Source organism: Oncorhynchus tshawytscha, linkage group LG24 (assembly GCF_018296145.1).
Source record: "Oncorhynchus tshawytscha isolate Ot180627B linkage group LG24, Otsh_v2.0, whole genome shotgun sequence".
Lineage (NCBI taxonomy): Eukaryota > Metazoa > Chordata > Actinopteri > Salmoniformes > Salmonidae > Oncorhynchus > Oncorhynchus tshawytscha.
Window position 1 is genome coordinate 28,448,259 of NC_056452.1, and position 142,189 is coordinate 28,590,447.

The 142,189-nt window shown below is 47.4% G+C and overlaps 4 protein-coding genes across 7 annotated transcripts in view; 1 reads left to right on the forward strand and 3 right to left on the reverse strand.

The window, feature by feature from the left end:
* Window positions 1-17,615: 17,615 nt before the first annotated feature.
* LOC112238782 (microtubule-associated protein futsch) lies at window positions 17,616-73,881 on the reverse strand (the record flags this gene model as incomplete). Its single annotated transcript, XM_042305724.1, has 9 exons — window positions 73,737-73,881; window positions 56,520-56,637; window positions 43,849-44,099; window positions 42,060-42,170; window positions 20,189-21,734; window positions 19,045-19,337; window positions 18,735-18,936; window positions 18,243-18,446; window positions 17,616-18,014 (listed from the first exon to the last, which is right to left on the reverse strand). Coding segments are annotated over exons 2-9 (3,045 nt in total), but the record flags the coding sequence as incomplete, so codon positions are not given.
* A 17,067-nt stretch (window positions 73,882-90,948) lies between these two features.
* LOC112247858 (non-structural maintenance of chromosomes element 4 homolog A-like) lies at window positions 90,949-128,283 on the reverse strand. 4 transcript variants are annotated; one of them, XM_042305629.1, is made up of 12 exons: window positions 127,790-128,283; window positions 126,919-127,237; window positions 126,214-126,294; window positions 125,772-125,902; window positions 124,980-125,069; window positions 124,847-124,899; window positions 124,397-124,496; window positions 123,944-124,034; window positions 122,250-122,344; window positions 120,149-120,197; window positions 119,935-120,020; window positions 90,949-91,154 (listed from the first exon to the last, which is right to left on the reverse strand). In XM_042305629.1, exons 2-12 carry the CDS (start codon window positions 127,154-127,156, stop codon window positions 91,086-91,088), a joined length of 1,083 nt encoding a protein of 360 aa, XP_042161563.1. In that variant the 5' UTR covers window positions 127,157-127,237; window positions 127,790-128,283; the 3' UTR covers window positions 90,949-91,085. The 4 variants fall into 4 exon arrangements, with proteins under 4 accessions (XP_042161563.1, XP_042161562.1, XP_042161561.1 ...); XM_042305628.1 differs by having other exon boundaries at window positions 127,543-128,283; XM_042305627.1 differs by having other exon boundaries at window positions 127,794-128,282.
* A 1,452-nt stretch (window positions 128,284-129,735) lies between these two features.
* Window positions 129,736-138,138, forward strand: LOC112247857 (coiled-coil domain-containing protein 177). The gene is made up of 3 exons (XM_024416666.2): window positions 129,736-131,686; window positions 133,237-133,428; window positions 137,717-138,138. The coding sequence occupies exons 1-3, from the start codon at window positions 130,283-130,285 to the stop codon at window positions 137,897-137,899; spliced, it is 1,779 nt and encodes a 592-aa protein (XP_024272434.1). The 5' UTR covers window positions 129,736-130,282; the 3' UTR covers window positions 137,900-138,138.
* Window positions 138,139-139,579: 1,441 nt separating this feature from the next.
* The window catches only part of LOC112247861 (zinc transporter ZIP9), a 29,585-nt gene continuing 26,975 nt past the window's right edge, over window positions 139,580-142,189 (reverse strand). The window contains exons 5-7 of the mRNA XM_042305630.1: window positions 142,016-142,101; window positions 141,372-141,506; window positions 139,580-141,229 (exon numbers count right to left, since the gene is read on the reverse strand). Coding sequence (XP_042161564.1) covers window positions 140,795-141,229; window positions 141,372-141,506; window positions 142,016-142,101 — 656 coding nt within the window. The 3' untranslated portion in view covers window positions 139,580-140,794. The remainder of the gene's footprint in view (window positions 141,230-141,371; window positions 141,507-142,015; window positions 142,102-142,189) is intronic.

Here is a 142,189-nt window from a genome sequence, read left to right on the forward strand (position 1 = left end):
CTTTTTCCACCACTGCCCAAGAACACACACTCAAGCATGTGACAAGCCCACTAGACACACACAACTGTCAGTAGTTATTTATACAAACTGGAATCTGCTAGTAGGCGTTTGTATTGTATCCTCCCTCCCCCCCCGTGACCCTCTACAGCTGGAGTGATAGGACAACTGTTATGACTGACAGGCAGCAAGTGTCTGCCCTGGCATGTGGGATGGCTTCAAGGATTTACACCAGAGACAGAGAGAGAGTGAAGAGAGAGAGTGAAGAGAGAGAGTGAGTAAGAGAGAGAGAGAGAGAGAGACAGAGAGAGAGAGAGAGAGAGAGAGAGAGAGAGAGAGAGAGAGAGAGAGAGAGAGAGAGAGAGAGAGAGAGAGAGAGAGAGAGAGTGAAGAGAGAGAGTGAGAGAGAGAGAGAGAGAGAGAGAGAGAGAGGGAGAAGAGAGAGAGACAGAGAGACAGACAGAGAGAGAGAGAGAGAGAGAGAGAGAGAGAGAGAGAGAGAGAGAGAGACAGAGAGACAGACAGAGAGAGAGAGAGAGAGAGAGAGACAGAGAGAGAGAGAGAGAGAGAGAGAAGAGAGAGAGACAGAGAGAGAGAGACGGAGACAGAGAGAGAGACCGCATTTGAAATGTCTCTATTCTTTTTAAACTTTTGGTTGTGTGTAATGTTTACAGTTTATTTTTTATTTATTGTTTATTTCACTTTTGTTTATTATCTATTTCCCTTGCTTTGGCAATGTTAACATTTGTTTCCCATGCTAATAAAGACCATTGAATTTACTTGATTTGAGTAGACTTGGGAGAGGGTTCACTGCACATGCTGGGTTCACTGCACCGTAACACTATAGCATGCTGGGTTCACTGCACCATAACACTATAGCATGCTGGGTTCACTGCACCATAACACTATAGCATGCTGGGTTCACTGCACCATAACACTATAGCATGCTGGGTTCACTGCACCATAACACTATAGCATGCTGGGTTCACTGCACCATAACACTATAGCATGCTGGGTTCACTGCACCGTAACACTATAGCATGCTGGGTTCACTGCACCATAACACTATAGCATGCTGGGTTCACTGCACCATAACACTATAGCATGCTGGGTTAGCATGCTGTTCACTCATAACACTATAGCATGTAACACTATAGCATGCTGGGTTCACTGCACCATAACACTATAGCATGCTGGGTTCACTGCACCATAACACTCACTGCAGTTTTACCGCTCTGACTCTGGTTCCTGTCTCCTGTTCCACATCTCACCACCCTGCTACCCTGTTCTGGATTCAACTCATCATCACTCCCTTGGATTCCTCTTCTCCAGACCTGTTTACCCTGTCCCAACCCAGCTCACTCCAACCTCAGCTCTCTACATCTGGTTTCCTACAACTCATCCGAGCTTCCCTGGATCTGCACTTCATCTCTCCCTGTGTTACAATAAATATATTGGTTCATTCATCCCTGTTTCCTGGTTGGAGTCCCTGTGCTGCTCCGCTTAACAAATAACTCTACCTACATGTACATATTACCTCAATTAACCGGTGCCCCCGAACATTGTCTCTCTACCGGTACCCCCTGTATATAGCCTCCACATTGTCTCTGTACCGTAACACCCTGTATATAGCCTCCACATTGACTCTGTACCGTAACACCCTGTATATAGCCTCCACATTGACTCTGTACCGTAACACCCTGTATATAGCCTCCACATTGACTCTGTACCGTAACACCCTGTATATAGCCTCCACATTGTCTCTGTACCGGTGCCCCCGAACATTGTCTCTGTACCGTAACACCCTGTATATAGCCTCCACATTGACTCTGTACAGTAACACCCTGTATATAGCCTCCACATTGTCTCTGTACCGGTACCCCTGTATATAGCCTCCACATTGACTCTGTACCAGTACCCCTGTATATAGCCTCCACATTGTCTCTGTACCGGTACCCCTGTATATAGCCTCCACATTGTCTCTGTACCGGTACCCCCTGTATATAGCCTCCACATTGACTCTGTACCGGTACCCCCTGTATATAGCCTCCACATTGTCTCTGTACCGTAACACCCTGTATATAGCCTCCACATTGACTCTGTACCGTAACACCCTGTATATAGCCTCCACATTGACTCTGTACCGTAACCCCCTGTATATAGCCTCCACATTGACTCTGTACCGGTACCCCCTGTATATAGCCTCCACATTGACTCTGTATCAGTACCCCCTGTATATAGCCTCCACATTGACTCTGTACCAGTACCCCCTGTATATAGCCTCCACATTGACTCTGTACCAGTACCCCCTGTATATAGCCTCCACATTGACTCTGTACCAGTACCCCTGTATATAGCCTCCACATTGACTCTGTACCAGTACCCCCTGTATATAGCCTCCACATTGACTCTGTACCAGTACCCCCTGTATATAGCCTCCACATTGACTCTGTACCAGTACCCCCTGTATATAGCCTCCACATCGACTCTGTACCGGTACCCCCTGTATATAGCCTCCACATTGACTCTTTACCGGTACCCCCTGTATATAGCCTCCACATTGACTCTTTACCGGTACCCCCTGTAGCCTCCCCTGTATATAGCCTCCACATTGACTCTTTACCAGTACCCCTGTATATAGCCTCCACATTGACTCTGTACCGGTACCCCCTGTATATAGCCTCCACATTGACTCTTTACCGGTACCCCCTGTATATAGCCTCCACATTGACTCTTTACCAGTACCCCCTGTATATAGCCTCCACATCGACTCTGTACCGGTACCCCCCTGTATATAGCCTCCACATTGTCTCTGTACCAGTACCCCCTGTATATAGCCTCTACATTGTCTCTGTACCAGTACCCCCTGTATATAGCCTCCACATTGACTCTTTACCGGTACCCCCTGTATATAGTCTTGCTATTGTTATTTTACTGCTGCTCTTTATTTACTTTTTACTTTTATTTCTTATTCTTATTCGTATTTTTATTTTTTTTATTAAAATTTGAACTGCATTGTCAGATAAGGGCTTTTAAGTAAGCATTTCACTGTAAGATCTACACCTGTTGTATTCGGCGCATGTGACTAATAAAATTTGATTTGATTTTTTGATAGGCCAGGAAATGTGACACATCACTCTCTATGCAAATGTGGGGTGTGAAACCTGACACTTCAAGTCATCTCTGCTGACAGACTGGTGGCAGAGAGCAGACAGATGGGCCTTTCTGACATTATAAGGCACGGGACCCCGCAACGTTCACAGAGCACTCAAATATCAGTCGGAACCGGTCCAGAACCGCTCAATGTCCCCTAAACAGGGGACTTAACATCTAAGAGGGTAACATTGTATAAATAATAATTGAATAATGTCAGTCATAGGACTGGGAACTTACCCGCTAATTGTCTGTCCTGGGGTCTCTTTTTCATGGGCTGGTTGCTCCTCTGTCTGCTCCTTTTTCTGTCTTACTGGGGTAGCTTCCTCTACCTGACCCAGTGGGGTAGGGGTCTCTGCCTGACCCAGTGGGGTAGGGGTCTCTGCCTGACCCAGTGGGGTAGGGGTTTCTGCCTGACCCAGTGGGGTAGGGTTCTCTGCCGAATCCAGTGGGGTAGGGGTCTCTGCCGAACCCAGTAGTATAGGAGTCTCTGCCTGACACAGTGGGGTAGGGGTCTCTGCTGGACCCAGTGGGCTAGGGGTCTCTGCCAAACCCAGTAGTGTAGGAGTCTCTGCCTGACCCAGTGGGGTAGGGGTCTCTGCCTGACCCAGTGGGGTAAGGGTCTCTGCCTGACCCAGTGGGCTAGGGGTCTCTGCCAAACCCAGTAGTGTAGGAGTCTCTGCCTGATCCAGAGGGGTAGGGGTCTCTGCCTGATCCAGTAGGGTAGGGGTCTCTGCCTGATCCAGTAGGGTAGGGGTCTCTGCCTGATCCAGTAGGGTAGGGGTCTCTGCCTGATCCAGTAGGGTAGGGGTCTCTGCCTGATCCAGTAGGGTAGGGGTCTCTGCCTGATCCAGTAGGGTAGGGGTCTCTGCCTGACCCAATGGGTAGGGGTCTCTGCCGGACCCAGTAGGGTAGGGGTCTCTGCCAGACCCAGTAGGGTAGGGGTCTCTGCCGGACCCAGTAGGGTAGGGGTCTCTGCCGGACCCAGTAGGGTAGTGGTCTCTGCCGGACCCAGTGGTGTAGGGGTCTCTGCCTGACACGGTAGGGTAGGGGTCTCTGCCAGACCCAGTAGGGTAGGGGTCTCTGCTGGACCCAGTAGGGTAGGGGTCTCTGCCGGACCCAGTGGTGTAGGGGTCTCTGCCTGACACGGTAGGGTAGGAGTCTCTGCCTGACACAGTAGGGTAGGTGTCTCTGCTGGACCCAGTGGGCTAGGGGTCTCTGCTGGACCCAGTGGGGTCGGGGTCTCTTCAGAGGGGGATTGGAACTCTGCCACAGGAGACACCAGAGGCTCCAAAGGCTGGAAGCTTCTGTAGAGAGGCAGAGGGTTGGGAATGAGAGAGAGGTACATTGAAGTCGTTAGCAAAGACGTATACACAGTGACAGGTAACAAATGTCCTGTCCGCTATCGTGTGTGTGTGTGTGTGTGTGTGTGTGTGTGTTTACTGTATTTGTTGTGGTTTTTCCCCCTTTCCCTCTGTTTCAAAGCAACAGCTGTGTTCCACCAAGGGGGGAGGGGGGAGAATAGCTTCATTCTCTTCTCAAAGGACAGGAGTGATGTCACTGCCGATGTCATCTCGTCAGATATAATAGTACTACAGTTCTCTCCACTGACCTCTGTTATAAAAGTCTACCACAGAGGATTTGCGTCCAAAATGTCATCCCTATTTGAGGAGTGCACCGCTTCTGACCAGAGTCCTATGGGTCCACATTCCCTATCTAGTGCACTACTTTAGACCAGAGTCATATGGGTCCACATTCCCTATCTAGTGCACTACTTTTGACCAGAGTCCTATGGGTCCATATTCCCTATCTAGTGCACTACTTTGTTCTTTGTCACAACTAATGTACATATTACTGTTCTCTGTCACAACTAATGTATGTATTACTGTTCTCTGTGTCATAGGCAGCTAGAAATAGATTACGTTCGGGATTCTCTACACGCGTACCGATGAAGAAACATGGTGACAATTTGATGTCTTGTTGATACTCTACACTCTTTGCTATGAAGTATCGGCTGTGTTCTTCCTCTGTGGAAGGTCACGGATGTCTTGTAAAACGAGGAGAGAAATAGAGGAGAGAAATAGTTCAGACAGGCATGTTGATGCATTGTGGGATTGAAGAACACATGATTACTTAGGATGACCTTTCCTATATCCAATGTCACACAGTGATGTTCTACATGGTATTAGCCTGGAATCGAACCAGTGTCTGTAGTGACACCTCTAGCACTGAGATGCAGTACCTTAGACCGCTGAACCAGGGTCTGTAGTGACGCCTCTAGCACTGAGATGCAGTGCCTTAGACCGCTGAACCAGGGTCTGTAGTGACGCCTCTAGCACTGAGATGTGATGCCTCTACCACTGAGATGCAGTGCCTCAGACCGCTGAACCAGGGTCTGTAGTGACACCTCTAGCAATGAGATGCAGTGCCTTAGACCACTGAACCAGGGTCTGTAGTGACACCTCTACCACTGAGATGCAGTGCCTCAGACCACTGAACCAGGGTCTGTAGTGATGCCTCTACCACTGAGATGCAGTGCCTCAGACCTCTGAACCAGGGTCTGTAGTGACACCTCTAGCACTGAGATGCAGTGCCTTAGACCACTGAACCAGGGTCTGTAGTGACACCTCTAGCACTGAGATGCAGTGCCTTAGACCTCTGAACCAGGGTCTGTAGTGATACCTCTAGCACTGAGATGCAGTGCCTTAGACCGCTGAACCAGGGTCTGTAGTGACACCTCTAGCACTGAGATGCAGTGCCTCAGACCACTGAACCAGGGTCTGTAGTGACACCTCTACCACTGAGATGCAGTGCCTTAGACCGCTGAACCAGGGTCTGTAGTGACGCCTCTAGCACTGAGATGCAGTGCCTCAGACCACTGAACCAGGGTCTGTAGTGACACCTCTACCACTGAGATGCAGTGCCTCAGACCTCGGAGCAACTCAAGAGCTCCTCTCATCAAAGTTTCAAATACATAGTGTAGGTGGGGTTTCTGTAGTATGTAACACATCTGAATGATCATGAACATTATGTGAGAATGGATGTTTTACCATCACCTGTGTCCTAGTAGTATATTGTAAAAGATACAAGGTTGTTTTTGTATTTCAAAATACGGTAACAAAAAAAAAAAAATGGCGGCCAACAACATCACAGAGATTGTGTGATGTATCGCTAGTTTGGTCATAACACATGAACAGGCTTGGTCTTATCCTTTCTGATTCCATAACCCAGAAACCACATTTCTGAATAAACCATGTATTCTATAGAGGGCTTAAAAGAGAGTTATGGGTCGTGATAACATGAATTTAATGAGCTGGAACTATATCTCCCTGAAGATGCGGTTTCTCCCTGCCAGCATGGTATCTCCCCCTTAAGGCGTGGTATGTCCCTAACGCCGCGGTATCTCCCTTACGGCGTGGTATCTCCCTGACGACGTTGTATCTCCCCCTTACGGCGTGGTATCTCCCTTACGGTGTGGTATCTCTCTGACGAGGTTGTATCTCCCCCTAACGGCGTGGTATCTCCCTTACGGTGTGGTATCTCTCTGACGAGGTTGTATCTCCCCCTAACGGCGTGGTATCTCCCTAACGGTGTGGTATCTCTCTTACGGCGCGGTATCTCTCTTACGGCATGGTATCTCCCTTATGGCGTGACGCGGTATCTCCCTTACGGCGTGGTATGTCCCTAACGGCGCGGTATCTCCCTTACGGCGTGGTATCTCCCTTACGGCGCAATATCTCCCTGATGGCGTGATATCTCCCCCTAACGATGCGGTATCTCCCTGACGGCGCGATATCTCCCTGACGGTGTGATATCTCCCCCTAACGATGCGGTATCTCCCTGACGGCGCGATATCTCCCTGACGGCGCGATATCTCCCTGACGGCGTGATATCTCCCTGACGGCGCGATATCTCCCTGACGGCGTGATATCTCCCCCTAACGATGCGGTATCTCCCTAACGATGGGGTATCTCCCTGACAGCATGGTATCTCCCTCTAACCAAAGGTATCTCCCTGACGGTGCGATATCTCTCCCTGACGGCGTGATATCTCCCTGATGATATCTCCCGTGATATCTCCCTGACGGCGTGATATCTCCCGGCGTGATATCTCCGTGATATCACCCCTGACGGCGTGATATCTCCCTGACGGCGCGATATCTCCCTGACGGCGCGATATCTCCCTGACGGCGTGATATCTCCCTGACGGCGTGATATCTCCCTGACGGCGTGATATCTCCCCCTAACGATGCGGTATAAACACTATAAACACAAACACTCACTAGTCAACACGCACACGCACACACACACACACATACACACACACAGTCTGTGTACAGTGAGGAGTGCAATACCTGCGTTCTGTAGTTTTCTCAGAGGACTCCGCTGTGTTCTGTTGGTGGGACTGTGAGAGGGAGGCTGCATGAGATCTGAGAGCAGTCAACCAGTCTACCTCTGGTTCTGCCTGTTCTGGTTCTGCCTGGTTCTGCCAGACTGACATCTCTGTCTGTTCTGTGGCAGGACCAGTCTGTTCTGTGGCAGGACCAGTCTGTTCTGTGGCAGGACCAGTCTGTTCTGTGGCAGGACCAGTCTGTTCTGTGGCAGGACCAGTCTGTTCTGTGGCAGGACCAGTCTGTTCTGTGGCAGGACCAGTCTGTTCTGTGGCAGGACCAGTCTGTTCTGTGGCAGGACCTGTCTGTTCTGTGGCAGGACCAGTCTGTTCTGTGGCAGGACCAGTCTGTTCTGTGGCAGGACCAGTCTGTTCTGTGGCAGGACCAGTCTGTTCTGTGGCAGGACCCGTCTGTTCTGTGGCATCCTGTGGAACTGCATCACCCTCTGCTAAGAGCCTCTGTTTTTCCTCCTTCTTTTTCTTCTGCTTTTGTTTCCTCTCTTCCATCCTTTTTCCTAACGCTTTCATCCTCTTCTCTTTCTTCCTGTTCAAGGCCTCAATATCCTCCTCCGCGGCCTCTCTCTCTGAGTCAGCCAGTTGTACTACTGTGGGGCTTTGTGTGGTTGTTGTTGATGTTGTTGTGCTGGAGGCCTTCTGGGCCACACGAGGATCAGGATCGACATTGAGACCAGGACTTTCTCGAGTATCACGAACGTTTCTGTTTCTTACCGTGTCATAAGCTGAACATGGTTCAACTGCCTTGTATTCTGCATCCTGTACAGAGGCTTGGACCTGAACAGGTTGAGTGTCAGCCACTACGACAGGAGTGTCTGTGACCTGGTCTGGGGTCAGTTTGACAGGGACAGTCACTTTGGTCTGGTGGTCTGAGGCGGGGTTAGGTTTGTCCCCCATGTCTGGATTATGTGGTATGACCTCCTCCTTGTGAACCCCATGCCCCTCGGTGCTGACTCTTCCCTGTGAAGAAGACGACGATGATGAGGCAGGAGATTCCAGCGGTGTGGTTTCATCTTGGTGTGAATCCGTTCCGACGGGGGCTGCAGTGTTCTCTGTTTCGCTGCGTTGATCTTGACGAGTCGGTGTTATAACACCAGTTCTCTGACTCTTAGCCTCAACATTCTCCTCATCCGTCACCGACAGACCTTTTGACTTGAGCTCTGAGCGGTTTGAATCCGGCAGGACATCGACTTCTCCGGGCCCAGTGTTTTGGATTTCACCTGTCGTCTTTTCACTACCATCAGGAACTTTTACCACAGTCCCTGTGTTGCTGTCTCTCTCCACATCCCCACTACCCCAGTCTAAAAATAATCGATTGTGACTATGAGAAGGCATATTGACTCCTTCACGACTAAGGTCGAAGCTATGAAAAGGGATACTGACCCCACAGTCCTTTACAGTAGAAGTAATTTTCCCCACTCCCTCCCCTGTGTCCGGACCTCTCTCTCCGTCGATGACATCATGGTTGCAGTCACCTGACTTGCCGTTCTCTTCCTGACCGCCCAGGGTCTTCTCCGCTCCCTGTGTTACCCCCGGCAACAGTGTTGAAGCTATGAGGGACACGGTGTGTTTGTTGTTGTCCGATTCTCCTCCTCCATCACGTCTAACTAAACGACCACATGATACGTCCTCTGAGGCAGTACTGGATCCTGGCCTTTCCTGCTGCTCTCCTTGTTCCTGTTGCCGAGCAAAACGGTTCAGACGAATCACTGAATCTGATTGGTTAAGGGCTGCATTTTCAGTCGAATCGGGTACAAAGGGGTCTCTAGTCTCTTCGCAGGGCTCCTGTGTCTTCACTGTTGCTGGCACCGGCAGCGTGGGGTAGAGACTTTGTTCTAACGCAGAGGGAGAGGATAAATAGCTACAGTCTCCACTGGAACAAAGCTCATCCTTAGACGAGCCAAAAGGAGCCAGGCTGGGGTCAGATGAGGTCTTGTCCTCTCCTTTACCTGTTCTGACACTCTTTCTTCCTGTTTGCTCCACAGTGTTAACTGTTTGTGCACTCCCCGCGTTGTCTCCCTGCACATCACCACCACGCCAATCTAAGAAGAAACGGTTATGAGAAGGCCTATTGGCTCCGATGTCTGTTATTTCACTCCTCTCATCTCTCTCCTCATGGAGAGCTACTGTTTGTGATTCTGTCAGTGTTTGTGTCTGCTCCTGTTCCAAATGCTGATATCCGGTCTCTCTGATTGGCTCTCCTGCTTTCTTATCAGTCCCATTACTCTGCTGTTGTGTACTTGTCTGATTCCATTTTCCTTTCTGCTTGTCCTCCTCCATTTCCTGTTGTTTATCCACTGTTTGTTTTTCCTCTTGAGAGAGATTCTCATCCCCCTTTTTATGTTCTTCCTCTGTTTCCTTCTCCTCTGTTTCCTTCCCCTCTGTTTCCTTCCCCTCTGTTTCCTTCCCCTCTGTTTCCTTCCCCTCTGCTTCCTTCCCCTCTGTTTCCTTCCCCTCTGTTTCTTTCCCCTCTGCTTCCTTCCCCTCTGTTTCTTTCCCCTCTGTTTCCTTCTCCTCTGTTTCCTTCCCCTCTGTTTCCTTCCCCTCTGTTTCCTTCCCCTCTGTTTCCTTCCCCTCTGTTTCCTTCCCCTCTGTTTCCTTCTCCTCTGTTTCCTTCTCCTCTGTTTCCTTCCCCTCTGTTTCCTTCCCCTCTGTTTCCTTCCCCTCTGTTTCCTTCCCCTCTGTTTCCTTCCCTCTGTTTCCTTCTCCTCTTTTCCTCTGTTTCCTTCCCCTCTGTTTCCTTCCCCTCTGTTTCCTTCCCCTCTGTTTCCTTTCCTCTGTTTCCTTCTCCTCTGTTTCCTTCCCCTCTGTTTCCTTCCCCTCTGTTTTTCCCCTCTGTTTCTTCCCCTCTGTTTCCTTCTCCTCTGTTTCCTTTCCTCTGCTTCCTTCTCCTCTGTTTCCTTCCCCTCTGTCCTTCTCCTCTCTTTCCTTCTCCTCTGTTTCCTTCTCATAATTTTGTCTCCTCTCTTCCTTCCTTTCCTCTGTTGTCTTTTGTTTAATTTTGTCCCCATGTTTGTCCTCTGTGTTTACATTGAGAGGCTGGCTGCTTATTGACTGCTCCGCACTGAGTGGTGGGCTGACATGTATGATGTCATCTTTAATGGACAAACCCACACCGATGACCTCATCATTAATGGATGCGGCGCCACTGAATAGATTAACCCTAAGAGGCTCTTCTACCTTGGGCTCAGGAATGGTGTTATCAGATCCAGCTGTTGATACTGTTGTGGTCTGAGGCTGAGAGGGTGATTTAGAGATGGGGATTTTTTCCGGAAGCTTCTCACTAACCTCCTCTTTAACCTTTTCAGCCAGTGATCCTTTGTCAACACTGCTGCCAGTCTCATGCACTTCCTCTTCCTCCCTGTGTCTCAGATAATCTCTATACTCTGAATCCAGTATTGCAGATGCTGCCTGTGTCACTTCCTGTATCACATGATCAGGGAGTGGTGTCATTTCCCCTGTCACATGATCAGGAAGTTCGATGATGTCATAGTGACTCAGCATGGGACCTGAGTGCTTCAGTATCACTATTGGCCCAATGCTATCAGATTGATCCCTCAGTATAGGAGAGCACAGGTCAAAGACTGTTACCTTTGGAATACTGGCCTCAGTCACTGTCTTAACTTCAGCCTCAGCCTCAGCTCCAGCCGTGTTCGTTGCCTCATCTTCAGCCTCAGCTCCAGCCATGGTCGTTGCCTCAGCTCCAGCCACGATCGTTGCCTCATCTTCAGCCTCAGCTCCAGCCACGGTCGTTGCCTCATTTTCAACCTCAGCTCCAGCCACGGTCGTTGCCTCAGCTACAGCCACAATCGTTGCCTCATCTTCAACCTCAGCTCCAGTCACGGTCGTTGCCTCATCTTCAGCCTTAGCCAAATCCAAAGAAGGGAAGTCTGTACTCTGAGGCCCCTCTCTACCCTTCATAGGATCTGAAGGGGATTGGTTAGGGACATTCATCTCTGGAATACGAAGCCCAGTCTCTAGCACAACTTCGGTCCTGGCTCCATCCTCAAGTCTGTCCCCAGCCATAGCGTAAGCCACAGAGGGAGGGTCTCTAGAACATTGTGGAGTCTGTGGCGGCCTCTCTCTGGTCTCCATATGATCTGTGACAGGAAGGTCATGGTGAATTGATTGGTCTGATTGGTCTAATTGGCTTGTGGGCTGATCAGCCTGAATGGCGGGCTGGTCCTCATCCGGTTTTGTCTGCAGCATTGTAGTGACTACTACAGCCGTGGTGTTGGTCAAGGTCACATCTCCAGAGGGGTTTGATCTCGCTCCGTCTGGCTGGATAGAGAGGGAACCTACACTGGGCACTGCACACAGACACTGGGCACTGCACACAGGTCCAGCAGAGGTGAAGGCATCTTCAAAAAAAAACTGGAAAACAGATTCACTGGATGTGGTGGTGAGATGCTTCTGAGCAGGGGATGGTGTGAGGGATGGAGAAGAAGAAGGAGGTGGAGAAAGTTTGAAATCCACCTGTTCTGAGTCTGGCACTGGGACTGGGTCTGGGTCTGGGTCAGCTGCATTAAGAGTAGATATAGGAGCGGAGTCCTGACGTCTTTTACTATTGTCTTCGACTACTAATGCTCCAGAATCTCCACGTGCGGTCTCTGGAAGCCCTGTCGTAGCTAACAGGCACGATTCTACTTTTCCTCTATCTTGTCCATACTTATTCTCTCCCTCCTTCTCTCCTCTCTCCTTCTCTCCTTCCTCTGACCCCTTCCCAGACTCTGACCCCTTCCCAGACTCTGACCCCTTCCCAGACTCTGACACCTTCCCAGAGTCTTTGACATCTCTTCCTGGTTGGGACTTCCGCTGAGGCTCCTCCTGGAATTCAAGTGTGTTCAGTGTTGGAAGAGCATCTCCAGCTAGAGCCGCTTGTGGTGGGCTTACGGCTGGTGGTGGTGGGATCTCTGGCTTCTTGGAGCTGAGGAAGTCATGGGAGGTGAAACTGGATTCAGTCACTGGGTGGTGAAGGTTCTCGTGTATCTTCAGTGGAGGCAGGGAGGCACAGTCCAGTCCAGTAGCTGGTTGGGAGACAAAGACATCATTGAGGCCTATAGAAGAGCTATCATCAGCTTTCACCGTATCTTTGAAAAATAGTTTCCTGTTGTCCCTTACATTGCCCATCCGAGCCAGCTGGAACACCTCAACTCCAGCCATGGTGGGGCCTTCCACTACACCACTGCCAAAGCCTTGAGACTGAGGCTGTCCTGACCTGAGGAGTGTAGCTTCACTCTCGGTGCTGGTGTGGTCGATACGGACCGGTTGATCGTAGCTCACAACTGTAGCCGAGCTCTGCTGTGTCTGAAAAACCAGCGGAGGCTGAGGTGAGATAAAAGAGAAGGCAGATGGAGGATCCTTCCCTGTCTCTCTCCCGGTGTCTGAGAGGAAAGTTCCTCCTTTCTCCTCTGGACCCTCCTTTCTCTCCCGGCTCTGTTTGAGACAAACCCTGTCCTTAGTCTCTGTGCCTCCCTTTGTGTTTCTTCTGGAGCCCTGTGACTGTGTCTCAGAGTGGTCTTTAAGACCTAGGACAGGTCCTGTGGGCACCCTTCCTCCTTTCTCCTCTAGTTCTGGACTCAGGCTGTGTTTGAAATGAGACGACTCTGTACCTCTGTTCTCTTCTGACTTCAGACTCTGTTCGAGACAAAGTTTGTCGTCTCCTGACTCCTTGGTCTCTGTGCCCCTCTTTGTGTTGTTGCTGTCCCGGGTCTCCTCGTGCTCAACAGAGTGAAAGGGAGGGAGGAGAGATGAAAGGAGAGCTAAATCTCTGTTTTCTGTCTGCCGGAAGGGCTGAGAGACAGAGAGACTGCCTTGTTCTTGTTTACCAGAGGTGCTGAGCTGAGAGTGAAGAGATGAGAAAGCTGAATCTCTGTTGCCCTGTTGCTGTACTGGTGGAAAGAGAGAGAGACAGACCTGATCAGCAGAGATGATGATGCTGCTGCTGGCAGATGTGAAGGTGGTCGAGGAGGCTGCGATGAGCTCAGCCCCCCAGCAGCACTGCGACGATGGTAATGAGTCGACAGGAACAGGAACGGCAGTGGTGGTAGAGTCAGGGGGCTGACACGTCTCACTCTCAGCTGATGACACCCTGCTAGCTGTGGGGCCCGTCGCTGTCAGATGGCTCAATGAAACCTGCTCTCTGGCAGCAGCTTCTCCTCCTCTCCCTCCTCTCTGTTCTCCGCCCTCCTTTCCTCCTCCTCCTCTTTTTCCCTCCTCTCCCTCCTTTCCCCCTCTCTCCAATCCGGTGGCAGTAGCAGTGTTGTTGTCTTCCTGGCAGTGATGTCCCGTGATTTCCCAGAGGGGAAAAGGAGAGGTATCAGATACGTTGTGGACTTCTGTCCGGTGTCCAGACTCTTTCTCTTTCTCCCCCTTCTTCTCTCTCTCCGTGGCTGGAGAGAGTGTGCTGGTCCCTGGGGTGCCGCTGACGGGCGTCCCCCCTCCCGTCTCTTCACTCTCCGGTGAGCCGCGAGGCACGGCGTTATTGCTGCAGTGCTGGTCAGACGCTGATACAACCCTCGTCTCTGTCTTTGTATCCTCAACAGGGAGTGCAGGTGAGCCTTTTATCCCCGTGTTGATTGAAGAGACCTGGGTGTGTCTGCACGCCGGGTGGAGAGGAGCTGTTTCTCCTGCAGAGCACTTCAACAGACTCTCCTCTATCCCCTCTAAACCTCTTCCTCTGTCTCCTAGTGCCACCGACTCTGTTTCTGCTGTTACTGCCGTGTCTCTCTCCAGCCAATCGAGCTGCCTGTTTTTCCTCTCTCCCTCACATTCGATCATTTCTGGCATCGTGGGTGTTGTCATGGGCAACGCGTTGCCAGCGGCAGCAGTGGCCACTACTGAAGGCTCTTCAAGGGCGCTCTTCTTCCTCTCCCCCTCCTCCTCCCTCGCTTCCTCTCCTATACAGGCTCGGTTCTGAATCTGAGCGTCTGTTTCTCTCTGGTCCAGTGTGTGTGTGTTAGTCTGGTCCAGTGTGTGTGTGTTAGTCTGGTCCAGTGTGTGTGTGTTTTCTCCACTGGTTTACAGAGAGTCTGTCCTTCCTGTGTTAGTCTGGTTCAGTGTGTCTGTTAGTCTGATCAGAAACACTGGGCAGTGGTTGAGAATCCATGTCCTTCCTGTCTTGTTGTTATCTGTCCATGTCTGAGTCAGAAACAGTCTGGTCCAGTGGTTGAGTCTGGTCCATGTCCTTCCTGTCTTGTTCCACAATTTCTGAGCTCTGATCAGAAATAACTGTGGTCTGGCAGATGGTCCTGAGAATACATGTAACCCTTCCTGTGCATTGTTCTGGGGTTTGATCTCGTGATCAGAAACACTGGGCAGAGGTCTGAGAATACATGTCCTTCCTGTCTTGTTCTGAGGGGCTGAGCTGGGTTCTGATCAGAAACAGGTGCAGAGGTGGCTGAGGCTACATGTCCTTCCAGTCTTGTTCTGATCTGATCTCTGATCAGGGGCACTGGTCTGCTTGGGGAGGTTCTTGAGAATGCCCATGTTCTTCCTGTCTGAATGGATTCTATCTGATCTCTGATCAGAAACACGGGCAGAGGTTGAGAATACATGTTCTTCCTGTCTTGTTCTATCTGATCTCTGATCAGAAACACGGGCAGAGGTTGAGCTGACATTACGACGCAGATCAATAACTGTGGTCTGGACAGATGTATTCCTGTCATTATCATTAACCCTTCCTGTTGCATTGTGGTTCCGGTCTGGGGTTTGAACTTTGTTTGTCTGAGTCTCTGGTTGTGTATCTGGCTTTGACCTGTCTGTGTCTCTGGTGGTCTGCAGATTGCTGTCAGGCTGTCTGTGTCTCTGTCTGTGGTTGGGGCCAGACTGGGGCAGGCTTTGAACCAGTCTGGTCTCTGTCTGGTGGCTTTGATTCCGGGGCTGGAGCTGGGTTGGGCCTGCTTTGGGGCCAGACTGTGGGGCAGGTGAACCAGTCTGGACGGTGGCTTTGAGGGGCTTGAGCTGGCTGTTGGGCCTGGCTTTGACTCTGTCTTGGGCCAGGCTTGTCTGTGTCTCTGGCTTTGATCTGTCTTGCAGCCTTTGGATGGCTTTGGGCTGGAGCTGGTCTGTCCCTTGGGGCTCAGCTGTTCTTGGTAACCTGAACTCTTGCCCTGTGGTTCTCCGTTTGTCTCTGAATGGATGTCTGACTGTGTCTCTATCTCTGGCTTTGAATGTGTCTGTGTCTGTGACTCTGGTTTTGACTGTGTCCCTTTCTGTGTCTCTGGTTGTGTCTCTGTCTGTGTCTCTGTCAGTGACTCTGTCTGTGTCTCTGTCTGTGTCTCTGGCTTTGACTCTGTCTGAAGCTCTGTCTGTGACTCTGTCTGTGACTCTGTCTGTGTCTGTGTCTTTGTCTGTGTCTCTGTCTGTGTCTCTGGCTTTGACTGTGTCTGTGACTCTGGTTTTGACTGTGTCCCTTTCTGTGTCTCTGGTTGTGTCTCTGGCTTTGTCTTTGTCTGTGTCTCTGGTTGTGTATCTGGCTTTGACTCTGTCTGTGTCTCTGGTTGTGCCTCTGGCTTTGACTCTGTCTGTGTCTCTGTCAGTGACTCTGTCTGTGTCTCTGTCTGTGTCTCTGTCTGTGACTCTAGCTTTGACTCTGTCTTTGTCTGTGTCTCTGGCTTTGACTCTGTCTGTGTCTCTGTCTGTGACTCTGGCTTTGATTCCGTCTGTGACTCTGTCTGAAGCTCTGTCTGTGTCTCTAGCTTTGACTCTGTCTGTGTATGTGTCTCTGGCTTTGAATCTGTCTCTGTCTGTGTCTCTGGCTTTGACTCTGGCTTTGACTCTGGCTTTGACTCTGGCTGTGTATGTGTCCCTGGCTTTGACTCTGTCTGGGTCTCTGTCTTGGACTCTGTCTGTGTCTCTGGCTTTGACTCTGTCTTGGACTCTGTCTGTGTCTCTGGCTTTGATTCTGGCTGTGTATGTGTTTCTGGCTTTGTCTCTGTCTTTGTCTCTGGCTTTGACTCTGGCTGTGTATGTGTCCCTGGCTTTGACTCTGGCTGTGTATGTGTCTCTGGCTTTGTCTGTGTCTCTGTCTGTGTCTCTGGCTTTGACTCTGGCTGTGTATGTGTCTCTGGCTTTGACTCTGTCTTTGTCTCTGTCTGTGATTCTAGCTTTGACTCTGTCTTTGTCTCTGTCTGTGTCTCTGGCTTTGACCCTGTCTCAATCTCTGGCTTTGACTCTGTCTCTGTCTGTGTCTCTGTCAGTGACTCTGTCTGTGTCTCTGTCTGTGTCTCTGTCTGTGACTCTGTCTGTATCTTTGGTTGTGTCTCTGGCTTTGACACTGTCTTTGTCTCTGTCTGTGTCTTTGGCTTTGACTCGGTCTCTGTCTCTGGCTTTGTCTGTGTCTCTGGCTTTGACTCTGTCTGTGTATGTGTCTCTGGCTTTGACTCTGTCTTTGTCTCTGTCTGTGTATCTGGCTTTGTCTGTGTCTGTGTCTCTGGCTTTGACTCTGTATTTGTCTCTGTCTGTGACTCTGGTTTTGACTGTGTCTGTATCTCTGGCTTTGACTCTGTCTTTGTCTCTGTCTGTGACTCTGGCTTTGTCTCTGTCTGTGTATGTGTCTCTGTCTTTAACTCTGTCTTTGTCTCTGTCTGTGTGTCTGGCTTTGTCTGTGTCTGTGTCTCTGGCTTTGACTCTGTCTTTGTTGCTGTCTCTGGCTTTGAATTTGTCTGTGTCTCTGGCTTTGACTCTGTCTGTGTCTCTGGCTTTGACTCTGTCTGTGTCTCTGTCTCCGTCTGTGTCTCCGGCATTGTCTCCGGCTTTGTCTCTGTCTGTGTGTCTAGCTTTGACTCTAGCTTTGACTCTGTCTGTGTCTCTAGCTTTGACTCTAGCTTTGACTCTGTCTGTGTCTCTAGCTTTGACTCTAGCTTTGACTCTGTCTGTGTCTCTAGCTTTGACTCTGTCTGTGTCTCTAGCTTTGACTCTGTCTGTTTCTCTAGCTTTGACGCTAGCTTTGACTCTGTCTGTGTGTCTAGCTTTGACTCTAGCTTTGACTCTGTCTGTGTCTCTAGCTTTGACTCTGTCTGTGACTCTGGCTTTGACTCTGTCTGTGTCTCTGTCTCTGTCTGTGTCTCCGGCATTGTCTCCGGCTTTGTCTCTGGCTTTGTCTCTGTCTCTGTCTGTGTCTTTGGCTTTGGCTTTGTCTCTGTCTTTGGCTTTGGCTTTGTCTCTGTAGGTGTCTCTTTCTGCATCTTTGGCTTTGTCTCTGTTTGTGTCTCTGGCTTTGACTCTGTATTTGTCTCTGTCTGTGTCTCTAGCTTTGACTCTTTCTGTGTATGTGTCTCTGGCTTTGACTCTGTCTCTTTCTGTTTCTCGAGCTTTGACTCTGTCTGTGTCTCCAGCTTTGACTCTAGCTTTGACTCTAGCTTTGACTCTGTCTGTGTCTCCAACTTTGAGTCTGGCTTTGGCTCTGTCTGTGTCTCTAGCTTTGACTCTGGCTTTGACTCTGTCTGTGTCTCTAGTTTTGACTCTGTCTGTGTCTCTAGCTTTGACTCTGTCTGTGTGTCTAGCTTTGACTCTAGCTTTGCCTCTGTCTGTGTCTCTAGCTTTGACTCTTGCTTTGACTCTGTCTGTGTCTCTGGCTTTGACTCTGTCTGTGTCTCTAGCTTTGACTCTGTCTTTGACTCTGTCTGTGACTCTGGCTTTGTCTCTGTCTGTGTATGTGTCTCTGGCTTTGACTCTGTCTTTGTCTCTGTCTGTGTGTCTGGCTTTGACTCTGTCTGTGTCTCTAGCTTTGACGCTAGCTTTGACTCTGTCTGTGTGTCTAGCTTTGACTCTAGCTTTGACTCTGTCGGTGACTCTGGCTTTGACTCTGTCTGTGTCTCTGTCTCCGTCTGTGTCTCCGGCATTGTCTCCGGCTTTGTCTCTGGCTTTGTCTCTGTCTCTGTCTGTGTCTTTGGCTTTGGCTTTGTCTCTGTCTTTGGCTTTGTCTCTGTAGGTGTCTCTTTCTGCATCTTTGGCTTTGTCTCTGTCTGTGTCTCTAGCTTTGACTCTTTCTGTGTCTGTGTCTCTGGCTTTGACTCTAGCTTTGACTCTGTCTCTGTCTGTTTCTCGGGCATTGTCTCTGTCTGTGTCTCTAGCTTTGACTCTGTCTGTGTCTCTAGCTTTGACTCTAGCTTTGACTCTGTCTGTGTCTCTAGCTTTGACTCTGTCTGTGTCTCTAGCTTTGACTCTGGCTTTGACTCTGTCTGTGTGTCTAGCTTTGACTCTAGCTTTACCTCTGTCTGTGTCTCTAGCTTTGACTCTGTCTGTGTCTCTAGCTTTGACTCTGGCTTTGACTCGGTCTGTGTGTCTAGCTTTGACTCTAGCTTTGACTCTGTCTGTTTCTCTAGCTTTGATGCTAGCTTTGACTCTGTCTGTGTCGCTAGCTTTGACTCTGTCTGTGTGCTTTGACTCTAGCTTTGACTCTGTGTCTCTAGCTTTGACTCTGTCTGTGTCTCTAGCTTTGACTCTGTCTCTGCTTTGACTCTGTCTGTGTCTCTGGCTTTGTTTGACTCTGTCTGTGTCTCTAGCTTTGACTCTGGCTTTGACTCGGTCTGTGTGTCTAGCTTTGACTCTAGCTTTGACTCTGTCTGTTTCTCTAGCTTTGATGCTAGCTTTGACTCTGTCTGTGTCGCTAGCTTTGACTCTGTCTGTGTGTCTAGCTTTGACTCTAGCTTTGACTCTGTCTCTGTCTCTAGCTTTGACTCTGTCTGTGACTCTGGCTTTGACTCTGTCTGTGTCTCTGTCTCCGTCTGTGTCTCCGGCATTGTCTCCGGCTTTGTCTCTGGCTTTGTCTCTGTCTCTGTCTGTGTCTTTGGCTTTGTCTCTGGCTTTGTCTCTGTCTGTTTGGCTTTGTCTCTGTAGCTCTGTCTGTGTGTCTAGCTTTTCTGCTTTGCCTCTGTCTTTAGCTTTGCTTTGTCTCTGTCTGTGTCTCTAGCTTTGACTCTGTCTCTGTCTCTAGCTTTGACTCTGCATTTGTCTCTGTCTGTGTCTCTAGCTTTGACTCTAGCTTTCTGTCTGTGTCTCTAGCTTTGACTCTGTCTGTGTCTCTAGCTTTGGCTCTTGACTCTAGCTTTGACTCTAGCTTTGACTCTGTCTGTGCTTTCTCTAGCAGCTTGAGTCTGGCTTTGGCTCTGTCTGTGTCTCTAGCTTTGACTCTGGCTTTTCTGACTCTAGCTTTGACTCTGTCTGTGTCTCTTAGACTCTTTGACTGTCTGTCTGTGTCTCTAGCTTTGACTCTGTCTGTGTCTCTAGCTTTGACTCTAGCTTTGACTCTGTCTGTGTCTCTAGCTTTGACTCTGTCTGTGTCTCTAGCTTTGCCTCTGGCTTTGACTCTAGCTTTGACTCTGTCTCTATCTCTAGCTTTGACTCTAGCTTTGACTCTGTCTGTGTCTCTAGCTTTGACTCTAGCTTTGACTCTAGCTTTGACTCTAGCTTAGACTCTAGCTTAGACTCTGTCTGTGTCTCCAGCTTTGAGTCTGGCTTTGGCTCTGTCTGTGTCTCTAGCTTTGACTCTGGCTTTGACTCTGTTTGTGTCTCTAGCTTTGACTCTGTCTGTGTCTCTAGCTTTGACTCTGTCTGTGTCTCTAGCTTTGACTCTGGCTTTGACTCTGTCTGTGTTTCTAGCTTTGACTCTGTCTGTGTCTCTAGCTTTGACTCTGGCTGTGTCTCTAGCTTTGACTCTGGCTTTGACTCTGTCTGTGACTTTGACTCTAGCTTTGACTCTGTCTGTCTTTGACTCTAGCTTTGACTCTGGCTTTGACTCTGTCTGTGACTCTTGCTCTGGCTTTGACTTTGACTCTGTCTCTATCTCTAGCTTTGACTCTGGCTTTGACTCTGTCTGTGACTCTGGCTTTGACTCTGTCTGTGTCTCTAGCTTTGACTCTGTCTGTTTCTCTAGCTTTGACTCTAGCTTTGACTCTGTCTGTGACTCTGGCTTTGACTCTGGCTTTGACTCTGTCTGTGACTCTGTCTGTGTCTCTAGCTTTGACTCTGTCTGTGTCTCTAGCTTTGACTCTGTCTGTGACTCTGAGACTTTGCCTGTTTTCTTTTTCCTCTTCTTTTTCTGTGAGTTTGTCTTTTTCTCCATGCCTAACTTGATATCATAATGTAGTGTTGACTCTATCTGCTTGGACTCAGCCTGCTTGGACTGTGCCTGCTTGGACTGTGCCTGCTTGGACTGTGCCTGTGAGTCTGCCTTAGTCTCTTCTGAGTTTTTTTGCGCTGTCAGCTGGTCTGTTTTAGGCCCTACTACTAGACCTATCAGTAGCTCTGCTCTCTCTGCCTGCTCTCTCTGCTCCACAGACTCTGGACTTATCAGGGTCTCTTTAAATAAATATGCATCTGTTGTCGAGTCCAATTGCATCTGAGTGTCTGTTTCCTTCAGTGCATCTGCCTTTTTTTTGGAGTGAATCTCTGCCTCTGCCTCTCTAGCCATTCTCTCAAACAGTTGTAATGTGCTTTCCTCTTGTTCAGCCTCTTTGGCTGCGCTCTCTTCAACTGGTTTCTTATTATTTCCCAGGAGGTAACTTCTGAAACTGAACCCTTCGGTATAGGCTGTGACCCTCTGACTTGTTGATGTGTCACTGTTTCCACGCTGTGCTTCCTCGTTGCCATTTTCACCGTCGTCGTTGTTGTCGTTGCCACGGTATCCTGGCTGGATCACAAGTAGGGGAGGTGGTGGTCGTATCCGTGGCGATGGAGAAGATGACTCTTCGTCCTTGGGAACAGTAACAGTCACTCCTCCTCCCGTATCCCTTCTTCCTTCCTCTTCCTCATAGTGGACTGAATATTTGGGCAGAAGGCCCACAGGTGGGCATTGACCACTGGCCTCAGAGACACGGAGGTTTGGTATGCTCAGAGAGGCCATTTGTTCCTCGTATTCCTGGAAGGCCTGGAGCAGCTCCTCCTCAAGCTGCATGGCAGGGGACAGAGGTGTGAGAGGTGGAGCACTCTGCATGGGCATACTAGTAGACTGGGCTTGGGACAACGGTAGGGAAGATAGTGCTGGGAGGGGTGGGCACAGGAATGGGGCACCTTCAACGGGCGGGGCAATCGGCAGGGCTGGGACCCTCTCCAGGGACAGAGCTGGAGACGGGGGCAGAAGGGGTGGGGATAGGGCATCCTCCATGGGCTTGGCAGTAGGTTTGGGGGAAGGAGGGGTACGGATGTCTGTGGGAACTAGGTCAGCATGGCCGGGATGCCTGAGGTCCAGGGTGGGGTGGGGTATATGGGGACCACCCGGGCAGGAGGTTGGAGTAGGGTTGGGTGGGTGACCCCAGCCGGATAGGAAGGTGGGCAGGGAGATAGAGTTAGTTACTGGGAACTGGTCATCCATACAGCTGTCCATTCCATGATGCTATAGAAAACGCATAGCACACGCCGAGCAGGGGCAAGTCTCAACTCAATGCACAGTTACTGAAATCTGCACACTGCACACAGGTACTGCACTGCAATCTGTACACAGCACACAGGTACTGCACTGCAATCTGTACACAGCACACAGGTACTGCACTGCAATCTGCACACTGAACACAGGTACTGCACTGCAATCTGCACACAGCACACAGGTACTGCACTGCAATCTGTACACAGCACACAGGTACTGCACTGCAATCTGCACACTGAACACAGGTACTGCACTGCAATCTGCACACAGCACACAGGTACTGCACTGCAATCTGTACACTGAACACAGGTACTGCACTGCAATCTGCACACAGCACACACGTACTGCACTGCAATCTGTACACAGCACACAGGTACTGCACTGCAATCTGCACACTGAACACAGGTACTGCACTGCAATCTGTACACAGCGCACACAACTGGTATCTGATAATGGTTTAGAGTACACAACTGGTATCTGATAATGGTTTAGAGTACTCAACTGGTATCTTAACGATAATGGTTTAGAGTAAACAATTGGTATCCTATAGATAATGGTTTAGAGTACACCACTGGTATCTTAAAGATAATGGTTTGGAGTACACAACTGGTATCTTAAAGATAATGGTTTAGAGTACACAACTGGTATCTTATGGATAACGGTTTAGAGTACACAACTGGTATCTTAAAGACAATGGTTTAGAGTACACAACTGTTATCTTATAGATAATGGTTTAGAGTACACCACTGGTATCTTAAAGATAATGGTTTGGAGTACACAACTGGTATCTTATAGATATTGGTTTAGAGTACACAACTGGTATCTTAAAGATAATGGTTTAGACTACACAACTGGTATCTTAAAGATAATGGTTTAGAGTACACAACTGGTATCCTATAGATAATGGTTTAGAGTACACAACTGGTATCTTAAAGATAAAGGTTTAGAGTACACAACTGGTATCCTATAGATAATGGTTTAGACTACACAACTGGTATCTTATAGATAACCTGGTTAAAAGTAGTGCTCCATATAGGGAATAGGGTGCAAGTCCTGGTTAAAAGTAGTGCACTCTGTAGGGAATAGGGTGCCAGTCCTGGTTAAAAGTAGTGAACTATTTAGGGAATAGGGTGCCAGTCCTGGTTAAAAGTAGTGCACTATATAGGGAATAGGGTGCCAGTCCTGGTTAAAAGTAGTGCACTATTTAGGGAATAGGGTGCCAGTCCTGGTTAAAAGTAGTGCACTCTGTAGGGAATAGGGTGCCAGTCCTGGTTAAAAGTAGTGCACTATTTAGGGAATAGGGTGCCATTTAGGATGCAGATGGTTCTTTTCTCGTAAATCAGAGAGCAGGAAACAGAGTGTTCACTCATAAAGAAAGGCGATGTCATTATTGTTTTCTACGGTGGTCACTTAGCATTCAGAGACACGTCCTCTCCTCCATCATCTACCCTCGTTAAAGCCAGCGGGCGAGCAGGAGAGGACAGGAAGCCGTAATAAACCTCTTCATTGGTTTGCTGAATGGCTGAATCATTGCTGCTGAGTCATTGTAGCCAGGGTCACTGGACACTGCAAAGTACATGTCTGCCTATTCCCTATATAGTGCACTACTTTTGACCAGGACTGGCACCCTATTCCCTATATAGTGCACTACTTTTGACCAGGACTGGCACCCTATTCCCTATATAGTGCACTAGGAATAATAAGTGGACTAGGCAGTAGACACTGGGCAATGATGGACTGGGCAGTGATGGACTAGGAAGTGATGTCCTAGGAAGTGATGGACTAGGCAGTAGACACTGGGCAGTGATGGACTAGGCAGTGATGGACTAGGCAGTAGACACTGGGCAGTGATGGACTAGGAAGTGATGGACTAGGCAGTGATGGGCTAGGCAGTGATGGACTGGGCAGTGATGGACTGGGCAGTGATGGACAAGGCAGTGATGGACTGGGCAGTGATGGACTAGGCAGTGATGGACTGGGCAGTGATGGACTAGGCAGTAGACACTGGGCAGTGATGGACTAGGAAGTGATGGACTGGGCAGTGATGGACTGGGCAGTGATGGACAAGGCAGTGATGGACTGGGCAGTGATGGACTAGGCAGTGATGGACTAGGCAGTAGACACTGGGCAGTGATGGACTAGGAAGTGATGGACTAGGCAGTGATGGGCAGTGATGGACTGGGCAGTGATGGACTGGGCAGTGATGGACTGGGCAGTGATGGACTGGCAGTGATGGACTGGGCAGTGATGGACTAGGCAGTGATGGACTGGGCAGTGATGGACCAGACAGTGACGGACTGGCAGTGATGGACTGGGCAGTGATGGACTAGGCACTGATGGACTGGGCAGTGATGGACTAGGCAGTGATGGACACAGTGATGGACAGGCAGTGATGGACAGTGAAGGAAAGTGATGGACTAGGCAGTAGACAAGTGATGGACTAGGAAGTGATGGACTAGGAAGTGATGGACAGTGATGGAGGTAGTGATGGACTAGGCAGTGATGGACTAGGCAGTGATGGACTGGGCAGTGATGGACTAGGCAGTGATGGACTAGGCAGTGATGGACTGGCCAGTGATGGACTGGGCAGTGATGGACTAGGCAGTAGACACTGGGCAGTGTTGGGCTAGGCAGTAGACACTGGGCAGTGATGGACTAGGCAGTAGACACTGGGCAGTGATGGACTAGGAAGTGATGGACTAGGCAGTGATGGACTAGGCAGTAGACACTGGGCAGTGATGGACTAGGCAGTAGACACTGGGCAGTGATGGACTAGGCAGTGATGGACTAGGCAGTAGACACTGGGCAGTGATGGACTAGGAAGTGAAGGACTAGGCAGTAGACACTGGACAGTGATGGACTAGGCAGTAGACACTGGGCAGTGATGGACTAGGCAGTAGACACTGGGCAGTGATGGACTAGGATGTGATGGACTAGGCAGTGATGGACTAGGCAGTAGACACTGGGCAGTGATGGACTAGGCAGTAGACACTGGGCAGTGATGGACTAGGCAGTGATGGACTAGGCAGTAGACACTGGGCAGTGATGGACTAGGAAGTGAAGGACTAGGCAGTAGACACTGGGCAGTGATGGACTAGGAAGTGATGGACTAGGCATTGATGGACTAGGCAGTGATGGACTAGGCAGTAGACACTGGGCAGTGATGGACTAGGCAGTGATGGACTAGGCAGTGATGGACTAGGAAGTGATGGACTAGGAAGTGGGCAGTGGGCAGTGATGTACTAGGAAGGGATGGACTAGACAGTGATGGACTAGGTAGTAGACACTGGGCAGTGATGGACTAGGCAGTGATGGACTAGGAAGTGATGGACTAGGCAGTGATGACTAGGCAGTGGTGGACTAGGCAGTGATGGACTAGGCAGTAGACACTGGGCAGTGATGGACTAGGCAGTGATGGACTAGGAAGTGATGGACTAGGCAGTGATGTACTAGGCAGTGATGGACTAGGCAGTGATGGACTGGGCAGTGATGGACTAGGCAGTGATGGACTCGGCAGTAGACACTGGGCAGTGATGGACTAGGCAGTAGACACTGGGCAGTGATGGACTAGGCAGTGATGGACTAGGAAGTGATGGACTCGGCAGTAGACACTGGGCAGTGATGGACTAGGCAGTGATGGACTAGGCAGTAGACACTGGGCAGTGATGGACTAGGCAGTGATGGACTAGGCAGTAGACACTGGGCAGTAATGGACTAGGCAGTGATGGACAAGGCAGTGATGGACTAGGCAGTAGACACTGGCCAGTGATGGACTAGGCAGTGATGGACTAGGCAGTGATGGACTCGGCAGTAGACACTGGGCAGAAGCTACCAGACACCATGCAATAATACACACTGTAACAAAGTCAATTTAGCTAATTGTTTAATCAGTGTTATTCTGTGATTGGCTGGACTTCAGGACAAGAAGTTGAGCTAATGTGTGAATGTTTGTTCACTCAACAAACTTTGCTCACAGTGAGTTGAATGTATAAAAGTAAAATGTGTTGAGTAAAATGACAAATTTGTGTTTTCCTTTGGGTCAAGCTATATGCCAAAATGTTGAGCTAACTCACAATCCTATTGTAGTTGGCTGTCTTACAATTATATGTTGAATCAACAAACGGTGTATTATTTGCAGTATGTTTGCTCAAAACCACTCAATACTATCCCCACCCTGGCTGACTATCCCCACCCTGGCTGACTATCCCCACCCTGGCTGACTTCCCCACCCTGGCTGACTATCCCCACCCTGGCTGACTATCCCCACCCTGGCTGGCTATCCCCACCCTGGCTGACTATCCTGAACCTGGCTGACTATCCTCAACCCGGCTGACTATCCTCCCCACCCTGGCTGACTATCCTCCTCTACCTGGCTGACTAATCCCACCCTGGCTGACTATCCTCCCCACCCTGGTTGACTATCCTCCCCACCCTGGTTGACTATCCTCCCCACCCTGGCTGACAATCCTCCCCCTGGCTGATTATCCTCCCCACCCTGGCTGACTATCCCCAACCTGGCTGACTACCCCCACCCTGGCTGACTACCCCCACCCTGGCTGACTACCCCCACCCTGGCTGACTATCCCCACCCTAGCTGGATTCCGATAGGAATTACACACTACTTTGCAAGCCAGCATAATTTGACTTGCAGGTTTGACGTGGCCTGTAAACCAGGAGTTTCAGACCACTGCTCTGGGGTGTAACTAGGCCCTCAAAAAGAAACGTCATTATGTATTGACGTAAAGAGTTTCATTTCACACTGGAAAATATGCAAATAAGGTGTCTAAAATTCTAAGTTGAGTGAACATACAATTCAACTTGAGAATGTGTGTTGGTTCAACTATATGCCCAAATGTTGAGTAAACTCAAGCCTAATGCAGCTTGTTACCTGAATCAATGATTTTGTTTTTACAGTACAGTCTTGGTTCCCCTCATCTCTCCTGATATTATAGCCACCACAGCAGCATTGCCTATTTGATTTCCTGAGTCACTGTAGGGACACTGGACACAATGCATTAAGACAGTCACTTTGTATCAGCCCTGATATCATAGCCAGCCACAGAGCAACATTGCTCTTTTGTTTTTGTACTGACTGAGTCATCATGTTTCATGAAAGGGAATGCATTCAACTGTGTCTTCCGCATTTAACCCAACCCCTCTGAATCAGAGAGGTGCGGGAGGCTGCCATAATCAACATCCAGGTCTTCGGCTCCCGGGGAACAGTGGGTTAACTGCCTTGCTCAGGGGGAAGAACGACAGGTTTTTACCTTGTCAGCTCAGGGATTTGATCCAGCAACCTTTCGGTTACTGGCCCAACCGGCTACCTGCCACCCATGATGAGTGCAGGGATCCTGGGCAGTAGACAATAGGTACTAACGCAATTTACATTCACATCATTTAGCAGACGCTCTTATCCAGAGCGACTTACAGGAGCAATTAGGGTTAAGTGCCCTGCTCAAGGGCACATCGGCATAATTGTTACCTGGGGAATTCGAACCAGCAACTTTCCGGTTACTGGCCCAATGTGATTAACTGCTAGGCTCAGAGTATGTGAGTGGAGCCGAGCTGGAGAGAAGCTTGCCCAATTGGACTGGAGCATGGAGTGAGATTCCCAAAGGTTGGAGCGTAGGCCTTCTCTCCCACTCCTATTTCTCTCCAGTAGCGCTCACCTGACGAGCTCAGGGTACGCCCGGCCCAACATGCATCTGTAGCCTACTCGTATGCTGCTATAGCCCCTTGATTTAGCTACTGTCATGGAGTTTTACTAAATATTTTCATAAAGAAAAACACACAGGTGAAAAAGCAAGGTGACTTGCAAGAGAGGGAGTGTGGTGACGTAATGTCCACAACTAAAGAATCATTGTGGAATCTGAAAAGACACCTGTCAGGAAAGCATGATGGTGTACTTACTACGTGCACATGATAACAGACAGGAACCAGGTGGGTAGAAAGCTAAGCTGACATGATGACTCCTTGCTGTCCCCAGTCCACCTGGCCGTGCTGCTGCTCCAGTTCAACTGTTCTGCCTGTGATTGTTATTATTTGACCATGCTGGTCATTTATGAACATTTGAACATCTTGGCCATGTTCTGTTATAATCTCCACCCAGCACAGCCAGAAGAGGACTGGCCACCCCTCATAGCCTGGTTCCTCTCTACCCGGCACAGCCAGAAGAGGACTGTCCACCCCACATAGCCTGGTTCCTCTGTAGGTTTCTTCCTAGGTTTTGGCCTTTCTAGGGAGTTTTTCCTAGCCACCGTGCTTCTACACCTGCATTGCTTGCTGTTTGGGGTTTTAGGCTGGGTTTCTGTACTGCACTTTGCTGATATCAGCTGATGTACGAAGGGCTATATAAATACATTTGATTTGATTTGATTTGTGTCATTGTAGCAAAATATTTATAAACTAAAAATCAAATCTCTTGATAGTTTCATACATGTTTTGTTGTATTATCTATAGAGTAGGCCTAATACACCTGGATTATTCCCCCTTTCAAGGAGCTTTCCGTTTTGATTAGATTATTATTTTTTATTTTACCTTTATTTAACCAGGCAAGTCAGTTAAGAACAAATTCTTCGTTTCAATGATGGCCTACCCTGGAACAGTGGGTTAATTGCCTTGTTCATGGGCAGAAGGACCTTGTCAGCTCGGAGGATAGGATCTTGCAACCTCTCGGTTACTAGTCCAAACGCTCTAACCACCCTGCCGCCCCAATGATTTGACCTAAAAACCTTAAGGCCTACCTATAGAAAAATAACTCAAGAGTAGCCAGAAAGGTGTTTAGCATCCCCAGTGGCCCAGAAAACACAACGAGGATATACTCCGCTGCTAGTCTGCTCTACAGGAACCATCGTATGAGCCTCAAGCCACAGACTCTGGCCAAACTCATTTTCCCAGAATTCTTTTTGAAAGGCACTTTAGACTGAGCCTAATAAGGCTTTTTTCCCCCCCTCGTTTAATTTGTATTTAATTCTAAGTAAGTCACGGCCTATATGCATAATTTATGGACTATAATGACTTAATGGAACTAAATGTTGTTTAAATGTTGAGAGCTATAATGACCCTGTCAGGCTAGTGTGTCGCTCTCGTGAATGCTTCACAAGGTCTTTCTTTGTAGGCTATAGCCTTGAAATAATATAAATAATATAGCATAATATAGCATAAATACTTCCGGCGCCGACAGAGATGGCCGCCTCGCTTCGCGTTCCTAGGAAACTATGCAGTTTTTTGTTTTTTTACGTGTTATTTCTTACACTAGTACCCCAGGTCATCTTAGGTTTCTTTACATACAGCCGACAAGAACTACTGAATATAAGATCAGCGTCAACTCACCATCAGTACGACCAAGAATATGTTTTTCGCGATGCGGATCCTGAGTTCTGCCTTACAACCAGTGTAACCGAGTGGATCACATGCAGCGACCAAAAAAAAAAAAAAACGACTCAGAAAAAGAGGGAAACGAAGCGGTCTTCTGGTCAGACTCCGGAGACGGGCACATCGTGCACCACTCCCCAGCATTCTTCTTGCCAATGTCCAGTCTCTTGACAACAAGGTTGATGAAATCCGAGCAAGGGTAGCATTCCAGAGGGACATCAGAGACTGTAACGTTCTCTGCTTCACGGAAACATGGCTCACTGGAGAGACGCAATCCGAAGCGGTGCAGCCAGCGGGTTTCTCCACGCATCGCGCCGACAGAAACAAACATCTCTCTGGTAAGAAGACGGGCGGGGGCGTATGCCTTATGGCCAACGTGACATGGTGTGATGAAGGAAACATACAGGAACTCAAATCCTTCTGTTCACCTGATTTAGAATTCCTCACAATCAAATGTAGACCGCATTATCTACCAAGAGAATTCTCTTCGATTATAATCACAGCCGTATATATCCCCCCAAGCAGACACATCGATGGCTCTGAACGAACTTTATTTAACTCTCTGCAAACTGGAAACGATTTATCCGGAGGCTGCATTCATTGTAGCTGGGGATTTTAACAAGGCTAATCTGAAAACAAGACTCCCTAAATTTTATCAGCATATTGATTGCGCAACCAGGGGTGGAAAGACCCTGGATCATTGTTACTCTAACTTCCGCGACGCATATAAGGCCCTGCCCCGCCCCCTTTCGGAAAAGCTGACCACGACTCCATTTTGTTGATCCCTGCCTACAGACAGAAACTAAAACAAGAAGCTCCCACGCTGAGGTCTGTCCAACGCTGGTCCGACCAAGCTGACTCCACACTCCAAGACTGCTTCCATCACGTGGACTGGGAGATGTTTCGTATTGCGTCAGACAACAACATTGACGAATACGCTGATACGGTGTGCGAGTTCATTAGAACGTGCATTGAAGATGTCGTTCCCATAGCAACGATTAAAACATTCCCTAAACAGAAACCGTGGATTGATGGCAGCATTCGTGTGAAACTGAAGGCACGAACCACTGCTTTTAATCAGGGCAAGGTGTCTGGTAACATGACTGAATACAAACAGTGCAGCTATTCCCTCCGCAAGGCTATCAAACAAGCTAAGCGCCAGTACAGAGACAAAGTAGAATCTCAATTCAACGGCTCAGACACAAGAGGTATGTGGCAGGGTCTACAATCAATCACGGACTACAGGAAGAAACCCAGCCCAGTCACGGACCAGGATGTCTTGCTCCCAGGCAGACTAAATAACTTTTTGCCCGCTTTGAGGACAATACAGTGCCACTGACACGGCCTGCAACGGAATCATGCGGTCTCTCCTTCACTGCAGCCGAAGTGAGTAAGACATTTAAACGTGTTAACCCTCGCAAGGCTGCAGGCCCAGACGGCATCCCCAGCCGCGCCCTCAGAGCATGCGCAGACCAGCTGGCCGGTGTGTTTACGGACATATTCAACCAATCCCTATACCAGTCTGCTGTTCCCACATGCTTCAAGAGGGCCACCATTGTTCCTGTTCCCAAGAAAGCTAAGGTAACTGAGCTAAACGACTACCGGTAGCACTCACATCCGTCATCATGAAGTGCTTTGAGAGACTAGTCAAGGACCATATCACCTCCACCCTACCTGACACCCTTGACCCACTCCAATTTGCTTACCGACCAAATAGGTCCACAGACGATGCAATCTCAACCACACTGCACACTGCCCTAACCCATCTGGACAAGAGGAATACCTATGTGAGAATGCTGTTCATCGACTACAGCTCGGCATTCAACACCATAGTACCCTCCAAGCTCGTCATCAAGCTCGAGACCCTGGGCCTCGACCCCGCCCTGTGCAACTGGGTACTGGACTTCCTGACGGGCCGCCCCAGGTGGTGAGGGTAGGCAACAACATCTCCTCCCCGCTGATCCTCAACACTGGGGCCCCACAAGGGTGCGTTCTGAGCCCCCTCCTGTACTCCCTGTTCACCCACGACTGCGTGGCCATGCACGCCTCCAACTCAATCATCAAGTTTGCGGACGACACAACAGTGGTAGGCTTGATTACCAACAACGACGAGACGGCCTACAGGGAGGAGGTGAGGGCCCTCGGAGTGTGGTGTCAGGAAAATAACCTCACACTCAACGTCAACAAAACTAAGGAGATGATTGTGGACTTCAGGAAACAGCAGAGGGAACACCCCCCCATCCACATCGATGGAACAGTAGTGGAGAGGGTAGCAAGTTTTAAGTTCCTCGGCATACACATCACAGACAAACTGAACTGGTCCACTCACACAGACAGCATCGTGAGGAAGGCGCAGCAGCGCCTCTTCAACCTCAGGAGGCTGAAGAAATTCGGCTTGTCACCAAAAGCACTCACAAACTTCTACAGTTGCACAATCGAGAGCATCCTGTCCGGCTGTATCACCGCCTGGTATGGCAACTGCACCGCCCTCAACCGTAAGGCTCTCCAGAGGGTAGTGAGGTCTGCACAACGCATCACCGGGGGCAAACTACCTGCCCTCCAGGACACCTACACCACCCGATGCTACAGGAAGGCCATAAAGATCATCAAGGACATCAACCACCCGAGCCACTGCCTGTTCACCCCGCTGTCATCCAGAAGGCGAGGTCAGTACAGGTGCATCAAAGCTGGGACCGAGAGACTGAAAAACAGCTTCTATCTCAAGGCCATCAGACTGTTAAACAGCCACCACTAACATTGAGTGGCTACTGCCAACACACTGTCAATGACACTGACTCTACTCCAGCCACTTTAATCATGGGAATTGATGGGAAATTATGTAAATATATCACTAGCCACTTTAAACAATGCTACCTTATATAATGTTACTTACCCTACATTGTTCATCTCATATGCATACGTTGATACTGTACTCTATATCATCGACTGCATCCTTATGTAATACATGTATCACTAGCCACTTTAACTATGCCACTTGGTTTACATACTTATCTCATATGTATATACTGTACTCGATATCATCTACTGTATCTTGCCTATGCTGCTCTGTACCATCACTCATTCATATATCCTTATGTACATATTCTTTATCCCCTTACACTGTGTATAAGACAGTAGTTTTTTTTTGGAATTGTTAGTTAGATTACTTGCTCGTTATTACTGCATTGTCGGAACTAGAAGCACAAGCATTTCGCTACACTCGCATTAACATCTGCTAACCATGTGTATGTGACAAATAAAAATTGATTTGATTTGATTTGATTTTGATTTAAATAATTAATTTCATTTCCTTCGTAGTTAATGTCCCTGTCTGGCTCCTGACCTATATAGGGTGTTAATATGCTGTTTAATATGACATGTATTTGTTTATTTGAAAATGATGAGTGCTTCTTACAGTCACCCTTTTTCATGTTGATTAAAATACTTTTCATTCAAATCAAATGGTTTGGTTTCAATACTTCAAAACCAAGTCCAGGTAGTCACAGGAACAGATGGGCGTTGGTGCGATTGTGATTTTAATGAATGGAGCAAATTTGGAGCAGTAGTTATTTTTTCTCTTCCTGTGAGCACGGAGTGTTTTTTAGCAGAGCAGCAGGGAAGGACCTGGAACACCAGAGCAGCAGGGAAGGACCTGGAACACCAGAGCACCAGAGCAGCAGGGAAGGACCTGGAACACCAGAGCAGCAGGGAAAGACCTGGAGCACCAGAGCAGCAGGGAAGGACCTGGAACACCAGAGCAGCAGGGAAAGACCTGGAACACCAGAGCAGCAGGGAAGGACCTGGAACACCAGGGCACCAGAGCAGCAGGGAAGGACCTGGAGCACCAGAGCAGCAGGGAAGGACCTGGACCACCAGAGCAGTAGGGAAGGACCTGGAACACCAGAGCAGCAGGGAAGAACCTGGAGCACCAGAGCAGCAGGGAAGGACCTGGAACACCAGAGCACCAGAGCAGCAGGGAAGGACCTGGAGCACCAGAGCAGGGTGCAAGTGGAACAGTTTTGCCTCCGTCCGGAAGTGCCTACCCAGAATTTGACTTGGTTAATTTGTGCTGCTATAACAGTCCCTCTACTCACCCCTGGTAGGGTGACTTGGTTAATTTGGTTAATTTGTGCTGCTATAACAGTCCCTCTCCTCACCCCTGGTCAGGTGACTTGGTTCATTTGTGCTGCTATAACAGTCCCTCTACTCACCCCTGGTAGGGTGACTTGGTTAATTTGGTTAATTTGTACTGCTATAACTGTTGAGCTATAACTGTTATAGCAGCACAAATTAACCAAGTCAAATTCCGGACAGAAGCAAGGATCCTCTGCACAGATCGACAACAGCCACCCTGGAAGCATCATTACCCACCGCTCCACCCCGCTAACTAGCTAGCCATTTCGGTTACACAAGCACCACTCATACAAGCGTGTTTTTCCGACCTTTCAACTCCACTCACATACTCTGGCTAGGCACCCCGCTAATGCATCAGGCCATTTTGGTTACACAATGGACTGATAACCAGCTCATACAAGCGTATTGCATTTCCATCTACTGTATCTTCAACTGCCTGTACCATCACATTCATATGGCTATGTACATATTCTTTATCCCCTTACACTGTGTATAAGACAGTAGTTTTGGTTTGGTGTATTTCTTGTTGGTTATTACTGCATAATGCCACAGCATTTAGCTACACTTGCATTAACATCTGCATTGGGTCAATTTGATTTGATTTGATTTGTATTCTTGTCATGTTTGCTCACACGTCTCTTTGTGTTTTTTCTAAAGGACGGATATACGGATATAGCCGTATAGCCACACGTATAGCCACACGTATAGCCACACGTATAGCCACACGTATAGCCACACGTATAGCCACACGTATAGCCACACGTATAGCCACACGTATAGCCACACGTATAGCCACACAGCAGCATGGTGGCTATAGTTTGTTTTCGTACACAGCAAATTATCCCGTGTTAAATTAACACTGAGAGTGTGGACCCATATTGACATTGGAACAGGGTTACATTAACACACTGCTTGGTGTAAAGCCTTATTTCCCAGAGTGCCTTGCTTTTCGGGTGAATTGTAGACTTACAGTACCACCCATGACTGTATTTGTTAGTGACAGAGACATGGATGTTGCATTTATCCATTTTCGGCCCTATAGACTTTACCAAGTGAGATCCTGAGCGGATATGTTATCATTAAAATTTTATTTTTTAACACAATACATTATGTATTTCATAAGGCCTTATTTTGAGAGCCAATTAACTCTGTAAATGGATTACATGTTGAGTTCTTCGGATTACCCCGGATGGTTAATTTAACCATCGACTGGGTTTTCATTCTTTCATGCTGGGTTGACCAAGCAGCTGGCTCTTTAAAAAAAAAAGTAATTCATAGGTTATTTTCAGGAGGCGTGGCTTATTAGGGATTTGGCCACCAGTTCTTTTTGGCCACCTGTAAGAGTAAATGTCAAAAATTGTAATCATGTTAAATTTGTACACTCCAATGTTACATTTTTCTTGAATGTTACTTCACACTAAATATTCTAATACAAAAATAATTAATATAATTATTGACATATTGCGACAAAGTGGTTACTATCCCATTGGGGGTATCACATTGGCGGTATCCCCTTGGGGGTATCACATTGGTGGTATCACATTGGGGGTATCCCATTGGGGGTATGCCATTGGGGGTATGCCATTGGGGGTATGCCATTGGGGGTATCACATTGGGGTATCACATTGGGGTATCACATTGGGGTATCACATTGGGGGTATCACATTAGGGGTATCCCATTGGGGGTATCACATTGGATTTTGCATATGCTTTTAAGGAACTCATACGCTTCTGAAAGCTTCATTAAAGCTATGAAAGTGTCAGGATTCAACCATAACATGTGATAACAATTCAACAGAACAGATGAATTGGAATGACATTTACTCCCACGGGGTGGCCAAACCAAACCTCCAGGCTTCTGCTGGGTCATATCTCAATCATCCAGAATCAACAAACCAACCTTACTCTTTTTAAATTGAGAGAGTTAGGGTGATGTCACCTTAGGGCTGTGGTGGTCGTGAAATTTTGTCAGCTGGCAAATGTTCGGCCAGTCTCACGGTAATTGACTGTTAATTAACATGAACATGTTTAGCATCTCCTGGCGTCTAACATTCAAGCTGCTGATATACATTTTTTTAATGTAATAAATCAATACATCTATTATTTATTTTAGTCTTAAAGAAATTATACTGATTTTTAAGAAAATGTATTTCAGAAAAGCGGAATATGACTGCCTACTGTGGGCCCATGCTATATGGCTATGGTCCATGCCATAGGCTGTAGGCTTGTTCATTTAGCTGATAAGATATGCTTAGAAGTCCCGTTGCCATTATTTTATTTTATAGGATTTTGTAGTAAGAAGAATATAATTTAACTGAATAAAATTAAAAATAAATGTAAGTTATTTGGAAAATGTTGTTGTGAATGATACAAACCTTAGAATGTCTTAGAAATCATAACATATACGGGCTGCATGGTGCGACTACAGACTATCAGGGATTTCAGAGTGTTACAAAACAAATAGCTTGGCTCAGGCTGTTCTGTCATCATATGATCATATTTTTACCAGTCAAGACAATTCTTAATATAATCTCGTCTTTACTAATACGCAAAATGAGTTTCTATTTTCAACGGGAATGGGAAACAAGAGCAGGGGGAGATACATGGCATCTGTATGCGGTCTACGAGCGAATGGAGGCTGCTTGATTTCCTGCCGATTCCTTTTGGGTTTTTTTGCTACTTTGTTTTTTTTTTTTAGCAGAGCATAAGCTTTGAGAAACAAATATAAGAACACTTTTTTCAACAACAACAAAAAATGAAATATGAATTATTATTATTTATTTTTAATTTTATTACGCATACACATATTTGTAGGAGATGTTAATGGACAGAATGCTTGTGTTCCAAACTCCAACAGAGCAGTAACATCGAACAATTCACAACAATACACGGAAACATCTAAAAGAATGGAAATAAATAAATATTAGGACAAGAAATGTCGAAGTCCGGAGTATATATGTGTGTGTGTGTGTGTGTGTGTGTGTGTGTGTGTGTGTGTGTGTGTGTGTGTGTGTGTGTGTGTGTGTGTGTGTGTGTGTGTGTGTGTGTGTGTGTGTTTAATTGGATGTATAGACATTATAGACATTATGAACAGTATGTGGATAGAATATTTAGTATCTGTAGAATAGAGAAGGATAGGATAGTTAAAGCAATAGTTAAATAGGATGGCATTGACTAGAATACAGTGTATAAACAGTGCATTCGGAAAGTATTCAGACCCCTTGACTTGTTCCACATTTTGTTAAATTACAGCCTTATTCTGAAATGGATTACATTTTTCAAAATCAGCAGCAATCTACACACAATACCCCGTAATGACAAAGCGAAAACAGGTTTTTATAAATTGTAGCAAATGTATTAAACATAATAAACAGAAATACCTTATTTATATAAGTATTCAGACCCTTTGCTATGAGACTTGAAATTGAACTCAAGTGCATCCTGTTTCCATTGATCATCCTTGAGATGTTTCTACAACTTGATTGGAGTCCACTTATGGTAAATTCAATTGATTGGACATGATTTGGAAAGACACACCCCTGTCTATGTAAGGTCCCACAGTTGACAGTGGATGTCAGAGAAACAAACCAAGCAATGAGGTTGAAGGAATTGTCCGTAGAGCTCAGAGACAGGATTGTTTTGAGGTACAGATCTGGGGAAGGGTACCAAAACATATCTGCAGCATTGAAGGTCCCCAAGAACACAGTGGCTTCATCATTCTTAAATTGAAGAAGTTTGGAACCTTCCTAGAGCTGGCCTTATAATTCTTAAAATCTCCACCCGGCACAGCAAGAAGAGGACTGGCCACCCCTCAGAGCCTGGTTCCTCTCCACCCGGCACAGCAAGAAGAGGGCTGGCCACCCCTCAGAGCCTGGTTCCTCTCCACCCGGCACAGCAAGAAGAGGACTGGCCACCCCTCAGAGCCTGGTTCCTCTCTAGGTTTGCTTGCTCTTTGGGGTTTTAGGCTGGGTTTCTGTACAGCACTTTGTGACATCAGCTGATGTTAATTAAAAGGGCGTTATAAATGTTTTATTGATTTGATTGGATATACATTTTGAAGCGTAGCACAAGGTAACCAATCACCAAAGACTTCTTGTAGCATAAGGTAACCAATAACCAAAGACTTCTTGTAGCACAAGGTAACCAATCACCAAAGACATCTTGTAGCATAAGGTAACCAATAACCAAATACTTCTTGTAGCACAAGGTAACCAATCACCAAAGACTTCTTGTAGCATAAGGTAACCAATAACCAAAGACTTCTTGTAGCACAAGGTAACCAATCACCAAAGACATCTTGTAGCATAAGGTAACCAATAACCAAAGACATCTTGTAGCATAAGGTAACCAATAACCAAAGACATCTTGTAGCATAAGGTAACCAATAACCAAAGACATCTTGTAGCATAAGGTAACCAATAACCAAAGACATATTGTAGCATAAGGTAACCAATAACCAAATACTTCTTGTAGCACAAGGTAACCAATAACCAAAGACATCTTGTAGCATAAGGTAACCAATAACCAAAGACATCTGGTAGCATAAGGTAACCAATAACCAAAGACATCTGGTAGCATAAGGTAACCAATAACCAAAGACATCTGGTAGCATGAGGTAACCTGATAGAGGGACAATAGAGCCTTGAGTACCAGGCCATTAGGACCTGATGGAGGGACAATAGAGCCCTGAGTACCAGGCCATTAGGACCTGATGGTCGGTAGCAAGTCGGATACTACCAAAGCATGTCCAAAGCGGGATAAAAGGATATTACCGTGACTCACGTGTAATTTTACTGCGGTCATGACTCATGGCTGCCGGTGTGGCAGTAATAAGGTCACCACAAGTCCTAATAACACCCTATCTCCTTACGAACAGTCCTAATAACACCCTATCTCCTTGAGAACAGTCCCAATAACACCCTATCTCCTTAAGAGCAGTCCTAATAACACCCCATCTCCTTACGAACAGTCCTAATAACACCCAATCTCCTTAAGAGCAGTCCTAATAACACCCTATCTCCTTAAGAGCAGTCCTAATAACACCCTATCTCCTTAAGAACAGTCCTAATAACACCCAATCTCCTTAAGAACAGTCCTAATAACACCCTATCTCCTTAAGAACAGTCCTAATAACACCCAATCTCCTTAAGAGCAGTCCTAATAACACCCTATCTCCTTAAGAGCAGTCCTAATAACACCCTATCTCCTTAAGAACAGTCCTAATAACACCCTATCTCCTTAAGAACAGTCCTAATAACACCCTATCTCCTTAGGAACAGTCCTAATAACACCCTATCTCCTTAGGAACAGTCCTAATAACACCCTATCTCCTTAAGAACAGTCCTAATAACACCCTATCTCCTTGAGAACAGTCCTAATAACCCCCTATCTCCTTGAGAAGTCCTAATAACACCCTATCTCCTTGAGAACAGTCCTAATAACACCCTATCTCCTTAAGAACAGTCCTAATTACACCCTATCTCCTTAAGAACAGTCCTAATAACACCCAATCTCCTTAAGAACAGTCCTAATAACACCCTATCTCCTTAAGAACAGTCCTAATAACACCCAATCTCCTTAAGAGCAGTCCTAATAACACCCTATCTCCTTAAGAGCAGTCCTAATAACACCCTATCTCCTTAAGAACAGTCCTAATAACACCCTATCTCCTTAGGAACAGTCCTAATAACACTATCTCCTTAGGAACAGTCCTAATAACACCCTATCTCCTTAAGAACAGTCCTAATAACACCCTATCTCCTTGAGAACAGTCCTAATAACCCTATCTCCTTGAGAAGTCCTAATAACACCCTATCTCCTTGAGAACAGTCCTAATAACACCCTATCTCCTTAAGAACAGTCCTAATTACACCCTATCTCCTTAAGAACAGTCCTAATAACACCCAATCTCCTTAAGAACAGTCCTAATAACACCCTATCTCCTTAAGAACAGTCCTAATAACACCCAATCTCCTTAAGAGCAGTCCTAATAACACCCTATCTCCTTAAGAGCAGTCCTAATAACACCCTATCTCCTTAAGAACAGTCCTAATAACACCCTATCTCCTAAGAACAGTCCTAATAACACCCTATCTCCTTAGAACAGTCCTAATAACACCCTATCTCCTTAGGAACAGTCCTAATAACACCCTATCTCCTTGAGAACAGTCCTAATAACACCCTATCTCCTTGAGAACAGTCCTAATAACCCCCTATCTCCTTGAGAAGTCCTAATAACACCCTATCTCCTTGAGAACAGTCCTAATAACACCCTATCTCCTTAAGAACAGTCCTAATTACACCCTATCTCCTTAAGAACATTCCCAATTACACCCTATCTCCTTGAGAACAGTCCCAATAACACCCTATCTCCTTAAGAACAGTCCTAATAACACCCTATCTCCTTAAGAACAGTCCTAATAACACCCTATCTCCTTAAGAACAGTCCTAATAACACCCCATCTCCTTAAGAACAGTCCTAATAACACCCTATCTCCTTAAGAACAGTCCTAATAACACCCTATCTCCTTAAGAATCTCATTTGACATGGGGGAGGGTACCAGTAAACTTTCCGATCAAACGTTATCAATGTAGAAGCAAAAAAGTCATTTTACATAATTTGATATGGTTCCATGCGAATATCATCCAATTTCATTGAAAAACTGGATTTTGACTGTTCATGACCTTTAAAAAACAACACAACTAAGTGACGCAAAACCTGCGACCCAGCAGTTGGATCATCTAAATAACTCAGTGTATATATTTTTTGTAACCCCTTAAAATAAAGCCTTATAAAATACATATTGTATTGTGTTTAATAATTAAACTGGTAATAATAACATATTCACTTAGGATCTCACTTGGTGAAGTCCATAGGATGGAGCAACTCTGTCGTGAACCAATTCAAGGCACTCTGGGAAATATGCAAATAAAGCATTAGACTAAGCAGTGTGTTAATTCAACACAGTTCAGTGTCTATACGGGTCCACACATTCAGTGTTAATTTAACACTGGGGAATTTGCTATGTACTGTCATCCTAGCCGGTTTAAGTTCCTACTGACTCATCCTTGTACTGAGCCTCCATTTTGAAAACACACAGGCTTTACCTAAGCAAAGAACACAAATATTGACCTTAATAGAATGTCTTTACCTTATTAAACATTCTTAGCAGTCATTAGATTAATTTAACTCAAAGACATCATTCTGATCAGTCTAAGTGCAAATGTCAACAAAGAAAGTAAAATCATTACGGTGCTGCGTTGAGATTGGCTGACGGTAAAACCATGTGACCAGCTCCGGGCGCTCTCAATCTCATTTCCTTGACAAAGCCATCCACTCACCTCCCTGCTAGCCCTGCCTGCCTGCTCTGGCCAATCCTTTCATGCCTTCAACAGCCTGGTAGGCACTCCCTTTTTTTAATGAGGGGAGGAGAGGAGAGAAATCACAGCAAAAGTGTCCTACCAAGCTGCCAATCTTGCAGATTCCACCAAAGGCATGTGTTTGTGGAGGGAGTTTGTTCCAACTGCATGCTACAGCTTGCCTTGTAGAGTATAGACCTTACAGCTCTGTAGGGCAGACTCCGCATGGAGCTGAAACGTAATTTATTGCAGCATCTGGAGACCCCCAGTGCTGGTCATGGTTTTGACAGACCTTCTGTGTTACAAATGTCACTGAGGTCCTCTACTTTCATTTCTCTAAATCTTTCAATTTCTTTCCTTCCCAAACAGGATGCACACACCATCTCTCTAGACTGTTCTGTCTGTCTGTCCGTCCGTCCGTCCGTCCGTCCGTCCGTCCGTCCGTCCGTCCGTCCGTCCGTCCGTCCGGTCTGTCTGGTCTGTCTGTCTGTCTGTCTGGTCTGTCTGTCAGTGTGTTACATTCAGTGTGTTCAGTGTGTTACAATTCACCTCGGCTTCCCTCATTACCTCACTAACACTTGACTTAAACCTGCAGGTATGTAAATGCTTGTTTATAACTTGTTATAAACATGTATGAACAATTGAATGGATTATTATTAGAGAGCTTATAGTATGTTCCTGAAGTGACACATTACTGCAATCACACTCCGCTCAGACAACAGCGGACAAAGAGACTCCAAACCAACTTCAAAGCAGAGCTAACATACGAATAAGTCAGTCTTCAGATAATTCCCTGAATTCACCTCACAGTCAACACCCCACTGCAAACCCACATGCAGTGTCTGAAAGGCCACCACAGGGGTTACGTTCATTATGGCACACTGTAGCAAAACAGTTCAAAACATTGTGTAACGGAAGCCGGGGAAAAAAACAAGTGTTTTTCTTATTGAACTAGTTCAGATAGATAATACTTTCAGATTCAGAGTGTTTATATATATTCGAGCTCCAACATGCAGAACTAGGTTAAATAAAATATAGAAAATGGTAATTTAAAAAAAACAATGGAAATGTATATAGCCCTATATACATCATAATAACTGTGGCTTCTCCGTTTCACTCTGTTTCGGGACGTCTTTCTTGAGTTCCGTGCCTAGTGAACACAACCCCCGTCTCACAACAAACACAGCAAACAGAGAAGAAGCACTGAAGGCCCTCTGTCTCACACTCTCCCTCATGCTGTGGACAGTACTAAAAGGCTACACACGGGTTATACCTCTTCTGCACAGCCAACAGTTGTGTGCTGCCGTCCATGTGATGTTGCAGACCAGCCAGCAGGGGGCTCACTGAATCACTCAGGCTCTCCTGATCTCTCTTAATCTCTGTTCTAAAATTTACACCGGGGACGGAAAGCACACCAGGACAATTTAGACGAAGGAAGTGTAAATAAAAAATGTTTAAATGCAGTCGTGAGGACTAAGGGCAGCACGCAAGCCTAGCAGTCACTACTGTAAAATCAATGCTGAAGAACAACACTCCATTGACATGGACTATATGCAGGAATGCTTTACAAAGTAAAAGACTTCATGGTAAAGCTGTGATCTATATTTCCTGCCTCTGAAGAATATGTAAATACTGTAGTGATTTGCATCGTGAATATAAATCTCATTTCATAGTAACAGGAACAGTCAACAACCAAACAGCAAGTCTGAAACTGTATACTGGTACTGCCAATGAGCTGAGTACAACAGCTTTACCTAACTTTACCTTATCATACCTAACCTATTCCTTATATATTCCTTACCTAACCTTTCCTATCTCTTTTCTTACCCTACCTAATCTTACCCATCCCTTCCCTAATCTTACCCATCCCTTATCTTATCTTACCCATCCCTTATCTTATCTTACCCATCCCTTCCCAAATTTTACCCATCCCTTATTTTACCCATCCCTAATCTTACCCATCCCTTCCCTAATCTTACCCATCCCTAATCTTACCCATCCCTTCCCTAATCTTACCCATCCCTTCCCTAATCTTACCCATCCCTAATTTTACCCATCCCTAATCTTACCCATCCCTTCCCTTATCTTACCCAACCCATCCCTTATCTTACCCAACCCTAATCTTACCCATCCCTTCCCCTATCTTACCCATCCCTTATCTTACCCATCCCTTCCTTATCTTACCCATCCCTTATCTTACCCATCCCTTCCCTTATCTTACCCATCCCTTATTTTACCCATCCCTTCCCTTATCTTACCCATCCCTTCCTTTATCTTACCCATCCCTTCCCTTATCTTACCCATCCCTTCCCTTATCTTACCCAACCCTTATCTTACCCATCCCTTCCCTTATATTACCCATCCCTTCCCTTATCTTACCCAGCCCTTATCTTACCCAGCCCTTATCTTACCCAGCCCTTATCTTACCCATCCATTATCTTACCCATCCCTTATCTTACCCATCCCTTACCTTACCCAGCCCTTATCTTACCTTACCTGCAGTATCCCTTACCTTACATGACCTTACCTTAGCTAAACCTTACCTTACCTACCCTTACCTTACCCACCTTGTCTTACCTAACCTTACCTATCCTTTACCTTACCTAGCCTATCCCTTACCTAACCCTATCCTATCTTACCTAGCCTACCCCTTACCTAACCGTACCTATCCCTTACCCAACCTTACCTATCCCTTACCCAACCTTACCTATCCCTTACCCAACCTTACCTTATCTTACCTATCCCTTACCCAACCTTACCTATCCCTTACCTAGCCTATCCCTTACCTAACCGTACCTATCCCTTACCCAACCTTACCTATCCCTTACCCAACCTTACCTATCCTTTACCTAGCCTATCCCTTACCTAACCGTACCTATCCCTTACCTAGCCTATCCCTTACCTTATCTTACCTATCCCTTACCTTACCCTATCCTACCTTACCTAGCCTACCCCTTACCTTACCCTATCCTACCTTACCTAGCCTATCCCTTACCTTATCTTAACTATCCCTTACCCTAAGGGAACGTACAAGCAAACAGGTCGAAACCAAAGCCACCTACCCAAGTGAAGTCCCCCAGTGGAGTTCAAGGCTGAGGTCTGTGCTGGGCAGAAAGTCGTGAGGGAACTCTAGATCCTCGTCTTCATCTCTCCTCCTCTTCTCCTCCTCTTCCTCAGTGTTCCTCCCTGGGACGTCCTGTAAGGGGTCGAGCCCCTGTTCTGTGGTTGAGGCTGGAGGCTTGGTACAGACCACTATGTTATCTGCTGTGTTCTTTTCTCCGTTCTGGTCGATTCTATCGGCGTGGACTTCAGCCTGGAGGAAACAACAACAACAACAACAACAACAACACAAGTTATATTAATGAAGCTGTCGTTCAACATGCTTCCAAAAAAAACAACTAAAACACGACAAGGCCCAATGCTGAGTCTAGTGAACGATGCTTCAACTGACATCCATGTCCTTTGTGTTCTGCCTCCACCCCCGGACAATCACAGAACCAGGTATAAAGCAAACCGAGCACCGCCTGTTTGTGCAGAAACACACCCTTTATTAAAACACAATAAAGACTGCCGAGTTTGCGTTGACTAATGTGAGGTTGGCCAATCCACTCTGTCAAACCTTATCATTTGCCAATGAGCCAACTTTTGATTACATTACATTACCCAATGGGATCAAAGAACACACCGTAGAGCTCAATGTCTCCTGTACGTAGTGTGTTCTATTGTTATTGATATGGGAACATTGCATATTATGATTTCAAGCAATATACAACCTAATGTACATAACAATTTGACGTACAATTAAATGTTCTGCTGCGTATGTTGTTTTATGGAGGACACACAACTGACGATCACACAACTTACATGGCAACATTAGAGTGTATGTCTCATGTATGACCTCAATCCAAGCACAACATAAAGTCCACTTGATCCCTCTGACAGATTGTATTTATGTTGTATAAATGTTGTATCTATTGTATAGTATAACTATTGTATAGATATTGTAAATATAGTATAACTATTGTGTGTATTGTATAAATAGTGTATATATTGTATAGTATACATATTGTATAGATTTTGTATATATTGTATAGTATAACTATTGTATAGATATTGTAAATATAGTATAACTATTGTGTGTATTGTATAAATAGTGTATATATTGTATAGTATACATATTGTATAGATTTTGTATATATTGTATAGTATAACTATTGTATAGATATTATAAAAATAGTATAACTATTGTGTATATTGTATAAATAGTGTATATATTGTATAGTATACATATTGTATAGATTTTGTATAACTATTCTAAATATTGTATAAATGTTATATATATTGTATAGTATATAGTATATATATATTATAGTATATATATATATATATAGTATATATATATTGTATAATACTCTAATGACTTGTTTCACCTGTCTTTATTGTAGTAGGTTACCTAGGTTACTCTAATGACCTGTTTCACCTGTCTTTATTGTAGTTAGGTTACCTAGGTTACTCTAATGACCTGTTTCACCTGTCTTTATTGTAGTTAGGTTACCTAGGTTACTCTAATGACTTGTTTCACCTGTCTTTATTGTAGTTAGGTTACCTGTACTCTACTTGTTTCACCTGTCTTTATTGTAGTTAGGTTACCTGTACTCTACTTGTTTCACCTGTCTTGTGCTTGTCTCCACCCCCCCACTCAGGTGTCTCCTATTTCTCCCCATTATCCCCAGTGTATTTATACCTGCCTTTTCTGTCTGTCTGTTGCCAGTTCTTCTTGTTTTCTCAGGTCTTACCAGCGTGTTTCCTGTTTTTCCTGTTCTCAAGTTCTTGTTTTCTAGTCTTCCCGGTTCCGACCGTTCTACCTGTCCTGACCCTGAGCCCGCCTGCCGTTCTGTCCCTGATTGACTCTGCCTTGGATTACCTGCCCTTTGCCTGCTCTTTTTGTTATAATAAATATTCTGAGAACACCTCCGGTGTCTGCATCTACGTCATATCTTGAGTCGTGATAGTACGAACTGGCTATGGCTGAGCCAGCAGACTCAGACCAGCTCCGCAACGATGGATCCCTCCAAGGAACCACCAAAGTTGGTGCGGCAGGGTAGCCTAGTGGTTAGAGTGTTGGAATAGCAATCAAAAGGTTGCAAGTTCAAATCCCCCAGCTGTCAAGGCCAAATCTACACTGGAGATGCTTACCAAGAAGACAGTGAATGAAAATGGCTGTCTAGCCATGATCTCTAACACTTTGACAGAGCATGAAGAATTTGAAAAGAACAATGGTAAAATATAGCACAATCCAGGTGTGCAAAGCTCTTATATGGGTAATTTTTCCAACAATTGTTTACAGACAGATCTGGTCTGATGAAACAAAAATAGAACTGTTTGGCCATAATGACCATCGTTATGTTTGGAGGAAAAGGGGGAGGCTTGCAAGCCAAAGAACACCATTCCAACCCTGAAGCACGGGGGTGGAAGCATCATGTTGTGGGGGTGCTTTGCTGCAGGAGGGGCTGGTCCACTTTACAAATTAAATGGCATCATGAGGAAGGAAAATTATGTGGATATATTGAAGCAAAATCTCATGACATCAGTCAGGAAGTTAATAAAGCTTGGTTGCAAATGGCTCTTCCAAATGGACAATGATCCCAAGAATACCGCCAAAGTTGTGGCAAAATGGCTTAAGGACATCAAAGTCAAGGTATTGGAGTGGTCATCACAAAGCCCTGACCTCAATCCCATATAAATTTTGTAGGCAGAACTGAAAAAGCGTGTGCGAGCAAGGAGGCCTACAAACCTGACTCAGTTACACCAGCTCTGTCAGGAGGAATGGGCCAAAATTCAGCCAACTTATTGTGGGAAGCTTGTGGAAGGCTACCCAAAACATTTGACCCAAGTTAAACAATTTAAAGGTAATGTTTTCAAATAGTAATTGAGTGTATGTAAACTTCTGACCTACTGGGAATGTGATGAAAGAAATAAAAGCTGAAATAAATGATTCTCTCTACTATTATTCTGACATTTCACATTCTTAAGATTAAAGTGGTGATCCTAACTGACCTAAGACAGGGAATTTTTACTAAATGATTAAATGTCAGGAATTGCGAAAAACTGAGTTTAAATGTATTTGCCGAAAGTGTAGGTAAACTTCCAACTTCAACTATATACTGTATGTAGTATGTTTATATACTGTATGTAGTATGTTTATATACTGTATGTAGTACGTTTATATACCGTATGTAGTATGTTTATATACCGTATGTAGTATGTTTATATACCGTATGTAGTATGTTTATATACCGTATGTAGTATGTTTATATACCGTATGTAGTATGTTTATATACCGTATGTAGTATGTTTATATACCGTATGTAGTATGTTTATATACCGTATGTAGTACGTTTATATACCGTATGTAGTATGTTTATATACTGTATGTAGTACGTTTATATACTGTATGTAGTATGTTTATATACCGTATGTAGTACGTTTATATACCGTATGTAGTATGTTTATATACTGTATGTAGTATGTTTATATACTGTATGTAGTATGTTTATATACTGTATGTAGTATGTTTATATACTATGTATGTAGTATGTACGTATGTAGTATGTTTATATACCGTATGTAGTATGTTTATATACCGTATGTAGTATATATACCGTATGTAGTATGTTTATATACCGTATGTAGTATGTTTTATATACCTGTATGTAGTATGTTTATATACCGTATGTAGTATGTTTATATACTGTATGTAGTTTATATATGTTTATATACTGTATGTAGTACGTTTATATACTGTATGTAGTATGTTTATATACTGTATGTAGTATGTTTATATACCGTATGTAGTATGTTTATATACTGTATGTAGTATGTTTATATACCATATGTAGTATGTTTATATACCGTATGTAGTATGTTTATATACTGTATGTAGTATGTTTATATACTGTATGTAGTATGTTTATATACTGTATGTAGTACGTTTATATACCGTATGTAGTACGTTTATATACCGTATGTAGTACGTTTATATACCGTATGTAGTACGTTTATATACCGTATGTGGTATGTTTATATACCTGTATGTAGTATGTTTATATACTGTATGTAGTATGTTTATATACTGTATGTAGTATGTTTATATACCGTATGTAGTTTATATATGTGTATGTTTATATACCGTATGTAGTATGTTTATATACCGTATGTAGTACGTTTATATACTGTATGTAGTATGTTTATATACTGTATGTAGTATGTTTATATACTGTATGTAGTATGTTTATATACGTATGTAGTATGTTTATATGTAGTATGTTATGTTTATATACCGTATGTAGTATGTTTATATACCGTATGTAGTATGTTTATATACTGTATGTAGTATGTTTATATACTGTATGTAGTATGTTTATATACTGTATGTAGTATGTTTATATACTGTATGTAGTATGTTTATATACTGTATGTAGTATGTTTATATACTGTATGTAGTATGTTTATATATGTAGTGTATGTAGTATGTTTATATACTGTATGTAGTATGTTTATATACTGTATGTAGTATGTTTATATACTGTATGTAGTATGTTTATATACTGTATATATACTGTATGTAGTATGTATATACTGTATGTAGTATGTTTATATACTGTATGTAGTATGTTTATATACTGTATGTAGTATGTTTATATACTGTATGTAGTACGTTTATATACTGTATGTAGTATGTTTATATACTGTATGTAGTATGTTTATATACTGTATGTAGTATGTTTATATACTGTATGTAGTATGTTTATATACCGTATGTAGTATGTTTATATACCGTATGTAGTATGTTTATATACCGTATGTAGTATGTTTATATACCGTATGTAGTATGTTTATATACCGTATGTAGTATGTTTATATACTGTATGTAGTATGTTTATATACTGTATGTAGTATGTTTATATACTGTATGTAGTATGTTTATATACTGTATGTAGTATGTTTATATACTGTATGTAGTATGTTTATATACCGTATGTAGTATGTTTATATACTGTATGTAATATGTTTATATACTGTATGTAGTATGTTTATATACTGTATGTAGTATGTTTATATACTGTATGTAGTATGTTTATATACTGTATGTAGTACTGTATGTAGTATGTTTATATACTGTATGTAGTATGTTTATATACTGTATGTAGTATGTTTATATACTGTATGTAGTATGTTTATATACTGTATGTAGTATGTTTATATACTGTATGTAGTATGTTTATATACTGTATGTAGTATGTTTATATACTGTATGTAGTATGTTTATATACTGTATGTAGTATGTTTATATACTGTATGTAGTATGTTTATATACTGTATGTAGTATGTTTATATACCGTATGAATGTGACTCTATATCATCTCATGCTGTGTTTCTTGCACAATGACAGAACGACGGAGATAGAGGAGAGAGCCATACCAAAACACACACACACACACACACCACCACAGCACGTGGCTAAAGGTCAGGCTACAGTAACGTTAGCCGTACACACAGAAGAAAACCCATTAGTGCTAGCTATCCTAGCTAACAAGCAGATAATGTGACATGTGGTCATAGGTCAACTTGGTCTTCGCTTATCCTCACAGGTCAACGTTGTGTCACAGTCCACACGGTATACAGTCATGTGTACTACCTATGGAATTCAATTGCCGTATAGAAAAGTATGAGTATGAGATGGCTCAGCCTAAATGTGTTCAATACCAACAACAACAACAAAAAATCAACAACACTTATCTCTACCTTTTGCTGATCCCTGCCTTGTCTCACCAGCCCTTCGCCTGATTTGGTGTGACTATATGGACCAGTCCTTTACATAACTACATAGACCAGTCCTTTACATAACTACATAGACCAGTCCTTTACATAACTACATAGACCAGTCCTTTACATAACTACATAGACCAGTCCTTTACATAACTACATAGACCAGTCCTTTACATAACTACATAGACCAGTCCTTTACATAACTACATGAGCCAGTCTTTTGCGTGACTATATCCAACAGTCCAAGCATACCCATAACATGATGCAGCCACCACCACGCTTGAAAATATGAAGAGCGGTACTCAGTGATGTGTTGTGTTTCTTTGACAGATGTTTTGCAGTATTACTTTAGTGCCTTGTTGTAAACAGGATGCATGATTTGGAATATTTTCACTCTGCACAAGCTTCCTTCTTTTCACTCCATCATTAAGGTTAGTATTGTGGAGTAACTACAATGTTGTTGATCCATCCTCAGTTTCCTCCTCTCATAGCCATTAAACTCTGTAAGTATTTCAAAATCACTGTTAGCCTCATGGTGAAATCCCGAAGCGGTTTCCTTCCTCTCCGACAACTGAGTTAGGAAGGATGCCTGTACCTTTGTAGTGACTGGGTGTGTTGATGCACCACCCAAAGTGTAATTAATAACTTCACCATACTCAAAGGGATATTCAGCGTCTGCTTTTGAAATGATGTTTTACCCATCTACCAATCGGTGCCCTTATTTGCGAGGCATTGAAAACACCTCCCTGGTCTTTGTGGTTGAATCTGTGCTTTAAATTCCCTACTTGACTAAGGGGCCTTACAGATAATTGTATGTGTGGGGTACAAAGATGGGGTAGCCGTTCAAAAAATCATATTAACCCCTAATATGGAACACAGAGTTCATGTAACTTATTATTCGATTAGTTATGCACATTTTTACTCGTGAACTTAATGTATTTATGCTTGCCATAACAAATAGGCATTAACATTTATTGACTCGCGACATTTCAGCTTTTCATTTCTAAAATTCCACTTTGTAACTGTCACGGATCCCTCTGGAACTTCCATTACACACACCTGTCCTCTATTCCCACGGATGAGTACTTGTATAAGTGGGCCCTTTGGTTTCCACTGGGCTGTCCGTTATTGTTACAATGTCCGTTGGTGCGTGTGAGTACCTGTGCTGTGTGTTCTGGGCTTTCGTGCCCTTGTGGATTGCGCAGATGATTACGGGTCTCGTTCCATGGTGTTAATCATTGTGCGTGTGTGTTATTTATTCAAGGTGCTCCTCGGCTCTTTTGTTTTGGGTTTCAACCCTGTGTTTTGTTCGTGTTTGTTTGGTCTTAGTCCCCGTGTCTTTACACGGCACGCCATAATTTGGGTACAATAAAAAATGAAAAAACTATTACTCTTTCCTTCGCCTGTCTCCCGAATCATTCATACCAGCATGGACAATTACAGGGTAATGTGTGACCAAAATCTACATTCTACATTTACAATCTACATTTCTACAATTCTACAATCTACATTTAATCCATTTTAAATTCAGGTTGTAACTCAACAAAAAAAATGTGGAACAAGTCAAGGGGTGTGGAATACTTTCTGAAGGTGCTGTCAGAGTGCAGTGTACCTTCCATCTCCAATGTCTTCTCACACTGTTAGGACCTAACTAGAGCGCCGGTAGTTTAGAAGATTCATTCTTCCCTTTAGATGGTGGTTCATGATGAACAAGGGTAGCACAGAGGTCAGGTGTGTTCTACTACCTGCAACCCACAGACACTTAGGGGAGCTATAGCTAGCTCACTGTTGTCTATGGAATTAGATTGATTGCTTTTGTGGTGTTTTGTTATTAGCATTAGCCTAGCATGGTTGGTTAGACAGAGATGCATTGGAATAGCTAGCTTTACACCTAACAATAGTATTTCCATTGACTTTAATGGTGGCTGCAGGAGCAAAACAAAGTGCCCCAAGTAATTAAAGTCAATGGAAATACTATTGTTAGGTGTAAAGAGTAGAATATAATTCGCCGGAGATTAGCTAGCTTTACACCTAACAATAGTATTTCCAGGTGTAAAGCTAGCTATTCCAATGCATCTCTGTCTAACCATCTCTGTCTAACCAACCATGCTAGGCTAATGCTAATAACAAAACACCACAAAAGCAATCAATCTAATTCCATAGACAACAGTGAGCTAGCTATAGCTCCCCACAGCTAACTAACAGGGCAGTGTGTCCTCTCCTGACTCAGTCTCAATGGTTTGACATAAAGAATAAGAAAGAAAGAAGACGAACAATAAACGAAGAAGAAGTCAGACAACAACAACAACAACAAAATGTCTCTGAAAAGTAAGCCGAAACATGTAGGGCCTAAAAGTGTCCAAACGCAAAGTTAAAGCCTCCCTCAACCTCACAAACCTCTACGGAAAACAGACGGCAGTCTTCAAACTAAAACAATTATTTATCTATTTAACAATTATTTATTTAACAATTATTTATAGTCCCTAAACTGTCACCCTGTCCTCAAAACCCCAATCAGACCTGCCAGTACCACAATGGATCCCTTCCTGCTCTGCACACTAACAACTGACTTGAAAGTTTTGAAAGCTCAAAGATCAAAGTTTCCCCCTCCCAAGTTAAAGCCTTTTTCCTTCCTCACGTCTCCATGGAAACAAGACGTCAGAAGAGGGCAACTTGGGCAGGTGATGATGCATTGACGCCTTAAAGTGTACGTCCATCTGGCAGCCATTGTTGTTCTCTTTAAAGGATTGTCGGCTCGCTGCTTGCTTACTGACCCTTAGAGGTTCACTGGGGTGGAACAGTGGACTAACTAAACCCCCTTCAGAGGTTCACTGAAGTCCTGTACATTACAGACTGGCTGCTAACTCACACAGAGAAAAATGTTCATTAGATCACTGTTGATGAAGTCCCATACATTAGACTACTGTTGATAAAGTCCCATACATTAGACTACTGTTGATAAAGTCCCATACATTAGACTACTGTTGATAAAGTCCCATACATTAGACTACTGTTGATAAAGTCCCATACATTAGACTACTGTTGATAAAGTCCCATACATTAGACTACTGTTGATAAAGTCCCATACATTAGACTACTGTTGATAAAGTCCCATACATTAGACTACTGTTGATGAAGTCCCATACATTAGACTACTGTTGATGAAGTCCCATACATTAGACTACTGTTGATAAAGTCCCATACATTAGACTACTGTTGATAAAGTCCCATACATTAGACTACTGTTGATGAAGTCCCATACATTAGACTACTGTTGATAAAGTCCCATACATTAGACTACTGTTGATAAAGTCCCATACATTAGACTACTGTTGATAAAGTCCCATACATTAGACTACTGTTGATAAAGTCCCATACATTAGACTACTGTTGATAATGACCCATACATTAGACTACTGTTGATAAAGTCCCATACATTAGACTACTGTTGATGAAGTCCCATACATTAGACTACTGTTGATGAAGTCCCATACATTAGACTACTGTTGATAAAGTCCCATACATTAGACTACTGTTGATGAAGTCCCATACATTAGACTACTGTTGATGAAGTCCCATACATTAGACTACTGTTGATAATGACCCATACATTAGACTACTGTTGATAATGACCCATACATTAGACTACTGTTGATAATGATACATTAGTACGGTGACCAGCACATCTCTCAAATATTCACTCTGGAGGAAACCTCTACAAGCGTATGCAAGAGCACGTAGGCACAAACACACACACACACACACACACACACACACACACACACACACACACACACACACACACACACACACACACACACACACACACACACACACACACACACACACACACGATCTGTTTCTATCACTCACTCACTCACACAAACACTCACACACACACACACACACACATGACACACTGATCTGTTTCTATCACACACACACACACACACGCACACACGCACACAATCTGTTTCTATCACTTACTCACACACACACATTATCTCTCACACACACACACACAAACACACACACACACACACACACACAAACACCCCTCCAGGATACGTTAGCCCATCTCTACCCTGACTTACCCAGCGAGCCGATAGACAGACAGATAGTGAAGGTCGCGGTCCACAGTAGTCTGCAGTACAGCTGTAGTCACACAGTGGTGGAAGTGGTCCGCCTCCTCCCCTTTACGTTAGGGCCGGGCCGTGTGCTATGATCCTGGCTGATGATAACAGAGGCACTGACATGCTACAACACATGCCGTGTGTCGCTGCTGATGTTCTCCCTGCCTCTCCTCCCTCTCCTCACCTGACTCAGCTAACTCCCTGCCTCTCCTCCCTCTCCTCACCTGACTCAGCTAACTCTCTGCCTCTCCTCCCTCTCCTCCCTCTCCTCCCTCTCCTCACCTGACTCAGCTAACTCCCTGCCTCTCCTCCCTCTCCTCCCCCTCCTCTTCTCCTTTGTGACGTTCTCCTGTTAGATTTCAATGACCCTCCACCTGACTCAGCTAACTGCCAGCCAGCCAGCTAGACCTCCCTCTTCTCACCTGAACAGTCCAGTGTAACAGCAGGCCTAACCCAGAAGAGGTTCTCAGTAGAACAGTCCAATGTAACAGCAGGCTACCTAACCAGAAGAGGTTCTTAGAACAGTCCTTTGTGACAGTTCTCCTAACAACCAGAAGAGGTTCTCAATAGACCCTCCATGGGTCGTTGTGTTCTACAGTAGAACAGTGCCAATGTAACAGCAGGCAGCCAGCCAGCTAGACTGTAGAACAGTCCAATGTAACAGCAGGCTACCTAACAACCAGAAGAGGTTCTACAGTAGAACAGTCCAATGTAACAGCAGGCTACCTAACAACCAGAAGAGGTTCTACAGTAGAACAGTCCAATGTAACAGCAGGCTACATAACAACCAGAAGAGGTTCTACAGTAGAACAGTCCAGTGTAACAGCAGGCTACATAACAGCAAGATAGACACTGACTGGGTAACACACTACTGGTTAGAGAGTGTCTGATTGGCTAAGAAGGAAGTGCTGTGAATTCCACTCTCCTTCTACTTAAACTTTATCTCCTCCCCATTCCCTCCCTCCCTCCCTCCCTCCCTCCCTCCCTCCTCGGCTGTGTGTCTTCCTGCTGTTGAGGGACTCTGGGGACAGCACGCACAATAACACACACGCACGCGCACACACACACACACATATACACACTCTGCAGGTGAATGCTGGGAAATGGGCCAAGAGTCAACCACAGAGTCACCCCCTAAGAGGGTTTCGGGTTACACACGATGAGGCTTTGGCTCTGAGACAGACACACTCAGTCAGTTGCACAAATACACACACACACACACGCAGAAATACAAACACACACACACATACACGCAAGCATACATAAATACACACACACATAAATACACACAGAGACACGCATGAATAAACACATACACACACAAAGTCAGTAAATCACACTCACTCACACACACACACCATCCCCCGCACACACACACACACACACACCATCCCCCGTACACACACACTGACACACACACCATCCCCCATACACACACACTGACACACACACCATCCCCCCCGTACACACACACTGACACACACACCATCCCCCATACACACACACTGACACACACACCATCCCCACGTACACACACACTGACACACACACATCCCCCATACACACACACTGACACACACACCATCCCCACGTACACACACACACACACACACACACACCATCCCACACTGACCTCTGCTGGGCTTTTTCTTTATTGTGTAGGATACTAGTCTACCACCCATCACCAATCCCTCTACAGACAGCCACTGATACTAGTCTACCACCCATCACCAATCCTCTGCTACAGACAGCCCCTGATACTAGTCTACCACCCATCACCAATCCTCTCTACAGACAGCCCCTGATACTAGTCTACCACCCATCACCAATCCTCTCTACAGACAGCCCCTGATACTAGTCTACCACCCATCACCAATCCTCTCTACAGACAGCCCCTGATACTAGTCTACCACCCATCACCAATCCTCTCTACAGACAGCCCCTGATACTAGTCTACCACCCATCACTAATCCTCTCTACAGACAGACCCTGATACTAGTCTACCACCCATCACCAATCCTCTCTACAGACAGCCCCTGATAATAGTCTACAGACAGACCCTGATATTAGTCTACAGACAGACCCTGATACTAGTCTACAGACAGCCCCTGATACTAGTCTACAGACAGACCCTGATATTAGTCTACAGACAGACCCTGATACTAGTCTACAGACAGACCCTGATACAAGTCTACAGACAGACCCTGATACTAGTCTACAGACAGACCCTGATACTAGTCTACAGACAGACCCTGATACTAGTCTACAGACAGACCCTGATACTAGTCTACAGACAGACCCTGATACTAGTCTACAGACAGACCCTGATACTAGTCTACAGACAGACCCTGATATTAGTCTACAGACAGACCCTGATACTAGTCTACAGACAGACCCTGATACTAGTCTACAGACAGACCCTGATACTAGTCTACAGACAGACCCTGATACTAGTCTACAGACAGACTGTAATACCCCCCCTCCTCCAGGGAAATCACTGGATGTGTTGATTTTCAGATGGGTTAGTGCAGGGTTTGAGAAATTAAATGTCCAAAACAACAGGTTTTTCTATCCAAAATGCATTAGCAAAATACCATACACACAAACACACAAGTTTATTATCACTGCTGGAATACACAAACACTTACACAGCAGAAACAGACCTGGGACCAGACTACAAGATATCAGCATCTAACAGCACAGATTATAGCTGGTAGTAGCAGCCTATGCTAACCAGCCAATCAGTCAGTCTCTGCCATCCCTGGTCTTACCGGTGCTTCAGGCTCGATGACGCTGTTCTCATTCCCCATGGTGGATCAGAGGGCTTCAGGACAGGAAGGCAGGACTGTGGTGCCCAAACCAAAGCACTGTCACATCAGCTGGAGCTGGCTGAAACACAGCAACACAGCAGCACCTTCAAACCCGACCACAGATCACTAACAGATCACTACCTTCAGCCTGACAGATCATTACCTTCATTATGACCACAGATCACTAACAGATCACTACCTTCAGCCTGACAGATCACTACCTTCATTATCACCACAGATCAGTAACAGATCACTACCTTCATTATGACCACATATCACTAACATATCAATACCTTCATGATGACCACAGATCATTACCTTCAGCCTGACAGATCACTACCTTCATTATGACCACAGATCAGTAACAGATCACTACCTTCATTATGACCACATATCACTAACAGATCACTACCTTCATTATGACCACAGATCACTAACAGATCACTACATTCATTATGACCACAGATCACTAACAGATCACTACCTTCATGATGACCACAGATCATTACCTTCAGCCTGACAGATCACTACCTTCATTATGACCACAGATCAGTAACAGATCGCTACCTTCATTATGACCACATATCACTAACAGATCACTACCTTCATTATGACCACAGATCACTAACAGATCACTACCTTCATTATGACCACAGATCACTAACAGATCACTACCTTCATTATGACCACAGATCACTAACAGATCACTACCTTCATTATGACCACAGATCACTAACAGATCACTACATTCATTATGACCACAGATCACTAACAGATCACTACCTTCATTATGACCACAGATCATTACCTTCAGCCTGACAGATCACTACCTTCATTATGACCACAGATCATTACCTTCATTATGATCACAGATCATTACCTTCAGCCTGACAGATCACTACCTTCATTATGACCACAGATCACTACCTTCATTATGACCACAGATCACTAACAGATCACTACCTTCATTATGACCACAGATCACTAACAGATCACTACCTTCATTATGACCACAGATCACTACATTCATTATGACCACAGATCACTAACAGATCACTACCTTCATTATGACCACAGATCACTACATTCATTATGACCACAGATCACTAACAGATCACTACATTCATGACGACCACAGATCACTACATTCATTACGATCACAGATCACTACCTTCATTATGACTACTGATCAGTAACAGATCACTACCTAGTAATCTGTAATTAAGTATATTGGCTGAAGGGTAGCAGTAATCTGTAATTAAGTATATTGGCTGAAGGGTAGCAGTAATCTGTAATTAAGTCTATTGGCTGAAGGGTAGCAGTAATCTGTTCTAAGGTCTATTGGCTAAACTGTCAGACTGTCACCAGCACAGCAGCAGAATGAATAGGTCAATGGCAGTAGCAGAAGAGAGATCGAGAGATTGAAGGGACGCTGTGGTCTGTAGTCTGTGACCTGTGGTCTGTAGTCTGTGGTCTGTAGTCTGTGGTCTGTGGTCTGTAGTCTATAGTCTGTGATCTGTAGTCTGTAGTCTGTAGTCTGTGGTCTGTAGTCTGTAGTCTGTGGTCTATGGTCTGTGGTCTGTAGTCTGTAGTCTGTAGTCTGTAGTCTGTGGTCCTTACTCAACTTTGAGTATTACAACACCAGCGGATGGCCTGATCCCAGATCTGAAAATAACCATGGAGTTGACAGCCAAGACAGCACAAACATAGGGCGTCAGCTAGTCTAGCAGTTAAGAGTGTTGGGCCAGTAACTGAGCGGTCGCTGGTTCGAATCCTCGAACAGACTGTCAATGTGTCCTTGAGCAAAGCACTTAACCCCAATTGCCTCCTGTAAATCATTCTGGATAAGTGTCTGCTAAATGACTAAATGACTCAAATGACTCAAATGACTCAAATGACTCAAATGACTCAAATGACTCAAATGAAAAAGTAACAGATCGGGAACCATTCCTCGACGCATCACAGTGGTGGCTATACCTGGTTTATACTGTAGTCTGGTTTATACTGTAGTCTGGTTTATACTGTAGTCTGGTTTATACTGTAGTCTGGTTTATACTGTAGTCTGGTTTATACTGTAGTCTGGTTTATACTGTAGTCTGGTTTATACTGTAGCCTGGTTTATACTGTAGCCTGGTTTATACTGTAGTCTGGTTTATACTGTAGTCTGGTTTATACTGTAGTCTGGTTTATCTGTCTGGTTTATACTGTAGTCTGGTTTATACTGTAGTCTGGTTTATACTGTAGTCTGGTTTATACTGTAGTCTGTGGTCTGGTTTATACTGAAGTCTGGTTTAGTACTGTAGTCTGGTTTATACTGTAGTCTGGTTTATACTGTCGTCTGGTTTATACTGTAGTCTGGTTTATACTGTAGTCTGGTTTATACTGTAGTCTGGTTTAGCCTGGTTTATACTGTAGTCTGGTTTATACTGTAGTCTGGTTTATACAGTTTATACTGTAGTCTGGTTTATACTATAGTCTGGTTTATACTGTAGTCTGGTTTATACTGTGGCCTGGTTTATACTGTAGTCTGGTTTATACTGTAGCCTGGTTTATACTGTAGTCTGGTTTATACTGTAGTCTGGTTTATACTGTAGTCTGGTTTATACTGTAGTCTGGTTTATACTGTAGTCTGGTTTATACTGTCGTCTGGTTTATACTGTAGTCTGGTTTATACTGTAGCCTGGTTTATACTGTAGTCTGGTTTATACTGTAGTCTGGTTTATACTGTAGCCTGGTTTATACTGTAGTCTGGTTTATACTGTAGTCTGGTTTATACTGTAGTCTGGTTTATGCTGTAGTCTGGTTTATACTGTCGTCTGGTTTATACTGTAGTCTGGTTTATACTGTAGTCTGGTTTATACTGTAGTCTGGTTTATGCTGTAGTCTGGTTTATACTGTAGCCTGGTTTATACTGTAGTCTGGTTTATACTGTAGTCTGGTTTATACTGTTGTCTGGTTTATACTGTAGTCTGGTTTATACTGTAGTCTGGTTTATACTGTAGTCTGGTTTATACTGTAGTCTGGTTTATAGTAGTCTGGTTTATACTGTAGTCTAGTTTATACTGTAGTCTGGTTTATACTGTAGTCTGGTTTATACTGTAGTCTGGTTTATACTGTAGTCTGGTTTATACTGTAGCCTGGTTTATACTGTAGTCTGGTTTATACTGTAGTCTGGTTTATACTGTGGTCTGGTTTATACTGTAGTCTGGTTTATACTAAAGTCTGGTTTATACTGTAGTCTGGTTTATACTGTAGTCAACTGTAGCCTGGTTTATACTGTAGTCTGGTTTATACTGTGTTCTAGTTTATACTGTAGCCTGGTTTATAGAGTCTGGTTTATACTGTAGTCTGGTTTATACCAGTCTGGTTTATACTGTAGTCTGGTTTATACTGTAGCCTGGTTTATACTGTAGTCTGGTTTATACTGTAGCCTGGTTTATACTGTAGTCTGGTTTATACTGTAGTCTGGTTTATACTGGTTTATACTGTAGTCTGGTTTATACTGTAGTCTGGTTTATACTGTAGTCTGGTTTATACTAGTCTGGTTTATACTGTAGCCTGGTTTATACTGTAGTCTGGTTTATACTGTAGTCTGGTTTATACTGTAGTCTGGTTTATACTGTGGCCTGGTTTATACTGTAGTCTGGTTTATACTGTAGTCTGGTTTATACTGTAGTCTGGTTTATACTGTAGTCTGGTTTATACTGTGGCCTGGTTTATACTGTAGTCTGGTTTATACTGTAGTCTGGTTTATACTGTAGTCTGGTTTATACTGTAGTCTGGTTTATACTGTGGCCTGGTTTATACTGTAGTCTGGTTTATACTGTAGTCTGGTTTATACTGTAGTCTGGTTTATACTGTAGTCTGGTTTATACTGTAGCCTGGTTTATACTGTAGTCTGGTTTATACTGTAGTCTGGTTTATACTGTGGCCTGGTTTATGCTGTAGTCTGGTTTATACTGTAGTCTGGTTTATACTGTAGTCTGGTTTATACTGTAGTCTGGTTTATACTGTAGTTTATCTGGCCTGGTTTATACTGTAGTCTGGTTTATACTGTAGTCTGGTTTATACTGTAGTCTGGTTTATACTGTGGCCTGGTTTATACTGTAGTCTGGTTTATACTGTAGTCTGGTTTATACTGTAGTCTGGTTTATACTGTAGTCTGGTTTATACTGTAGTCTGGTTTATACTGTGGCCTGGTTTATACTGTAGTCTGGTTTATACTGTAGCCTGGTTTATACTGTAGTCTGGTTTATACTGTAGTCTGGTTTATACTGTAGTCTGGTTTATACTGTGGCCTGGTTTATACTGTAGTCTGGTTTATACTTAGCCTGGTTTATACTGTAGTCTGGTTTATACTGTAGTCTGGTTTATACTGTGTTCTAGTTTATACTGTGGCCTGGTTTATACTGTAGTCTGGTTTATACTGTAGTCTGGTTTATACTGTAGTCTGGTTTATACTGTGTTCTAGTTTATACTGTGGCCTGGTTTATACTGTAGTCTGGTTTATACTGTAGTCTGGTTTATACTGTGGCCTGGTTTATACTGTAGTCTGGTTTATACTGTAGTCTGGTTTATACTGTAGTCTGGTTTATACTGTAGTCTGGTTTATACTGTGGCCTGGTTTATACTGTGGTCTGGTTTATACTGTGGTCTGGTTTAACCAAAATGAATGCTGCGGCCTGGTTTAACCAGAATGAATGTTATTGCTCGGACAACATTTCTTACCTCCTTTTTAAATCTGAATCTTTATTTTATGGCCGCTGAGGTGCAGGTGCCTTCATTTGTCTTAATGTGGTTAATAGCATGTGTTTGTCATTGATACGTGTCCTGTCCTTGTAAGTTATTGATGATGCTGAGTGATAAATCAATTTCCCAAGTAGGGATCAATAAACACTCTACTCTACCGTTGTTTCACCTGCTGTTCAGTCTGGTTAACCAGGCTATCGTCACTGGGATGCATTACGTCACGTTGAATAAATTCAACACCTGCCCGGTCACATTCTGCACCAATCGGCTAACCCTGTCCGGCAGTCACCTGACCTCATCCTTCCTCGGTGACTTCACTATTTTAGTGAGGTCATATCACCCACTTGTCGTACCATGACTCAAGTAACTTAAGGGGCGGGGGGGCAGAACTGTATCTAACTGGAAACAGGTGGTACAACAAGGGGAAAGTCCATCTTCTGGTGTGTGTCTACAAAAACATGAACTATAAATTGTGTTATGTCTATCTCAGAGTGGTTAGTGTGCGTATCAGTGGAGGCTCCTCAGAGGAAGAAGGGGAGGACCATCATCAATGAATTTCATAAAAAAATAAAAATGGTAAAGTTCCGGAGGACTAACCTATCAGAGCTCTTGCAGCATGAACTGACATGTCGTTCCCACCAATGAAAGGATCAGATCGTGAATCTAGTACTGAAAGCAGAAGCTACAGCTAGCTAGCGCTGCAGTGCATGAAATGAGTAGCTGACTCAAAAGGTAGAAAGACAACGCTTGAACAGTTTTGAACAAATTAATTTCTTAAAAAATGGAGAAGAAAGAGAGAGAGAGAGACAGAGAGAGAGAGAGAGGGAGAGAGGGAGAGACAGAGAGACAGAGAGAGAGACAGAGAGACAGAGAGAGAGAGACAGAGAGAGAGAGAGAGAGAGAGAGAGAGAGAGAGAGATACAGAGAGAGAGACACAGAGAGAGAGAGAGAGAGAGAGAGAGAGAGAGAGAGACAGAGAGAGAGAGAGAGAGAGACAGAGAGAGAGAGAGAGAGAGAGAGAGAGAGAGAGAGAGAGAGAGAGACAGAGAGAGAGAGAGAGAGAGAGAGAGAGAGAGAGACAGAGAGAGAGAGAGAGAGAGAGAGAGAGAGAGAGAGAGAGATACAGAGAGAGAGAGAGAGAGAGAGAGAGAGAGAGAGAGAGAGAGAGAGAGAGAGAGAGAGAGAGAGACACAGAGAGAGAGAGAGATACAGAGAGAGAGAGAGAGAGACACAGAGAGAGAGAGAGAGAGAGAGAGAGAGAGAGAGAGAGACAGAGAGAGAGAGACAGAGAGAGACAGAGAGAGAGAGAGAGACAGAGAGAGAGACAGAGAGAGAGACAGAGAGAGAGAGAGAGAGATACAGAGAGAGAGAGAGATACAGAGAGAGAGAGACCGCGCCTACGGAAAGTATTCAGACCCTTTTACTTTTTCCCACATTTTTTTAATGTTACAGCCTTATTCTAAAATGGATATAACAACAAATAATCCTCAGCAATCCATACACAATACCCCATAATGACATCACAATACCCCATAATGACAAAGCAAAAACCAGGTTTTTAAAAATGTTTGCAAATTTATTACAAATAAAAAACAGAAATACCTTATTTACATAAGTATTCAGACCCTTTGCTATGAAATTCGAAATTGAGCTCAGGTGCATCCTGTTTCCCATGTATCATCCTTGAGATGTTTCTACAAATTGATTGGAGTCCGCCTGTGGTAAATTCAATTGATTGGACATGATTTGAAAAGGCACACACCTGTCTATATAAGGTCCCACAGTTGACAGTGCATGACAGAGCAAAAACCAAGCCATGAGGTCGAAGGAATTGTCCGTAGAGCTCCGAGACAGGATTGTATCGAGGAACAGATCTGGGGAAGGGTACCAAAAACATTTCCACAGCATTGAAGGTCGCCAAGAACACTGTGGCCTTCATCATCAAGTTTGGAACCACCTAGACTCTTCCTAGAGCTGGCCGCCTGGCCAAACTGACCAATCAGGGGAGAAGAGCCTTGATCAAGGAGGTGACCAAGAACCCGATGGTCACTCTGACAGAGCTCCAGAGATCCTCTTTGGAGATGGGAGAACCTTTTTCCAGAAGGCCAACCATCTCTGCAGCACTCCACCAATCAGGTCTTTATGGTAGAGTGGACAGACCTAAGCCACTCCTCAGTAAAAGGCACATGACAGCCCTCTTGGAGTTTGCCAAAAGGCACCTAATGAAAAAAAGATTCTCTGGTCTGATGAAACCAAGATTGAACTCTTTGGCCTGAATAGCAAGTGTCACCTCTGGAGGAAACCTGGCTCCATCCCGATGGTGAAGCACGGTGGTGGCAGCATCATGTTGTGGGGATGTTTTTCAGCGGCAGGGACTGGGAGACTAGTCAGGATGGAGGGAAAGATGAACAGAGCAAAGTAAAGAGAAATCCTTGATGAAAACCTGCTCCAGAGCACTCAGGACCTCAGACTGGGGTGAAGGTTCACCTTCCAACAGGACCACGACCCTAAGCACACCTCCAAGACAACGCAGGAGTCTTGGAATGTCCTTGAGTGGCCCAGCCAGAGCCCGAACATGAACCCAATCGAACATCTCTGGAGAGACCTGAAAATAGCTGTGCAGCGACGCTCCCCATCCAACCTGACAGAGCTTTAGAGGATCTTCACAGAAGAATGAGAGAAACTCCCCAAATACAGGTGTGCCAAGCTTGTAGCGTCATACCCAAGAAGACTCAAGGCTGTAATAGCTGCCAATGGTACTTCAACAAAGTACTGAGTAAAGGATCTGAATGCTTGTGTAAATATAATATTTCATAAAAAAAAAAAATAATAATAATTTTTAAAAAATCTAAAAACTTGTTTTTGCTTAGTCATTATGGGGTATTGTGTGTAGATTGACGAGTGGGGAAAAAAAAACTATTTAATACATTTTAGAAATAAGGCTTGAACACAACAAAAGGTGGAAAAAGTCAAGGGGTCTGAATACTTTCCGAAGGCGCTGTACAGAGAGAGATTTCGTTGTTGTATTTCACTTTCAGTTTCACTTACTGATTTAGCCTACTGACACAACCAGCTCAAACAGAGGGATAGAAACTCTCGTTTGCAACCGTTGGGCTAATGACTACACCCTAGATCAGCTAGATGCAGGTAAGAGGTGATACTGTTGGACTAATGACTACACCCTAGATCAGCTAGATGCAGGTAAGACTGGACTAATGACTACACCCTAGATCAGCTAGATGCAGGTAAGAGGTGATACTGTTGGTCTAATGACTACACCCTAGATCAGCTAGATGCAGGCAAGAGGTGATACTGTTGAACTAATGATCAGCTAGATGCAGGTAAGAGGTGATACTGTTGAACTAATGACCCTAGATCAGCTAGATGCAGGTAAGAGGTGATACTGTTGGGCTAATGACTACACCCTAGATCAGCTAGATGCAGGTAAGAGGTGATACTGTTGGACTAATGACTACACCCTAGATCAGCTAGATGTAGGTAAGAGGTGATACTGTTGGACTAATGACTACACCCTAGATCAGCTAGATGCAGGTAAGAGGTGATACTGTTGGGCTAATGACTACACCCTAGATCAGCTAGATGCAGGTAAGAGGTGATACTGTTGGACTAATGACTACACCCTAGATCAGCTAGATGCAGGTAAGAGGTGATACTGTTGGGCTAATGACTACACCCTAGATCAGCTAGATGCAGGCAAGAGGTGATACTGTTGGACTAATGATTACACCCTAGATCAGCTAGATGCAGGTAAGAGGTGATACTGTTGGGCTAATGACTACACCCTAGATCAGCTAGATGCAGGTAAGACTGGACTAATGACTACACCCTAGATCAGCTAGATGCAGGCAAGAGGTGATACTGTTGGACTAATGACTACACCCTAGATCAGCTAGATGCAGGTAAGAGTGTGAAAGGTGGTATTGAATGTGTCACTCTGTCCATCTGTCGCTGACTGTCACCTCAAATTTTTCTCTCAACCTGAGTGCACCTACGTTGTAAACGTTCATTTGTAGGTTGTAGCAACCTCATGATGGATAAAGGGAAAATTAGAGTATCGTGTAGTAGCCTAAACCTATCGATGTTACATTGAACTGGGTGAATGGAATATGAATGACAGTCATCCAATATGCTGTAACATAAGACCCTGCTCATGACAAAAGAACACTGTCCTCCCTCATCTTAAACTTGCACCAACCTCCACCGGTGAGTATGTGACTGTGGTAGACTGAGAACAGTGCCCCAAATCTGAAGCTTTGTAATCCTATGGGGTAAACCTCTCGGGGGTAGGCGACAGCCTGTCTGTGAACATCCAGCTGTCTGTCTGCCTTGGGGACAAATAGAGAGCAGCTGGGAGGCGGTCAAATGCTAACCATGTGTACGTGACCAATAAAATTGGATTAAATTGGATTAATGCCAGTACCAACAATCAGCTGCAATCGTCAGATTAATACCAGCATCAACAACCAGCTCCTATCATCAGATTAATACCAGCATCAACAACCAGCTCCTATCATCAGATTAATACCAGCATCAACAACCAGCTCCTATCATCAGATTAATACCAGCATCAACAACCAGCTACAATCATCAGATTAATACCAGCATCAACAACCAGCTACAATCATCAGATTAATACCAGCATCAACAACCAGCTACAATCGTCCACCTACAAAACAAATCCTGACAGATACACATGATAAGATTCCCTGCCAACTGCTCATGACTGACAACATTTTGAGGATATTCACAATCATGTAAACACACCATGTCAATAGATAACAAAGTCAAAAGACCATTAGAAAGAACCATCCATCACCAAAGGCTACATGCCAGTCCTTTCTACCAGTAAACACTTCCTACTGTCAGGACATACAGTCCTTTCTACCAGTAAACACGTCCTACTGTCAGGACATGCCAGTCCTTTCTACCAGTAAACACTTCCTACTGTCAGGACATACAGTCCTTTCTACCAGTAAACACGTCCTACTGTCAGGACATGCCAGTCCTTTCTACCAGTAAACACTTCCTACTGCCAGGACATACAGTCCTTTCTACCAGTAAACACTTCCTACTGCCAGGACATGACATGCCAGTCCTTTCTACTAAGCGCCAGTACAGAGACAAAGTAGAATCTCAATTCAACGGCTCAGACACAAGAGGCATGTGGCAGGGTCTACAGTCAATCACGGACTACAGGAAGAAACCCAGCCCAGTCACGGACCAGGATGTCTTGCTCCCAGGCAGACTAAATAACTTTTTTGCCCGCTTTGAGGACAATACAGTGCCACTGACACGGCCTGCAACGAAAACATGCGGTCTCTCCTTCACTGCAGCCGAAGTGAGTAAGACATTTAAACGTGTTAACCCTCGCAAGGCTGCAGGCCCAGACGGCATCCCCAGCCGCGCCCTCAGAGCATGCGCAGACCAGCTGGCCGGTGTGTTTATGGACATATTCAATCAATCCCTATACCAGTCTGCTGTTCCCACATGCTTCAAGAGGGCCACCATTGTTCCTGTTCCCAAGAAAGCTAAGGTAACTGAGCTAAACGACTATCGCCCGTAGCACTCACATCCGTCATCATGAAGTGCTTTGAGAGACTAGTCAAGGACCATATCACCTCCACCCTACCTGACACCCTAGACCCACTCCAATATGCTTACCACCCCAATAGGTCCACAGACGACGCAATCTCAACCACACTGCACACTGCCCTAACCCATCTGGACAAGAGGAATACCTATGTGAGAATGCTGTTCATCGACTACAGCTCGGCATTCAACACCATAGTACCCTCCAAGCTCGTCATCAAGCTCGAGACCCTGGGTCTCGACCCCGCCCTGTGCAACTGGGTTCTGGACTTCCTGACGGGCCGCCCCCAGGTGGTGAGGGTAGGCAACAACATCTCCACCCCGCTGATCCTCAACACTGGGGCCCCACAAGGGTGCGTTCTGAGCCCTCTCCTGTACTCCCTGTTCACCCACGACTGCGTGGCCATGCACGCCTCCAACTCAATCATCAAGTTTGCGGACGACACAACAGTGGTAGGCTTGATTACCAACAACGACTAGACGGCCTACAGGGAGGAGGTGAGGGCCCTCGGAGTGTGGTGTCAGGAAAATAACCTCACACTCAACGTCAACAAAACTAAGGAGATGATTGTGGACTTCAGGAAACAGCAGAGGGAACACCCCCATCCACATCGATGGAACAGTAGTGGAGAGGGTAGCAAGTTTTAAGTTCCTCGGCATACACATCACAGACAAACTGAATTGGTCCACTCACACAGACAGCATCGTGAGGAAGGCGCAGCAGCGCCTCTTCAACCTCAGGAGGCTGAAGAAATTCGGCTTGTCACCAAAAGCACTCACAAACTTCTACAGATGCACAATCGAGAGCATCCTGGCGGGCTGTATCACCGCCTGGTATGGCAACTGCACCGCCCTCAACCGTAAGGCTCTCCAGAGGGTAGTGAGGTCTGCACAACGCATCACCGGGGGCAAACTACCTGCCCTCCAGGACACCTACACCACCCGATGCTACAGGAAGGCCATAAAGATCATCAAGGACATCAACCACCCGAGCCACTGCCTGTTCACCCCGCTGTCATCCAGAAGGCGAGGTCAGTACAGGTGCATCAAAGCTGGGACCGAGAGACTGAAAAACAGCTTCTATCTCAAGGCCATCAGACTGTTAAACAGCCACCACTAACATTGAGTGGCTACTGCCAACACACTGTCAATGACACTGACTCTACTCCAGCCACTTTAATCATGGGAATTGATGGGAAATGATGTAAATATATCACTAGCCACTTTAAACAATGCTACCTTATATAATGTTACTTACCCTACATTATTCATCTCATATGCATACGTTGATACTGTACTCTATATCATCGACTGCATCCTTATGTAATACATGTATCACTAGCCACTTTAACTATGCCACTTGGTTTACATACTCATCTCATATGTATATACTGTACTCGATATCATCTACTGTATCTCGCCTATGCTGCTCTGTACCATCACTCATTCATATATCCTTATGTACATATTCTTTATCCCCTTACACTGTGTATAAGACAGTAGTTTTTTTGGAATTGTTAGTTAGATTACTTGTTCGTTATTACTGCATTGTCGGAACTAGAAGCACAAGCATTTCGCTACACTCGCATTAACATCTGCTAACCATGTGTATGTGACAAATAAATTTGATTTGATTTAAACACTTCCTACTGCCAGGACATGACATGCCAGTCCTTTCTACCAGTAAACACTTCCTACTGTCAGGACATGACATGACAGTCCTTTCTACCAGTAAACACTTCCTACTGCCAGGACATACAGTCCTTTCTACCAGTAAACACTTCCTACTGTCAGGACATGACATGCCAGTCCTTTCTACCAGTAAACACTTCCTACTGCCAGGACATGACATGCCAGTCCTTTCTACCAGTAAACACTTCCTACTGCCAGGACATACAGTCCTTTCTACCAGTAAACACTTCCTACTGTCAGGACATGACATGCCAGTCCTTTCTACCAGTAAACACTTTGTGGGTGTGGGTCAGTGTGGGTCTCAGTGTGGGTCTCCGTGTTCTCATATGACCGTAGAGAAGGAGACCAGATCTGGGTTCAAATACTCTTTGAAATCATTTCAAGTACTGTATGTAACTGTGATTAATTTAGCTTGTCTGGTGTAATGAAACCAATAGGAATGCCAACTCTGGTCACATGGCACATTAGCCAGACTAAAGCAAAAGCTCAACGTATGTGAATTAATTGGATTAGTATTTAAACCCAGATCTGAAGAGGACTGGGCTGGGTGTGGTGTAAAGGTTAGTCAGAAACAACTGACCTGAATATGAAACTGTTTATAAATAGATACGTATCCTGATCTGTCATCTCTACCCTGCAACCAGGCCGCTTCTCCGTCGCAACATCACTGTTTATGCCCTCCTGCAGACCCTGATCTGTCATCTCCAACCAGGCTGCTTCTCTGTCACAACATCACTGTTTATGCCCTCCTGCAGACCCTGATCTGTCATCTCCAACCAGGCTGCTTCTCTGTCACAACATCACTGTTTATGCCCTCCTGCAGACCCTGATCTGTCATCTCCAACCAGGCTGCTTCTCTGTCACAACATCACTGTTTATGCCCTCCTGCAGACCCTGATCTGTCATCTCCAACCAGGCTGCTTCTCTGTCACAACATCACTGTTTATGCCCTCCTGCAGACCCTGATCTGTCATGTGTTTGCATTCTATTTTGTAATAAACCCTTCTCCTACTTCCTGATTCATTGCTTGTGTTATGAGATCTGTCATTTTCCTATGCTTGACTGATGCAGTATCATTGACCCAGGAGGAGGATTGTCCCATTCATTATAGTACTCTATGTTTACTATCTTTAAATCATGTTATGTGGTCTGGCAGGCCACGCTCCCGTTGGACCAGCCATTCCTATTGGACCAGCCTCTCCTGTTGGGACAGCCTTTCCTGTTGGGCCAGCCTCTCCTGTTGGACCAGCCTCTCTGACTCTGCAGGCTATGCTCCTGTTGGGCCAGCCTCTCCTATTGGGCCAGCCTCTCTGACTCTGCAGGCCACGCTCCCGTTGGACCAGCCTCTCTGACTCTGCAGGCCACGCTCCTATTGGGCCAGCCTCTCCTGTTGGGCCAGCCTCTCCTGTCTGGGCCAGCCTCTCCTGTTGGGCCAGCCTCTCCTGTTTGGCCAGCCTCTCCTGTTTGGCCAGCCTCTCCTGTTTGGACCAGCTGACTCTGCAGGCCACGCTCCCGTTGGGCCAGCCTCTCCTGTCTGGGCCAGCTCTCCTGTTTGGCCAGCCTCTCCTGTTGGGCCAGCCTCTCCTGTTTGGCCAGCCTCTCCTGTTGGACCAGCCTCTCTGACTCTGCAGGCCACGCTCCGGTTGGACCAGCCTCTCCCGTTGGTCCAGCCTTTCCTATTGGACCAGCCTCTCCTGTTGGGACAACCTTTCCTGTTGAGCCAGCCTCTCCTGTTGGACCAGCCTCTCTGACTCTGGCAGGCCACGCTCCCGTTGGACCAGCCTCTCCTGTTGGACCAGACTCTCCTGTTGGGACAGCCTTTCCTGTTGGGCCAGCCTCTCCTGTTTGGCCAGCCTCTCCTGTTGGGCCAGCCTCTCCTGTTGGACCAGCCTCTCTGACTCTGCAGGCTATGCTCCTGTTGGGCCAGCCTCTCCTATTGGGCCAGCCTCTCTGACTCTGCAGGCCACGCTCCCGTTGGACCAGCCTCTCTGACTCTGCAGGCCACGCTCCTATTGGGCCAGCCTCTCCTGTTGGGCCAGCCTCTCCTGTTGGGCCAGCCTCTCCTGTTGGGCCAGCCTCTCCTGTTGGGCCAGCCTCTCCTGTTGGGCCAGCCTCTCTGACTCTGCAGGCCACGCTCCCGTTGGGCCAGCCTCTCCTGTTTGGACCAGCCTCTCCTGTTTAGACCAGCCTCTCTGACTCTGCAGGCTGCGCTCCCGTTGGGCCAGCCTCTCCTGTTGGGCCAGCCTCTCCTGTTTGGCCAGCCTCTCCTGTTGGGCCAGCCTCTCTGACTCTGCAGGCCACGCTCCTATTGGGCCATCCTCTCCTGTTGGGCCAGCCTCTCCTGTTTGGCCAGTCTTTCCTATTGGGCCAGCCTTTCCTGTTGAGCCAACCTCTCCTGTTGGACCAGCCTCTCCTGTTGGGCCAGCCTCTCCTGTTGGGCCAGCCTCTCCTGTTGGGCCAGCCTCTCCCGTTGGGCCAGCCTCTCTGACTCTGCAGGCTATGCTCCTGTTGGGCCAGCCTCTCCTGTTGGGCCAGCCTCTCCCGTTGGACCAGACTCTCTGACTCTGCAGGCCACGCTCCTATTGGGCCAGCCTCTCCTGTTGGGCCAGCCTCTCCTGTTGGGCCAGCCTCTCCTGTTTGGCCAGCCTTTCCTATTGGGCCAGCCTCTCCTGTTGGGCCAGCCTCTCCTGTTGGGCCAGTCTCTCCTGTTGAGCCAACCTCTCTGACTCTGCAACACTATGTGTGTGAATGCACGGTAATTTCACCCTCTGTCTTGTTTGCATATTTGTGTGTGTGTGTGTGTGTGTGTGCGCATGTAGTTATAACTGTGTGTCCGTGTGTGTCCGTGTGTGTGTGTAGTTATGTGTCTGTGTCTATGTGTGTGTGCGTCCGTGTGTGTGTGTGTGTGGTTATGAGTGTGTGTATCTGTGTCCGTGTGTGTGTATGAAGTGTTAAAAGTGTTGAGGTTTGTTTGGACAGCGCGGAATGATCTCTAGCACAAATCATATGATAAAACTCTGTGTGCTGCCAAGACTTTCTCTCACCTCATCAAGGGCCTGTCCATCATTCACTACAGTCCATCTTCTTAAGTCCCAGGTTTCTGGTGACAACCAAGCACAGTATCCCTCGCTACTTAGTAATGATATAATAATGATCATGCATAATGATTCTTCCAAGTGTGTACTTTTTTGGCCAATTCTAATGCTTGGTGGCCCATTTTTATTTGATTTATTTAACCTTTATTTAACTAGGCAAGTCAGTTAAGAACATATTTCTATTTTCAACGATGGCCTAGGAACAGTGGGTTAACTGCCTGTTCAGGGGCAGAATGACAGATTTGTACCTTGTCAACTCTGGGATTTGATCTAGCAACCTTTCAGATACTGGCCCAACGCTCTGACCACGAGGCTACCTGCCGCCATTCTAATGCTTGTTGGCCAATAATAATGTTTGTTGGCCAGTAATAATGTTTGTTGGCCAATAATAATGTTTGTTGGCCAATAATAATGTTTGTTGGCCAGTAATAATGTTTGTTGGCCAATAATAATGCTTGTTGGCCAATAATAATGTTTGTTGGCCAATAATAATGTTTGTTGGCCAATAATAATGTTTGTTGGCCAATAATAATGTTTCTTGGCCAGTAATAATGCTTGTTGGCCAATAATAATGCTTGTTGGCCAATAATAATGCTTGTTGGCCAATAATAATGCTTGTTGGCCAATAATAATGCTTGTTGGCCAATAATATGCTTGTTGGCCAATAATAATGCTTGTTGGCCAATAATAATGCTTGTTGGCCAATAATAATGTTTGTTGTTGGCCAATAATAATGCTTGTTGGCCAATAATAATGCTTGTTGGCCAATAATAATGCTTGTTGGCCAATAATAATGCTTGTTGGCCAATAATAATGCTTGTTGGCCAATAATAATGCTTGTTGGCCAATAATAATGCTTGTTGGCCAATAATAATGCTTGTTGGCCAATAATAATGCTTGTTGGCCAATAATAATGCTTGTTGGCCAATGCTTACGGGGAGTGTACAAGAGTGCACACTTTGGCAGAACGGTGGAGAATTTGGGTCGTCTTGGACTCAAAAGATGACAACACACAGCTTATACCATCCTACTGGTGCAGTAAAGTGTTCCTGACTCAAACTGCTCCCGCAACTCAGGGGTAGAGCTTTGCTCATATCTGTACCACATGGTACATGGCACATGGCACATCTGTACCACATGGGCTTATGTCTGTATCCTGAAATGCTAGATTTGTAAACTCTCTCCATTTTGAATCACAGATGTATTTAAAGCATTGTCAAAAAAAAAACAGCCCTGTGCTAAAATTCTGTCTTAATAATGACGATCAAGGCGCCTCTAAACAATAACTATTCCAAACTGGTCAGCGAGGCATCTAATGTGTTATGTTATGACAATCTGAAACGCAGCATCTGCAAAGTAATTCAGAGTACCAGGAAACCGTCGCAAACCTACTTTTCACTATGCACATGAGAAACACATGAGAAACACATGATAACCACATGAGAACCACATAAGAAACACATGAGAACCACATGAGAAACACATGAGAAACACATGAGAAAAACATGAGAAAAACATGAGAAACAGAAACACATGAGAAACACATGAGAAACACATGAGAACCACATGAGAAACACATGAGAACCACATGAGAAACACATGAGAAACACATGAGAAACAGAAACACATGAGAAACACATGAGAAACAGAAACACATGAGAAACACATAAGAAACAGAAACACATGAGAAACACATAAGAAACAGATGAGAAACACATGAGAAACACATAAGAAACACATGAGAACCACATGAGAAACACATGAGAAACACATGAGAAACAGAAACACATGAGAAACACATGAGAAACAGAAACACATGAGAAACCCATGAGAAACAGAAACACATGAGAAACACATGAGAAACACATGAGAAAAACATGAGAAAAACATGAGAAACAGAAACACATGAGAAACACATGAGAACCACATGAGAAACACATGAGAAACACATAAGAAACACATGAGAAACATAACTGAAAGCATGACAACACTGAGAAGGGACAACGGAAAGTCACAAAGATCTTCAACTCACCAACACTACCAAGATGTACTAAAATATTATTCCAATCGCAGGGTTCCGATGTGACCTCGTTCAGTCAATGATATAGTTACGGGTGTTATTTGAGGCCGCTGTCTATCTCTCTCACACCTACTGCACTGCCGTGTTGCTATATCTGTTCTGCTCTCAGCAGCTCTGAAAAGGACGGAGGGGAAGGACGTTGCGAGGGGGATAGGGAGGGAGGGAGGCATGCAGGGAGGCAGGTGATAGGTGGAGAGGTGAACTGAACGCGGGAGTGGGAGGAGGGAGAGAAGCAGGGGAGAAGGGGGAGAGGCAGAAGGAGGGGGAAGCAGAACTGGACCTGGAGAGGCCATGTCTGCTAATGTCAGCGGGGGTGGGAGAGGCAGGGGGAGGGGGGTGGTGGGGGGAGAAGCAGGGGGAGAGGTGGTGGGGGGGAGAGGGGGTGAAGGGGTTCCTCTGACGGCATGAGGATGCCGGTGAGTCAGCTGAGGTGGACAGGGGCCAGAGGGGGCAGAAGGGGGCGAGGATGAGGAAGAAGGGGGCCGGGGGGGGTAGAAAGGGGCCAGGAGGGGGAGTGAGGTGCGAGGAGGGGGCAGCATGGGGACAAGCCTGTTGTGTTCTTACTACGACACAAACAGTAATAATGATACTTGAAACAGAGCGTTTACATGACTTTATCATTCAAACTAAAGTTTCAAGCATAGAACATTCATGGCAGACGCAGAACTCAATTAGTATCAATGCTCTAGGTTCCACAGTAACAACAAAAAGTAGTGCCTAGGATAAATGCTATATAATGGTATCACATTATCTCATACATAACAGGGCCTATCTAGATAGCACTAGAAACCCTAGACCCAGAAACCCTAGACCCACTCCAATTTGCATGCCGCCCAAACAGATCCACAGATGATGCAATCTCTGTTGTTCCACACTGCTCTTTTCCACCTGGACAAAAAGGATCACCTATGTGAGAATGTTGTTCATTGACTACAGCTCAGCGTTCAACACCATAGTACCCTCAAAGCTCATCACTAAGCTAAGGATCCTGGGACTAAACACCTTCCTCTGCAACTGGATCCTGGACTTCCTGACGGGCTGCCCCCAGGTGGTGAGGGTAGGTAGCAACACATCCACCACGCTGATCCTCAACACGGTGGCCCCAGGGGTGCGTGCTCAGTCCCCTCGTGTACTCCTTGTTCACCCATGAATGCATGGCCAGGCACGACTCCAACACCATCATTAAGTTTGCAGACGACACAACAGTGATCACCGACAACGACGAGGCAGCCTATAGGGAGGAAGTCAGAGACCTGACCATGTGGTGCCAGAATAACAACCGATCCCTCAACGTAACCAAGACTAAGGAGATGATTGTGGACTTCAGGTAAAGGAGGACTGAGCACGCCCCCATTCTCATCGACGGGGCTGTAGTGGAGCAGGTTGAGAGCTACAAGTTCCTTGGCGTCCACATCAACAACAAACTAGAATGGTCGAAACACACCAAGACAGTCATGAAGAGGGTACGACAAAGCCTATTCTCCCTCAGGAAACTAAAAAGATTTGGTGTGGGTCCTGAGATCCTCAAAAGTTTCTACAGCTGCAACATCGAGAGCATCCTGAATGGTTGCATCACTGCCTGGTACGGCAATTGCCCGGTCTCTGACCGCAAGGCACTACAGAGGGTAGTGAGAACGGCCCAGTACATCACTGGAGCTAAGCTTCCTGCCATCCAGGACCTCCACACCAGGCGGTGTCAGAGGAAGGCCCTAAAAATTGTCAAAGACCCCAGCCACCCCAGTCATAGACTGTTCTCTCTACTACCGCATGGTATGCGGTACCGGAGCGCCAAGTCAAGGACAAAAAGGCTTCTCAAAAGTTTTTACCCTCAAGCCATAAGACTCCTGAACAGGTAATCAAATGGCTACCCGGACTATTTGCATTGTGTGCCCCCCCAACCCCTCTTTTTACGCTGCTGCTACTCTCTGTTCATCATATGTACATGCATAGTCACTTTAATTATACATTCATGTACATACCAGTGCTCCTGTACATTGTCTAACCGGGCTATCTGCATTGTGTCCCACCACCCACCAACCCCTCTTTTACGCTGCTGCTACTCTCTGTTCATCATATATGCATAGTCACTTTAACTATATCTACATGTACATACAACCTCAATCAGCCTGACTAACTGGTGTCTGTATATAGCCTCTCTACTGTATGTAACCTCGCTACTTTTATAACCTCTCTACTGTATATAACCTCTCTACTGTATATAGCCTCTCTACTGTATATAGCCTCTCTACTGTATATAGCCTCTCTACTGTATATAACCTCTCTACTTTTATAGCCTCGCTACTTTTATAGCCTCTCTACTGTATATAGCCTCTCTACTGTATATAGCCTCACTACTGTATATAGCCTCTCTACTTTTATAGCCTCGCTACTTTTATAGCCTCACTACTGTATATAGCCTCACTACTGTATATAGCCTCTCTACTGTATATAGCCTCGCTACTTTTATAACCTCGCTACTTTTATAACCTCTCTACTGTATATAGCCTCTACTGTATATAGCCTCTCTACTGTATATAGCCTCACTACTGTATATAGCCTCTCTACTTTTATAGCCTCGCTACTTTTATAGCCTCACTACTGTATATAGCCTCACTACTGTATATAGCCTCTACTGTATATAGCCTCACTACTGTATATAGCCTCTCTACTGTATATAGCCTCGCTACTTTTATAGCCTCGCTACTGTATATAGCCTCACTACTGTATATAGCCTCTCTACTTTTATAGCCTCGCTACTTTTATAGCCTCACTACTGTATATATCCTCACTACTGTATATAGCCTCACTACTGTATATAGCCTCTCTACTGTATATAGCCTCGCTACTTTTATAGCCTCGCTACTGTATATAGCCTCTCTACTTTTATAGCCTCGCTACTGTATATAACCTCTCTACTTTTATAGCCTCGCTACTGTATATAGCCTCTCTACTGTATATAGCCTCTCTACTGTATATAGCCTCTCTACTTTTATAGCCTCGCTACTTTTATAGCCTCACTACTGTATATATCCTCACTACTGTATATAGCCTCACTACTGTATATAGCCTCTCTACTGTATATAGCCTCTCTACTGTATATAGCCTCACTACTGTATATAGCCTCACTACTGTATATAGCCTCTCTACTGTATATAGCCTCACTACTGTATATAGCCTCACTACTGTATATAGCCTCACTACTGTATATAGCCTCACTACTGTATATAGCCTCTCTACTGTATATAGCCTCACTACTGTATATAGCCTCTCTACTGCATATAGCCTCTCTACTGTATATCGCCTCTCTACTGTTATAGCCTCTCTACTGTTTATAGCCTCTCGACTGTTATAGCCTCTCTACTGTATATAGCCTCTCTACTGTATATAGCCTCACTACTGTATATAGCCTCGCTACTTTTATAGCCTCACTACTGTATATAGCCTCACTACTGTATATAGCCTCTCTACTGTATATAGCCTCTCTACTGTATATAGCCTCACTACTGTATATAGCCTCTCTACTGTATATAGCCTCTCTACTGTATATAGCCTCTCTACTGTATATAGCCTCACTCCTGTATATAGCCTCACTACTGTATATAGCCTCACTACTGTATATAGCCTCACTACTGTATATAGCCTCTCTACTGTATATAGCCTCACTACTGTATATAGCCTCTCTACTGTATATAGCCTCTACTGTATATAGCCTCTACTGTATATAGCCTCTACTGTATATAGCCTCTCTACTGTATATAGCCTCTCTACTGTATATAGCCTCACTACTGTATATAGCCTCACTACTGTATATAGCCTCTCTACTGTATATAGCCTCTCTACTGTATATAGCCTCTACTGTATATAGCTTCTAGCCTCTCTACTGTATATAGCCTCTCTACTTTTATAGCCTCTACTGTATATAGCCTCTAGCCTCTCTAATTTTATAGCCTCTACTGTATATAGCCTCTAGCCTCTCTACTTTTATAGCCTCGCTACTGTATGTAGCCTCTACTGTATATAGCCTCTTTACTGTATATAGCCTCGCTACTGTATATAGCCTCTCTACTGTATATAGCCTCTACTGTATATAGCCTCTAGCCTCTCTACTGTATATAGCCTCTACTTTTATAGCCTCTCTACTGTATATAGCCTCTAGCCTCTCTACTGTATATAGCCTCTCTACTGTATATAGCCCCGCTACTGTATATAGCATCGCTACTGTATATAGCCTCTCTTTTTACTGTGGTTTTATTTCTTTACTTACCTATTGTTCGCCTAATACCTTTTTTACACTATTGGTTAGAGCCTGTAAGTAAGCATACACCTGTTGTATTCGGTGCACATGACAAATAAACTTTGATTTCATTTGATTTAATTCCTAGGATTGGAAAGCATTGAGCTGGAAACAGACAGCTCATTTTGGGGCTCATATGTACCACAGAGACTGCTTGTGGGATAATAGCATGGTTGTGTACAACCCTCAACTCCTCTACCAACAATTAATCTCCTTTAGTGCCCATATCCTGTATCAATAGACACCTCATACAGACTAGTGAGCTACAGGCAGGAATCAGCAATGAATCCCAGTAATTAACCACCTATGGCGGAGGGGCGCCCCCTTGTGGACAGTGCCTTAACTTGTCATTCAACCTGGGGAGATTGATATACCTCTTGAACACTGTAAACAACGTGAAACGCGGGCAGCATTAAACATGGACAAGCTTCCAACATACTTGTATTTTAGGGGGAATGCATAGCCTGCATGAAGCCCGGCCCCTTTTCGGCCAGAGCGTCTGGCTTCCTCTATGGGGAACCGATTGGGTTTAGGACTATGTATGCTCCTACCGTTTACCAGGATATTTTTATTCAAAACTACTGGCAGTAACTGCTGTCACACCTTTTGTTTTACTTGAAGGGGACAACTATGTTGTTGATCCTAAGACAGGGTTGACATCGTCTTAACAACTAGAGACAGAATCTACGGACGCACAAGTTAGTGTCTGTTCACTGGATTCCCAAACGGCTTTTGGGACGAATTGAGTGGTTTTCCATTTGATGGTCTAAAAAGGTTTGGATTGGGGTGGAATTTATCAGATGGACACAACTGCTATATCCCTCTCATAGGGCCAGGGTTCTAGCTCCAGGGATGTCCGTTGTCCCCACTCTTGTTTGCGCTGGCCATAGAACCACTTGCTGAATCCACCTGGAACCATGCTGCTATTGGGAGCATTAAGTTAGGAGCATCAACCCAACATATTGCATTATACACCGATGACATATTGCTAACTGTATCTAATCCGGAAATACATATCCCTGTCATCTTTGATATTATTAATGCATTTAGCAGACTATCTGGCTCCCCATTTTTCTCCCCAATTTCGTAGTATCCAATTGTTGTAGTAGCTATGATCTTGTCTCATCGCTACAACTCCCGTACGGGCTCGGGAGAGACGAAGGTTGAAAGTCATGCGTCCTCCGATACACAACCCAACCAAGCCGCACTGCTTCTTAACACAGCGCGCATCCAACCCGGAAGCCAGCCGCACCAATGTGTCGGAGGAAACACCGTGTACCTGGCAACCTTGGTTAGCGCGCACTGCGCCCGGCCCCGCCACAGGAGTTGCTGGTGCGCGATGAGACAAGGTCATCCCTACCGACCAAGCCCTCCCTAACACGGATGACGCTAGGCCAATTGTGCGTCGCCCCACGGACCTCCCGCGGCCGGTTACGACAGGGCCTCCCGCGGCCGGTTACGACAGGGCGCGAACCCAGGGACTCTGATGGCACTGCTGGCGCTGCAGTATCCAAAAGAAACGTTAGTGATACGTCTGAGACAATGCTGCTGGGAGGCTTTGATAATGTCACAGCTCTTTCAAATTTCCCATTTAAGTCTTCTACCTCTGGCTTTCTCTATCTTGGTTTATCAGTCACACTCAATATCAAAGATTTGCTCAAAATAAACTTCCTTCCTCTTATAAGAACAGTAAAAATAGATCTAGAATGATGATGGACTGGTAGAATCAGCCTTATCAAGATGAAAACACTACCACGACTCCTCAAACCCTCTGTTTCCTTTAATGACAACTAAGAAACTAGAGCTGAACTGGAGAGAATGCTGTAAAATGTCTCTCACGTTAACCCTAACACTCAAGAGAGGTGGCCCTGGCTGTAGCAAATATTATGTTCTACAATTGGGCCTGGCATGCAGTAACTATTTCTCAATGGCTCCACGACTACCTGGACTGGGTTACAAACCATGTATATTTGTGGTGTTGTGCTCCATTAACCATGCTTACCAGTGATCTTCCTAAACTCCCTCCAAAGATCGGGCAGAACCCCATTGTTGGCAGGACAATAGGAATCTGGCATGATATATCAAAATATACAGGGAGACTCTGTCCGTTCCTCGTACCGTCCCTCGTACCAATAACAAAAATACAAGGCCTTTCATCCAGGAAGTGAAAGTGGTATCGTTGACTCATGGCACACCAGAAGGGTGAGGATAGAGGATTCCAGGATAAAGTGTTAATGTCTTTCCAACAGATTCAAGATAAATGGTATCCCAGGTAACCACTTTTGGGGTGATTCCTACAAATTCATAATTGTATTTCCTCTTTAAAAAGTTTTATACTCAGAATATTGACTTTAGAAGCTCTGTAGAGGACCGTCTGCTTCAGTTCAGAAATAAGAAAAAAGTTCCTCTCTCGTTTTTATGGAATTCTGTTCAACCCAGACCCCAAAGAAAAAACAGGGGCACTGGGAAAGGGATCTGGGAACTGTACTCAAGGAGGAAGAATGGACAAAAGCTATGAATTGCATAAATACTACTTTCTTCTGCAATAGGCTCAGAGAAACGGGTTTTAAGCCCTATTTAACCCCTCAGACTCCGAGCAGGTTCGGCCCACAGATCTCCCCCATTTGGTCTAAATACCAAACAGGCATTGGGTCTTACTTTCAATGTTTCTGGTCTTGCCCGAAGATTGAGTTTTACTCCAAAACAATCTCTATTTAATTGAGCACAATGCTCAATTTGAGAATTTACAAAGACCCAGGGTTGTTGTTATTCAATGTACATCATGACCCGTCTGTGTTGGATATGATCGAACAACAACTTTTGGAAGAGCTGCTTTTGTTGGCAAAGACATGTCTTCTTCATGAATGGGTTGCCAACACGCCACGTACTGTAACAATGTGGTACAGATAAATATGATTCTCCCATTGAAGAGGCTGTCAGCAGTCCTAAAATAGTTTTATTAAAATGTGGAAGACACTTATCGACCACATTCCCGAGGGAGCTTTCCCGATACTCTGCCAAAGCGTTTGACTTCCATGTGTGCTGGATCTGTTTTTGCCTTAGCGCTGACAAGCTTTCGTCAGCCAATCAAAGGTTGGATGAGTTGATTGGTGGAGACTGGGTGTGTTGGACAGATGCAATCCTCATATGTAATGTGAGTGAGAGCAGGTGAAACACTGTTTCAGCCACAAGAGCATTAGTAAGGTCGGGCACTGACGTTGGGCGATTAGCCGAGAAAACCATTTTCTGTATGGACCTCACTTTGTGCACGGGGGCCTTCCTTAAACTGTTGCCACAAAGTTGGAAGCAACGAATAGTCTAGAATTTCATTGTATTAAGATTTATCTTCACTGGAACTAAGAGGCCTTGTCCAAACCATGAAAAACAGCCCCAGACCATTCTTACTCCTCCACCAAACTTTACAGTTGGCACTATGTATTCGGGCAGGTAGTGTTCTCCTGGCATCTGCCAAACCCAGATTCGTCCGTCGGACTGCCAGATGCTGAAGCGTGACTAATCACACCAGAGAAAGCCTTTCCACTAATCCGGAGTCGAATGGCGGCGAACTTTACACCACTCCAGACGACGCTTGGCATTCCGCAATGGTGATCTTAGGCTTGTGTGCTGCTGCTCGGCCAAGGAAACCAACTTCAGGAATCAACCGACTTTCTATGAGCTTGTGTGGCTTACCACTTTGTGTCTGAGCCGTTGTTGCTCATAGACGTTTCCACTTCACAATAACAGCACTCACAGTTGACCGGGGCAGCTCTAGCAGGGCAGACATTTGACAAACTGACTTGTTGGAAAGTTGGCATCCTATGACAGTGGCACGTTGAAAGTCACTGAGCTCTTCAGTACGGGCCATTCTACTGCCAATGTTTGTCTATGGAGATTGCATGGCAGTGTGCTTAATTTTATACAGCTGTCAGTCAGCATTGGGTTTGGCTGAAATAGCCGAATGCACTAATTTGAAGGGATGTCCACATACTGCTGTATATATAGTGTATGTGACCAATAATGAGATTTTATTTGGGGCCTTGTGCTCGGCCAGTGAGGAGGCAGATATGGAGTTGGAGTGTTTTAGATATGGAGATATGGAGTGTTTTACTTCCTGTTTACTATGTTTCCTCTACAGCCTGGTACTTTTTTGAGCACTGAATGGTAATGTGGTGTATTTTAGTGGGATTTTAAAATACACTTAAAAAAAAAATAATAATAATGTTTTAACTCTCGCTCCCTCCTCGATAGCCACCTTTCATTATGTGTATCTGACCACAGAAGTGTTTGGAAATCTGCCACACGCCCTTTTGAATCAGCTTTGTTTTGTCAGAGAAAAACAACGTTTAAACATTTAAAAACTATCTGGAAAATGTCTTTGTTTGGATCACTTTACACATTTATTTAGGGATCCACCCCTGTAAACATCATTTATTTAGGGATCCACCCCTGTAAACATAATTTATTTAGGGATCCGTGTCTGGTGTTAATCGCTCTCTTGAGGTCTTGCCACAGCATCTCAATCGGGTTACGGTCAGGACTCTGACTGGGCCACTCCAGAGGGCGTATTGTCTTCTGTTGATTTACTTCTGTGTTTTGGGTCGTTGTCCTGTTGCATCACCCAAATTATGTTGAGCTTCAATTGGCGGACAGACAACCTTACATTCTCCTGTCTTGATAAACCTGGGAATTAATTTTCCATCGATGATAGCAAGCTGTCCAGGCCCTGAGGCAGCAAAACAGCCCCAAACCATGATGCTCCCTCCACCATACTTTACAGTTGGGATGAGGTTTTGATGTTGGTGTGCTGGGCCTTTTTTTTCTCCACCCATAGAGTTGTGTATTCCTTCCTTCCAAACAACTCAACTTTAGTTTAATCTGTCCACAGAATATTTTGCCAGTAGAACATCCAGGTGCACGTTTGAGAACTTCAGACGTGCAGCAATGGTTTTTTTTGGACAGCAGTGGCTTCTTCTGTGATGTCCTCCCATGAACACCATTCTTGTTTAGTGTTTACGTGTCGTAGACTCGTCAACAGAGATGTTACCATGTTCCAGAGATTTCTGTAAGTCATTAGCTGACACTAGGATTCTTCTTAACCTCATTGAGCATTCTGCGCTGTGGTCTTGCAGTCAGCAGTCAGTAGCAACAGTGCTGAACTTTCTCCATTTATAGACAATTTGTCTTACCGTGGACTGATGAACATCGAGGCTTTTAGAGATACCTTTGTAACCCTTTCCAGCTTTATGCAAGTCAACTATTCTTAATCTTAGGTCTTCTGAGATCTATTTTGTTCGAGGCATGGTTCTCATCAGGCTATGCTTCTTGTGAATAGCAAACTCAGATTTTGTGAGTGTTTTTTGTAGGGCAGGTCAGCTCTAACCAACATCGCCAATCTCGTTGATTGTACTCCAGGTTAGCTAACTCCTGACTCCAATTAGCTTGTGGAGAAGTCATTAGCCTAGAGGGGTTCACATACTTTTTTTACAACCTACACTGTGAATGCTTAAATAATGCATTTAAAATAGACAAGAAAAATACAATAGTTTGTGTGTTGTTAGTTTAAACAGACTGTGTGTGTCTATCGTTGTGACTTAGATGAAGATCAGATCAAGTTTGATGACCAATTTATGCAGAAATCCAGATAATTCCAAAGGGTTTCACATACTGTTTCTTGCCACTGTATGTCAATAAAGATGATTGTGACGTGTGTAAAGGGAAAGCTAATTGTGAGCAACATTGATAATACTTCAGATAATAGTGTTCATTCTCTAGAGTCCATTCCTCCTCTATCGGCTTCAGTCAGCTGGACAGAACAGAACAGGCTTTCTGAACCATGGCTTTCTGAACCAGTCTATCGTGGCTATAAATAAAATATCCCACGCCTGATGATGTAATCAGTCTCCTCAGGTTTGTTTTCGATCTTATAGCCAGTGTGAGATCTCTGCGTGTATCCTTCTAACCCTAATCCTAGCCACTGACTACACAGTGTGAGATCTCTGCATGTATCCAATCTAACCCTAATCCTAGCCACTGACTACACAGTGTGAGATCTCTGCGTGTATCAAAATCCCAAGGTGTTCTAGTACTGAGGGATATAGAGAGCTGTATATTGAGTGCTTTGCCTATACCGTATCCCCAAGAAACAATGGTTTAGAAATCTCTCTCTTCCCTTTAGACAAATCCGTGTTTCCTTCTCTAGATACAGTCCATTAATCTGTTAATTAATTCAATTATTACAACCAGATCCCTTCTCTCTTTAAAATCTTTCTCTCGCTCTAAGATCCCTCTCTCTCTCCCTTCAATATCCCCCTTTCTCTCTCTCTCTCTCTGCCACCCAGTGTCCCCGCTCTCTCTGTTTCCATCTCATCTCGCTATCCTTTCTACTCCTCTGCCTTTCCCCATCTCACAGCTTTAGCCCACATCCGCTGGTTTCTCCCTGCCCCTTTTTTGTCTTCCTCGTTCCCCCTTCTCTCTCAGTCTCTCCAGCTCCTGACATCAGCCCTCCGACACACAGCAGTACAGCCACACTCTGCCTCTCCACAGCCACTGCACTCAAACACTGAAATACATCCATTTTGCATCTCTCATCTTCTCCCTCTCGCCGTTCTTCCTCTCCATCCACGACAAGCATTTAGCCACCAACACAGCTGATTTTCTGAGAAATGTTTCAGCCTACCTCTCTCTCTCTCTCTCACACACACGGAGAGAAGGATATAGAGAGATTGTTGTACCTACCTGGCTGCTGCTACGTGGTGCGATTCCTATACAGTTCCCCATCCTGCATTCCATATCATCTAGTACAGGCGATGTGGCTGTAGTGGTGCTACAGGGCTGACAGAACACCGCTCTGCAGAACTGCATCTCAGGCAGTGAAACGCCACAGCAGAGACACGGCTACGGAAGCATCACAGAGGAGAGCTGGAGCAGGCTAGGAGGAGGATGTGCTGCAGGAGGGAGATGCCACAGAGGAAGTGTGTGTCAACTGTGTGTGTGTTTGTGTGTGTGAGGAAAAGGGGGTATATCTAGTCAGTTGTACAACTGAAATTTGTCTTCCGCATTTTACCCAAACCCCCTCTGGATCAGAGAGGTGTGTGGGGGCCCGTGGAAAGGGGGATACCTAGAACAGTGGGTCCGCTCGAGGATTCGATCCAGCAACCTTTCGGTTACTGGCCCAATGCGCTAACCACTAGGCTACCCGCAACTGCACATGCATGTGTGTATCTGTCTCTCTCTCTCTGTGTGTGAGTCCCATTGTGTGTATCTGTCTCTCTGTGTGTGAGTCCCGTTGTGTGTATCTGTCTCTCTGTGTATGAGTCCCGTTGTGTGTATCTGTCTCTCTGTGTGTGAGTCCCGTTGTGTGTATCTGTCTCTCTGTGTGTGAGTCCCGTTGTGTGTATCTGTCTCTCTGTGTGTGAGTCCCGTTGTGTGTATCTGTCTCTCTGTGTGTATCTGTCTCTCTGTGTATGAGTCCCGTTGTGTGTATGCACGTGAGTGAGAGTGTGTGAGTCAGGGACTAATACATGCTTTGCCTGCACCGCCCAGGGTTAACATTTGACCTACAGTACCCGTCAAAAGTTTGGACACCTTTCATTCCAGGGTTTTTCTTAATTTTTGACTGTTTTCTACATTGTAGAATAATAGTGAAGACATCGAAACGATGAAATAACACATATGGAATCATGTAGTAACCAAAAAAAGCGTTAAACAGATTCTTCAATGTAGCCACCATTTGCCTTGTTGACAGCTTTGCACACTCCTGGCATTCTCTCAACCAACTTCACCTGGAATGCTTTTCCAACAGTCTTGAAGGAGTTCCCACATATGCTGAGCACTTTTTTGGCTGCTCTTCCTTCACTCCGTGGTCCAACTCTAGCTAGCTACGTTATATGCAAATTAAATTCAAAGTGAAACGAGAGCGATTTATTTATGTATTCTGTCCCCGTATCAATAAGATCCCATCTCATGGTATAATATATATTAGGCAGAGGAACACAGCAACTGGAGGGAAAAAACACCTGATCACGTGGCACTACTCCCGGCGCCGACAGAGCATGGCCGCCTCGCTTCGCGTTCCTAGGAAACTATGCAGTTTTTTTTTTTTACGTGTTATTTCTTACATTAGTACCCCAGGTCATCTTAGGTTTCATTACATACAGTCGAGAAGAACTACTGAATATAAGATCAGCGTCAACTCCGCATCAGTACGACCAAGAATATGTTTTTCGCGACGCGGATCCTGTGTTCTGCCTTACAAACAGGACAACGGAACGGATCCCATGCAGCGACCCAAAAAAACGACTCCGAAAAGGAGGGAAACGAGGCGGTCTTCTGGTCAGACTCCGGAGACGGGCACACCGTGCACCACTCCCTAGCATTCTTCTTGCCAATGTCCAGTCTCTTGACAACAAGGTTGATGAAATCCGAGCAAGGGTAGCATTCCAGAGGGACATCAGAGACTGTAACGTTCTTTGCTTCACGGAAACATGGCACACTGGAGAGACGCTATCCGAGGCGGTGCAGCCAACGGGTTTCTCCACGCATCGCGCCGACAGAAACAAACATCTTTCTGGTAAGAAGAGGGGCGGGGGCGTATGCCTTATGGCTAACGTGACATGGTGTGATGAAAGAAACATACAGGAACTCAAATCCTTCTGTTCACCTGATTTAGAATTCCTCACAATCAAATGTAGACCGCATTATCTACCAAGAGAATTCTCTTCGATTATAATCACAGCCGTATATATCCCCCCCAAGCAGACACATCGATGGCTCTGAACAAACTTTATTTAACTCTTTGCAAACTGGAAACCATTTATCCGGAGGCTGCATTCATTGTAGCTGGGGATTTTAACAAGGCTAATCTGAAAACAAGACTCCCTAAATTTTATCAGCATATCGATTGCGCAACCAGGGGTGGAAAGACCTTGGATCATTGTTACTCTAACTTCCGCGACGCATATAAGGCACTGCCCCGCCCCCCTTTCGGAAAAGCTGACCACGACTCCATTTTGTTGATCCCTGCCTACAGACAGAAACTAAAACAAGAGGCTCCCACGCTGAGGTCTGTCCAACGCTGGTCCGACCAAGCTGACTCCACACTCCAAGACTGCTTCCATCACATGGACTGGGAGATGTTTCGTATTGCGTCAGATAACAATATTGACGAATACGCTGATTCGGTGTGAGAGTTCATTAGAACGTGAGTTGAAGATGTCGTTCCCATAGCAACGATTAAAACATTCCCTAACCAGAAACCGTGGATTGATGGCAGCATTCGCGTGAAACTGAAAGCGCGAACCACTGCTTTTAAATCAGGGCAAGGTGTCTGGTAACATGACCGAATACAAACAGTGCAGCTATTCCCTCCGCAAGGCTATCAAACAAGCTAAGCGTCAGTACAGAGACAAAGTAGAATCTCAATTCAACGGCTCAGACACAAGAGGCATGTGGCAGGGTCTACAGTCAATCACGGACTACAGGAAGAAATCCAGCCCAGTCACGGACCAGGATGTCTTGCTCCCAAGCAGACTAAATAACTTTTTTGCCCGCTTTGAGGACAATACAGTGCCACTGACACGGCCTGCAACGAAAACATGTGGTCTCTCCTTCACTGCAGCCGAGGTGAGTAAGACATTTAAACGTGTTAACCCTCGCAAGGCTGCAGGCCCAGACGGCATCCCCAGCCGCGCCCTCAGAGCATGCGCAGACCAGCTGGCCGGTGTGTTTACGGACATATTGAATCAATCCCTATACCAGTCTGCTGTTCCCACATGCTTCAAGAGGGCCACCATTGTTCCTGTTCCCAAGAAAGCTAAGGTAACTGAGCTAAACGACTACCGCCCCGTAGCACTCACTTCCGTCATCATGAAGTGCTTTGAGAGACTAGTCAAGGACAATATCACCTCCACCCTACCTGACACCCTAGACCCACTCCAATTTGCTTACCGCCCAAATAGGTCCACAGGCGATGCAATCTCAACCACACTGCACACTGCCCTAACCCATCTGGACAAGAGGAATACCTATGTGAGAATGCTGTTCATTGACTACAGCTCGGCATTCAACACCATAGTACCCTCCAAGCTCGTCATCAAGCTCGAGACCCTGGGTCTCGACCCCGCCCTGTGCAACTGGGTACTGGACTTCCTGACGGGCCGCCCCCAGGTGGTGAGGGTAGGCAACAACATCTCCTCCCCGCTGATCCTCAACACTGGGGCCCCACAAGCGTGCGTTCTGAGCCCTCTCCTGTACTCCCTGTTCACCCACGACTGCGTGGCCACGCACGCCTCCAACTCAATCATCAAGTTTGCGGACGACACAACAGTGGTAGGCTTGATTACCAACAACGACGAGACGGCCTACAGGGAGGAGGTGAGGGGGTGAGGTGAGTGTGGTGTCAGGAAAATAACCTCACACTCAACGTCAACAAAACTAAGGAGATGATTGTGGACTTCAGGAAACAGCAGAGGGGACACCCCCCCATCCACATCGATGGAACAGTAGTGGAGAGGGTAGCAAGTTTTAAGTTCCTCGGCATACACATCACAGACAAACTGAATTGGTCCACTCACACAGACAGCATCGTGAAGAAGGTGCAGCAGCGCCTCTTCAACCTCAGGAGGCTGAAGAAATTTGGCTTGTCACCAAAAGCACTCACAAACTTCTACAGATGCACAATCGAGAGCATCCTGGCGGGCTGTATCACCGCCTGGTACGGCAACTGCTCCGCCCTCAACTGTAAGGCTCTCCAGAGGGTAGTGAGGTCTGCACAACGCATCACTGGGGACACCTACACCACCCGATGTTACAGGAAGGCCATAAAGATCATCAAGGACATCAACCACCCGAGCCACTGCCTGTTCACCCCGCTATCATCCAGAAGGCGAGGTCAGTACAGGTGCATCAAAGCTGGGACCGAGAGACTGAAAAACAGCTTCTATCTCAAGGCCATCAGACTGTTAAACAGCCACCACTAACATTGAGTGGCTGCTGCCAACACACTGTCACTGACACTGACTCAACTCCAGCCACTTTAATAATGGGAATTGATGTAAATATATAAACAATGCTACCTTATATAATGTTACTTACCCTACATTATTCATCTCATATGCATACGTATATACTGTACTCTATATCATCGACTGCATCCTTATGTAATACATGTATCACTAGCCACTTTAACTATGCCACTTTGTTTACATACTCATCTCATATGTATATACTGTACTCGATATCAGCTACTGTATCTTGCCTATGCTGCTCTGTACCATCACTCATTCATATATCCTTATGTACATATTCTTTATCCCCTTACACTGTGTATAAGACAGTAGTTTTGGAATTGTTAGATTACTTGTTGGTTATTACTGCATTGTCGGAACTAGAAGCACAAGCATTTCGCTACACTCGCATTAACATCTGCTAACCATGTGTATGTGACAAATAAAATTTGATTTGCAAGGGAGGAGAGGAGGCAGCTAGGAGCGTAAAAGGACCATGCCTCTCTAAAACACAGACCCAGAGGCAATGAGTCTTCATTCATGACGCACGTCTGCATTCATGCAACTACAAAAACAGCATTAGAAAGTAGAGTGGACTCATCTGAAATAGGGCAGAGGAAAACATGGCTGTAGGAATGTGTGGGTTTTAAAATGAAAATGTTCTGATGCTGTGACAAAGTAGTAACACATTATGGAACTGAAACGTCCCTTATAAACCCATTATTTACATGGAACTGAAACGTCCCCTATAAACCCATTATTTAGATGGAACTGAAACGTCCCCTATAAACCCATTATTTAGATGGAACTGAAACGTCCCCTATAAACCCATTATTTAGATGGAACTGAAACGTCCCCTATAAACCCTTTATTTAGATGGAACTGAAACGTCCCCTATAAACCCTTTATTTAGATGGAACTGAAACGTCCCCTATAAGCCCATTATTTAGATGGAACTGAAACGTCCCCTATAAACCCATTATTTAGATGGAACTAAAACATCCCCTATAAACCCATTATTTAGATGAAACTAAAACATCCCCTATAAACCCATTATTTAGATGGAACTGAAACGTCCCCTATAAACCCATTATTTAGATGAAACTAAAACGTCCCCTATAAACCCATTATTTACATGTTGAAACTGAAACGTCCCCTATAAACCCATTATTTAGATGGAACTGAAACGTCCCCTATAAACCCATTATTTAGATGGAACTGAAACGTCCCCTATACACCCATTATTTACATCTTGAAACGTCCCCTATAAACCCATTATTTACATGACTGAAACGTCCCCTATACACCCATTATTTACATGGAACTGAAACGTCCCCTATACACCCATTATTTACATGGAACTGAAACGTCCCCTATACACCCATTATTTACATGGAACTGAAACGTCCCCTATACACCCATTATTTACATGGAACTGAAACGTCCCCTATACACCCATTATTTAGATGAAACTGAAACGTCCCCTATAAACCCATTATTTACATGACTGAAACGTCCCCTATACACCCATTATTTACCTGCAGTTACATGATGAATGATTTCCACCTAAAACACACACAACATAGGAATGCATTAAAATCACTATCAAACACAGCTGGTACCTGAAAAAGCACAGCAGGCTAGCAGGAACATCTAAACCCTTTGGCCAAAAGGATTGTGGGGAACTATAGGCTTCTGCAAAGCCAAAACGTTGTATATCTGGGTACCAGGAAAAGAAGCCCTGGCAAACAGCAATAATCTCTCATTCCTTGATCTGATTGTGATGTGTTAGCTCAGCAAAATATATGTTGAGGATGTGTAGATCACCCTCATTTTCTTCCTTGAAGTCAAACACACAATCACTGTCTTGGGTTCACTCTCTTTAATCAAATAATACAAAAAACCGCGAACAAGTCCTATGAATAGAAAACTAATATTTATAGCTAAAGTTAAAGTCGATAAAATTCTCTAATGTTTTAAAAGGAAATAGCTGTTATATCAGCATCATTCTGTGTGCTGTGTGCTGGGAGCATGGATCAGTGGCTCGGTGATATCAAAGGCCTCAATTAACTCCTAGAGAGAGAGAGAGAGAGAACAGAAGAAAACATCATCCAACTCCTTCAGAAGAAAACAATTCATCTTGTGATATAACATCATCATCAACAACAACAAACAACTCTAGCTAATTTTCCCACCAACTTCAGACACCCTCTAGCGGTTGGGGGATTAAATGACCTCAACATTTAAATAGGTTGGTAAATAAAGGTGCATTTTGCAACTCAAGATACCCTTCTAGCTAGCTGACCACCGATCATTGCAGTTTATGTAAGTTAAATTAGGTTTTCAGAGTTTTCAGAAAAGTAATTATATATATATATATATATATATATATATCAAACGTTTTGTGGGACACAATGTATATTGTAAAATTTGACTACGCGACAGACCCCACATCTTTTAATATCCAACTTTTAACCTAAATTATTCATACTCAATTTATGTGTTAGTATTAAACTGTTATCTACTTTCTCAAAACATAAGATTAATCTGTAAAACAAAAATAATGAAATAGTTGGTTACAACATTGAAGAATATTTAGGTGAAAAAACATTTAAGAGTCTACAGGATGGCGCATCGGGCATCGTGCAACGGACATCGGGCATCGGGCATCGTGCAACGGACATCGGGCAACGGACATCGGGCATCGTGCAACGGACATCGGGCATCGTGCAACGGACATCGGGCATCGTGCAACGGACATCGTGCAACGGACATCGTGCAACGGACATCGTGCAACGGACATCGTGCAACGGATATCGTGCAACGGACATCGGGCAACAGACATCGGGCATCGTGCAACGGACATCGTGCAACAGACATCGGGCAACGGACATCGTGCAACGGACATCGTGCAACAGACATCGTGCAACGGACATCGGGCATCGGAATGAAAAGTTGTCAGCCAAGCCCTTTTTCCTTTACCAGGAGGATCGGCAACGATCTAGTAAACACTTCAGATACGAGGTTGGTGTGTCTTTTTCTGAACAAAAATGTAAAGATAATTAAATGAATGTAACAAAATAGTAAGGTGGCCAATAACTGGGGACCGTATGCCAATAACTGGGGACCGTATGCCAATAACTGGGGACCGTATGCCAATAACTGGGGACCGTATGCCAATAACTGGGGACCATATGCCAATAACTGGGGACCGTATGCCAATAACTGGGGACCGTATGCCAATAACTGGGGATGTAATTTTTGGGGGGGCTAAACCGCTTATCAAAAAGCTGATCGTTGTTAGAAAGTCCACTGAAATGTCAAAGATGCTAATTGTTTTAACGACACCAATGATCCCAAAACATTGAGGTCTTTGATCACAAGACAACACTGTTGAAGGTGATATATTTCTTAACCGCTGTTGAATACGCTGATAATACAGGGTGCTAATCTACTGTTACAGACCAAATTATATACGGAGAAAGAATTACAAGAAACTATGCTAAAAATCAACGTGTATGTGTCCCTGTCCCAGTGTGTGTGTGTATGTGTCCCTGTCCCAGTGTGTGTGTGCGTCCCTGTCCCAGTGTGTGTGTGCGTCCCTGTCCCAGTGTGTGTGTGTGTGTGCGTCCCTGTCCCAGTGTGTGTGCGTTCTGTCCCAGTGTGTGTGCGTTCTGTCCCAGTGTGTGTGTGTGTGTGCGTTCTGTCCCAGTGTGTGTGTGTGTGTGCGTTCTGTCCCAGTGTGTGTGTGTGTGTGCGTTCTGTCCCAGTGTGTGTGTGCGTTCTGTCCCAGTGTGTGTGTGCGTTCTGTCCCAGTGTGTGTGTGCGTCCCTGTCCCAGTGTGTGTGTGTGTGTGTGCGTCCCTGTCCCAGTGTGTGTGCGTTCTGTCCCAGTGTGTGTGTGTGTGTGTGCGTTCTGTCCCAGTGTGTGTGTGCGTTCTGTCCCAGTGTGTGTGTGCGTTCTGTCCCAGTGTGTGTGCGTTCTGTCCCAGTGTGTGTGTGCGTTCTGTCCCAGTGTGTGTGCGTTCTGTCCCAGTGTGTGTGTGTGTGTGTGCGTTCTGTCCCAGTGTGTGTGTGTGTGTGTGTGTGCGTTCTGTCCCAGTGTGTGTGTGTGCGTTCTGTCCCAGTGTGTGTGTGCGTTCTGTCCCAGTGTGTGTGTGCGTCCCTGTCCCAGTGTGTGTGTGTGTGTGTGCGTCCCTGTCCCAGTGTGTGTGCGTTCTGTCCCAGTGTGTGTGTGCGTTCTGTCCCAGTGTGTGTGTGCGTTCTGTCCCAGTGTGTGTGCGTTCTGTCCCAGTGTGTGTGTGCGTTCTGTCCCAGTGTGTGTGTGCGTTCTGTCCCAGTGTGTGTGTGTTCTGTCCCAGTGTGTGTGTGTTCTGTCCCAGTGTGTGTGCGTTCTGTCCCAGTGTGTGTGCGTTCTGTCCCAGTGTGTGTGTGTGTGTGTGTGTTCTGTCCCAGTGTGTGTGTGTGTGTGTGTGTTCGTGTTCTGTCCCAGTGTGTGTGTGTTCTGTCCCAGTGTGTGTGTGTGTGTGTTCTGTCCCAGTGCGTGTGTGTTCTGTCCCAGTGTGTGTGTGTGTGTGTTCTGTCCCAGTGCGTGTGTGTGTGTGTTCTGTCCCAGTGTGTGTGTGTGTGTGTTCTGTCCCAGTGTGTGTGTGTGTGTGTGTGTTCTGTCCCAGTGTGTGTGTGTGTGTGTGTTCTGTCCCAGTGTGTGTGTGTGTGTGTGTTCTGTCCCAGTGTGTGTGTGTGTGTTCTGTCCCAGTGTGTGTGTGTGTGTGTGTGTGTGTGTTCTGTCCCAGTGTGTGTGTGTGTGTGTGTGTGTTCTGTCCCAGTGTGTGTGTGTGTGTGTGTGTTCGTGTTCTGTCCCAGTGTGTGTGTGTGTGTGTGTGTGTTCTGTCCCAGTGTGTGTGTGTGTGTGTGTGTGTTCTGTCCCAGTGTGTGTGTGTGTGTGTGTGTTCTGTCCCAGTGTGTGTGTGTGTGTGTGTTCTGTCCCAGTGTGTGTGTGTGTGTGTGTTCTGTCCCAGTGTGTGTGTGTGTGTTCTGTCCCAGTGTGTGTGTGTGTTCCGTCCCAGTGTGTGTGTGTGTGTGTGTGTGTGTGTTCCGTCCCAGTGTGTGTGTGTGTGTGTGTGTGTGTTCCGTCCCAGTGTGTGTGTGTGTGTGTGTGTGTGTGTTCCGTCCCAGTGTGTGTGTGTGTGTGTGTGTGTTCCGTCCCAGTGTGTGTGTGTGTGTGTGTGTGTGTTCCGTCCCAGTGTGTGTGTGTGTGTTCCGTCCCAGTGTGTGTGTGTGTGTGTTCCGTCCCAGTGTGTGTGTGTGTGTGTGTTCCGTCCCAGTGTGTGTGTGTGTGTGTGTTCCGTCCCAGTGTGTGTGTGTGTGTGTTCCGTCCCAGTGTGTGTGTGTGTGTGTGTGTGTTCCGTCCCAGTGTGTGTGTGTGTGTGTGTGTGTGTGTTCTGTCCCAGTGTGTGTGCGTGTTCTGTCCCAGTGTGTGTGCGTGTTCTGTCCCAGTGTGTGTGTGTGTGTGTGTGTATTCTGTCCCAGTGTGTGTGTGTTCCTTCCCAGTGTGTGTGCGTTCTGTCCCAGTGTGTGTGCGTGTTCTGTCCCAGTGTGTGTGTGTGTGTTCTGTCCCAGTGTGTGTGCGTGTTCTGTGTCCCAGTGTGTGTGTGCGTGTGTGTGTCCCAGTGTGTGTGCGTGTGTGTGTCCCAGTGTGTGTGCGTGTGTGTCCCAGTCCCAGTGTGTGTGCGTGTGTGTCCCAGTCCCAGTGTGTGTGTGTGTGTGTGTGTCCCAGTGTGTGTGTGTGTGTGTGTCCCAGTGTGTGTGTGTCCCAGTGTGTGTGTGTCCCAGTCCCAGTGTGTGTGTGTGTGTGTGTCCCAGTCCCAGTGTGTGTGTGTGTGTGTGTCCCAGTGTGTGTGTGTGTGTCCCAGTCCCAGTGTGTGTGTGTGTGTGTCCCAGTCCCAGTGTGTGTGTGTGTGTCCCAGTCCCAGTGTGTGTGTGTGTCCCAGTCCCAGTGTGTGTGTGTGTGTGTGTGTGTGTGTGTGTGTGTGTGTGTGTGTGTGTGTGTGTCCCAGTGTGTGTGTGTGTGTGTGTGTCCCAGTCCCAGTGTGTGTGTGTGTGTGTGTGTGTGTGTGTGTCCCAGTCCCAGTGTGTGTGTGTGTGTGTGTCCCAGTCCCAGTGTGTGTGTGTGTGTGTCCCAGTCCCAGTGTGTGTGTGTGTGTGTCCCAGTCCCAGTGTGTGTGTGTGTGTGTGTGTGTCCCAGTCCCAGTGTGTGTGTGTGTGTGTGTGTCCCAGTCCCAGTGTGTGTGTGTGTGTGTGTGTGTGTGTGTGTGTGTGTGTGTGTGTGTGTCCCAGTCCCAGTGTGTGTGTGTGTGTGTGTGTGTGTGTCCCAGTCCCAGTGTGTGTGTCCCAGTGTGCAGTCCCAGTGTGTGTGTGTGTGTGTGTGTGTGTGTGTGTGTCCCAGTCCCAGTGTGTGTGTGTGTGTGTCCCAGTGTGTGTGTGTCCCAGTCCCAGTGTGTGTGTGTGTGTCCCAGTCCCAGTGTGTGTGTGTGTGTGTGTTTGTCCCAGTCCCAGTGTGTGTGTGTGTGTGTGTGTGTGTGTGTGTGTGTGTGTGTGTCCCAGTGTGTGTGTGTGTGTGTGTGTGTGTCTCCCAGTGTGTGTGTGTGTGTGTGTGTGTCCCAGTCCCAGTGTGTGTGTGTGTGTGTGTGTGTGTCCCAGTCCCAGTGTGTGTGTGTGTGTGTCCCAGTCCCAGTGTGTGTGTGTGTGTGTGTGTGTGTGTGTGTCCCAGTCCCAGTGTGTGTGTGTGTGTGTGTGTGTGTGTGTGTGTCCCAGTCCCAGTGTGTGTGTGTGTCCCAGTGTGTGTGTGTGTCCCAGTCCCAGTGTGTGTGTGTGTCCCAGTGTGTGTGTGTGTGTCCCAGTGTATGTGTGTGTGTGTGTGTGTCCCAGTGTGTGTGTGTGTGTGTGTGTGTCCCAGTCCCAGTGTGTGTGTGTGTGTGTCCCAGTGTGTGTGTGTCCCAGTCCCAGTGTGTGTGTGTCCCAGTCCCAGTGTGTGTGTGTGTGTGTCCCAGTCCCAGTGTGTGTGTGTGTGTGTCCCAGTCCCAGTGTGTGTGTGTGTGTGTGTGTGTGTCCCAGTCCCAGTGTGTGTGTGTGTGTGTTTGTGTGTGTCCCAGTCCCAGTGTGTTGTGTGTGTCCCAGTGTGTGTGTGTCCCAGTCCCAGTGTGTGTGTGTGTGTGTGTGTCCCAGTCCCAGTGTGTGTGTGTGTTTGTGTGTGTCCCAGTCCCAGTGTGTGTGTGTGTGTGTGTGTGTGTGTGTGTGTGTGTGTGTCCCAGTCCCAGTGTGTGTGTGTGTGTGTGTGTGTGTCCCAGTCCCAGTGTGTGTGTGTGTGTGTGTGTGTGTGTGTGTCCCAGTGTATGTGTGTGTGTGTGTGTGTCCCAGTGTGTGTGTGTGTGTGTGTGTGTCCCAGTCCCAGTGTGTGTGTCCCAGTGTGTGTGTGTCCCAGTCCCAGTGTGTGTGTGTCCCAGTCCCAGTGTGTGTGTGTGTGTGTCCCAGTCCCAGTGTGTGTGTGTGTGTGTCCCAGTCCCAGTGTGTGTGTGTGTGTGTGTGTGTGTCCCAGTCCCAGTGTGTGTGTGTGTGTGTTTGTGTGTGTCCCAGTCCCAGTGTGTGTGTGTGTGTCCCAGTGTGTGTGTGTCTCCCAGTGTGTGTGTGTGTGTGTGTGTGTGTGTCCCAGTCCCAGTGTGTGTGTGTGTGTGTGTGTCCCAGTCCCAGTGTGTGTGTGTGTGTGTGTGTGTGTGTGTGTGTGTGTCCCAGTCCCAGTGTGTGTGTGTGTGTGTGTGTGTCCCAGTCCCAGTGTGTGTGTGTGTGTGTGTGTGTGTGTGTCCCAGTCCCAGTGTGTGTGTGTGTGTGTGTGTGTGTGTCCCAGTCCCAGTGTGTGTGTGTGTGTCCCAGTCCCAGTGTGTGTGTGTGTGTGTGTCCCAGTCCCAGTGTGTGTGTGTGTGTGTGTGTGTCCCAGTCCCAGTGTGTGTGTGTGTGTGTGTGTCCCAGTGTGTGTGTGTGTGTGTCCCAGTCCCAGTGTGTGTGTGTGTGTATGTCCCAGTCCCAGTGTGTGTGTGTGTGTGTGTGTGTCCCAGTCCCAGTGTGTGTGTGTGTGTGTGTGTGTCCCAGTGTGTGTGTGTGTGTGTGTGTGTGTGTGTGTCCCAGTCCCTGTGTGTGTGTGTGTGTGTGTGTGTGTGTGTCCCAGTCCCAGTGTGTGTGTGTGTGTGTGTGTGTGTGTGTGTCCCAGTCCCAGTGTGTGTGTGTGTGTGTCCCAGTGTGTGTGTGTGTGTGTGTCCCAGTGTGTGTGTGTGTGTGTGTGTGTCCCAGTCCCAGTGTGTGTGTGTGTGTGTCCCAGTCCCAGTGTGTGTGTGTGTCCCAGTCCCAGTGTGTGTGTGTGTGTGTGTGTCCCAGTGTGTGTGTGTGTCCCAGTCCCAGTGTGTGTGTGTGTGTGTCCCAGTGTGTGTGTGTGTCCCAGTCCCAGTGTGTGTGTGTGTGTGTGTGTCCCAGTCCCAGTGTGTGTGTGTGTGTGTCCCAGTCCCAGTGTGTGTGTCCCAGTCCCAGTGTGTGTGTGTGTGTGTGTGTGTGTCCCAGTCCCAGTGTGTGTGTGTGTGTGTCCCAGTCCCAGTGTGTGTGTGTGTGTGTGTCCCAGTCCCAGTGTGTGTGTCCCAGTCCCAGTGTGTGTGTGTTCTGTCCAGTGTGTGTGTGTGTGTGTGTGTTCTGTCCCAGTGTGTGTGTGTGTGTGTGTGTGTGTGTGTGTGTGTTCGTGTTCTGTCCCAGTGTGTGTGTGTGTGTGTGTGTGTTCTGTCCCAGTGTGTGTGTGTGTGTTCTGTCCCAGTGTGTGTGTGTGTGTTCTGTCCCAGTGTGTGTGTGTGTGTGTGTGTGTTCCGTCCCAGTGTGTGTGTGTGTGTGTGTTCCGTCCCAGTGTGTGTGTGTGTGTGTGTTCCGTCCCAGTGTGTGTGTGTGTTCTGTCCCAGTGTGTGTGTGTGTGTGTGTGTTCTGTCCCAGTGTGTGTGTGTGTGTGTGTTCTGTCCCAGTGTGTGTGTGTGTTCTGTCCCAGTGTGTGTGCGTGTTCTGTCCCAGTGTGTGTGCGTGTTCTGTCCCAGTGTGTGTGCGTTCTGTCCCAGTGTGTGTGTGTGTTCTGTCCCAGTGTGTGTGCGTGTTCTGTGTCCCAGTGTGTGTGCGTGTGTGTGTCCCAGTCCCAGTGTGTGTGTGTGTGTGTGTCCCAGTGTGTGTGTGTCCCAGTGTGTGTGTGTGTGTGTGTCCCAGTGTGTGTGTCCCAGTGTGTGTGTGTGTGTGTGTCCCAGTGTGTGTGTGTGTGTGTGTGTGTGTCCCAGTCCCAGTGTGTGTGTGTGTGTGTGTCCCAGTCCCAGTGTGTGTGTGTGTGTGTGTGTGTGTGTGTGTGTGTGTGTCCCAGTCCCAGTGTGTGTGTGTGTGTGTGTGTGTGTCCCAGTCCCAGTGTGTGTGTGTGTGTGTGTGTGTGTGTGTCCCAGTCCCAGTGTGTGTGTGTGTGTGTGTGTCCCAGTGTGTGTGTGTGTGTGTGTGTGTGTCCCAGTCCCAGTGTGTGTGTGTGTGTGTGTGTGTGTGTGTCCCAGTCCCAGTGTGTGTGTGTGTGTGTGTGTGTGTCCCCAGTCCCAGTGTGTGTGTGTGTGTGTGTGTGTGTGTGTCCCAGTGTGTGTGTGTGTGTGTGTGTGTGTGTGTGTGTCCCAGTCCCAGTGTGTGTGTGTGTGTGTCCCAGTGTGTGTGTGTCCCAGTCCCAGTGTGTGTGTGTGTGTGTGTGTCCCAGTGTGTGTGTGTGTGTGTGTGTGTCCCAGTCCCAGTGTGTGTGTGTGTGTGTGTGTGTCCCAGTCCCAGTGTGTGTGTGTGTGTGTGTCCCAGTGTGTGTGTGTCCCAGTCCCAGTGTGTGTGTGTGTGTGTCCCAGTCCCAGTGTGTGTGTGTGTGTGTGTGTGTGTGTGTCCCAGTCCCAGTGTGTGTGTGTGTGTGTGTGTGTGTGTGTCCCAGTCCCAGTGTGTGTGTGTGTGTGTGTGTGTGTGTCCCAGTCCCAGTGTGTGTGTGTGTGTGTGTGTGTGTGTCCCAGTCCCAGTGTGTGTGTGTGTGTGTGTGTGTGTGTCCCAGTCCCAGTGTGTGTGTGTGTGTGTCCCAGTCCCAGTGTGTGTGTGTGTGTGTGTGTGTGTGTGTGTGTGTGTGTGTGTGTGTGTCCCAGTGTGTGTGTGTGTGTGTGTGTGTCCCAGTCCCAGTGTGTGTGTGTGTGTCCCAGTCCCAGTGTGTGTGTGTCCCAGTCCCAGTGTGTGTGTGTGTGTGTGTGTGTGTCCCAGTCCCAGTGTGTGTGTGTGTGTGTGTGTGTGTCCCAGTGTGTGTGTGTGTCCCAGTGTGTGTCCCAGTGTGTGTGTGTGTGTGTGTGTGTCCCAGTCCCAGTGTGTGTGTGTGTGTGTCCCAGTCCCAGTGTGTGTGTGTGTGTGTGTGTGTGTCCCAGTCCCAGTGTGTGTGTGTGTGTGTCCCAGTCCCAGTGTGTGTGTGTGTGTGTGTCCCAGTGTGTGTGTGTGTGTGTGTCCCAGTGTGTGTGTGTGTGTGTGTGTCCCAGTGTGTGTGTGTGTGTGTGTGTGTGTGTCCCAGTCCCAGTGTGTGTGTGTGTGTGTGTGTGTGTGTCCCAGTCCCAGTGTGTGTGTCCCAGTCCCAGTGTGTGTGTGTGTCCCAGTCCCAGTGTGTGTGTGTGTGTGTGTGTGTGTCCCAGTGTGTGTGTGTGTGTGTGTGTGTCCCAGTGTGTGTGTGTGTGTGTGTGTCCCAGTGTGTGTGTGTGTGTGTGTGTGTGTGTGTGTGTGTGTGTGTGTGTCCCAGTCCCAGTGTGTGTGTGTGTGTCCCAGTCCCAGTGTGTGTGTGTGTGTGTGTGTCCCAGTCCCAGTGTGTGTGTGTGTGTGTGTGTGTGTGTGTCCCAGTCCCAGTGTGTGTGTGTGTGTGTGTGTGTGTCCCAGTGTGTGTGTGTGTGTGTGTGTGTGTGTCCCAGTGTGTGTGTGTGTGTGTCCCAGTGTGTGTGTGTCCCAGTCCCAGTGTGTGTGTGTGTCCCAGTCCCAGTGTGTGTGTGTGTGTCCCAGTCCCAGTGTGTGTGTGTCCCAGTGTGTGTGTCCCAGTCCCAGTGTGTGTGTGTGTGTCCCAGTCCCAGTGTGTGTGTGTGTCCCAGTCCCAGTGTGTGTGTGTGTCCCAGTCCCAGTGTGTGTGTGTGTGTGTCCCAGTCCCAGTGTGTGTGTGTGTGTGTGTGTGTCCCAGTCCCAGTGTGTGTGTGTGGTCCCAGTCCCAGTGTGTGTGTGTGTGTGTGTCCCAGTCCCAGTGTGTGTGTGTGTGTCCCAGTCCCAGTGTGTGTGTGTGTGTGTGTGTGTCCCAGTCCCAGTGTGTGTGTGTGTGTGTCCCAGTCCCAGTGTGTGTGTGTGTGTCCCAGTCCCAGTGTGTGTGTGTGTGTGTCCCAGTCCCAGTGTGTGTGTGTGTGTGTGTGTGTGTCCCAGTCCCAGTCCCAGTGTGTGTGTGTGTGTCCCAGTCCCAGTGTGTGTGTGTGTGTGTGTGTGTGTGTCCCAGTCCCAGTGTGTGTGTGTGTGTGTGTCCCAGTCCCAGTGTGTGTGTGTCCCAGTCCCAGTGTGTGTGTGTGTGTCCCAGTCAGTGTGTGTGTGTGTGTGTGTGTGTGTGTGTGTGTCCCAGTCCCAGTGTGTGTGTGTGTGTGTCCCAGTCCCAGTGTGTGTGTGTGTGTGTGTGTGTCCCAGTCCCAGTGTGTGTGTGTGTGTGTCCCAGTGTGTGTGTGTGTGTGTGTGTCCCAGTCCCAGTGTGTGTGTGTGTGTCCCAGTGTGTCCCAGTGTGTGTGTGTGTGTGTGTGTCCCAGTCCCAGTGTGTGTGTGTGTGTGTGTGTGTCCCAGTCCCAGTGTGTGTGTGTGTGTCCCAGTCCCAGTGTGTGTGTGTGTGTGTCCCAGTCCCAGTGTGTGTGTGTGTGTGTCCCAGTCCCAGTGTGTGTGTGTGTGTCCCAGTCCCAGTGTGTGTGTGTGTGTGTGTGTGTGTGTGTCCCAGTCCCAGTGTGTGTGTGTGTGTCCCAGTCCCAGTGTGTGTGTGTGTGTGTCCCAGTGTGTGTGTGTGTGTGTCCCAGTCCCAGTGTGTGTGTGTGTGTGTGTCCCAGTCCCAGTGTGTGTGTGTCCCAGTCCCAGTGTGTGTGTGTGTCCCAGTCCCAGTGTGTGTGTGTGTGTGTCCCAGTGTGTGTGTGTGTCCCAGTCCCAGTGTGTGTGTGTGTGTGTGTGTGTCCCAGTGTGTGTGTGTGTGTGTCCCAGTCCCAGTGTGTGTGTGTGTGTGTGTGTGTGTGTCCCAGTCCCAGTGTGTGTGTGTGTGTCCCAGTCCCAGTGTGTGTGTGTGTGTGTGTGTGTCCCAGTCCCAGTGTGTGTGTGTGTGTGTGTGTGTGTGTCCCAGTCCCAGTGTGTGTGTGTGTGTGTGTGTGTCCCAGTCCCAGTGTGTGTGTGTGTGTGTCCCAGTCCCAGTGTGTGTGTGTGTGTCCCAGTCCCAGTGTGTGTGTGTGTGTGTGTGTCCCAGTGTGTGTGTGTCCCAGTCCCAGTGTGTGTGTGTGTGTGTGTGTCCCAGTCCCAGTGTGTGTGTGTGTGTGTCCCAGTCCCAGTGTGTGTGTGTGTGTGTCCCAGTCCCAGTGTGTGTGTGTGTGTGTGTGTGTGTGTCCCAGTGTGTGTGTCCCAGTGTGTGTGTGTGTGTCCCAGTCCCAGTGTGTGTGTGTGTGTGTCCCAGTCCCAGTGTGTGTGTGTGTGTCCCAGTCCCAGTGTGTGTGTGTGTGTGTGTGTCCCAGTCCCAGTGTGTGTGTGTGTCCCAGTCCCAGTGTGTGTGTGTGTGTCCCAGTCCCAGTGTGTGTGTGTCCCAGTCCCAGTGTGTGTGTGTGTGTGTGTCCCAGTCCCAGTGTGTGTGTGTGTGTGTCCCAGTCCCAGTGTGTGTGTGTGTGTGTCCCAGTCCCAGTGTGTGTGTGTCCCAGTGTGTGTGTGTGTGTGTGTCCCAGTCCCAGTGTGTGTGTGTCCCAGTCCCAGTGTGTGTGTGTGTGTGTCCCAGTCCCAGTGTGTGTGTGTGTGTCCCAGTCCCAGTGTGTGTGTGTGTGTGTGTGTGTGTGTGTGTCCCAGTGTGTGTGTGTGTGTGTGTCCCAGTGTGTGTGTGTGTCCCAGTCCCAGTGTGTGTGTGTGTGTCCCAGTCCCAGTGTGTGTGTGTGTGTGTCCCAGTCCCAGTGTGTGTGTGTCCCAGTGTGTGTGTGTCCCAGTCCCAGTGTGTGTGTGTGTGTCCCAGTGTGTGTGTGTGTCCCAGTCCCAGTGTGTGTGTGTGTGTGTCCCAGTCCCAGTGTGTGTGTGTGTGTGTGTCCCAGTCCCAGTGTGTGTGTGTGTGTGTGTGTGTGTGTCCCAGTGTGTGTGTGTGTGTGTGTGTCCCAGTCCCAGTGTGTGTGTCCCAGTGTGTGTGTGTGTGTGTCCCAGTCCCAGTGTGTGTGTGTGTCCCAGTCCCAGTGTGTGTGTGTGTGTGTGTCCCAGTGTGTGTGTGTGTCCCAGTCCCAGTGTGTGTGTGTCCCAGTCCCAGTGTGTGTGTGTGTGTCCCAGTCCCAGTGTGTGTGTGTGTGTGTCCCAGTCCCAGTGTGTGTGTGTGTGTCCCAGTCCCAGTGTGTGTGTGTGTGTCCCAGTCCCAGTGTGTGTGTGTGTGTGTCCCAGTCCCAGTCCCAGTGTGTGTGTGTGTGTGTGTGTCCCAGTGTGTGTGTGTGTGTCCCAGTGTGTGTGTGTGTGTCCCAGTCCCAGTGTGTGTGTGTGTGTGTGTCCCAGTCCCAGTGTGTGTGTGTGTGTGTGTGTGTGTCCCAGTGTGTGTGTGTGTGTCCCAGTCCCAGTGTGTGTGTGTGTGTGTCCCAGTCCCAGTGTGTGTGTGTGTGTGTGTCCCAGTCCCAGTGTGTGTGTGTGTGTGTGTGTGTGTGTGTCCCAGTCCCAGTGTGTGTGTGTGTGTGTGTGTGTGTGTGTGTGTCCCAGTGTGTGTGTGTGTGTGTGTGTCCCAGTCCCAGTGTGTGTGTGTGTGTGTGTGTCCCAGTCCCAGTGTGTGTGTGTGTGTGTGTGTGTGTGTCCCAGTCCCAGTGTGTGTGTGTGTGTGTGTGTGTCCCAGTCCCAGTGTGTGTGTGTGTGTGTCCCAGTCCCAGTGTGTGTGTGTGTGTGTCCCAGTCCCAGTGTGTGTGTGTGTGTGTCCCAGTCCCAGTGTGTGTGTGTGTGTGTGTGTGTGTGTCCCAGTCCCAGTGTGTGTGTGTGTGTGTGTGTGTGTGTGTCCCAGTCCCAGTGTGTGTGTGTGTGTGTGTGTCCCAGTCCCAGTGTGTGTGTGTGTGTGTGTTGTCCCAGTGTGTGTGTGTGTCCCAGTCCCAGTGTGTGTGTGTGTCCCAGTGTGTGTGTGTGTCCCAGTCCCAGTGTGTGTGTCCCAGTGTGTGTGTGTGTGTGTCCCAGTCCCAGTGTGTGTGTGTGTCCCAGTCCCAGTGTGTGTGTGTGTGTGTGTGTCCCAGTCCCATGTGTGTGTGTGTGTGTGTCCCAGTCCCAGTGTGTGTGTGTGTGTGTGTGTGTGTCCCAGTCCCAGTGTGTGTGTGTGTGTGTGTCCCAGTCCCAGTGTGTGTGTGTGTGTCCCAGTCCCAGTGTGTGTGTGTGTGTGTCCCAGTGTGTGTGTGTGTGTGTCCCAGTCCCAGTGTGTGTGTGTGTGTGTGTCCCAGTCCCAGTGTGTGTGTGTGTCCCAGTCCCAGTGTGTGTGTGTGTGTGTGTCCCAGTCCCAGTGTGTGTGTGTGTGTCCCAGTCCCAGTGTGTGTGTGTGTGTGTGTGTGTGTGTGTCCCAGTCCCAGTGTGTGTGTGTGTGTGTCCCAGTGTGTGTGTGTGTGTGTCCCAGTGTGTGTGTGTGTCCCAGTCCCAGTGTGTGTGTGTGTCCCAGTCCCAGTGTGTGTGTGTGTGTCCCAGTGTGTGTGTGTGTGTCCCAGTGTGTGTGTGTGTGTGTGTCCCAGTCCCAGTGTGTGTGTGTGTGTCCCAGTCCCAGTGTGTGTGTGTGTGTCCCAGTCCCAGTGTGTGTGTGTGTGTCCCAGTGTGTGTGTGTGTCCCAGTCCCAGTGTGTGTGTGTGTGTCCCAGTCCCAGTGTGTGTGTGTGTGTGTGTGTGTCCCAGTCCCAGTGTGTGTGTGTGTGTGTGTGTCCCAGTCCCAGTGTGTGTGTGTGTGTGTGTGTGTGTCCCAGTCCCAGTGTGTGTGTGTGTGTCCCAGTCCCAGTGTGTGTGTGTGTGTGTCCCAGTCCCAGTGTGTGTGTGTGTGTGTGTGTGTCCCAGTCCCAGTGTGTGTGTGTGTGTGTGTCCCAGTCCCAGTGTGTGTGTGTGTGTGTGTCCCAGTGTGTGTGTGTGTGTGTGTGTGTGTGTCCCAGTCCCAGTGTGTGTGTGTGTGTGTGTGTGTGTGTCCCAGTCCCAGTGTGTGTGTGTGTGTGTGTGTGTCCCAGTCCCAGTGTGTGTGTGTGTGTGTCCCAGTCCCAGTGTGTGTGTGTGTGTGTGTCCCAGTCCCAGTGTGTGTGTGTGTGTCCCAGTGTGTGTGTGTGTGTGTGTGTGTGTGTGTGTGTGTGTGTCCCAGTCCCAGTGTGTGTGTGTGTGTGTCCCAGTCCCAGTGTGTGTGTGTGTGTGTCCCAGTCCCAGTGTGTGTGTGTGTGTGTGTCCCAGTCCCAGTGTGTGTGTGTGTCCCAGTGTGTGTGTGTGTGTGTCCCAGTCCCAGTGTGTGTGTGTGTGTGTGTCCCAGTCCCAGTGTGTGTGTGTGTGTGTCCCAGTCCCAGTGTGTGTGTGTGTGTGTGTCCCAGTGTGTGTGTGTGTCCCAGTGTGTGTGTGTGTGTGTGTGTCCCAGTCCCAGTGTGTGTGTGTCCCAGTCCCAGTGTGTGTGTGTGTGTCCCAGTCCCAGTGTGTGTGTGTGTGTGTGTGTGTGTCCCAGTCCCAGTGTGTGTGTGTGTGTGTGTGTGTCCCAGTCCCAGTGTGTGTGTGTGTGTGTCCCAGTGTGTGTGTGTGTGTGTGTCCCAGTCCCAGTGTGTGTGTGTGTGTGTGTGTCCCAGTCCCAGTGTGTGTGTGTGTGTGTGTCCCAGTCCCAGTGTGTGTGTGTGTGTGTCCCAGTCCCAGTGTGTGTGTGTGTCCCAGTGTGTGTGTGTGTGTCCCAGTGTGTGTGTGTCCCAGTCCCAGTGTGTGTGTGTGTGTGTGTGTGTCCCAGTCCCAGTGTGTGTGTGTGTCCCAGTCCCAGTGTGTGTGTGTGTGTGTGTGTGTGTCCCAGTCCCAGTGTGTGTGTGTGTGTCCCAGTCCCAGTGTGTGTGTGTGTGTGTGTGTGTGTCCCAGTCCCAGTGTGTGTGTGTGTGTGTGTCCCAGTCCCAGTGTGTGTGTCCCAGTCCCAGTGTGTGTGTGTGTGTGTGTCCCAGTCCCAGTGTGTGTGTCCCAGTGTGTGTGTGTGTGTGTGTGTGTGTGTGTCCCAGTCCCAGTCCCAGTGTGTGTGTGTGTGTGTGTGTGTGTGTGTGTGTGTGTCCCAGTCCCAGTGTGTGTGTGTGTGTGTCCCAGTCCCAGTGTGTGTGTGTGTCCCAGTCCCAGTGTGTGTGTGTGTGTGTGTGTGTCCCAGTCCCAGTGTGTGTGTGTGTGTGTGTGTGTGTGTCCCAGTCCCAGTGTGTGTGTGTGTGTGTGTGTGTCCCAGTCCCAGTGTGTGTGTGTGTGTGTGTGTGTGTCCCAGTCCCAGTGTGTGTGTGTGTGTGTGTGTGTTTGTCCCAGTCCCAGTGTGTGTGTCCCAGTCCCAGTGTGTGTGTGTGTGTGTCCCAGTCCCAGTGTGTGTGTGTGTGTGTGTGTCCCAGTCCCAGTGTGTGTGTGTGACCCAGTCCCAGTGTGTGTGTGTCCCAGTCCCAGTGTGTGTGTGTGTGTCCCAGTCCCAGTGTGTGTGTGTGTGTGTGTGTGTCCCAGTCCCAGTGTGTGTGTGTGTGTGTCCCAGTCCCAGTGTGTGTGTCCCAGTCCCAGTGTGTGTGTCCCAGTCCCAGTGTGTGTGTGTGTGTGTGTCCCAGTCCCAGTGTGTGTGTGTGTGTGTGTGTGTGTCCCAGTCCCAGTGTGTGTGTGTCCCAGTCCCAGTGTGTGTGTGTCCCAGTCCCAGTGTGTGTGTGTGTGTGTGTGTGTGTGTCCCAGTCCCAGTGTGTGTGTGTGTGTGTGTGTCCCAGTCCCAGTGTGTGTGTGTGTGTGTGTGTGTCCCAGTCCCAGTGTGTGTGTGTGTGTGTGTGTCCCAGTCCCAGTGTGTGTGTGTGTGTGTCCCAGTCCCAGTGTGTGTGTGTGTCCCAGTCCCAGTGTGTGTGTGTGTGTGTGTCCCAGTCCCAGTGTGTGTGTGTGTGTCCCAGTCCCAGTGTGTGTGTGTGTGTGTGTGTCCCAGTCCCAGTGTGTGTGTGTGTGTGTGTCCCAGTCCCAGTGTGTGTGTGTGTGTGTGTGTGTGTGTCCCAGTCCCAGTGTGTGTGTGTGTGTGTGTGTGTGTGTGTCCCAGTCCCAGTGTGTGTGTGTGTGTGTCCCAGTCCCAGTGTGTGTGTGTGTGTGTCCCAGTCCCAGTGTGTGTGTGTGTGTGTCCCAGTCCCAGTGTGTGTGTGTGTGTGTGTGTGGTCCCAGTCCCAGTGTGTGTGTGTGTGTGTGTGTGTCCCAGTCCCAGTGTGTGTGTGTGTGTGTCCCAGTCCCAGTGTGTGTGTGTGTGTGTGTGTGTGTCCCAGTCCCAGTGTGTGTGTGTGTGTGTGTCCCAGTCCCAGTGTGTGTGTGTCCCAGTCCCAGTGTGTGTGTCCCAGTCCCAGTGTGTGTGTGTGTGTGTGTCCCAGTCCCAGTGTGTGTGTGTGTCCCAGTCCCAGTATGTGTGTGTGTCCCAGTCCCAGTGTGTGTGTGTGTGTGTGTGTGTGTGTGTGTCCCAGTCCCAGTGTGTGTGTGTGTGTGTGTCCCAGTCCCAGTGTGTGTGTGTGTGTGTGTGTGTCCCAGTCCCAGTGTGTGTGTGTGTTCTGTCCCAGTGTGTGTGTCCCAGTCCCAGTGTGTGTGTGTGTGTGTGTGTGTGTGTCCCAGTCCCAGTGTGTGTGTGTCCCAGTCCCAGTGTGTGTGTGTGTGTGTCCCAGTCCCAGTGTGTGTGTGTGTGTGTGTCCCAGTCCCAGTGTGTGTGTTCTGTCCCAGTGTGTGTGTGTGTGTTCTGTCCCAGTCCCAGTGTGTGTGTGTGTGTGTTCTGTCCCAGTGTGTGTGTGTGTGTTCTGTCCCAGTGTGTGTGCGTGTGTCCCTGTCCCAGTGTGTGTGTGTGTGTGTGTCCCAGTCCCAGTGTGTGTGTGTGTGTGTCCCAGTCCCAGTGTGTGTGTGTGTTCCCTGTCCCAGTGTGTGTGTGTGTGTCCCAGTCCCAGTGTGTGTGTGTGTCCCAGTGTGTGTGTCCCCCCAGTGTGTGTGTGTGTGTGTCCCAGTGTGTGTGTGTGTCCCAGTCCCAGTGTGTGTGTGTGTGTGTGTGTGTGTGTGTCCCAGTCCCAGTGTGTGTGTGTGTGTGTGTGTGTGTGTGTGTGTCCCAGTCCCAGTGTGTGTGTGTGTGTGTGTGTGTGTCCCAGTCCCAGTGTGTGTGTGTGTCCCAGTCCCAGTGTGTGTGTGTCCCAGTCCCAGTGTGTGTGTGTGTGTGTGTGTGTCCCAGTATGTGTGTGTGTCCCAGTCCCAGTGTGTGTGTGTGTGTGTGTGTGTGTGTGTGTGTGTGTGTGTGTGTGTCCCAGTCCCAGTGTGTGTGTCCCAGTCCCAGTGTGTGTGTGTGTGTGTGTGTCCCAGTCCCAGTGTGTGTGTGTGTGTGTGTGTGTCCCCCAGTCCCAGTGTGTGTGTGTGTTCCCTGTCCCAGTGTGTGTGTCCCAGTCCCAGTGTGTGTGTGTGTGTGTGTCCCAGTCCCAGTGTGTGTGTGTCCCAGTCCCAGTGTGTGTGTGTGTGTCCCAGTGTGTGTGTGTGTGTGTGTGTGTCCCAGTCCCAGTGTGTGTGTTCTGTCCCAGTGTGTGTGTGTGTTCTGTCCCAGTGTGTGTGTGTGTGTTCTGTCCCAGTGTGTGTGTGTGTGTGTCCCAGTCCCAGTGTGTGTGTGTGTGTCCCAGTCCCAGTGTGTGTGTGTGTGTGTGTGTGTGTGTCCCAGTCCCAGTGTGTGTGTGTGTGTGTCCCAGTCCCAGTGTGTGTGTGTGTCCCAGTCCCAGTGTGTGTGTGTGTGTGTCCCAGTCCCAGTGTGTGTGTGTGTGTGTCCCAGTCCCAGTGTGTGTGTGTGTGTGTGTGTGTCCCAGTCCCAGTGTGTGTGTGTGTGTGTCCCAGTCCCAGTGTGTGTGTGTGTGTGTGTGTGTCCCAGTCCCAGTGTGTGTGTGTGTGTGTCCCAGTCCCAGTGTGTGTGTGTGTGTGTGTGTGTGTGTGTGTGTGTGTCCCAGTCCCAGTGTGTGTGTGTGTGTGTCCCAGTGTGTGTGTGTGTGTGTCCCAGTCCCAGTGTGTGTGTGTGTGTGTGTGTGTGTCCCAGTCCCAGTGTGTGTGTGTGTGTGTGTGTGTGTCCCAGTCCCAGTGTGTGTGTGTGTGTGTGTGTGTCCCAGTCCCAGTGTGTGTGTGTGTGTGTGTGTGTCCCAGTCCCAGTGTGTGTGTGTGTGTGTGTCCCAGTCCCAGTGTGTGTGTGTGTGTGTGTCCCAGTGTGTGTGTGTGTGTGTGTGTGTGTCCCAGTGTGTGTGTGTGTGTCCAGTCCCAGTGTGTGTGTGTGTGTGTGTGTGTGTGTGTGTCCCAGTCCCAGTGTGTGTGTGTGTGTGTGTGTGTGTCCCAGTGTGTGTGTGTGTCCCAGTCCCAGTGTGTGTGTGTGTGTGTGTGTGTGTCCCAGTCCCAGTGTGTGTGTGTGTGTGTCCCAGTGTGTGTGTGTGTGTGTCCCAGTCCCAGTGTGTGTGTGTGTGTGTCCCAGTCCCATGTGTGTGTGTGTGTGTCCCAGTCCCAGTGTGTGTGTGTGTGTCCCAGTCCCAGTGTGTGTGTGTGTGTGTGTGTCCCAGTCCCAGTGTGTGTGTGTGTGTGTGTGTGTGTGTCCCAGTGTGTGTGTGTGTGTGTCCCAGTCCCAGTGTGTGTGTGTGTGTCCCAGTCCCAGTGTGTGTGTGTGTGTGTGTCCCAGTCCCAGTGTGTGTGTGTGTGTGTGTGTGTGTGTGTGTGTCCCAGTCCCAGTGTGTGTGTGTGTCCCAGTCCCAGTGTGTGTGTGTGTGTGTCCCAGTGTGTGTGTGTGTGTGTGTGTGTGTGTCCCAGTCCCAGTGTGTGTGTGTCCCAGTCCCAGTGTGTGTGTGTGTGTGTGTGTCCCAGTCCCAGTGTGTGTGTGTGTGTGTGTGTGTGTGTCCCAGTGTGTGTGTGTGTCCCAGTCCCAGTGTGTGTGTGTGTGTGTGTCCCAGTGTGTGTGTGTGTGTCCCAGTCCCAGTGTGTGTGTGTGTGTGTGTGTGTCCCAGTGTGTGTGTGTGTGTGTGTGTGTCCCAGTCCCAGTGTGTGTGTGTGTGTGTGTGTCCCAGTCCCAGTGTGTGTGTGTGTGTGTGTCCCAGTCCCAGTGTGTGTGTGTGTGTGTGTGTGTCCCAGTCCCAGTGTGTGTGTGTGTGTGTGTGTGTCCCAGTCCCAGTGTGTGTGTCCCAGTCCCAGTGTGTGTGTGTGTGTGTGTGTGTGTGTCCCAGTCCCAGTGTGTGTGTCCCAGTCCCAGTGTGTGTGTGTGTGTGTGTGTGTGTGTCCCAGTCCCAGTGTGTGTGTGTGTGTGTCCCAGTCCCAGTGTGTGTGTGTGTGTGTGTGTCCCAGTCCCAGTGTGTGTGTCCCAGTCCCAGTGTGTGTGTGTGTGTGTCCCAGTCCCAGTGTGTGTGTGTGTGTGTGTCCCAGTCCCAGTGTGTGTGTGTGTGTGTCCCAGTCCCAGTGTGTGTGTGTGTGTGTGTGTGTCCCAGTCCCAGTGTGTGTGTGTGTGTGTGTCCCAGTCCAGTGTGTGTGTGTGTGTGTGTGTCCCAGTCCCAGTGTGTGTGTGTGTGTCCCAGTCCCAGTGTGTGTGTGTGTGTGTGTGTGTGTCCCAGTCCCAGTGTGTGTGTGTGTGTGTGTGTGTCCCAGTCCCAGTGTGTGTGTGTGTGTGTGTCCCAGTCCCAGTGTGTGTGTGTGTGTGTGTGTGTGTGTGTCCCAGTCCCATGTGTGTGTGTGTGTGTGTCCCAGTCCCAGTGTGTGTGTGTGTCCCAGTCCCAGTGTGTGTGTGTGTGTGTGTGTGTGTGTGTGTCCCAGTCCCAGGGTGTGTGTGTGTGTGTGTGTCCCAGTCCCAGTGTGTGTGTGTGTGTGTGTCCCAGTCCCAGTGTGTGTGTGTGTCCCAGTCCCAGTGTGTGTGTGTGTCCCAGTCCCAGTGTGTGTGTGTGTGTGTGTCCCAGTCCCAGTGTGTGTGTGTGTGTGTGTCCCAGTCCCAGTGTGTGTGTGTGTGTGTGTGTGTGTGTCCCAGTCCCAGTGTGTGTGTGTGTGTGTGTGTCCCAGTCCCAGTGTGTGTGTGTGTGTGTGTGTGTCCCAGTCCCAGTGTGTGTGTGTGTGTGTGTGTCCCAGTCCCAGTGTGTGTGTGTGTGTGTGTGTGTGTGTGTCCCAGTCCCAGTGTGTGTGTGTGTGTGTGTGTCCCAGTCCCAGTGTGTGTGTGTGTGTGTGTGTGTGTGTGTGTGTGTCCCAGTCCCAGTGTGTGTGTGTGTGTGTCCCAGTCCCAGTGTGTGTGTGTGTGTGTGTGTGTCCCAGTCCCAGTGTGTGTGTGTGTGTGTGTCCCAGTCCCAGTGTGTGTGTGTGTGTGTGTGTGTGTGTCCCAGTCCCAGTGTGTGTGTGTGTGTCCCAGTGTGTGTGTGTGTGTGTGTGTGTCCCAGTCCCAGTGTGTGTGTGTGTGTGTGTGTGTCCCAGTCCCAGTGTGTGTGTGTGTGTGTGTGTGTGTGTGTGTCCCAGTCCCAGTGTGTGTGTGTGTGTGTGTGTGTGTCCCAGTCCCAGTGTGTGTGTGTGTGTGTGTGTGTGTGTGTGTGTCCCAGTCCCAGTGTGTGTGTGTGTGTGTGTCCCAGTCCCAGTGTGTGTGTGTGTGTGTGTGTGTGTCCCAGTCCCAGTGTGTGTGTGTGTGTGTGTGTGTGTGTCCCAGTCCCAGTGTGTGTGTGTGTGTGTGTGTGTGTGTCCCAGTCCCAGTGTGTGTGTGTGTGTGTGTGTGTGTCCCAGTCCCAGTGTGTGTGTGTGTGTGTCCCAGTCCCAGTCCCAGTGTGTGTGTGTGTGTGTGTGTGTGTGTGTGTGTCCCAGTCCCAGTGTGTGTGTGTGTGTGTGTGTGTGTGTGTCCCAGTCCCAGTGTGTGTGTGTGTGTGTGTCCCAGTCCCAGTCTGTGTGTGTGTGTGTGTGTGTGTGTCCCAGTCCCAGTGTGTGTGTGTGTCCCAGTCCCAGTCTGTGTGTGTGTGTGTGTGTGTGTGTGTGTCCCAGTGTGTGTGTGTGTGTCCCAGTCCCAGTGTGTGTGTGTGTGTGTCCCAGTCCCAGTGTGTGTGTGTGTCCCAGTCCCAGTGTGTGTGTGTGTGTGTGTGTCCCAGTCCCAGTGTGTGTGTGTGTGTGTGTGTGTGTCCCAGTCCCAGTGTGTGTGTGTGTGTGTGTGTCCCAGTCCCAGTGTGTGTGTGTGTCCCAGTGTGTGTGTCCCAGTGTGTGTGTGTGTGTGTGTGTGTGTGTGTGTGTGTGTGTGTCCCAGTGTGTGTGTGTGTGTGTGTCCCAGTCCCAGTGTGTGTGTGTGTGTGTGTGTGTGTCCCAGTCCCAGTGTGTGTGTGTGTGTGTGTCCCAGTCCCAGTGTGTGTGTGTGTGTGTCCCAGTCCCAGTGTGTGTGTGTCCCAGTCCCAGTGTGTGTGTGTGTGTCCCAGTCCCAGTGTGTGTGTGTGTGTGTGTGTCCCAGTCCCAGTGTGTGTGTGTGTGTGTGTGTGTCCCAGTGTGTGTGTGTGTGTGTGTGTGTGTGTGTCCCAGTCCCAGTGTGTGTGTGTGTGTGTGTCCCAGTCCCAGTGTGTGTGTGTGTGTGTGTGTCCCAGTCCCAGTGTGTGTGTGTGTGTGTGTGTCCCAGTCCCAGTGTGTGTGTGTGTCCCAGTCCCAGTGTGTGTGTGTGTGTGTGTGTGTGTCCCAGTCCCAGTGTGTGTGTGTGTGTGTGTCCCAGTCCCAGTGTGTGTGTGTGTGTGTCCCAGTCCCAGTGTGTGTGTGTGTGTGTGTGTGTCCCAGTCCCAGTGTGTGTGTGTGTGTGTCCCAGTCCCAGTGTGTGTGTGTGTCCCAGTCCCAGTGTGTGTGTGTGTCCCAGTCCCAGTGTGTGTGTGTGTGTGTGTGTGTGTGTCCCAGTCCCAGTGTGTGTGTGTGTGTGTGTGTCCCAGTGTGTGTGTCCCAGTCCCAGTGTGTGTGTGTGTGTGTGTCCCAGTCCCAGTGTGTGTGTGTGTGTGTGTGTGTCCCAGTCCCAGTGTGTCCCAGTCCCAGTGTGTGTGTGTGTGTGTGTCCCAGTCCCAGTGTGTGTGTGTGTGTGTGTGTGTCCCAGTCCCAGTGTGTGTGTGTGTGTGTGTGTGTCCCAGTCCCAGTGTGTGTGTGTGTGTGTGTCCCAGTCCCAGTGTGTGTGTGTGTGTGTGTGTGTCCCAGTCCCAGTGTGTGTGTGTGTGTGTCCCAGTCCCAGTGTGTGTGTGTGTGTGTGTGTGTCCCAGTCCCAGTGTGTGTGTGTCCCAGTCCCAGTGTGTGTGTGTGTGTCCCAGTCCCAGTGTGTGTGTGTGTGTGTGTGTCCCAGTCCCAGTGTGTGTGTGTGTGTGTCCCAGTCCCAGTGTGTGTGTGTGTGTGTGTGTGTGTGTGTCCCAGTCCCAGTGTGTGTGTGTGTGTGTCCCAGTCCCAGTGTGTGTGTGTGTGTCCCAGTCCCAGTGTGTGTGTGTGTGTCCCAGTCCCAGTGTGTGTGTGTGTATGTGTCCCAGTCCAGTGTGTGTGTGTGTGTGTGTCCCAGTCCAAGTGTGTGTGTGTGTGTGTGTCCCAGTCCCAGTGTGTGTGTGTGTGTGTGTCCCAGTCCCAGTGTGTGTGTGTGTGTGTGTGTCCCAGTCCCAGTGTGTGTGTGTGTGTGTCCCAGTCCCAGTGTGTGTGTGTGTGTGTGTGTCCCAGTCCCAGTGTGTGTGTGTGTGTGTGTGTGTGTGTGTGTGTGTCCCAGTCCCAGTGTGTGTGTGTCCCAGTCCCAGTGTGTGTGTGTGTGTGTCCCAGTCCCAGTGTGTGTGTGTATGTGTCCAGTGTGTGTGTGTGTGTGTGTCCCAGTCCCAGTGTGTGTGTGTATGTGTCCCAGTCCCAGTGTGTGTGTGTATGTGTCCCAGTCCCAGTGTGTGTGTGTGTGTGTGTCCCAGTCCCAGTGTGTGTGTGTGTGTCCCATGTGTCCCTGTCCCAGTGTGTGTGTGTGTGTCCCATGTGTCCCAGTCCCAGTGTGTGTGTGTGTGTATGTGTCCCAGTCCCAGTGTGTGTGTGTGTATGTGTCCCTGTCCCAGTGTGTGTGTGTGTGTGTGTGTCCCAGTCCCAGTGTGTGTGTGTGTGTGTGTCCCAGTCCCAGTGTGTGTGTGTGTGTGTGTGTGTGTGTCCCAGTCCCAGTGTGTGTGTGTGTGTGTGTGTGTCCCAGTGTGTGTGTGTCCCAGTCCCAGTGTGTGTGTGTATGTGTCCCAGTCCCAGTGTGTGTGTGTGTGTGTGTGTGTCCCAGTCCCAGTGTGTGTGTGTATGTGTCCCAGTCCCAAGTGTGTGTGTGTATGTGTCCCAGTCCCAGTGTGTGTGTGTGTGTATGTGTCCCAGTCCCAGTGTGTGTGTGTGTATGTGTCCCAGTCCCAGTGTGTGTGTGTGTATGTGTCCCAGTCCCAGTGTGTGTGTGTGTGTGTGTGTGTCCCAGTCCCAGTGTGTGTGTGTGTGTATGTGTCCCAGTCCCAGTGTGTGTGTGTGTATGTGTCCCAGTCCCAGTGTGTGTGTGTGTGTGTGTCCCAGTCCCAGTGTGTGTGTGTGTGTGTGTGTGTGTGTGTGTCCCAGTCCCAGTGTGTGTGTGTGTGTGTGTCCCAGTCCCAGTGTGTGTGTGTGTGTGTGTGTGTGTCCCAGTCCCAGTGTGTGTGTGTGTGTGTATGTGTCCCAGTCCCAGTGTGTGTGTGTGTGTGTGTGTGTCCCAGTCCCAGTGTGTGTGTGTGTATGTGTCCCAGTCCCAGTGTGTGTGTGTGTGTGTGTCCCAGTCCCAGTGTGTGTGTGTGTGTGTGTCCCAGTCCCAGTGTGTGTGTGTGTGTGTGTGTGTCCCAGTCCCAGTGTGTGTGTGTGTGTGTGTGTCCCAGTCCCAGTGTGTGTGTGTGTGTGTGTCCCAGTCCCAGTGTGTGTGTGTGTGTGTGTGTGTGTGTGTGTGTGTCCCAGTGTGTGTGTGTGTGTGTGTGTGTGTGTCCCAGTCCCAGTGTGTGTGTGTGTGTGTGTGTGTCCCAGTCCCAGTGTGTGTGTGTGTGTGTGTGTGTGTGTGTGTGTGTGTGTGTGTGTGTGTCCCAGTCCCAGGGTGTGTGTGTGTGTGTGTGTGTCCCAGTCCCAGTGTGTGTGTGTGTGTGTGTCAGTCCCAGTCCCAGTGTGTGTGTGTCCCAGTCCCAGTCCCAGTGTGTGTGTGTGTGTGTGTGTCCCAGTCCCAGTGTGTGTGTGTGTGTGTGTGTGTCCCAGTCCCAGTGTGTGTGTGTGTGTGTGTGTGTGTCCCAGTGTGTGTGTGTGTGTGTGTGTGTGTGTGTCCCAGTCCCAGTGTATGTGTGTGTGTGTGTGTGTGTCCCAGTCCCAGTGTGTGTGTGTGTGTGTGTGTCCCAGTCCCAGTGTGTGTGTGTGTCCCAGTGTGTGTGTGTGTGTGTGTGTGTGTGTGTGTCCCAGTCCCAGTGTGTGTGTGTGTGTGTGTGTGTCCCAGTCCCAGTGTGTCCCAGTGTGTGTGTGTGTGTCCCAGTCCCAGTGTGTGTGTGTGTGTGTGTGTGTCCCAGTCCCAGTGTGTGTGTGTGTGTGTGTGTGTCCCAGTCCCAGTGTGTGTGTGTGTGTGTGTGTGTGTCCCAGTCCCAGTCCCAGTGTGTGTGTGTCCCAGTCCAGTGTGTGTGTGTGTGTGTGTGTGTCCCAGTCCCAGTGTGTGTGTGTGTGTGTGTGTCCCAGTCCCAGTGTGTGTGTGTGTGTGTGTGTCCCAGTCCCAGTGTGTGTGTGTGTGTGTCCCAGTCCCAGTGTGTGTGTGTGTGTGTGTGTGTGTCCCAGTCCCAGTGTGTGTGTGTGTGTGTGTGTGTGTCCCAGTCCCAGTCCCAGTGTGTGTGTGTGTGTGTGTCCCAGTCCCAGTGTGTGTGTGTGTGTGTGTGTGTGTCCCAGTCCCAGTGTGTGTGTGTGTGTGTGTGTGTGTGTCCCAGTCCCAGTGTGTGTGTGTGTGTGTGTGTGTCCCAGTCCCAGTGTGTGTGTGTGTGTGTGTGTGTCCCAGTCCCAGTGTGTGTGTGTGTGTGTCCCAGTCCCAGTGTGTGTGTGTGTGTGTGTGTGTCCCAGTCCCAGTGTGTGTGTGTGTGTGTCCCAGTGTGTGTGTGTGTGTCCCAGTCCCAGTGTGTGTGTGTGTGTGTGTGTGTGTCCCAGTCCCAGTGTGTGTGTGTGTGTGTGTGTGTGTGTCCCAGTCCCAGTGTGTGTGTGTGTGTGTGTGTCCCAGTGTGTGTGTGTGTGTCCCAGTCCCAGTGTGTGTGTGTGTGTGTGTGTGTGTCCCAGTCCCAGTGTGTGTGTGTGTGTGTGTGTCCCAGTCCCAGTGTGTGTGTGTGTGTGTGTGTGTGTGTCCCAGTCCCAGTGTGTGTGTGTGTGTGTGTGTGTGTCCCAGTCCCAGTGTGTGTGTGTGTGTGTGTCCCAGTGTGTGTGTGTGTGTGTGTGTGTGTGTGTGTCCCAGTCCCAGTGTGTGTGTGTGTGTGTGTCCCAGTCCCAGTCCCAGTGTGTGTGTGTGTCCCAGTCCCAGTGTGTGTGTGTGTGTCCCAGTCCCAGTGTGTGTGTGTGTGTGTGTCCCAGTCCCAGTGTGTGTGTGTGTGTGTCCCAGTCCCAGTGTGTGTGTGTGTGTGTGTGTGTCCCAGTCCCAGTGTGTGTGTGTGTCCCAGTCCCAGTGTGTGTGTGTGTGTGTGTGTGTGTCCCAGTCCCAGTGTGTGTGTGTGTCCCAGTCCCAGTGTGTGTGTGTGTGTGTCCCAGTCCCAGTGTGTGTGTGTCCCAGTCCCAGTGTGTGTGTGTGTGTCCCAGTCCCAGTGTGTGTGTGTGTGTGTGTGTGTGTGTGTCCCAGTCCCAGTGTGTGTGTGTGTGTGTGTGTGTCCCAGTCCCAGTGTGTGTGTGTGTGTCCCAGTCCCAGTGTGTGTGTGTGTGTGTGTCCCAGTCCCAGTGTGTGTGTGTGTGTGTCCCAGTCCCAGTGTGTGTGTGTGTGTGTCCCAGTGTGTGTGTGTGTGTGTCCCAGTCCCAGTGTGTGTGTGTGTGTGTGTCCCAGTCCCAGTGTGTGTGTGTGTGTGTCCCAGTCCCAGTGTGTGTGTGTGTGTCCCAGTCCCAGTGTGTGTGTGTGTGTCCCAGTCCCAGTGTGTGTGTGTGTGTGTGTCCCAGTCCCAGTGTGTGTGTGTGTGTGTGTGTGTGTGTGTCCCAGTGTGTGTGTGTGTGTGTCCCAGTCCAGTGTGTGTGTGTGTGTGTCCCAGTCCCAGTGTGTGTGTGTGTGTGTGTGTCCCAGTCCCAGTGTGTGTGTGTGTGTGTGTGTCCCAGTCCCAGTGTGTGTGTGTGTGTGTGTCCCAGTCCCAGTGTGTGTGTGTGTCCCAGTCCCAGTGTGTGTGTGTGTGTGTGTGTGTGTCCCAGTCCCAGTGTGTGTGTGTGTGTCCCAGTCCCAGTGTGTGTGTGTGTGTGTGTCCCAGTCCCAGTGTGTGTGTGTGTGTGTCCCAGTCCCAGTGTGTGTGTGTGTGTGTGTGTGTCCCAGTCCCAGTGTGTGTGTGTGTGTGTGTGTGTCCCAGTCCCAGTGTGTGTGTGTGTCCCAGTCCCAGTGTGTGTGTGTGTGTGTGTGTGTGTCCCAGTCCCAGTGTGTGTGTGTGTGTGTGTGTCCCAGTCCCAGTGTGTGTGTGTGTGTGTCCCAGTCCCAGTGTGTGTGTGTGTGTGTGTGTCCCAGTGTCCCAGTGTGTGTGTCCCAGTCCCAGTGTGTGTGTGTGTGTGTCCCAGTCCCAGTGTGTGTGTGTGTCCCAGTGTGTGTGTGTGTGTGTGTGTCCCAGTCCCAGTGTGTGTGTGTGTGTGTGTGTGTGTCCCAGTCCCAGTGTGTGTGTGTGTGTGTGTCCCAGTCCCAGTGTGTGTGTGTGTGTGTCCCAGTCCCAGTGTGTGTGTGTGTGTGTGTCCCAGTCCCAGTGTGTGTGTGTCCCAGTCCCATTGTGTGTGTGTGTGTGTGTGTCCCAGTCCCAGTGTGTGTGTGTGTGTGTGTGTCCCAGTCCCAGTGTGTGTGTGTGTGTGTCCCAGTCCCAGTGTGTGTGTGTGTGTGTGTGTGTCCCAGTGTGTGTGTGTGTCCCAGTCCCAGTGTGTGTGTGTATGTGTCCCAGTCCAAGTGTGTGTGTGTATGTGTCCCAGTCCAAGTGTGTGTGTGTATGTGTCCCAGTCCAAGTGTGTGTGTGTGTGTCCCAGTCCAAGTGTGTGTGTGTATGTGTCCCAGTCCAGTGTGTGTGTGTATGTGTCCCAGTCCAAGTGTGTGTGTGTGTGTGTATGTGTCCCAGTCCCAGTGTGTGTGTGTGTATGTGTCCCTGTCCCAGTGTGTGTGTGTGTGTGTGTGTCCCAGTCCCAGTGTGTGTGTGTGTGTGTGTCCCAGTCCCAGTGTGTGTGTGTGTGTGTGTGTGTCCCAGTCCCAGTGTGTGTGTGTGTGTGTGTGTGTCCCAGTGTGTGTGTGTCCCAGTCCCAGTGTGTGTGTGTATGTGTCCCAGTCCCAGTGTGTGTGTGTATGTGTCCAAGTGTGTGTGTGTATGTGTCCCAGTCCAGTGTGTGTGTGTGTATGTGTCCCAGTCCAAGTGTGTGTGTGTATGTGTCCCAGTCCAAGTGTGTGTGTGTATGTGTCCCAGTCCAAGTGTGTGTGTGTATGTGTCCCTGTCCCAGTGTGTGTGTGTGTATGTGTCCCTGTCTCAGTGTGTGTGTGTGTGTATGTGTCCCTGTCTCAGTGTGTGTGTGTGTATGTGTCCCTGTCCCAGTGTGTGTGTGTGTGTGTGTGTCCCAGTCCCAGTGTGTGTGTGTGTGTGTCCCAGTCCCAGTGTGTGTGTGTGTGTGTGTGTGTGTGTCCCAGTCCCAGTGTGTGTGTGTGTGTGTGTGTCCTGTCCCAGTGTGTGTGTGTCCCAGTCCCAGTGTGTGTGTGTGTATGTGTCCCAGTCCCAGTGTGTGTGTGTATGTGTCCCAGTCCAAGTGTGTGTGTGTATGTGTCCCAGTCCAAGTGTGTGTGTGTGTGTCCCAGTCCCAAGTGTGTGTGTGTATGTGTCCCTGTCCCAGTGTGTGTGTGTGTGTGTATGTGTCCCTGTCCCAGTGTGTGTGTGTGTGTGTGTGTGTGTCCCTGTCCCAGTGTGTGTGTGTGTATGTGTCCCTGTCCCAGTGTGTGTGTGTGTATGTGTCCCTGTCCCAGTGTGTGTGTGTGTATGTGTCCCTGTCCCAGTGTGTGTGTGTGTGTGTGTATGTGTCCCTGTCCCAGTGTGTGTGTGTGTGTGTGTGTGTGTCCCTGTCCCAGTGTGTGTGTGTGTTCTGTCCCAGTGTGTGTGTCCCTGTCTCAGTGTGTGTGTGTCTGTATGTGTCCCTGTCCCAGTGTGTGTGTGTGTATGTGTCCCTGTCCCAGTGTGTGTGTGTCTGTGTATGTGTCCCTGTCCCAGTGTGTGTGTGTGTGTGTGTATGTGTCCCTGTCCCAGTGTGTGTGTGTGTGTGTATGTGTCCCTGTCCCAGTGTGTGTGTGTATGTGTCCCTGTCCCAGTGTGTGTGTGTGTATGTGTCCCTGTCCCAGTGTGTGTGTGTGTATGTGTCCCTGTCCCAGTGTGTGTGTGTGTATGTGTCCCTGTCCCAGTGTGTGTGTGTATGTGTCCCTGTCCCAGTGTGTGTGTGTATGTGTCCCTGTCCCAGTGTGTGTGTGTCCCAGTGTGTCCCTGTCCCAGTGTGTGTGTGTCCCAGTGTGTCCCTGTCCCAGTGTGTGTGTCCCTGTCCCAGTGTGTGTGTGTCCCTGTCCCAGTGTGTGTGTGTGTTCCTGTCCCAGTGTGTGTGTGTTCCTGTCCCAGTGTGTGTTCTGTGTTCTGTCCCAGTGTGCGTTCTGTGTGTTCTGTCCCAGTGTGTGTGTGTTCTGTCCCAGTGTGTGTGTGTTCTGTCCCAGTGTGCTGTCCCAGTGCGTTCTGTCCCAGTGTGTGTGTCCAGTGTTCTGTCCCAGTGTGTGTGTGTTCTGTCCCAGTGTGTGTGTGTGTTCTGTCCCAGTGTGTGTGTTCTGTCCCAGTGTGTGTGTTCTGTCCCAGTGTGTGTTCTGTCCCAGTGTGTGTGTGTGTTCTGTCCCAGTGTGTGTGTGTTCTGTCCCAGTGTGTGTGTGTTCTGTCCCAGTGTGTGTGTGTTCTGTCCCAGTGTGTGTGTGTTCTGTCCCAGTGTGTGTGTGTTCTGTCCCAGTGTGTGTGTGTTCTGTCCCAGTGTGTGTGTGTTCTGTCCCAGTGTGTGTGTTCTGTGTGTGTGTTCTGTCCCAGTGTGTGTGTGTGTTCTGTCCCAGTGTGTGTGTGTTCTGTCCCAGTGTGTGTGCTGTTCTGTCCCAGTGTGTGTGTGTTCTGTCCCAGTGTGTGTGTTCTGTCCCAGTGTGTGTGTTCTGTCCCAGTGTGTGTGTGTTCTGTCCCAGTGTGTGCGCGTTACCTTCCAGCTCTTGGGGCTGATAGAGATGACACACTGCTGCCTGTTCGACGCTCCTCCAGCCTCCACCTCCCCTTCCTCCACAGGGGCTGTCAGAGATAAAGACACGTTAATGAGGGCTTACGAACAGTCAACACTATCGTGCAAAAACAACGATTACCCCCAAAACAGCTTAACAAGAAAAGTCATTTTGTCACAATGAGAGGTTCTCTCTTACCGATACAAGGAAGTTTGTGATTATCCAGGTACATTTTCGCCAAACCATCCTGAGAAACACAAACAACGTCGTCACCAACCATCCACCTGACATATCAATAGGAGAAGTGTTGGAGACAGCAGTGCCTTGAAGTGGCTTCCTGCTATCTAATAATAACATCTAGCTGACACTTCCTCCTATCCAGGGACTAGCCCAAACACACTTCCTCCTATCCAGGGACTAGTCCAAACAAACTTCCTCCTATCCAGGGACTAGTCCAAACACACTTCCTCCTATCCAGGGACTAGTCCAAACACACTTCCTCCTATCCAGCGACTAGTCCAAACACACTTCCTCCTATCCAGGGACTAGCCCAAACACACTTCCTCCTATCCAGGGACTAGTCCAAACACACTTCCTCCTATCCAGGGACTAGTCCAAACACACTTCCTCCTATCCAGCGACTAGCCCAAACACACTTCCTCCTATCCAGGGACTAGCCCAAACACACTTCCTCCCTATCCAGGGACTAGTCCAAACACACTTCCTCCTATCCAGGGACTAGTCCAAACACACTTCCTCCTATCCAGGGACTAGTCCAAACACACTTCCTCCTATCCAGGGACTAGTCCAAACACACTTCCTCCTATCCAGGGACTAGTCCAAACACACTTCCTCCTATCCAGGGACTAGTCCAAACACACTTCCTCCTTTCCAGGGACTAGTCCAAACACACTTCCTCCTTTCCAGGGACTAGTCCAAACACACTTCCTCCTATCCAGGGACTAGTCCAAACACACTTCCTCCTATCCAGGGACTAGTCCAAACACACTTCCTCCTATCCAGGACTAGTCCAAACACACTTCCTCCTATCCAGGGACTAGTCCAAACACACTTCCTCCTATCCAGGGACTAGTCCAAACACACTTCCTCCTATCCAGGGACTAGTCCAAACACACTTCCTCCTATCCAGGGACTAGTCCAAACACACTTCCTCCTATCCAGGGACTAGTCCAAACACACTTCCTCCTATCCAGGGACTAGTCCAAACACACTTCCTCCTATCCAGGGACTAGTCCAAAACACTTCCTCCATCCACTTCCACTTCCTCCTATCCAGGGACTAGTCCAAACACACTTCCTCCTATCCAGGGACTAGTCCAAACACACTTCCTCCTATCCAGGGACTAGTCCAAACACACTTCCTCCTATCCAGGGACTAGTCCAAACACACTTCCTCCTATCCAGGGACTAGTCCAAACACACTTCCTCCTATCCAGGGACTAGTCCAAACACACTTCCTCCTATCCAGGGACTAGTCCAAACACACTTCCTCCTATCCAGGGACTAGTCCAAACACACTTCCTCCTATCCAGGGACTAGTCCAAACACACTTCCTCCTATCCAGGGACTAGTCCAAACACACTTCCTCCTATCCAGGGACTAGTCCAAACACACTTCCTCCTATCCAGGGACTAGTCCAAACACACTTCCTCCTATCCAGCGACTAGTCCAAACACACTTCCTCCTATCCAGCGACTAGTCCAAACACACTTCCTCCTATCCAGGGACTAGTCCAAACACACTTCCTATCCAGGGACTAGTCCAAACACACTTCCTATCCAGGGACTAGTCCAAGCACATTTCCTATCCAGGGACTAGTCCAAGCACACTTCCTATCCAGGGACTAGTCCAAACACACTTCCTATCCAGGGACTAGTCCAAACACACTTCCTATCCAGGGACTAGTCCAAGCACATTTCCTATCCAGGGACTAGTCCAAGCACACTTCCTATCCAGGGACTAGCCCAAACACACTTCCTCTCCAGGGACTAGTCCAAACACAGTGAGGATCTACATTTCAGTATGATAATGTGATCCCCCACCAGAATAAACCCCTCTTCACCCTGACCAGAATAAACCCCTCTTCACCCTGACCAGAATAAACCCCTCTTCACCCTGACCAGAATGTAACGCCTGCAGGATAAACCACTCCTCATCCTGACCTGAATGTAATGCCTGCAGGATAAACCACTCCTCATCCTGACCTGAATGTAATGCCTGCAGGATAAACCCCTCCTCATCCTGACCAGAATGTAATGCCTGCAGGATAAACCACTCACCCTGACCAGGAAGGAGGTGTGGAAGATGTTCTCCACAGAGCGGGAGAAGGAGGTGGGGTCTATGACAAACTCATAGTAGGAGATGGGAGATGTGGCTGGAGATACACGGGGAGAAAGGTACATCACCAATAGCTCTTTAACCAACTAATATCAAATCATTTCTAACCTAATTCTAAAAATGTCAACAACAGAGTTTTTATAAAACATTTTGTTACACCTTATAGGACGTTAATTCACTACTCTAGAATCTAGAATGTAATGAAATACGGGTCATTTTAAGAAGGTGCTAGTAAATTAATGCCTAAACCTTGTTTTCTTTAGCCTATGCCATTATGAATGACATACAATTAAATCATTAGATTGTTCTCTACAATAGTATACCCTTAATATGCTTGTACTTTACAGTGCTGATGAAATAAGAACGTAGGGCTGATCCCATTTAGAGGACTTGTCGATTGTTCGGTCGAAAGGGCATGTTGGTCGACCAAGATTAATTTATTTGAGCAGTGGCAAATATATTTAAAATGTATGGCACACGAGACACCCATCTGATTCACGCCTGTCTCAGTGGACCGACCCAAGTTATTTCTACATAGTAAACAAATGGCAATAGAAGTTACTTTTTTTTAGGTCTGTATCATTTAGATAAGAGTTTTGATTAACCACATAAATACACATTTTGAGATACGAAGACTATTATAAATTAAATGAAACTGTTCCACGAAAATGTGCATGTAAAAAAATCCTAACTGGCGGGGGAGATCAGTCGAAAATACTACGATAGCACTCCAAGGTTGCCGACCTCTGTTGGAGCCTATTAGCGACTTTAGGACCTTCATAGCAGAATCTGCGTAAAAACCAACACCAGCGGGAGGAGGGAACAGGTTCTCTTCTGGTTCGGCTACAGTATAGGCTACATTTAGTTTTGGATTTCTTGGGTTTCATTTAGAAACAGCTCATGTTACCACACACGAACCTGCAGCCACACTAGCTAGCTTGTCAGTTGCTGTTGGAAGTTAGCGGCCGTTCCGCCCACGGAGCGGCGAGTTCTACCCGAGCGGCGAGTTCTACCCGAGCGGCGAGTTCTACCCGAGCGGCGAGTTCTACCCGAGCGGCGAGTTCTACCCGAGCGGCGAGTTCTACCCGAGCGGCGAGTTCTACCCGAGCGGCGAGTTCTACCCGAGCGGCGAGTTCTACCCGAGCGGCGAGTTCTACCCGAGCGGCGAGTTCTACCCGAGCGGCGAGTTCTACCCGAGCGGCGAGTTCTACCCGAGCGGCGAGTTCTACCCGAGCGGCGAGTTCTACCCGAGCGGCGAGTTCTACCCGAGCGGCGAGTTCTACCCGAGCGGCGAGTGAGACGAGGATCCGTTTTGGATGGAAGCGGTTGTCAATAAAGTTGTGAATTGGGAGCTTTAACAGTGGGCGGGGCCTTCTTGTTCTATACCAGGGACCACTTTTGACCATGGCTATAATGAAATGATATTCCCTCTAATCATTCTAAATACTCAGAGTAAATAGGCTGTAAATGTTACTAGTCAACAAATCCTTGATTCCTCTCGAAGCCCATTGGAGCGGAGGATAAGGTCCCTCCCCCTAGTCGGTCTTGTTTTTTTTTCTTCAATTGTAAAGCGACTTTGGGTCCTTGAAAAGCGCTATATAAATATGTTATTAGAATAATAAGAGCCATGACTTACGGTCGTCAAAGAAGTAGCTCCGCAGGTATCCCAGAATCCTCTCTACCTCCTTCTCTGTAGCTTCCTGGTGAGACTCCTCCATCCTCTTCAACTGGAACAGACAATGACATAAAATATTGATTACTTTATTTAACATTTAATTAAACCAGGTTAGTCTCCTTGACATAAATTTTTTTTTTTTTTTTTCTTTCCCAAAGCAGAAATATACAGTTAAAACCAGGGAAGATTCCCTCATCGTCAACAGATGGACAGACATACTAAACACATACATCCTGGCTCATCAAACTGATCTCCTTTTTTCAAAGCCCTATTATATAGTAACTATATAAAAACACCAAAAAGGCCATATCACAATACTGGATAATACACAGCCAAGCCAGACCAAACCAAGGTGTACTGGGATGGCCTGGTGACTCCCCCAGGAGTCAGCACAACAGTGTGAAAGCAGGAGACCTGAGTGGGCATGATCCTCTTGGCCTCCTTCCCGGGGACTTTCCTCTGTCTCTCTACCCTCTGGCGAGGCGGAGGTAGCTCAGCCAGGAACGATCCCATCCTGGTAAAGAGACAACACAAGAGTTTTTAAACATTTTCTCGTGTATATTTAAGTGACTGGTCACTTTTGGCCCAAAGAGATGGAGGATGATGTTTGCGTTTGCAGAATCACTGATCGACAAATCAAACGACTTGTTATGTGATCAATAGTAGCACTTCTGGGCCTCGCCATGCGGAAACTGATGCCCTCACACAGTGGAAAGGGGCAGTCCTGGAGCAGCACTGAGCTCTGCTACCTTCTGCTCTCTAAACACACACACACACACACACACACAGGAAAGAGGGGGCAGTCCTGGAGCAGCACTGAGCTCTGCTACCTTCTGCTCTCTAAACACACACACACACTCTTACATATAGTGGAAAGAGGGGGCAGTCCTGAAGCAGCGCTGAGCTCTGTTAGCTACCCTCTGCTCTCAAAAACACCCACTTACATATAGTGGAAAGAGGGGGCAGTCCTGAAGCAGCGCTGAGCTCTGTTAGCTACCCTCTGCCAGGCGTCCTGGGGGAGGTATCCGCCACTCGCTCCACCCTCCACATCTTCCTCCTCCAGGCGATTCAGACCCATGAATGACAGCTGGTGGACCAACAGACACGCAAAGGATAAAGGGTTAGCAATCTGACAACCAGTAATCTTCACCTTCGTCACCTCCCTCATTCCTCCTCCTCCTCTACCTCCCCCATTCCTCCTCCTCCTCCCCCATTCCTCCTCCTCCTCCTCCCCCATTCTCCTCTACCTCCCCCATTCCTCCTACCTCCCCCATTCCTCCTCCTCCTCTACCTCCCCCATTCCTCCTCCACCTCCCCCATTCCTCCTCCTCCCTACCTCCCCCATTCCTCCTCCTCCTCCTCCCCCATTCCTCCCCCTCCTCCCCCATTCCTCCTCCTCCCCCCATTCCTCCTCCTCCTCTACCTCCCCCATTCCTCCTCCTCCTCTACCTCCCCATTCCTCCTCCTCCTCCTACCTCCCCCTCTCCTCCCATTCCTCCCCTCCTCCTCCTCCCCCATTCCTCCTCCTCCTCTACCTCCCCCATTCCTCCTCCTCTACCTCCCCATTCCTCCTCCTCCCCACCTCCCCCATTCCTCCTCCTCCTCTACCTCCCCCATTCCTCCTCCTCTACTTCCCCCTCTACCTCCCCCTCTACCTCCCCCATTCCTCCTCCTCTACCTCCCCCATTCCTCCTCCTCTACCTCCCCCTCTACCTCCCCCATTCCTCCTCCTCTACCTCCCCATTCCTCCTCCTCTACCTCCCCATTCCTCCTCCCCATTCCTCATTACCAGGTGTTCAGCAAAGGCTGCGGGGTCGAAGGCTGATCCCTCTGCGTGTAGCTGGCTGGCCTTCTCCTTCCCCAGGTCTGTAGCCAGCACCAGGAGCTGGGCGTCTAAAGCCGCTTCACGGGCCTGACGGACTGGGAGAGAGGAGACAAAACAGAACAGTGAGGAGGAAGAAGAAGTAGACAGGGAGGAAGAAGAAGAAGTAGACAGGGAGGAAGAAGAAGTAGACAGGGAGGAAGAAGAAGTAGACAGGGAGGAAGAAAAAGACAGGGAGGCTATTCGATTAAGATAGTATAACATCCTTCCTCTGAATGACCACTGATTTAGACATTACTAGATAGGTTAAAGCAGGTTAAAGCAGGGGTTAGCTCTCACCAATCTGACTATGTTAGATCAGTGGTTACTTCGAGGAAGGAAGGAAGCATGACGACAGATCCTATCATACCTTCTGCAAACAGTTTGTTGGCCTCCTCCAACACATCTGTCAGTTTGTTGTTGGTGGGACTCAACATGTCCTCTCTGTTCTCTGGGAAGAAGAGAGAAGAAATAGGTTGGTTAAAAAAAAAGGTACAACAGGTAGAAATTACTCCCCCATTTCCTGGTTGATAAAATGATATCACATTCGCCTAATAAAAATGATATAATATGGCAAAACAAGTCATGTAGAGAATCATTGTACAATCTAAATCGCTGTGAAATAGAACCAAAATACAGCTAGTGTGTTCAGCTGTTTGAAGCTGATGTTTTAGACTTGCTTTCAATGAGAATAACAGATCTAGAAATCACATTTCTATGTGAATTTGGTCAGGTTGCCCACAAAATTACCTACTGGACCTTTTAACTTGCCAGGTGTCCAGGCACCTGGGAGTTTTCACACAAACCCTGTCACAGGCCGGCATCTGCCTCCAGATTCTCCACCCTTCTCCCGAAGTGGACCCTTACACACTCCCCATCACGGATTTTTGTTGTTGTGGTAATTCCCTCCAGCCAATGCTTATAACAATCCAATACTTTTAAAATCAATGACAAGGAGAATACAGTTTTTGAAAAGTGTTGTGGCCAATGGCCAATGGATACCATTTCCAGACAGTCCCCACTACCTTTGCATTACATTGGAGTCATTTAGCAGACCCTCGTATCCACTACTCACGTTGAACAGAGTTGATGAGGTCCCTGTACTTGCTCCTGATCTCTCTCCTCCGCGCCGGATCATTGTCCTCATCCTGCATGTCTGCTGGGCTGCACCCGGCCTCATCATCATCACCGCCGGCTACTGTATCCCCCCGATCCGCAGCCGCTCCTCTGGCGCCGCCTCTCGCCCCAGACACACCGTTCTGACGGGGAGCCCCGGTACCAGATTCATCACCTCCTCGGCTGGCTCGCCTCATCTTGGATACGGGTGTTTTTGGTCGGTTGATTGGTTGGTCGTCTGCCCTCCTCTATCCTTTTGGGTTCGCCCCTCTTTCAAGCTAAGGTGAGGGGACAAAGTGTTGATGAGATGGTTAGCTTAGTATTTGGCAAGGTTGAGGTCAATTTGAATTCAGGATGTAAACAGATTCTAAATGCAATTAAATGTTTTCCTCAATGATTTTCAAAAAAGGACATTTGAAAGTGTTATTGGGAATTCAGTTAGCAAACTTGAATTGACTCAATTATAATATGATTGAGACCACCACGGTTATCCAGATGTTCCTGAAATAGCTAGTTAAACATCAGTTAATAGCTTCAAATGTTTGCTATGCATGTTTATTTAAGTACAAAATACTGACCTTACATTTTTGCTGTTTTCCCGTTGTTGTTGTTTTCTTTGCGTTTTGTTGCTACAAATTTGACCTAATTTGACTTTAACGTAGCTATCATCCGCAGTCAGATAAAGAAGTTATGGCGATTTCAAATCACCCACTTGCTGGGAGGTTTTGACTAGATGGTATACAACTTGCTGGCTACATAATCATTTATATGTTCGATTTCCTAAAAATCAACTTTATACTATAACATATAATATATGTATATATACATACTCACAGGAGAGGCTTTGTTGAGAGCCCTCAAGAGTCAATCAGTGTATTTTTGCAGGCATGTCTGTGTTTGGCACGAATCGACTGCTTGAAGGCGGAAGTTTTGGTCGGAGGACTTGCGGAGTCGCATTCAATATCGAAACGTTTCCTAAACGTTGGTGAACAGCGCGAATGGAAGTTATATCCTAACACATCATATTGGGCCATAACGAATGTTAACTAACCAGTGCTTGATTTGGGATTTACTTTTTATTTTTAATAAAACTGCAATATTTTCTCTGGGCCGTCAATTGCACGCTTGGTTGAAAAGGGGGACTCGCTTAGGTTCCCCCAAAAGGGTAGAGCCGACCCTGATTTTCATGACTATAAAAGCCTTAATTTGACTATTTGGAAAAGCGTATTTAGGCGCATTCTCAAACTGGAACAGTCTAGTGGCACATATACATCGGAATTCACAGGCTACTGTCAAATAAAACGTGAACAACGCGGAATCCGGATATGAACGCACCGCCTCCGTTTCTATTCAATGCCCCCGCCTTAAATCCGCTTTATCACGTTTTTTTTGCCGCCATCTGTGAATCCGGGTCGGTGATAGGCGACTTTGTTTTATAAAGGAGACTCAGTATTCAGTTCTCCCCAAAATTTGCTGATAGGGTGCACAGCACTGCTCTGGCCTAAATCAAGCACTGCTAAACCTATGTAGGTTATCACTATATAAATATAAGGTAGTTCAGAACTGTAAATACTGATGTGAAATATAATAAACAGAACAGTCCTCCCCATTAAAGTCAAATTTTCCAAACGTCTCGGATATTTTGTCAAACCAAACACCTAAACGCCGTGTGCGTGAATGTACCTTTCCGTTTATGTCTATAAATGACCACCCGATGGCGACAAAAAAAAATACCATTCATTTATTTTTTATTAAAAAAATATATAAAACCACAAATGTAAACCATTTTCTTGTCTGTCCACTGTGAAAACATGTATTGTAGAAATAACAAATGCCCTTGATTTCCTAATAGAAATGGGAGATGTCAAGAGGATGAACTTTTCTATCTGAGAGGTCAACTCATCCAGGGAAGGTCAACCGATAGAGGGTGAAGAAATAATCTATTGGAAAGAAATCATCTATTGGGTTAAAATTATATAATGGGAAGAAATCATCTATTGGGTTAAAATTATATAATGGGAAGAAATAATCTATTGGGTTAAAATTATATAATGGGAAGAAATAATCTATTGGGAAGAAATAATCTATTGGGTTAAAATTATATAATGGGAAAAAAATAATCTATTAGGAAGAAATAATCTATTGGTTTGAAATAATCCCTCTTTTCCAGAGAAATCTTTTGGGTTTTGCAGCCATGGTCACAACAAAATAGCGTCGCTGAGTTTCCACCGGCAGGCAATGTTTTGAAAGGTCTCTCTCTCCTTCTTCTTCGTATTTGACAGCTATCGAAATACTGAACGCATTTCATAAGAAATATCGACTTTTACTTGCTATTTTGTTGTTGTTGTTGTTGGTTTGCCTGTCTGCGATGCGATGGTGTCCAGAGTAAAGGCTAATGCTAGTTAGCTAGTTAAGTAGCTATACGCACTCTAGCTAGTCAGTTAGCTAGTTAAGTAGCTATAAGCACTCTAGCTAGCTAGTCAGTTAGCTAGTTAAGTAGCTATAAGCACTCTAGCTAGCTAGCTAGTTAAGTAGCTATAAGCACTCTAGCTAGCTAGTCAGTTAGCTAGTTAAGTAGCTATAAGCACTCTAGCTAGCTAGTCAGTTAGCTAGTTAAGTAGCTATAAGCACTCTAGCTAGCTAGTTAAGTAGCTATAAGCACTCTAGCTAGCTAGTTAAGTAGCTATAAGCACTCTAGCTAGCTAGTTAAGTAGCTATAAGCACTCTAGCTAGCTAGTTAAGTAGCTATAAGCACTCTAGCTAGCTAGATAAGTAGCTATAAGCACTCTAGCTAGCTAGTCAGTTAGCTAGTTAAGTAGCTATAAGCACTCTAGCTAGCTAGTTAAGTAGCTATACGCACTCTAGCTAGCTAGTTAAGTAGCTATAAGCACTCTAGTTGGCTATTTAAGTAGCTATAAGCACTCTAGTTGGCTATTTAAGTAGCTGTTAAGTAGCTATAAGCACTCTAGCTAGCTAGCTAGTTAAGTAGCAATAAGCACTCTAGCTAGCTAGTTAAGTAGCTATAACCACTCTAGCTAGCTAGTTAAGTAGCTATAAGCACTCTAGCTAGCTAGTTAAGTAGCTATAAGCACTCTAGTTGGCTATTTAAGTAGCTATAAGCACTCTAGCTAGCTATTTAAGTAGCTATAAGCACTCTAGCTAGCTATTTAAGTAGCTATAAGCACTCTAGTTGGCTATTTAAGTAGCTATAAGCACTCTAGCTAGCTATTTAAGTAGCTATAAGCACTCTAGCTAGCTAGATAAGTAGCTATAAGCACGCTAGCTAGTTAGATAAGTAGCTATAAGCACTCTAGCCAGCTGCCATGGGAGAAAGCAGTCCGCCGTCTCCGACGCTGCACTTGGATCTCGACAACTTTGATACGACGGACGCCGAGGACAGCACGTATGTTTTAACCAGTCCGCGGTCGTTGGAATCATGTGCAAGACTGGGCGTCAAACCCGTTCAACTTTTAATAAAATCTCTAAGCGATTTCGTTGATGACAACGTAAACCCAGATATCCCGTTTAAGGCACTGACAGTTCTGTACGAGGCGTACGAAAAGGAAGGCAGGGGGATTTTGCAGCTGTGCCGTGAAGAGAGAGAGAAGATTGTTTTAGAAACTAAAGAAAGACGACCGTCTCTTAAACTGTCTGCCCTCGAAACTGTCGTCGAGGTAGAAAGTCGGAACTCTCTCAAAGATCCCAAATCAAGAGAGGACTCCTGTGATGGTTTGAGAACGCAAACTAATCAATCTGTGGACCACAGCCCCAGAAGGAAAACTGTGAGCAATGGCAGGTCCTCTTATTCTGCTGCTATCACCAGAGAACAAAACAGAAACAGCTTGAGACCAACTAACAAGAACATGATGGTGTCCAGCCTAAGTCTTGGTGACCTCCGACACTTCCCAGCCACAGAAAGACAGTTGGAGAGGCTCACTCGAGACGTCAGGAAGAAGATGAATGTCACAGTCCCAGAGAAAGACCGTAAGATAGCTGCTCTGATGTTGGTGAAGCACCAAGAGAAGCAGACCAGGCTGATGCTGAGCCAGCAGGAGGAGCAGGAGAGAGAGGAGGCCCGGAGGCAGGAGGAGGTGCGACGGGTCCAGGCGGAGCGCAGGAGGAAGAAGGAGCTGGAGAAGAGCATGCAGCGGTGGCAGGATGGGCTGGAGGCGCGGAGGAGGCAGAAGGAGCGCCAGGAGAAGGAGTTGGCCGGTCAGCGCGAGCAGGAGGTGCTACTGCAAGAGGATCGCTGGAGGAGGCTCACAGAGGAGCAGGAGGTGCGGAAAAGAGACAAGAAAGAGATGGCGAGGAGAGAAGCGGAGGAGCGCAAATGCCTCCAGGAGCAGCTGCTCAAAGACATGGAGCGTCTGGAGCAGGCAGGGAGAGAGAAGGAGGTGCAGCTATCGCAGGAGAAGGAGCAGAGGGCCAGGAGGAGCAGGGTGATCCGAGAGAGGAGGGAGAGGAAGAGGCTCCAACAAGAGAACCAGGGGGAGCATCTCAGATGCCTCCTCCTGAAGAGGGAGGTGCAGCAGCAGATGGAGGAGGAGGAGGCGCTGATGAGGAGTGCCCTGGAGGAGAAACTGCAGCGCTCCTGGGAGAAGAGGGCCCAGGCAGTGGCGTTGCGCCTCAGGGAGCTGCAGGAGAGATCGGCCAGGGAGGAGGAGCAGATCCAGAGGGCCCAGCTCCGAGCCTCCTGGCACAGCCAACAGCAGCTCAGAGAGAAAGAGGCAAGGACATCACACAGATATACGTAAACCCTACACACAACTGTACACTATAATACATGCCATAAACAATACTGGAAAGTGAGCACACACACTTCCACAGTCCCTGGCATACTATAATAGCCAGAGTACTGTTCTCTTCAGCTAACATTCCACTCCTTGTCATTGACAAAAAGACTGGCCTTTCAGCAGTCTTCAATTATGAACATTGTATCATTAATGAGCTCAAGGAGATCAGAGGATTTGATCCTGATTTAATTAATAACCTACACAGCCATCTTCCAATCACAATGTTTATGCAAATTAGACTGACAGGAAAACGTTCTAATTTCATTCATCAATGTGATTGTTAACATTCTAGCGTGATACATTTCATTGTAAACATAAACAACTGGAATGGGGAGAACAGAGGATTCCTGTTTATTTAGGTTTTTAACCAACACCCCAATGTGATCACATAACACCAGAGAAGCTCTGGACTGTTCAAGACTTCCCAGTGCTTTGTGAACACTGTAGCTTGTTTTATATCCAGCAGGCAAGGTGCTTCTTTCTACAGGAGTTGCTCCAAATAAGTGACATGGGGCCCCCTGAGTGGCGCAGCGGTCTAAGGCACTGCAGTGCTTGAGGCATGACCACATGGGACAAGACTACCAACTCTCTAGAGACAGCAGGAGCGGTAGAGATACTATTAATGATCGGCTATGAAAAGCCAACTGACATTTACTCCTGAGGTGCTGACTTGCTGCACCCTCGACAACTACTGTGATTAATATTATTTGACCATGCTGGTCATTTATGAACATTTGAACATCTTGGCCATGTTCTGTTATAATCTCCACCTGGCACAGCCAGAAGAGGACTGTCCACCCCTCATAGCCTGGTTCCTCTCTAGGTTTCTTCCTAGGTTTTGGCCTTTCTAGGGAGTTTTTCCTAGCCACCGTGCTTCTACACCTGCATTTCTTGCTGTTTGGGGTTTTAGGCTGGGTTTCTATATAGCTGTACGAAGGGCTATATACATTTATTTGATTTACTAGCCTGTTCAGCATCTCACCTTTACTAGCCTGTCCAGCATCTCACCTTCACTAGCCTGTCCAGCATCTCACCTTTACTAGCCTGTAAAGCATCTCACCTTTACTAGCCTGTCCAGCATCTCACCTTTACTAGCCTGTCCAGCATCTCACCTTTACTAGCCTGTCCAGCATCTCACCTTTACTAGCCTGTCCAGCATCTCACCTCAGCAGGATGGGGCCTTTTTATTAGGACCTTTACTAGCTTGTCCAGGGTGGATCGCTAAAATAATAGTTATGATCACATTTCCTCAGTTTAAATATTAGGCATGGGAACCCCTTTACATTTTGCAGAGAGATGGGGAGGGGAGGGGGGATATATAGGGTCAGAATCCCAGTGATGCTGAGACAATCTGACAGGATTGAGCCTGCAACTGGAGGGTTACTGGCATTAGAATCTCAGGTGCCACTTGATGCCGTTGTGCTCGAGCAAGACACTTAAACCCAACTCACATCGGACAATAACGTTCTATTGTATTTGGACAGGTACTGGCCCAGCTGAGTCAGCGTCGTATGGAGCAGGCAAGCCAGAACGCTCACACCCAGAGGAGGAGCAGGGCACAGCGGGCACAGCAGGAAAACATGGAGAGACTCCTCTGCCACCAGCGCCTCCTAGACAGTGTACAGAGAGAGGAGGAGACTGAGAGGCAGCTGAGAGAATGCTGCCTCTCCCTGAAGGTGTGGTGTTAGAGGGGGGTGTGGGGGATAGAGAAGGTGTGTGTGGTATTGGAGAAGGGGTGATGGAGAAGGTGTGTTGGTGAGAAAGTGTGTGTGGTGTTGGAGAAGTGTGTGTGGTGTTGGAGAAGGTGTGTGTGGTGTTGGAGAAGTGTGTGTGTGGTGTTGGTGGGAAGTGTGTGTGTGGTGTTGGAAGGTGTGTGTGGTGTTGGAGAAGGTGTGTGTGTGTGGTGGGGAAGGAGTGTGTGTGGTGTTGGAGTGTGTGGTGTTGGAGAAGGTGTGTGTGGTGTTGGAGAAGGTGTGTGTGGTGTTGGAGAAGGTGTGTGTGGTGTTGGGAGAGTGTGTGTGGTGTTGGAGAAGGTGTGTGTGGCGTTGGGGAAGGTGTGTGTGGTGTTGTGTGGTGTGGAGAAGGTGGTGTTGTTGGGAAGGTGTGTGTGGTGTTGGGGAAGGTGTGTTGTGTGTGTGGGTTGGGTGTTGGAAAAGGTGTGTGTGGTGTTGTGTGTGGTGTTGGGGAAGGTGTGTGGTGTTGGAGAAGGTGTGTGTGGTGTTGGGGAAGGTGTGTGTGGTGTTGGAGAAGGAGTGTGTGGTGTTGGAGAAGGTGTGTGTGGTGTTGGGGAGGTGTTTGTGGTGTTGGAGAAGGAGTGTGTGGTGTTGGGGCAGGAGTGTGTGGTGTTGGAGAAAGGTGTGTGTGGTGTTGGGAAGGTGTGTGTGGTGTTGGAGAAGGTGTGTGTGGGGAGGTGTTTGGGAGGGTGTGTGTGGTGTTGGAGAAGGAGTGTGTGGTGTTGGAGAAGGTGTGTGTGGTGTTGGGGAGGTGTTTGTGGTGTTGGAGAAGAAGGTGTGTGTGGTGTTGGGGCAGGAGTGTGTGGTGTTGGAGAAGGTGTGTGTGGCGTTGGGGAAGGTGTGTGTGGTGTTGGGGAAGGAGTGTGTGGTGTTGGAGAAGGTGTGTGTGGTGTTGGGGAAGGTGTGTGTGGTGTTGGGAAGTGTGTGTGGTGTTGGAGAAGGTGTGTGGTGTTGGGGAAGGTGTGTGTGGTGTTGGAAAAAAGGTGTGTATGGTGTTGGGGAAGGTGTGTGTGGTGTTGGGAGAAGGTGTGTGTGGTGTTGGAGAAGGTGTGTGTGGTGTTGGGGAAGGAGTGTGTGGTGTTGGAGAAGGTGTATGTTGTGTTGGAGAAGGTGTGTGTGGTGTGTGTGTGGTGTTGGAGAAGGTGTGTGTGGCGTTGGGAAGGTGTGTGTGGTGTTGGAGAAGGTGTGTGTGGTGTTGGGAAGGTGTGTGTGTGGTGTTGGGGAAGGTGTGTGGTGTTGGGGAAGGTGTGTGTGGTGTTGGAAAAGGTGTGTGTGGTGTTGGGGAAGGTGTGTGTGGTGTTGGAGAAGGTGTGTGTGTGTTGGTGTGGTGTTGGGGAGGTGTGTGTGGTGTTGGAGAAAGAGTGTGTGGTGTTGGAGAAGGTGTGTGTGGTGTTGGAAAAGGTGTGTGTGGTGTTGGGGAAGGTGTGTGTGGTGTTGGAGAAGGTGTGTGGTGTGGTGTTGGAGAAGGTGTGTGTGGTGTTGGAGAAGGTGTGTGTGGTGTTGGGGAAGGTGTGTGGTGTTGGAGAAGGTGTGGTGTTGGGGAAGGTGTGTGTGGTGTTGGAAAAGGTGTGTATGGTGTTGGGGGGAAGGTGTGTGTGGTGTTGGGAGAAGGTGTGTGTGGTGTTGGAGAAGTGTGTGTGGTGTTGGGGAAGGAGTGTGTGGTGTTGGAGAAGGTGTATGTTGTGTTGGAGGTGTGTGTGGTGTTGGAGAAGGTGTGTGTGGCGTTGGGGAAGGTGTGTGTGGTGTTGGAGAAGGTGTGTGTGGTGTTGGGGAAGGGTATGTGTGGTGTTGGGGAAGGTGTGTGGTGTTGGGGAAGGTGTGTGTGGTGTTGGAGAAAGGTGTGTGTGGTGTGTGTGTGGTGTTGGGGAAGGTGTGTGTGGTGTTGGAGAAGGTGTGTGTGGTGTTGGGGAGAGTGTGTGTGGTGTTGGAGAAAGAGTGTGTGGTGTTGGAGAAGGTGTGTGTGGTGTTGGAAAAGGTGTGTGTGGTGTTGGGGAAGGTGTGTGTGGTGTTGGAGAAGGTGTGTGTGTGTGTTGGTGGAAGGTGTGTGTGGTGTTGGAGAAGGAGTGTGTGGTGTTGGAGAAGGTGTGTGTGGTGTTGGGGAGGTGTTTGTGGTGTTGGAGAAGGAGTGTGTGGTGTTGGGGCAGGAGGTGTGTGTGGTGTTGGGAGAAGGTGTGTGTGGTGTTGGGGAAGGTGTGTGTGGTGTTGGAGAAGTGTGTGTGTGGTGTTGGGGAAGGTGTGTGTGGTGTTGGAGAAGGTGTGTGTGGTGTTGGGGAAGGTGTGTGTGGTGTTGGGGAGGTGTTTGTGGTGTTGGAGAAGGAGTGTGTGGTGTTGGGGCAGGAGTGTGTGGTGTTGGAGAAGGTGTGTGTGGCGTTGGGGAAGGTGTGTGTGGTGTTGGGGAAGGAGTGTGTGGTGTTGGAGAAGGTGTGTGTGGTGTTGGGGAAGGTATGTGTGGTGTTGGGGAAGGTGTGTGGTGTTGGAGAAGGTGTGTGGTGTTGGGGTAGGTGTGTGTGGTGTTGGAAAAGGTGTGTATGGTGTTGGGGAAGGTGTGTGTGGTGTTGGAGAAGGTGTGTGTGGTGTTGGAGAAGGTGTGTGTGGTGTTGGAGAAGGTGTGTGTGGTGTTGGGGAAGGAGTGTGTGTGGTGTTGGAGAAGGTGTATGTTGTGTTGGAGGTGTGTGTGGTGTTGGAGAAGGTGTTTGTGGTGGTGTGTGGGGAAAGGTGTGTGGTGTTGGGAGAGTGTGTGTGGTGTTGGAGAAGGTGTGTGTGGTGTTGGGGAAGGTGTGTGTGGTGTTGGAGAAGGTGTGTGTGGTGTTGGGGAAGGTGTGTGTGGTGTTGGGGAAGGTGTGTGTGGTGTTGGGGAAGGTGTGTGTGGTGTTGGGGAAGGTGTGTGTGGTGTTGGGGAAGGTGTGTGTGGTGTTGGGGAAGGTGTGTGTGGTGTTGGAGAAGGTGTGTGTGGTGTTGGGGAAGGTATGTGTGGTGTTGGGGAAGGTGTGTGGTGTTGGGGAAGGTGTGTGTGGTGTTGGAAAAGGTGTGGTGTGTGTGTTGTTGGGGAAGGTGTGTGTGGTGTTGGAGAAGGTGTGTGTGGTGTTGGAGAAGGTGTGTGTGGTGTTGGGGAAGGTGTGTGGTGTTGGAGAAGGTGTGTGGTGTTGGGGAAGGTGTGTGTGGTGTTGGAAAAGGTGTGTGTGGTGTTGGAGAAGGTATGTGTGGTGTTGGAGGTGTGTGTGGTGTTGGGGAAGGTGTGTGTGGTGTTGGAGAAGGAGTGTGTGGTGTTGGAGAAGGTGTGTGTGGTGTTGGGGAGGTGTTTGTGGTGTTGGAGAAGGAGTGTGTGGTGTTGGGGCAGGAGTGTGTGGTGTTGGAGAAGGTGTGTGTGGTGTTGGAGAAGGTGTGTGTGGTGTTGGAGTAGGTGTGTGTGGTGTTGGGGAAGGTGTGTGGTGTTGGAGGAGGTGTGTGGTGTTGGGGAAGGTGTGTGTGTTGTGTTGGAAAAAGGTGTGTGTGGTGTTGGGGAAGGTGTGTGTGGTGTTGGAGAAAGGTGTGTGTGGTGTTGGAAAAGGTGTGTGTGTTGTTGGGGAAGGTGTGTGTGGTGTTGGAGAAGGTGTGTGTGGTGTTGGAGAAGGTGTGTGTGGTGTTGGAGAAGGTGTGTGTGGTGTTGGGAGAAGGTGTGTGTGGTGTTGGGGAAGGTGTGTGTGGTGTTGGAGAAGGTGTGTGTGGTGTTGGGGAAGGTGTGTGTGGTGTTGGAGAAGGAGTGTGTGGTGTTGGAGAAGGTGTGTGTGGTGTTGGAGAAGGAGTGTGTGGTGTTGGGGCAGGAGTGTGTGGTGTTGGAGAAGGTGTGTGTGGTGTTGGAGAAGGTGTGTGTGGTGTTGGAGAAGGTGTGTGTGGTGTTGGAGAAGGTGTGTGTGGTGTTGGGGAAGGTGTGTGGTGTTGGAGAAGGTGTGTGGTGTTGGGGAAAGGTGTGTGTGGTGTTGGAAAAGGTGTGTGTGGTGTTGGGAAGGTGTGTGTGGTGTTGGAGAAGGTGTGTGTGGTGTTGGGGAAGGTGTGTGTGGTGTTGGAGGAAAAGTGTGTGTGGTAGGGTGTGTGGTGTTGGGGAGGGGGTACTTTTATTTCATTTGGAGGGAACCGGGTTCCATTTGGAGGGAACCGGGTTCCATTCGGGACAGACGTTCAATTATTTTACTGTGAAGTGTGTCTCAGCGATTTTTAAATGTACATTAAATAAAAGTTTGATTTTGATTTGAAGGAGCGTCGGAGGGAGCGTCTGCAGAGGCAGAGAGAGGAGGTGCAGGAGGAGGCTCGTAGAGTGGCTCGCGCCTCCTTCCATATGAGGGAGAAGGTGAGGGAGGCGACGGACGGCAGGACTTTCCACCAGATGGCTCTGCAGGCTCAGCTAGCTGCCTCCCTGCTGGACCGTGGAAAAATATGAACATTCATCTGTGTTTTTACATTCAGCACGACACACAAATACTAAGAATCGTACAGTATTACAAACCACTACACACAAATACTAAGAATCGTATTACAAACCACTACACACAAATACTAAGAGTTGTATTACAAACCACTACACACAAATACTAAGAATCGTACAGTATTACAAACCACTACACACAAATACTAAGAGTAGTATTACAAACCACTACACACAAATACTAAGAGTAGTATTACAAACCACTACACACAAATACTAAAGAGATGTAGAACAAACCACTACACACAAATACTAAGTGACGAGTACAAATTGATAGGGCCCGGTCCAGATATGAGCTACAACAAAGCTTGTAAATGGCCTGGGCTGCTTTGCTACATTCATGTTTGTTATGTTAATACCTGGGATTCTTGTCATTCTTCCATTGGCAAGTAAATACGAGGTGCTACTTCTGAAACAATACATCTATTGAGGTATTCTTCACCGTGTTTGTAGTTTGTATTGCTGTGTAAGGGAAGGATTAGCTTAGACTAGTTTAGGTAACTTGCTGATATCAATTTGACTTGCAGACAATCCTGGTCTTGAATGTAGGCCGGAACTAGATTTAACTACACACATAAAATATACCGTCTCTGGGAATAGTTATGGTATAGTAAATATGTACTGTAGTTCTACTGTAGTTGTACTGTATTTCTGTAGTTCTACTGTATTTCTACTGTAGTTCTACTGTATTTCTGTAGTTATACTGTATTTATACTGTAGTTCTACTGTATTTATACTGTAGTTCTACTGTATTTATACTGTAGTTCTACTGTATTTATACTGTAGTTCTACTGTATTTCTACTGTACATTTTTACTGTAGTTTAAATTGGATCTTTTTTTTCAAGATCGTTTTTCAGATATAGAGTTTGTATTTATTAATAAAGTGTCAAAACAGACATTGTTTTGCTATTGTATAGTTGCTCAGGAAATGTTTATACACTTTATTCCAGTATTTCTCTAGTGATTTATTTGTTGTTGTAACATCTAGATCCTGAAAATGTATTTTTTGTTACATCTTTAATAAAGATTTTCTCGTGTAAATGTGATCTCTGCTGTCCTGTTACAGAACAGCTCTTAATGCTGTGTCGTCCGACTAGTGCAGAACCTCTTGGTAACAGTACTGTGACGTGGTATTGTCCCTGACCTGTGACAGTACAAGCTGTCGGTGACAGCTAGTGACAGCAAAATCTCACATCGGAATAGAACAGACATATTCAAAAACAATCTAGCTTTATTATCAAGAATTTACATGTCATGCTATTTTATATATTATTTTCAGGGATAGTTATGATAAAGTATTGATAAAAAGTTGTTTTCCTCTAGTCTGGGTACCAGTCTGTTTAGATAACATTCCTCTAGCCTGGGTACCAGTCTGTTTAGATAACATTCCTCTAGTCTGGGTACCAGTCTGTTTAGATAACATTCCTCTAGTCTGTGTACCAGTCTGTTTAGATAACATTCCTCTAGCCTGTGTACCAGTCTGTTTAGATAACATTCCTCTAGCCTGGGTACCAGTCTGTTTAGATAACATTCCTCTAGCCTGGGTACCAGTCTGTTTAGATAACATTCCTCTAGTCTGGGTACCAGTCTGTTTAGATAACATTCCTCTAGTCTGGGTACCAGTCTGTTTAGATAACATTCCTCTAGCCTGTGTACCAGTCTGTTTAGATAACATTCCTCTAGCCTGTGTACCAGTCTGTTTAGATAACATTCCTCTAGCCTGGGTACCAGTCTGTTTAGGTAACATATCTCCAGTCTGTTTGGATAACATTTCACTCATGGTACTCTGTATCATATGCCAAAAGATGTTTAGCATGTGACAGATTGGCAAGGAGTGGAATGCTATCTAAACAGACTGGTAGCCAGACAACATTGTCCTGGCTATCGTAAACAATGTGGAAATGTGTTAGTCTCTTCTTGATATGGTCACTGGTCCGTTTGGAAGGTCCACTGAGCTGTGGTTTGTCAACGGGGTGTTTTACTGAATATTTCATGTAAACCCATTATTATCAAATCTAAAAAAGATGATCACATCCAATACAAAATTTAAAAAATCAATAATCATCACTGTGATTCATTTAGTGTTATGGCAACCATCCAATGTTTATGAAGATGGCGTTTCACAACCTGGCCTGAATATTTCAGTACCTAACATACCCCCAGCCAAAAACCTTTCTTACACATGACAAAAGATGAAATATTATGCCATTTGATTCAAATCTGATCTAGTTTGGATTTCGTCTTAACATAAAAAATATAAAAAATTGTTCAGTGGAGGCACAAAAGGCCAAATATGAGGAAACAGGAAAGAGTTATCCACTTACAGGAAATGTTCTTTGCTCTTTCAGACAAACTCAACAGAATGTCCCCGCTGAGATTTAACTTGGCAAGAGAAACAATTACAAAAGCTCGACACAAATACACAAGTCTCTGACAAACACACATCACTCTGTCTCTCGCTCTGATCCCACTATTTTGCATGACACACACAGACACACACACACACACACACACACACACACACACACACACACACACACACACACACACACACACACACACACACACACACTCTGTTCCTACTTGTTGTATGTTGAAACCCATGTCAGTAACAGTATCAGTAACTCCTTGACCTTTCAGAGAAAGACACTGATACACACTGCATCTGGCACGGAAACACCCTCAATGATCTCTAAGTAAGAATGTGTGCTTGGTATCATGTGGTGTCTTTCTTTGCGTTAACTTGTCAGTCGTAGTGTAGTCTCGATTTTCAGGCTTCCTTCACATTCATTCCCAATGTTCCTTTGAGTGACGAAGGAGACTTGGCAGGATAGCGTCAATTCACAAGACTAGTCATCATGTAGTCCCAGGGCCAGTAACACAGGTAGTCCTGCTCCTAGTATCAGCGTGAGGCTCTCCAGGACCCCCAGGTCCCCCTGCTGCCCAGTCCCAGTCCTGTGGAGGTGGGGAGAGCTCTGCTGCTGCCCAGTCCCAGTCCCGTGGAGGTGGGGAGAGCTCTGTGGCTGCCCAGTCCCGTGGAGGTGGGGAGAGCTCTGCTGCTGCTCAGTCCCAGTCCCAGTCCCGTGGAGGTGGGGAGAGCTCTGCTGCTGCCCAGTCCCAGTCCCAGTCCCGGTCCCAGAGATTACATTTACAAAGCTCTGCTGCTGCCCCCTGGAGCTGACCTCTGGTAGTACATGAACCGTAGCAACATAGAGGAACGTTCCGGCTGAGAACAACATGCCAACACCTGTAGCGCTCAGACGACGCTGGGCTGAACCTCCACTCTGCAGTAGGAGGAAGAAACACACAACACACTGAGACATAATATCAACATCACAAAATAACCTTCAGATAACTTTTACTGTTGATTATCAAATAACTTTTCAGATAACTGTCACTAAAAAGTAGTTTGTTGCTTCTTCTCACCGCGTTCAGGATAAAATATGTAATGATGGAGAGTACAGGTGCTGCAGCAGAGAACACCAATAGATGCTTCTGAATCTGCCTCTTCTCTAAACCTGCGCGCAACAGAAAGGTGGCAAGGCCAAACGCTGCAGGAGCCTGAGGGAGGGAGGGAGGGAGGGAGGGAGGGAGGGAGGGAGGGAGGGAGGGAGGGAGGGAGGGAGGGAGGGGGAGGGAGGGAGGGAGGGAGGGAGGGAGGGAGGGAGGGAGGGAGGGAGGGAGGGAGGGAGGGAGGGAGAATGTTAGATCAAATATGGAGAGGAAGGAGAGAGTACATTGAACTGAGAGAGGGCTTGAGGAGTCAAAACAATCAAGATGTCTTATTGTGATGTAACTTCCTGTTAGAAGCTGTCCTGATGACCAATATTGTAAAATGCAACTTCCTGTTAGAAGCTGTACAACATTGTTATGTCACTTCCTAGTAGAAGCTGTCCTGTTGTCCAATATTGTGATGTAACTTCCTGTTAGAAGCTGTCCAATATTGTGATGTAACTTCCTGTTAGAAGCTGTACAACATTGTTATGTCACTTCCTGTTAGAAGCTGTCCTGTTGTCCAATATTGTGATGTAACTTCCTGTTAGAGGCTGGTTAATCCAGTGGAGTCTCACCTTGTGCAGAATGACAGCTAGAAAGACCACCAGTTGAACTGTGACCTTGGAGGAAACCACGGCAACACCTAAAACTACACCGTCAGCTGGGGAGAGAGGAGAAGAAACAATATTACTACAACACACACACACACACACACACACACACACACACACACACACACACACACACAC

Bases quoted from the DNA above. Each gene is read 5' to 3' on its own strand.
- LOC112247858 (XM_042305629.1), bottom strand. From the start codon at position 127,156: ATGAGGCGAGCCAGCCGAGGAGGTGATGAATCTGGTACCGGGGCTCCC. The intron at 124,900-124,979 runs GTAGCTAACAGA...TGAGAGCAGAGG, and splicing joins CCCAGGACGCCTGGCAGAGG to GTAGCTAACAGAGCTCAGCG. The intron at 120,021-120,148 runs GTAAGAGAGAAC...TATCTCTGACAG, and splicing joins TCACAAACTTCCTTGTATCG to CCCCTGTGGAGGAAGGGGAG.
- LOC112247857 (XM_024416666.2), top strand. From the start codon at position 130,283: ATGGGAGAAAGCAGTCCGCCGTCTCCGACGCTGCACTTGGATCTCGAC. The intron at 131,687-133,236 runs GCAAGGACATCA...GTATTTGGACAG, and splicing joins AGCAGCTCAGAGAGAAAGAG to GTACTGGCCCAGCTGAGTCA. The intron at 133,429-137,716 runs GTGTGGTGTTAG...TTTGATTTGAAG, and splicing joins AATGCTGCCTCTCCCTGAAG to GAGCGTCGGAGGGAGCGTCT.